Consider the following 144,179-nt stretch of genomic DNA (forward strand, 5'->3'; position numbering starts at 1 on the left):
GCCGACTTGCCTATCTGCCTTTTACTTAGTGTCCTATTATAACTGCTATCAGCCTCGATATGTCTCGCCTTCTTCGGCTTATTAAAAAATTAAAATTAACGGAGTTGCTCTTAAAATGACAGATCTCGTTCTGGCAAGCTCACATGCCTGTCCATTATCATAGTAGTCCCTATACGCAGGGACCCAAGCAAGGGTAATGTCAGACAGGCAACCCGGCCTTGACAGATCCTTCTTGCATTGTGTGACCAAAAGGAAGTGGTAGTATAAGAGTTTAGTAAGAGAAGTGCCACTTGACTTTCGACAAAGATTAAAATAGAATCAAAATATATTTTTTGAAACTGAAAAATATCGTACATTTCTTGAAAAATTTTCTACAATCAGTTAATAAATCATATTTCATTAAGTTTAATGTTAATTTAAACTAAAGAGAACTCTAGTCCTACAGCTAAAGACAACCTTAGTGTAAGTTTAATTTTTACATTTTAAAAGAAAAAAAAACTAATTTTAAACATTTCTACTCAAATATTTATAACAACAATTACTTATCTCATAAATAATTATATTATATGACTATAAAGTAATTTTAAAATAATTAAATCAATCTTCTTGTTTATAGTTCTACTAAGCTAACAAAATCTTCTTAAATCATAAAATTATCATATCCGGTAATAAAATTATATAGAATTTAAAATTTTCCTAATAAATTAATATCAATCATACGTCATGAGGGATAATATTTTAGAAAATTTTTTAAACATGTTAAAAATGGTAGATTAAGGTAAATGTTCTTTTAATGTTATACATATTTTATTATGAAATTTTCTTACATATTACAAGTAAACATTATAATACATATTATTACTTACATATTTATAACATATATTTTATTTATATTTAACATTTACATAAAAACTATTTTAATCTATCAAGAAAACCTAATGTTTTTAGAGATGGATTATTTATGAAGTTAAGTTCTTTAAAATGAATAAAGTTTTCAATATTAACTGTTACTAAAGCATTAAATTAATAGAAACGTTTACTAGGTTCGTAAGTAAAATAGCATCATACTTCTTTATTTATAATTTTGAAATATCTTAACCTTAACTATTAATTTTAATATGTATTTTAGTAATAATGACTTTTAATAACCTGTATTTTAATTAAAAGCTTTTGAATTTTCCACAAAATCTATCAAAAGTTTATTTCTTTTTCCACATTTTCTCTCTTTAATTAACATTTTTCATACGCAATATTATTGTTCACTTACAAACATTTTACAAACAGAGAAAAAAGCTAACGTTTTGTTACAATTACAATTTTCTCCTTAAACTTTCACCTTTAAAACTTGACTGGTTTTGTGCAACTAAAAACCTTAAGGAAATACTAGTTAAATAATTTCTTAAAGAAAATGAATAATTATACGTCAAGCGTACAGACTTATTAGCTAAAGGATATTTTTAATTACAACAAAAACAAAGCAAATTTGCCAAAGGAATTTTATATAATATTTCAACAAAAGTAACAGGAATTGCATTTTATTAAAAAAATTTTAAATTTGTTAAAAATGTTAAAACTTTAGTCCATGATTAATAAACTAAAAGTGTTATTGATTTTTCTAACAATTTGTAAATTAAATTGTTTTAAATATTCCTTTCTTTCATTTTGGACTCTTAAAAATATAATAAAAGTTTAATAACATATCAACATTTCAGAAAATCGTGTTAAGTACTTTTAAGTACAAAATACTTTTATCCAACTAAGTACAATGTGTATTAAGGAAAAAACAAAGTTTTAAGGAAAACTTTGCATTGTTTACTTACAGCAGAGGGAAAAAATATAGCATAATACTAATAACACTATAATAAACAAAAAATATAATAAAATTCTAAATTTACAAATTCTAATTTAAATTTAGACTAGATTATAGACTAGAGCATACACTGAACTATAAACTAGACTATAGACTACACTATAGACTAGACTATAGACTATAGACTAGACTATAAAATAGACTATAGACTAGACTATAGACTAGACTATAGACTAGACTATAGACTAGATTATAGACTAGACTATAGACTAGACTATAGACTAGACTATAGACTAGACTATAGACTAGACTATTGACTAGACTATAGACTAGACTATAGACTAGACTATAGACTAGACTATAGACTAGACTTTAGACTACACTTTAGACTAGACTATAGACTAGACTATAGACTAGACTATAGACTAGAATTTAGACTAGACTATAGACTAGACTATAGACTAGACTATAGACTAGAATATAGACTAGACTATAGACTAGACTATAGACTAGACTATAGACTAGACTATAGACTAGACTATAGACTAGACTATAGACTAGACTATAGACTAGACTATAGACTGACTATAGACTAGACTATAGACTAGACTATAGACTAGACTATAGACTAGACTATAGACTAGACTATAGACTAGACTATAGACTAGACTATAGACTAGACTATAGACTAGACTATAGACTAGACTATAGACTAGACTATAGACTAGACTATAGACTAGACTATAGACTAGACTATAGACTAGACTATAGACTAGACTATAGACTAGACTATAGACTAGACTATAGACTAGCCTATAGACTAGACTATAGACTAGACTATAGACTAGACTATAGACTAGACTATAGACTAGCCTATAGACTAGACTATTGACTAGACTATAGACTAGACTATAGACTAGACTATAGACTAGACTATAGACTAGACTTTAGACTAGATTTTAGACTAGACTATAGACTAGACTATAGACTAGACTATAGACTAGACTATAGACTAGACTATAGACTAGACTATAGACTAGACTATAGACTAGACTAGACTATAGACTAGACTATAGACTAGACTATAGACTAGACTATAGACTAGACTATAGACTAGACTATAGACTAGACTATAGACTAGACTATAGACTAGACTATAGACTAGACTATAGACTAGACTATAGACTAGACTATAGACTAGACTATAAACTAGACTATAGACTAGACTATAGACTAGACTATAGACTAGACTATAGACTAGACTATAGACTAGACTATAGACTAGACTATAGACTAGACTATAGACTAGACTATAGACTAGACTATAGACTAGACTATAGACTAGACTATAGACTAGACTATAGACTAGACTATAGACTAGACTATAGACTAGACTATAGACTAGACTATAGACTAGACTATAGACTAGACTATAGACTAGACTATAGACTAGACTATAGACTAGACTATAGACTAGACTATAGACTAGACTATAGACTAGATTTAGACTAGACTATAGACTAGACTATAGACTAGACTATAGACTAGACTATAGACTAGACTATAGACTAGACTATAGACTAGACTATAGACTAGACTATAGACTAGACTATAGACTAGACTATAGACTAGACTATAGACTAGACTATAGACTAGACTGTAGACTAGACTATAGACTAGACTATAGACTAGACTATAGACTAGACTATAGACTAGACTATAGACTAGACTATAGACTAGACTATAGACTAGACTATAGACTAGACTATAGACTAGACTATAGACTAGACTATAGACTAGACTATAGACTAGACTATAGACTAGACTAGACTATAGACTAGACTATAGACTAGACTATAGACTAGACTAGACTATAGACTAGACTATAGACTAGACTATAGACTAGACTATAGACTAGACTATAGACTAGACTATAGACTAGACTATAGACTAGACTATAGACTACCTATAGACTAGACTATAGACTAGACTATAGAAGACTAGACTATAGACTAGACTATAGACTAGACTATAGACTAGACTATAGACTAGACTATAGACTAGACTATAGACTAGACTATAGACTAGACTATAGACTAGACTATAGACTAGACTATAGACTAGACTATAGACTAGACTATAGACTAGACTATAGACTAGACTATAGACTAGACTATAGACTAGACTATAGACTAGACTATAGACTAGACTATAGACTAGACTATAGATAGACTAGACTATAGACTAGACTATAGACTAGACTATAGACTAGACTATAGACTAGACTATAGACTAGACTATAGACTAGACTATAGACTAGACTTTAGACTACACTTTAGACTAGACTATAGACTAGACTATAGACTAGACCATAGACTAGACTATAGACTAGACTATAGACTAGACTATAGACTAGACTATAGACTAGAATATAGGCTAGACTATAGACTAGACTACAGACTAGACTATAGACTAGACTATAGACTAGAGTATAGACTAGACTATAATTAATCGGCTTTGTAAGCACAAATGGGAAATTCCTAACTTTTGATATAATTAGGTCTTGTATTAAATTTTTAACTTTTTAAGTTTAACAAAAAAAATTAATAATTCTCATGTTTCTCTCTCTTTTTTCCCTAAACCAAAACAACAACCAAGAAAACTTCCTCATCATTCAAACCTTTTTAATTATTCAATACCAGCAAACAAAAAACTCTTTCATACTTTCACATACATACATATACACACCCTTTTTGTCTTAAATAATTAATGGTAAAATTCTTGAGTAACTGCCTCTGTATGATCCTTATTAAATGCTTAGTCATTTCGACAACAATTTATAATCATTTTCTGTACTTTAGCTATTATGCCATTACTTTGTCTTAAGTTCCCTGCATTAAAACATGTATTAGAAGTAAATTGAGGGCAACAGAAAAACTGCTAATAACCATGAGTTTTCTAATCATTCCACTTGGTGGGAAGAGAATAGAAAATTGCACGTAATTTGCTTTAATTTTAAGATTTTATAAAATTTAATGGAAAAGTAAATGGAATCTTATTTAAGGAAATTTGTGAAAAAGGATAAAAGTCGAACTAAGGAGACACAAACAAACTATTGCCAAGACTAATTAAGGAAAGTTTTTATTATACCAAATATATTGAAATTGGTGAACTAACTAATACATACGCTTTTAACAGTATATGTTACTTTTGAACAACTTTTCATGTTTTTTTTTCTGTAGAGTGACTGTACGGTAGCTGTGTTGTCGATCTAATTACAACATGCCATATCATGCAAAAAGTCATATTGGTTGGTTGTAGGTTGGTTGAACATGTTTGTTGTGGTTGTTGTTGCTGTTGTTCACATTTAAACATTAGAATTAAAGTACGATTAAGCATGAGCTAAGTGGTTTTAAATTGCCATTATGTTGACTGTCTTGCTGCTTTTTATCGTAGACGTATCGCTTAATCTTGTTCTTTCAATAATTTAAAACGCCTTTTAAAGCGATTGTCAGTTGATACTTAAATTTGGGTTTTCCTAAAGAGGCGAGTATTTTGTTTAAATGTTATTTAATTACATTTTAAATTTCACGCGTTTGAAGTACAGTTATTCGTATGTACATATGTATGGATATACTATACGTATGTATGTATATATGTATATATGTTGGGAAAAATAAAACAACAACAACTTTTCTAGCTAAAACCTAGACTTTAGACTGGATTATACACTAGACTATACACTAGACTATAGACTAGACTATATACTAGAGTATAGACTAGATTATAGACTAGAATATAGACTAGACTATAGACTAGACTATAAACTAGACTATAGACTAGACTATAGACTAGACTAGACTATAGACTAGACTATAGACTAGACTATAGACTAGACTATAGACTAGACTATAGACTAGACTATAGAATAGACTATAGACTAGACTATTGACTAGACTATAGACTAGACTATAGACTAGACTATAGATTAGACTATAAAATATAGTGTAGACTAGACTAATGACTAGATTATCGATAGGACGATCAAATAGACTGTAATCAAAACTATAATCCTGTCCAAAGTTTTAAACGAGATTTTAGTTTAGGCTTTACACTAGATGATAGACTAGACAAGCCTATAGTCTTTTTTGGTTAGTTGATGATACGAAAAGGCTGAACATTATTATGTTGTTTTGTTAATAAAGGGTTACCAAAATTATTTTTGCGATTCAGACAATTCCTATTAATTGGGTGAAAAAAATGCGTTTCTAATTTGAGGTTTTGACTCCTTTTCTCTTCACAATTTAAATTTAGTTTCTATTTAAGTCAAATATAAATATTATTCATATTTATTTTTTTTAATATTTGTCTATTAAGAAGATGTGGTTAAAGGTCATTTGTTTGAAAATGTAATCAGCTTATTGACACAACAGCACTTTCAATTAGATCAAATAAATACGTGTAGTTTTCATTATTGAGGTAGTTTTCTAAAAAAAAAATATTACAAACATACATTTGTATGTAATTTTATATCAAAAATAAGTATGAACTACATGATAGTTCATACTTAATTTTATACTACTTACATTATTCGAAATGGGTTGGGCAAACATTTTTTTCTGGTCATAAATTATAAAATAGGGTTAAAAGGTTTCCAATAATATTGCTATTTAACAAGAATGTATGAATAATAAAGAACTTTGCAATAAGAGTCTTGTTTTACTTTTTAAAAGGTTTTAAGGTTAAGATAATATTAATGAAATGTATATTGATATGTATGCTTTGACTTTGAAAAATATTTATGTTTTATATGGAAAATAAATTCAGTAGTGTGTAAGAAATTTATTAACATTTTAGTTGATTAAAAATTACATATTGTAACTTTATTAAAGAAAATATGAAAATTAAATAAAAATAATAAAGAATATAATAGATTTCACATGAATTATTAATTAAAATTAATCATACGACATGATGTCTAAATAACAAGTGTTTGTTAAAAGGAAATTAATGAGAAAACTTAGAATTTTTTAAGAATTATTTTTTTGGATGAATTTAATATTGTCCCTCCATCTGTCTGTCCTTCTATTCGTATTGTAATATCATTAATCCTCTCACCTTAAATAACCTTGACACTAACACTCTATAGATATATTCTAATTAAAACTCAAATTAGCTATATTAACTTCTTTAGGTTATTAAGTTTTTTTAATTATAATAAATTATGGAAACATCAGGTGTTTTCTATGCTAAAATTAAAAAAAAAACGAAAGAAATACTGCTAGACATTTCATTTTGTATTTTGTTTTCTTCCTACAATAAAATGAACGATAAATTGTCTACAACTGAAATATGTTCAAAGTAACCATGTAGGCCAGTATATAAAATACTACAAGGTTTTTAATTTTCTCTATAAGAGATAGAAAAAAATTACAATTTTTTCCTATACATATATATATATATTTTCTTTTAATACCGACATCATTTACAATGACAAATTTATGTGGCCAATTTAATGCTACACGACTTTTCAACATCAATATTTGACTAGGCACCATAGAACCATACAATACCATCAACTAACCAACACCACTAAGACTCATAGTTACACTACATACCATGAATTATCTATGGCAAAGTAGCAAAAAAATAATGAAAAAAAAAAAACAAAATGAATATGAAGAAAGCAGTGGAAAAAATTAAATACATAGAAGTGCTACTTTTATTGGTCTTTGGTTTTATTAACATTTTATTCTTGCTATTTTCCTCCTCCGCCATTTTAAGCAAGTGTGGGTAAGAAGGATTTTATCAGTATTTATTTCTAAGGACAATGTAAAGTAGAATTCTAAGTATTACAAATACTCGTTGTATAACACGTAACATTTAAACACAAATAAGTATTTGTGTAAATATGTGACACTTTTAATGAAAATATGTATGTAAGTTTATGTGGAAGATTTTTAGAGTGATATGTAAAGAGCGATAAATAATAGTTAGAATGAGGGTTTAGCAACACATTGAGTAGATATTGTGTTTAGGTTTTTATTAAAATCTAAAATATTAAAGATTGCGACAAACATTTGTTTAAGATTTGAATGAACATGGTGTAGTCTATAGTGTAGTCTACAGTCTAGTTTATTGTAGAGGCTATAGTCCAGTCTATTGTCTACACTATAGTCTAGTCTATAGTCTAGTCTATAGTCTAGTCTATAGGCTAGTCTATAGTCTAGTCTATAGTCTAGTCTATAGGCTAGTCTATAGTCTAGTCTATAGTCTAGTTTATAGTCTAGTCTATAGTCTAGTTTATAGTCTAGTCTATAGTCTAGTCTATAGTCTAATCTATAGTCTAGTCTATAGTCTAGTCTATAGTCTAGTCTATAGTCTAGTCTATAGTCTAGTCTATAGTCTAGACTATAGTCTAGTCTATAGTCTAGTCTATAGTCTAGTCTATAGTCTAGTCAATATTCCAGTCTATATTCTAGTCGATATTTTAATATATAATCTGTACCATTATATATTCTAAAGTATTACTTATTCTATATGGTATAGTTAATCTCACATACTGTATGTACAAACGTAGATGTATAAATGTATGTATGTATGTATGTATGTATGTATGTATGTATGTATGTATGTATGTATGTATGTATGTATGTATGTATGTATGTATGTATGTATGTATGTATGTATGTATGTATGTATCATAAATACATATGCATATTTCGAACATATCTTTAAACTATGTAAGTAAATAAATTATTCAAATCTTAATTAAAACTGAAAACAATTCATTATTTAGACACTGTTATTAATTTTCAAACAATGATCTTAATTATTTAAAATATTTTTAAAGAAAACAATTTATGTAAATCAATATTTTCGAAAGAAATTAAAATTTAATTTCTCCATAAAGAAATTTCTCCTATAATGTTGCAAAACGCAAAAAAATACAACACGAATTTTGTTGCTATTGTTATTGTTTGTTTTTAGTTGCCGGTAAAAAGGCCATCACACATGAAGACACACACACATAAACGTGTATATATACAAATATATTATACTAATTCTTTTATTGTTTGCATGTTTTAACAAAACAGCTGTAAGTTTTACAACATCAAATACATACAAAATAATTATAACAATAGTTGTGGCAGCAGCACCACCAACAATAACAAAACAAATAAAAAAATGTTGCATGTTTATAACATATGATTGGCAAGCAAAACAGACAGTCAGTCACTCAGCCAGTCAGTTATTCAGTCAACTTAATATAGTCACCATTTAATTTTATACGTGTACACGAACAAAAAACTTGCAACATTGTGGTTGCTTGCAGCATGTGTGTTTTTGTGTTAACAAGGGGTTGCAAGAAGAGTGCGGTAGTTGGTTTATAATATGAATGAAATGCTTTCATAAACCTTCAGTCGACATGGATTTCAATACAAGATTGTATTGATTTTTCTGACAAAAGTGTCAAACATATGATTGATAAAGTCAAAGAGAAACTGCATGTACGTAAACTTAACATGTAAATGTGTGTAATATTTTACGGTTAAATAGTTTTCTTTTGATAATTAAATCGATAAGAATGATATAGGCTGATGTGAATAACGGTATATATGTACATATGGACTACAAACGTTGTTAAGAAGAACTATTTTAAAATACGATGTCACATATGACCCGAAGTAGACGAATAAATGTACATACAGGCATACGTACATATGTATGTATGTTTATATATAAGTATATGTATGTACCTTTCTATCAACCGTTCTGACATGACCAACAAAACTATTAAGAAGCTAATGTCGTTAACGGTTGTCTGTATAATTGAAAAGATTTTGTATCAATCAGATCAAAAAGGAACCCAGCAAAAACTCGGTACTGTCTTGTGGTTACATAACCACTGGCTTTACTTTTAAAGTCTAGACTAACTTTAGACTAGGCAATAGCCTAGAATATAGACAAAACTATAGACCAGACTATAGACTAGACTATAGGCTAGACTATAGACTAGACTATAGACTAGACTATAGACTAGACTATAGGCCAGACTATAGACTAGACTATAGACTAGTCTATAGACTAGACTATAGACTAGACTATAGACTAGACTATAGACTAGACTATAGACTAGACTATAGACTAGACTATAGACTAGACTATAGACCAGACTATAGACTAGACTATAGACTAGAATATAGACTAGACTATAGACTAGACTATAGACTAGACTTTAGACTAGACTTTGGACTAGACTATAGACTAGACTATATACTAGACTATAGACTAGACTATAGACTAGAATATAGACTTGGCTATAGACTAGACTATAGACTAGACTATAGACTAGACTATAGTAACTGTTATAAACTGTACACTTTACACCCTACACAATGTCTTGTTGTGTAAAACTACAAATACAATAAAAGAGAAAATCACACACACTTTTTGTAGTGAAAATGCAAAATTTTTCCATGTATTATATTACATGTTAAGCAAAAATTTTAATGCAGCAGCAACAAAAAACAACAAAAAACATTAAATGTGCATACAGCACCGGCAGTTACTAAACTAAACACCTGCCCACAGTGTAAATCATTGTAAGTATTTAGTTTTTTTTTTGTTATTTATACATATTTGAGTCGTTTTGCACGGCCGATATTGGGTACTAGTTTGTGCACTGGTATTTAGTATTGCTGGTGCATGAACTGTAACCATAAAATTGAAAAAAAATAATAATAATAAAGTTACAAAAACAGAAACAATAAAAAATATGAAACTAAATTATGCACAAGTAGAAAAAAGAAACACATTAAAATAAGAAAATAATATTGCATAAACTAAAGTAGTAGTACTACAATAATAAAAACAAAAAATGGCAAAGAAAGAAAACCTTCGCAGAAAACAGCTAGTTCTTAGAGGCAGAGAGTCTTAAATGAGTATGTTATTGATTAAATTAAGTAAATAATTACTTTTAAGGAAAATACTATGAAAATTATACCAAACTAAACAATTTTGGAAAAAATGTTCTATAAAAATTAAGTTAAGGTTATATGGGTTTAAAGTTTAAGAAACTCTGTTTCAATAAGTGGTTTCTCATACTTTAAAAAAAGCTACTCACACACACACTCATCCATATACAAATCCAAATGGTCCATATTATTACGGTTTTCTGATGGTCATTTTGTTTTTAATGTTTTTGTCATATTTTGTTTTTTGTTATTGTATGCGTATTGCTTGTATGACATAACGGTGTTTTATAATAATGTTTTTTTAGCTGTTTTTGATCACATTTTCTTTTTTAGTTTAAGAGTTTATTTTGTTGTTGTTTTTTTTCCATTACACATTTTTGACGTCAAGATTACAATTACTTTTATATAATTTTCTTTTTTTACATTTTCATTGAAATACAAAAAAAAACGAAAACAAAACTCAGGTAAAAAATGTAATAGAGAGAAAAAAACACATTAGTGCACTTGCTCTTTTGTTTTTGAAAGCAAATACCGAGTGCGAAATTATAAACAAGCATTTGAGTTAAGGTGTCCAGGGTTTATTTTTGTAGCTAAATCACCATTATTTCGTGTTAAAATAAAAAGCTTTTTTTAATTTGTGGATTTTTTTAAGTTTTTCTCCCTTTTTGCATTTAATCTATTTGTTTTTACACGAGAGAAAAACATTTTAAATATGAATTAAAGTTTTTTTTAATAAAACGGTACGATTTTATGAATAATGTTATTATACCCTACACCACTTGAGTGGAGAGGTTACTGCTGATGTTTGTAACGCACATTAATATTGGTATACCAATCGGCTCAGAATCATTTTCTGAATCGATTTAGCTTTGTCCGTCCGTCCATGTAAACCTTGTAATCAAACTCCAGGTCGCAATTTTAAAGATAATTCAATGAATGGTATGGTATTTTAGACGAAGCCTGTTGCAAATGGTTAACATCGGTAGATTATTTGTCCTAGCCCCCATAAAATTGAACCCACAGAATAGCGCTTTTAAGTTAATAATTATGTAAAAATATACTCGTATCTCGACAAAAAGCTACACAACCAAGTTCTATAATAGCATTGATTACCCTCATGAACTTTATAATTATATAACTGACCCTAGCCCCTATACGAATTTCAAACTATAGCACAACACGCACAAAACGAAACCGCCGAACTTTTTATGGATATGACTTCACCACATTCTCTATTTTTTACCATTTAATGTAGCTGTGTACTTAAAATAACGCTCTAAATCGAGAAAAATGTAAAAAAAATATTGGGACACCGGTGTCCCGCATACATATGTGAAAGAGTTAACTTAAATGCCATGGCTTTATATATATACATGTAATATTCAAAGTCATTTCGTAGCTAAAAATACATTAAAATCAGACAAATTAGTTTCAACAGTTTTTGTGTTATAAATGCAGAGTTTTACGATTTTCGAACTTAAATCGGCAAAATTCTTAAGTTTGAAAAAATGGGATTCAACACATCTAAATCAAGACATATGCACGATAGAGTTGTTATTTTGTAGATTACGAGAAATCGTTTTTCGTTTAATTAAGAAACTATCAGATTACAATTTCACGACAGACGGACATGCTAATTCGACTCAGAAAAAAATTCAAAGCCGATTGGTCCGATACTTGGGGTGCATGAACATGATAATCATTTCATGACGATATGAAATGATTATCTGTGTCAATTGGTCCGATACTTCGGATGCATGAATATGATCATCATTTTATAGCGTTATTTACAATTAACTCAAGGTATTTGAATCTAATTTGATCGGAAGCCTGTCAATGACAATGAAAAAATTCCGGATGCTTCACATGCTCTTCCAATTTTGTACAGTAATAGTAAGCCAGACTAATCATACTAAAATTTTAATAACATCCGTTGTCAAGTATGTATGTAAGGTAAGCTCACAATCCCACGTTTGTTATCTTTTAGACAACGGATGTGTATAAAATGTTTATTGCGACAACGAATGGTTACAATATTGACAACTTCGCATCGCCAACATTACATTGTGTTGTCGTACGTATGTATATATTTGGCAACGGATGTTATTCAAAAATTTGTGTCGATTTTCTGATATTTCTGAAAAGGTTTTCACCCTTTTCTTGTTATGTTTACCCTATAGGATCCCACAGTTCCACTATTAGCTATGGCGTCTCCATTTTATTAACTTATCAAATGTTACGTCTAGGTACAGTCTATCACCCACACACATGACATTACGACATTCTCTGCATAGATAGTTATAAGTTCATTATAAGTTTCGGTTCTCAGGTGAAATTAATCTTTCTTTCCCAGAGTAATGGAAGCATAAGTTATATCTTCTCTTCGTCTTTTTTCAGTGCCATATATCGTCAGTGTACAACAAATTTTATCGAAGGATTTACATACATACATAGAGGACAAATTTCGTGGATCCTTTTAGGAACCATGTTGCTTGTACTTGATCCTTTGTCTGGTATTATGTTTTTATCCTTGTTATCGATCGGGATAATTGTGACCAAAATTATATCGATCATCCATTCTCTTACTATAAAACTAGTCTTGGGATTTTCTTCTACTTCAATTCCATATATCTTATGTTAATAAAATTGTCAATCAAAGAAGTTGTATGCTAAAAGGGGCAACTTTTAACTTTTTAATGTTATTCCAAGTTATTACTAAGTAATGTATGAAATAACTACATAACCTACAATGCTCTTTAAAAAAAATTTAAAAATATTTTACTGGAATTAACTTCTATAGTTCAGATCTAGCTCGATATAGCTTATTAAATGCTAAAGAAAATATGCAATAGTTAAGAAGTTGTCTTATGAACATAAGATCCGAAGCGATGCGAACCTGTTTAAGGATATCCGAACATGATATACATATATTAAGTCTTATGTTATGTACTGCAGCAGACATGCTATTTTTCATATCCTTGTAATCTCAATGTTATCTAGTATACATAAAAAAAATATATATTTTTTTTGGTTGGAAAATTTTTTAGATTATTTTTTGGAGGAAATTTTTCATATTTCTCAGAAACTTCTTTTACATATGTATTTGTCTGACCTTTTTGCAAAGAAAATTATATATATGAAAAACATTTTTACAACAAGAAATCTAAACAAAAAAAACAACAAAAAAATTATCAGATATTTTTTTTTTCTTTTAGAAAATAACTTCTATTTGCTTTAAACTCCTTTTCTACTAAAAACAGAAAACCCTCCCTGGGTGGAAACAGTTAAAGAAAATATTTTTTTCCATTGATGAGTCATGTTTGAAAATGATTGTTTTATTATGTTTTTCTTTAAGTTATTAGCATATGTTTTATTAACTACAGACAGAGAATGGTGTGTCCCAGAAAGAATATTTATTACCGGCATTTTTTTGTAATAAAATTAAAATGCATGATATTTTCTAAGCCACCACTATATACATAGCTATGTATAAGTAATGTTCTACTAACACATGGAAATCAGTCATTAATATGTATGCCAGCTATATGTCCTTTTACACAAATATGGACACAAGAGTAATGTTGTAGGTTGGTTAGTTGGTTGTTAAGTAATAAGGTTTTGCCAGCATGCTGATGTAATAGTAATCATATTACAACTTAACCAACTATACATACAAATATTTAGCTAGAGAATATATATGTATTTTTATGTCCTTCTCTTTACGTAGTGTATATCCTTTTATTCCTTTTTTTTCTTTCTTTCTTTCTTTTTGTTAGGGTTTATTTGTTGTTATTGTTCTTGCAGTGTGATTTTATTGTATTATATACTCAAACCACATTAAAAGCGAACAACAATCAAAAGCCGGCTCCAGTCATACGGTAAGAAAATTTTTTGTTTTTTTTTTTTTGGTCGTAAGACCTTTTAAAATCACATGCGGAATAATTTTTGAGTTCTGTTTAGCTATAGTATAAATGAACTCTTTGCTCAGTTTTAGGGGTTTTTAAAACTCTCAATTTGTTTTACTCTCTCTCTCTCTTTCTCCCTCTCTCTCTAAATATTCCTTTTGTCTGCATTTCCAGTTAATACATAATAAGGAAACACATTCATTTTATTGTAGACCCTTGCCTAGTTTTAGGCTGTAATATGAATTAGTTTTTTTCATACTCTTTTCCATTGTCTCTTTTTTTCTTTATACAGGGTGTTGTTTTCTCTCTTGCCCTTTACTTATCTCTCTCCCTCTCTTTATATTGCCTGCTCTTTGTTAAATTTTCTTTCTTTAACTTGCCACCACTTGTCGCAGGTTTTCGATTTAGTCTTTCATTTCCTTTTTATTCAATAGACATTTTTGTTATTGTTGTTGTTGCTGCTGTCATTTGCTTTAAAAACTCATTATTTTTGTTGTTGTATTTATCTTCATGTTTTTTTTTTATACTTTTCTATAGTATTTTGCAATTGAATACCACTCTATCATATGTTATTGATTTTTTGTATTTCTTTTACTCAAATCCACTTGTTCGTTGTTGTTTTTTTTTTTTTTTTTTTTTTTTGCAGCAAAATATATTTTTGCAAACTCTTCTTTATTTCGCATAGAATTATCATTTTATTTAATGACTTGTTTTCTTTTAAAAGACTAAAAACCCTTAAAAGAAATTGCGTAAAGTTAAAGCCATGTATTTGTAGTACTTTTTTCGCAAAACAAAATATATAAGGAAATAATATCTAAATGTTGAAAACCCCACAAAGAGATGCGTCATTAAAGAAAATTTCTTTATTGAACTGTGCAAAAAAAAAAATAGCAGAAGAAAAGAACGGTAATATAACCTTTTTCTTTTTTCTTGACTATAAAATAAAATTAAATTTAAAATAGAAAAATCAATAGTAATTTTATAAATTAGCATCCATTGTATATATGAATGAGGGTATACAATTGTTAGAACACCTAAAAGTAGGCAATGTTTTTTGTTTGCAAGTAAACAGCTAATGGTAGGCTTTATATTTTGTGTTTTTTTTATTTTGAAATTTCTTTTGAATGTTCAATTTTCATTATCTATTATGTTAATGTATTTACTTTAAAAATGATTAATTTGTTATTTTCTTCTATAAAAATTTGCAACAAAATATTATTTTTCTCTTTTTTATTTTGATTTTTAAAACTACTAGGTATATGTTTTCTTTTAGAAATTGTCTTTTTAGTATTAAACAAGATTCCAATATCTTTATGTGAAAGTTTCATAAAGGACTTTTTACGTTTTTATTAGATTCTAAGATGATGTATATGTTTTCTTGATTCACAATCCTTCAAGTATTTTAAGTAAAATTTGAAATGACGTTGGTCACAGTATACGTACCATGTACGAGGGCTTCTTCAGACACTAAGTCCGAAATATTGAAATATATTCCGATATGTCAAACATTGTCTATTGTGGATGTATATAAGTTCGGTTTAGTGTAGTGTCCTTTGATTTGAAAGTACATAAATCTTGGTGTATGTTCTTTTAGTGCATTTTTAGCATTCTTCAGATAATTTTTTAGGCAGAGGATGACAATAGAAATAAGGTATGGTAAAGTTATGGTTTCACACTTAACGAGTTGTTTATGGATTTCTACTTCACTCTAAGACTAGGGCTTTTACAAATGTTGTAATACGTTAACATAAAAGAGGGATATCTGAGACCAAGGGTTAGGTCAGGTTGATAGGGGGATGTCTTCTGCATCAAACACACCTATGCCACTATCGAGCCTCTTGTGGGCTCTTTTTCATTAAAAAAATCACTGAAGAAATTATTTTTCAATGTGCAGAAACTCAGTTTTCTGGACGTAATTCCTTATTTTAGGAATAACATCACTTCCAAGATACTTGGATCTAACTTCGACGAATGCCTTGCAGTTCCAGAATTCCACTGTCCTCTCCACATGATCTACATTCGTCTGAATTATTCTTTATTCCCTATAAATTCCTTATTTCAGGAATAACATCACTTCCAAGATACTTGGATCTAACTTCGACGAATGCCTGGCAGTGCCAAAATTCCTTATTTCAGGAATAACATCACTTCCAATATACTTGGATCTAACTTCGATGAATGCCTGGCAGTTCCAGAATTCCACTGTCCTCTCCACATGATCTATATTCGTCTGAATTAGCACATTTAACTTTACATAGATGTGATCGTGTTCCACCTATTATATGTACCGTCATACATACTTCTCATCAGGATCACCCCACAGGATCTACCCAATGTTTTATTATTCCAAATCGTCTTATAGTATTCTCTCACCCATATTTTTAATTCAGCAGCGTCGAATGATTTTGCGTTTATCAGGTTAACTGTCTTCCCTATAAAATTATTACATACGTCTTTTCGTTGCCGACAACTACCTCGTGGCCTGTTACTGATATGACGTAAACCTTTCCTCTAGGAGAGTATTTAGTTCAAGCTTTCTTACAATCCAATTAACTCTATCACCTGATATTGCCTGCTGGCTGTCGGTAAATATATTAAGGGATGTGAGAGCCATTTCAATTCTAATCAATTTTACAAATTCCGTTATTGCTTGGAATTCTGCCTGGAAGCTTGTTTTATTATTAGGTACACGATGGTATATTTATGTTTCAGGGTCTTCAATATAGAATCCCTGGTCCACTTTGTTCCCCCAATTTAGGGACAATCGTGTAACAACGGATTTTTACTGGTATTTACTCTAATTTTCCATTTGATCAAGGCATTCTGTCTGGGATCAGCGTTTTAAAGTTTCCGACATATTGTGTGTCTGGTATGCGATTAGGCACGTTTGATAATTATGTATAACCTTCCAATGAGTACAGTAAGTATACATTGATGACGTGCCCTACTGCTTTTTGTTAGTTTGTCTAAAGTAAAGAGCCGTTCGGCTGTAAGCGCTGCCTCATATCTTAAATATGTTTCAATGGGTGGAAAATATAATTTAAGAGTTAGTGCAGTAGGGAATGATCGGACAATAATTAGGTTGTGCTATTTCATTCGGGCGGTATTTAGGCGAAAGTAATTCCCCTGTACTTACTTTACAATACCAAAATGCGTTTATTGCAGTTTTCTTGGCATCTCTTCGGCACTACTGCACCGGATACTCATGGCTCGCCATTATCGTTAGCTTATCACGCATGCTGTAGCTCTATTGTTTCTTTCATATACTCTTTATATCATCAAGATTGGATATAGTTTATATATCTCTTTGATTAGAGTCTTAACTATTTAACAAATTTAACAACACTGGTAGCATGATTTCTGTTTATTTTTACCTTCTATCTTAAATAAACTAACTCTTAAAAATTTGCCAAAAATGGTGATAGGTTCAGAGTTCACTTAACCATTTCACGCACAAAACTAAACCGAGGAGTTTTTATGGATATAACTTCACCGAACACTCTGTTTTGACTTTTATCGAGCATTTTTGATGAAAAATACCAAATATGTTTTCAAAGGATATCGCAGGATATTATCCTTTTTAGCATGTATCAACATGAAATTCTAAAGAATAACATATTTTTCTTTCGAAATAGCCATATACTGTAGCTGTGAAGTAAAAAGAACGCTCTAGATATAGATAAATGTAAAAAATCTTGGAACAGTTAACAATCAGCTGTTCATAATGTCCCTTATGAACATAATGTTATATCTGAACAATCGGAACCAAAAACAGAGTAAAACTAGTAATAGTTTTAAAGGTCATTCGACGTTCAGCAGACAGTTTTTGCATAATGTCTCTTTCGAAGAAGTTATAGTTTTGAAGATCACTGGACAATCAGCTGACTGCGTTTCGTTTTATCTCTTGCGAACTCAATGTTATTTTTAAACCATCATAACCGAGAAGAGGGTGAAACTACACATAGTTTTTCGTAATATCTCTTATGAATCTGAATGTTCAGAAACCAAAAGTTGGGTCAAACTAGTGATAGTTTATGAAATCAAAAGGCGGTTTCTCATAAAGTCTCTTACGAAGTCAATGATATATCTGAAATAATATAATATTTTCAACTATTTTTAACTTCTTCTTTGACCCAAACGAAAAAAAAATATGGGGAAATTTCATCAAATAATATTGAAAAAAATATCTGCAGTTTACTCTTAAGATTTACTTAGATACTCAGACGGACGGACGGACAGACAGACAAACGGACAGGCAGACAAACGGACGGACGTACAGACAGACGAATGAAATTATAAAACATATATTTTTTTGACATATATCAAAACCCGACAATTCTAAACCAAACATCATTAAAGTTGTTTTTCAAAAGATTCATTAGAATCTATAGACTCATTATATTTGTTGATGGATATATAAGAATTTGCATATAGCAGACGAATAGTCCTTTTCTTTATGCTATTAAGAATTTGTAAAAAATTTCAAATATTTTACTTTTAAAACTATTTTTCCACTAAAATTTATATTACAAAACCACAAAATTAAGCTAAAGTTTGCAAAAATCCAACATAAATATTTTCGTATATAATTGCCTTTTCAAACCATACATTTATGTATGTATGAGTTTGTACAAACAAAAATACTTTTAAAAGTATAGTTTTTGATGTTAAGAAAAAAGAAGAAAGGAAACAAAAACTTCCTCCTTTGATATGCATACACACAAACAGACTTATATGAATATACCTATGGGTAAAACAAGCCTTTGCCAATTTTTTATGCATACTTTTAGGCGTTTGTACTTTAGATATTTTTATATTCCCTATTGTTACATTGCTTTGATAAAAATTCAGCCTAATTTCAGGCGTTTGATTCATGCTGTACTGTAAACACACTCATCACACTTACACAAACGCAAACAAAAATCAAGTCAAGTAGTTTTGAATTTAAAAAAAAAACTTATACAAAACATAAAAAACTCTGCCTACTTTTAGGCGATTGAACTGTTGAGGGAAGGGAAAAACAACCCTTTTTGCTTTTACAACCGTTTTTTTTCTAGGTGGCTTTAAGTTAATTTGTCTAAATGTTTGTTGGCAAAAATTTATTGGTATAGAACTTTATATAACGACCTTATTATCCTTAGCCATACAATACAACAACAGAAATAACAACAAAACAAAAACCAACAGCATGTTTTAACATGTCTAACAACACAACTGCAATTGTAGGTTTACTTTTTTCTTTCTCTATACAACGAGTTTTTGTTGTTTTTGAAAAAAGGCTTTTTTAGGCTTTTGGAAATATGAAAAAAAAATACTGCAGTATGAAATCACTTATAACAACACAACAACAGCAACAACAATTGTAGCAACACTAGTATGAGGAGCTGTAGTAGTACTATTATGACCCATTGCCCTGCTTAATAATACAAAAAAATAAAAATAAACATAACAACAAAAAACCGACGGTAGCGAGAACACGACAAATAAAGAACAAGAAATATTTATGGCTAAAGAATTGTAAGAACTTGTGTGGTTCCAAAATATATTATGGTTATAAATAATGTACTCACCTTGTCTACCGGCATTGATGGGCACGCTCTACACAAATTCCAAAATGAGCCGATCATAAGGAAACGTTTCAATTTCTGCTCAACGAAAACTGAATTAAATTGAAGAAAACAACAATAACAAACAAATTGAATGGAAGGTTTTGTTAATTAGTGTTTTTTTTTTGTTTTTTGTTTAATTAATTTTTGTTTTCTGTTACTTTCGTTTGTTTATACTTTTGCACACAGAGAGTTAAACAATAATAATAACAACAACAATTAACAACAATTATAAGCAACGTTTTATTTTCGCTCTTTCTTTCTTTCTTTCGCTCAAATCTTGTACGCTCTGGCTACTTTCACACTTTCTCTCTTAAGCTTTCGTTATTCTGTCGTTAAATTCTTAATAATAAAATTGATTAAATTAATTAAATAAAATGAAGATTGGTTGTTTTAACACATGTTTGCGGGAATTAAAATAATTATTGTTTTAAAAGGGTTAAGCTTTAAAATATTTCCTTTTAAATAAATTAAACAAAAATAAAGTATATTTTGTTATATATAGTATAGTTTTAGGGATTTATCATATACATATACAAAAACTACAACTATTGAATAAATATCAAGGCATACTTTAAGGAGATTAACATTTCAGTGCAAACATTTCTTTATCTTCTGTTTATGAGCAAAAATTTATGTATTTTTTTTTTTTTTGGCCAAATAAAAAAAAAGCATAAAAATAGAAATGTATGTACTGCGTATATATGTTAAATATACAAAACCGAAGTGTTATTCAAAAGTTTTTGTCGGTTGTTACCTTGTTAAGTCGTAACGCAACCAAACGCAAATGACGTTTTTTTTTATAGATGTGTGTGAGTCTGAGAAAAGATGCCAGATTGGCAAGGTTTTTTTATAAACATAATCTCAGACAATAATTTTTTCAAATTTAAATTATTCATGATCCTTCAATATACTTAAGGTCATCATGGACGACGTCACATTCTCATCAAAAATAATACTTCTGATTAAATTTTTAATCGAGTCAATTAATTATTTATTTCATTATACCCTACACCACTTTATTGGGTAGCGTATATTGGTTTTGTGCTGATTTTTGACGCGAACAATAATATTGGCCCTATACCCACCTTAAAGTATACCTAATCAGTTTAAAATCATTTTCTGAGTCGATTTATCTATGTCTGTCTGTCCGTCCATGTTCCCACCAAGGTCATGTTACCTTGGTAGGTACTACCAATACCTCTAGTCTGTCAAGACTTTAACGTGGTAATGTCAAATATATCCTCGGCCTCGCCTTTGAATGATTTGGCATGGGGTCTAACCAGAGCACCAGATAATCTGGTACTACGGGTGGCCAGTTGCCCCCAGGACTTGTTCTGGCTAGTCAGTTGATTGAGGATCCTTCGGGATCCAAGTAGTGGCCGTGGTTTAATACCCAAAATCGCGGGAAGGGACAGTTGGTTTAGTTTAATTCACAGTGACCACAGGGTAGACTGTGGAATAAAATTTTGGGAATGGGCTGATAATGCAATGATTGATCAATAAAATGATGTGTTGACTGTTGGATATGATGGAAGAGATGAAAGTGTCAGAAGATATGGAAGTGTCGGAAGAGACGGAAGTGTCAGAAGAGATGGAAGTGGATTGAAAGAAATTGGTAATGTAAGAAAGTTAATAAATTGGAGTTTTGCTGTATGGGTGATGGTTTGGTGATAATGTTAAATCTTTGTTTTATCAGGGGTTTTCCCTCATGGTTGGGTGTGTTTGGAGTCTAATCATGCTTAACATAAACCTGTAGGTCCTAATGGCCACTGAAATAAGTCTTGACATCTATGATTCACACCTACCAATTTGTCCCTAGGTGCTGTTGCCGAAGCATAAGAGCCTCGTTATTTGGTTGCACGACTAATGGTTGTGCGGATCGTTAAAGGATGGGGATGCATTTACCTATTGGTTTATCTCGGTTTGAACCCGAGTTTATAGATTCAATGAGTGCGATGTTGGGGTCTCCATTGACCCCTCTCTTTCGACTCGTCTGGTATTTTTCAGCCTGTCGGTTAGCTTACTATCTGTCTTGCCGCAACGTGATCACTTGGCAAGAGATAGGTCGAGCTCTTTAACAAAGTGCTGGTACATGGACCGACACATCCATGTACAAAAGTTTCCACCTGAGTTCTTCGTAGAATGGCAGACCGTTCTCAAGTCTACCCAGTGGGTGAAAAAGACCACCGTGAAGTAAGGCCGTCAAGGCAGGTGTTCACGCTAAGCATACATAGTTGTCTTGGCGCTGTTATAACTACTTAAAAGTTACGGAGCACCCGGTCAACATAAAACTGGTCTAGGGATTGGATAAGGGTATCAGTGTGCACGTTATTGACCGTTCTCAAGTCTACCCAGTGGGTGAAAAAGACCACCTTGAAGTAAGGCCGTCAAGGCAGGTGTTCACGCTAAGCATGAACAATTGTCTTGGCGATGTTATAACGACTTAAAAAGGGTTAAAAGTTGCGTTTTCTCAAATTTCATTACACGATATCTAAAATTTCAGATATGATGGTGAAAATCTGAAATCAGTTTCGAATTAAGCCTTGCTCAATCCTTTAGAAACATTTAAATTGGTCTCAGGGTTTTGACTTTTTTCGACATTTGCATTTTAAGACAGTTTTATTAAGCAAAAGTTGACATAATAAAAACTTTGATAAAAACAAGGACATGGCCGATCATATGATATTATTTTTTATTATTTTTTCAAATATCAAGGGTTTAATATATTTTTAACTTTATTCCGGAATATTTTTACTTATTGTTGATTAAAAAAGAGATTTTCTATAAAAGGGCTTATAGGGGAGCAGAGGTATATATAGGCCTATATTTTTCTATAATGGTAGAGTAATTTACGTCTACTTTAAAGTTATCTATGTCGAATTTAATCGAGTTATTAGATTTTTTAATTGAATTTTGAACTTTAAGTCATTTTCTGAAGGTGAGTTTGTATGGGAGCTAGGCTCAATTGGGACCCGATCAATTCGAAAATCAGTGGTGTCATTTAAGGTTCTACAAAACTAAGTTTATCCGATTTAAGTTGACATTACAGAACATTTAACGTAAAGGCCCTATTTGGAGGGTACGGATGTATGGGGGCTACGCAAAATAATGGACCGATTACAACCATTTTAAATAGTGTTCGTCCTTGGACCAAAGGAAGATTATGTGCTAAATTTCATCAAATAATCTTGAATATTGTACGCACAAGGTTTACATGGACGCACAGAGAGACGGACATAGCTAAATCGACTCAGAAAAGTCGATTTAAGTTGGATGTAAGACTAATACTTTTGGATATTACAAACATCAGCACAAACGCATAATACCCTCCCCGCTATAGTGGTGTAGGGTATAAAAATTTTATATTTTGCATACGTTCTTCAAACGTATATATTTTCCATGATTGAATGTGACGTATCTAATTGTGCAAAAAAAAACTGCAGAACCGAATTTTAATCTTGTCAAAAAAATTCAAAAACAGAAAACGTCTTAAAGTCCTTGAAAGTTTGAAAAACCTTCACGATTTTCAAACTCTACTATTTAAAATCAAAAAATTTTCAAGGATATCACTTAAATATTCTAATATTAATTTTCTACTAATTCTAGTATTTAATCAAGTGACTAATTTAGTTTCTTCAAGATAATTCATATAAAACTAATATTCATTTTTATAAAAAAAAATTTCAGAAATTTATAAACAAATTTTGTATGAAAATTTTCTTTATTTTATAAAACTTTTATAAAGTAAAATGTTTACGAATAACTCTTTCAACACTTTTAACATTTATTTAGAAATTTCCTTGAATATGTATTTAATAAAAATCCCTTTTATCTGGCAACACACAACCTACGTAAAATTTAACCATCAAAAGTGGTGATCTCACACATGTTAAAAATATACTAAAGAAGAAAAAATATATTTTTTTCTCCTTGTACATAATATAATAAACACATACACACTTACACTGACTTGTTAAATAAATAGAAAAAAAAAAGAAAATTATATATATTTTTGTTTTTCAAAAATTATTAATAAATTAACAAATAAGCAAATTTTGTACAAATTTAAATAAATTTTAAACGTTTTCAGCCCTAAAGTATGCTTGACCGAAAAAAATAACGAAAAAAACAATTAATTCTTTTTCAATAGTTTCTTTTCCTTCGTTTATTAAAAAAGACGAAGCAATTGGAACAAAAAAAATAATATATATATTGTTCAATTAACATTTAACACACAAACACACACACTCATACACCAATACACTTAAGGTTTATGCTCATCATAATCATCATCCTCTATATATATATACATATATAATATACATCTATATATACCGTTATTTTCTTATAATTTTTTCTTCTCTTTTATAACAGCTTTTTTTATATTTTCAATTATTTAAACAAATTTACTTCGATTAATAAAGGAAAAAATTTTGAAATTTTCTTGTGCTTCGTTAGTAGGGTTCCAATAAAATTTATTAATTTTACTATGAACTTTTTCGATTTTTTCTTATATTTTTCTCTTTTCTTTTTTTTCTCAATTAAATTTTTTTGCAAAAGTGATTTGTGAAAATTTTTCTTGTGAAAAAATTTTCCAATACTTTTTTTTCTCTGTCAGACGCGCTCGTTAGAAGTGAATTTAGCTTTTATTTATTTTTTGGATTTCTTAACAACTTATCACGACGATTAGACGAACACGACTGAACAATTTTGTGCTCTGTGTAAAGTTAACGTTTTGTTTGTTGGCCATTTAGTTGCAGTTTCTGTGAGTCTGTATAAGTTTTCTAGCTCACAGTCATATTGAATGAAGGAGTGGTTGGAAAGTTTAAGTACAAGTGCAAGGCGAATTTACAGAAGGTGGTGGCATAGGCAAAATCACATAAGGTGTTTTCCAAGTCGTATTCGTATTTAGGTGGTGTTTTTCAATCAGCTGTTGTATTATGTCAATGGAATGTACATACTCCCAATAATGTAGACTATTATATATTTGTAAAGCATACTTTAAGGAGCTGCAAAAATATTACAGAAAATTGTTTTTGTTAACATTTCAAAACAGAAAATAAGAGAATTGCAAGCGTAAATTACTCAAAAAAAATGAATTCTATCTATTCTAGTGACAGTGCTGTGCATTGTTTAATTATACATCCTTTACTAAGTTAAAGTAGCCCTAGTGCAAATAAAATCTGCCCATAAGTAAAAGCAGTGTTTTTGTGACTTGTGCAGCCAAGTCTGTTCTGGTGCAGCAAAAACTCTCTGAGTATACAAAACAGTTTCAATGAGGTGACAGTGAGTGACAAATTGTGAAAATATTACCGTGTGTTTTCAATAAATGTCAAATTTGTTCATAAGTCATTTGACATCCAGGAAACTTGGAGACATCTGTATGCTACTATCCGAACACTTTTTTATTGTTAATTGTTATAAGTAGGGTTCTATAAATCGACTTTCGAACAATCGACTTTTTGTTCAAAAAAAGTCGACATCGACTTTTCGACTTCCGACTATCGTTTGCGAAAAAAGTCGAAAAGTTTACTTTGGAAAGAGAAGTCGAAAATGTCGAAAAGTCGATAAAGTCGTAAAAAGTCGAAAACTCGAATATAGTAGAAGTCAAAAATAGTCGAAAATTTTAAATAAGTGGATAAAAAGTCGAAAACTCGAAAAGGTTGAAAAAAGTCGAAAGAAGTCGAAAAAGTCGGAAAAAGCCGAAAAGTTGGAAAAAGTCGACTACTTATAAAGTCGAAAAATCGACTTTCCGTTTCAACTTTAGAACCCTAGGGTTCTATGAATCGACTTTCGAATAATCGAACAATCGTTTTTTGTAAAAAAAGTATAAAAGAAGTCGACCATTTTGTTCCAAAAAAGTCGATAACTCGGAAAGTCGAAAAGTCTAAAAAAGTCGAAAATAGTCCAAAAGTCGGAAAAGGTCAAAAATAGTTAAAAAGTTGAAAATAGTTAAAAATTCGAAAAAAGACGGAAAAAGTAAAATAAGTCGAAAAAGTGGAAAAGTCGACTATTTACAATATACTAAAAGTCGACTTTAAACTAACTGAAAAAAGTCGAAAAATCAACTTTTCATAAAATACAAAAGGTTGAAAAGTCGACTTTAACTAAATGCAAAAGGTCGACTTTTAGCTAAATGCAAAATGTCGAAATGTCGACTTTTTCGTTTCAACTATAGAAACTTATGGAACGCTAGTTATAAGGTTGATAAACATATATGAAAGCTAAGTGATATGAAATGTTTCGTATTATAAAGAATTACAAAAGAGGGCAGCACATAACGTTTCGTCAATATGTAGTATGGCGGCGCTTAATTTGAAAAAGGTGGAAACTCTTAATATGAAGACTAACCGTTATTTTTAAAATATGCTTTTTGTTGCACCATGGACGGAACATATTTAATGGACCATACATGAAAACCCCAAACCCTCAAAGAACAGTGCTATTCAGATATCACCAACTAACTAAGTAACTAAGTAACTAACTAACTAACTAACTAACTGACTAATTAACGAACTAACTAGCTAACAAACTCATTAACCAACTAAATAACTAACTAAACAACTAAATAAATAACTAACTAAATAACCAACTAAATAACTAACTAACTAAATAACTAACTAAATAACTTACTAACTAACTAACTAACTAACTAACTAACTAACTAACTAACTAACTAACTAACTAACTAACTAACTAACTAACTAACTAACTAACTAACAAACTAACTAACTAACTAACTAACTAACTAACTAACTAAATAACTAAATAAATAACTAAATAAATAACTAACTAAATAACCAACTAAATAACCAACTAAATAACTAACTAACTAACTAACTTACTAACTAACTAACTAACCATCCGACTTACTAACTAACTAACTAACTAATTACCTAACTAACTAACTAACTAAATGCATACCGTTTCAAAACGTTTCTTTTAAGTGGTTCACCCTAATAACAACAAGTGGTATCACTGCCAACAATCACCACACATATGGTAGCTCCAAACTTTTTAAACACAACTTACCACTTTACAAACTAAAATTGCCATTACACACCACACATACCACTACCGTACGGCAACACTATTTACATGACGGGAGAAACAAAAATTATTTTATTTCAAGTGTTGGTTTCGTTTCGTACGGTTTGGTGTCGCACGCTTTTGTATCGATTTAACCCCTGTTTGTTGTGTATCGTGTGTGCGTTTGTGTGAATCTCTGTTGTTCTTTTACAACCAAACAAAAAAGTGCAATTTTATAATTAAATAAAAAAAGCAAATATTTTTTTAAATTAAATAGTACAATTGAATACGAGCAAAATGAAGGAGAAATAACAAATTATTTCAAATAAATAACAAATTTAATTTAAACAAAAGTCTGAAAAAAATAAACACCAAAGAAAACGACCTTGAATTAAATGTTAAAATCATTTACCAGAAGAAGAAAAATAATAAAAAAAGGTCTTTCTTTTGGAAAGAATAACAAACAAATAAATAGTTGCACAAATTAAAAGTGTGAGAAAATAGTGCAATATTCAAAAGAAAGTTATTTATTTTATTAAAATAAAAAAATTCTAAGAGTTTGTGAATTGTTTTTGTTATTTCTATAATTTTCTTGTTCGCCAGGAAAAAAATTCTATTTGAACAAAGGAGCAAAGTGTTGTTTGTGTAGTTTGTGTGTGCTTGTGTCTGACAGTTGGTGTGCGAAAACGCAAAAGGAAAGAACATAAGAAGTGAAAAAGTAAAAGGAACCAGAAAAAAATGAACAAGAAGCAAACATTGCGGGGGTGATTTCATATTTATTTGGCCACAGGCAATGTAAAGTAAATGAAGCAAAACAAAATAAAAACAACAACAAAAACAAATGTTTGTATTACAACAAAATTTCAAAAAAGGGATTCTTTAAAGGGCGTCTCTATTTTTATACATAAATAAAGACTACAACACATGATGTTAATGGAAGTGTATTAAATCTTTCAATAGAGGAATTCTTCTGGTTATTTTCCATAATATTATAACTACAACAATAATAACACAAAACAGCAACTATTGACCACCGCAACCGGTTTTTTCATTCATTCATAAGAAGAAATTATTGGAAGTGAAGGTAAGTGGAAAGTATAACGAAAAAAATAGCATGTAATTACAACAAAAATAAAACTACAATGCAAATATGAGTAAACTAGCATACCCTGGGTGCTTCGCTACCCTAAGTTAAATACATTCACAATTTTGTTTAATTTTATAGAAAATTAAAATTGATTAAACATTTTTTAATGTTTCAGTTTTATACGTTCAATATCACGTGATTAAATTCGCATTCAGTAAGAAGCTTGTATTTTTAGTTTCATTCATTTATTTGAAAAAAGTACTATAAAATATCTCTAATAGATTATCATTCAATCAAAAATTGTATGTTTCTGTACTCAATATTATATACAATTCAAAATACCTATATAACTTTAATAAATGAAAAAGTACCAAAAGTCCCTTTCAGTAGATTCATATTCACTAAGGTCCCTACATTTTAAACTTTATTTTTAATATATACATATGTTCACTATCGTAATAATATCAAAAAGTACCATCGGAAAAACGAAAAAGTACAAAAATCTCTCTCATTTAATAAGGGCCGTATGTTCAGGTTAACCATTATAAAGAATATAAAAGGTACCATTTGAAGAATAGAAAAGTTTCAAATAGTTCCCACTTACAGAATATTATTCAGTAAAGACCATGCATGTTAAAATTAATGTACCATTTATGAGTTAAAAAGTACTAAAAAGTTCTCTCATAAAGAATCTTATTCCATGAGGACGTGTATGTTTAATAATCATGTGTTTTGAATTAATATTAAATAATAATATTAAGTACCAGAAGTGGAATAAAATTTAGTAGTAATAAAGAATGCAATTTTTTACTTTTTTCCGTATTTAAATCTATATATAACAGATAAAACTCAAACGATTGAAATCTGCATTCATTTGTTCGAGAAAAATTGTGTTTTCAAAAAGGTACCAAACAATTTACTCGAATTTGGTCCTATATAGGCATTAGTACTCGAGTTCCAAAATAATATACCAATAGCTTATTTTGTGTGAGTAAATAAACTACTTTTTTAAATTTTATAAAAATTGGCTCAATGAGCCAATTCCCCCTTCTTGGTACTTATTTCCCCAGTGAAATAGCAAAAATTTTATTACAATAAATATTACAAAGTCCGTAATTTAATAGGAATAATTCAATAAACCGTAAAAGTTTTCTTAATGTGCTAAAAAAAGTACCATAAATACAGTTTCCTCCATTTTACACCCAAAAAGGACTAAATTTAAAAAAAAACGAAACAGATGTCTCCTAATTTTTCGAGATACATATATTCAAAATATTTACAAAAATTGTATTTTGTTTATTAGTTAAAAAGTTATAAAGGGCCAAAAAGGTACCAAAATCACATACGTTACACATTTTCACCCCTTAAAAGTACGAATTTAAAAAAAAGTACCAGACACCCATCTGCTTATTTTAAGAGTAGATACATGTGCATTTAAAATTTTTATTGTATCACTAATATTAGGTAAGATAATTAAGAAAACCTGTTTTACCCGTTTTTTTTCCTTTTTTACCCCTAAATGTACAAATTTCCAAAAATCCCTCCTTAGTGGATCTATATATCCAAAAACACATCTACTGTCAAAATTTCATGATTCTAGGTTCAGCCGTTGGGTCTGTGCGATGATGAATCAGTCAGTCAGTCAGTAACGCTACTCTTTTATATATATAGATTATATTAGGTTTCTCAGATGTTAAATTGCTTAATGTCAAATATTTAAACCCGAGGCCAAAGTAAACTGTTCTAAAATATTGAACACCGATTTTGTTTCTCACACCAGGTTTTTGAAATCTCGTGTTATAAAATATAATTATCTAATATCGGGGACACTTTAATAAATTTCTTTGTCATATATGAACATTCTATCTGTTTACCTTAAATCTAAAATCTTTCCTATCTCAGTGCTAACATATCTTAACCAAATGCTTGGAACGACCATAAAATTACCGATTGTCCATTAAACAATTAAAACATCTTAATGTTCGAAACACTTTTCTCTCTCTCTAATACCTTTACAAACGGCTGAAGAACACTTTTTTTAAAGGAATCAAAAACGCCATATACCGAAGAGATTACAACAATTCTATCAGGGAAAAGGGTACCTCTTTCTGAATTCCTAATCAAATATTTCAATATATTTTAACCGACAGAATAGCAATTGTTTATAAGAGGTTCTGATAACTTCCTTATTATAGTCCTTGAGTGATACTGGAAGATTTTTCGAACTTCAATGTCAGAACTCTGGAGCTGATGGATGTAATTGAATCCGAAAGGACATATCTATATCGTCAATGTTGGTTTAAAATTAATTTCAAATTTACATAAATATTAATCCCTTAGGACATCCAGGTCACTTTTTCGCATCTTAATGTTTGAACTCAAAAGCTTTAAAAAAACAGAAAATCTGAGTTAATAATAGATCTATGCCAAAGCCATGTGGAGAAATCATGTACTAGAGAACTCAAAGTATTTTTATTTTGAATTATATGCTTTTTGTAAAACATAGTGTTTGATTAAACATATTTTTTCCCAAGTAAAGTATCGAACTCCTGTAATTATGTGTGGAAGCTTGTAAAATAAGATCCTGAGCAAGTATGTGATAATTACGCTCCCTTCATCGTATGTTGGGAACCTCGAAAAAAAACTCATTAAGTTTAGACCCAGATATCTCACTTAAAGCAAAGCATTGACAAGAAAGATGGAAGACCATTTCTTCTAACTAAAGCAGGGCATTCACAGAGAAGATGGAAGACTATTTCTTCTTTTTCACTGTCTTTGCAACTGCGACATTGGTTATTGTAGGGAAGCCCAAGTCGACATTCCTGACTGGCTAGCAGCCAATGTCCTGTTAATACAGCTTTCAACCTCAATATATCCCGCCTACTTCGTGTTATTATCTGTCTTGTGTACTTCTCATTGAATGGCGGTCATAATAACTTGGCACCTTTATATTTTGCTAGATTATAACATTAGTTTTGCGAACTTTTGAAGAAAGTATCTGAGTATCAAAGTATCTGCATTTCCATATGTTTTTGACAAGCAAACAATCACAGATATGGCCATTATATGCAGATCTATAGAAAAGATATGAAATATACACCCCTATCGGCGTTCATCATTTCACTTTTTTCGTTCACTTAAATTTTTGTCGTGAAAAAAATTTATCTGTTGTGAAATTTGTTGATGGAATTTTTTTTGGATTATTTGAATTGTTGGCTGAGATCATAAGCAAAATGCCAGGGTGTCCCACGTTGGTTTAAAGGAAATCCTCCATGTCGACCTATATTTTTATATATGAAGCTGGAAACCTTTAAACACTTAAGTTAACTTTGAGTTTTAAATGGTACTCCACCAGTAAATTTTAAGAGTTTTAATGGTCTCCACCAGGGTATAAACAGTTGAGGTTTAATGGTCTCCACTAGGGTTTAAACAGTTGAGTTTTAATAGTCTCTACCAGATTATAAACGTTTGAGTATTTTATGGTCTGCACCAATAAAACATAACCTCATTTGAGGTGATACGAAAGCACGAGGTTAATGTAGACAACATATAACTTTGAACAGTTATATGAAGTAATACACTACACCAATGCGAGCGAGACGTAAAACTGTCGAAAGCCAGGCAACAAATACAAGCCTGAACTCGTTTAAGAAATAATCGCGATGACGCGAGAGTTGTTCCCCAACTCAGACCTGAATTACAACTGTTGATGGAATTTTTAAATATTAACAGCTGTTCCATACAAAATCAACTAATGTGAATGAATTGTTTACAACAAGTTCACGATAGCAATTTTCCTTTCGAGGGAATTGAAAATTTGAAGAGAACAAAATTTTCACTTCTATTGGCGATAAGGGTGATAGTATTTAGAGCTTCTGAAGGACTAGTTCTTAGAGCACATCTTATTCCAATATATCCTGATCTGGGAACGTTCTATAGCTTATCTATAACAAATTTATTCTAAGTTGAAGCCCACCGTACAATAGATCCGTATGTGAGAATAAGGCGTACTATAGCTGTATCGAGTTCTTTGACTGTGTTGTGTTGATATGGGTCTCCATATCATCCCAAATATCTTAGTTGACAAGCGTTGCCTACTTTAGTATTTAAGAAGTATTTAAAAAAAACCTACTGTCTCTGTAAACGAAACTTGAATTAGAGCTTTATATTAATAAATGAGAACATCGTTCACGTCATCCATTATACTAAATATTTGTGTGACGCAAGTGACAACTTTCCAAGTCAATTAAAGAAGGAATTAAATGAAAACTCTACAAGTGCCACTACCAAAGCTAGTGGGAAAGATATAGTGTTATGCAAACTAAATTTTCTGTCCTATTGTTAGACACCTGCTTCCATCAATTATGTGGACCTTTCTTAAAAATAAGAACAAAAAACTACTTAATCAAATTGTTTTTTTTTTCTCTGCATGATATGAGTTGCTTATAGACATTAAAAAAAACAACAAATTTTGATTTCACTCCAAGACAAACTGATAAGTGGAATATTTCGTTTTTTTTTTGCGAAATAATGAATGAACTACTAATACATTATTAATTCAAAACAAAACTTAATATTTATGTTGTCAACTACATATGTATGTACGTATGTATGTTTGTAACACAAATAACGCACAACAAGAAAATTTCTCTTTTGCTGAAAACACACAAAATTTGGCTCTGAATCATTAATGTACAAAGACAATATTATTTTGCTCGCATAATTTTATTTGGCTTCTTCACTTTTTTTCTTCATCTTTTTTTTATGTTAATGTGTGTGGTTTTTGCTAAATTTTATTTTTAATGTTTACCATACTACGTACCGGAAATGCAGCATAAAATTTAAATTAACAAAAACATAAATACATAAAATGAAATATATTAAAAAACAAAAATAAACATAAACACATAGTAAGAAAGAAAAACATGAGAAAAAATAGTATCACTACTGTATAAATGCCAACAAATGTCTATATTTCATCGTTTAGCGCTACAATTTATTTAGCAGAGTGGAATGACCGTTTAATTTTCAGTTTTTTATACCCTACACCTTCGTGAGAAGGGTATATATAAGTTTGTCATTCCGTTTGTAATTTCTATAATATTTCTGACCCTATAAAGTATATATATTCTGGATGCTAATAGATAGCGGAGTCGCCATGTCCGTCAGTCTGTCTGTTGAAATCAGTTTTTAGAGGTCCCCAGATATCAGCGAGATCCGAATCTTCAATAATTCAGTTAGACATGCTTTCGAGAAGATCGCTTTTTAAAATCAGCAAAATCGGGCTATAAATAACGGAGATATGAGCAAAAATCCGAGACAACCTCTGAAAATTTCATCAAAAAAAGCCACAATTTTTCATGCTTTGTTAAAAAAGCAACAACAACACTGTGCATTGGATAAAGATGTACATGTGCGTGTGGAGATGTATTTGGTTTTATTCAGCTGTGTATTTTTTTGTATGTTTGGATGCTGTTCTGTTCTCACGAAGGTAAGTGGGTATAACAAGAACAAGGAGATAAAACAGTAATATGTTGGTAATACAGCTCATATTTGTTTGAGAGTGGGAATGCAGTTTGACGGTGGTATTACAGTACAACGGTTAATATTTTTTCTGCTACAGTTTATATTTGTTTGTGTGTATGTTATGTGTGATATGTGTGCAGAGATACAAAATAAATAAAAACTGTTTTTTTAAAACATACTTGGTGAAGGGTATATAAGATTCGACACAGCCGAATATAGAAATATTACTTGTTTTTTCTCTTAGTTTGCTTTTTTTGGTTTATTGGCACACTTAATGAAATTAATTAACAAAACATCATTTATATCTCTTACGCAAAAAGTAAAAAAAATCTTACATACAAATAAATAAATTATAAATAGCCTTTTTTGAATTTATTTATTTAAAGCTTTTAGTTAAAGAGATTTTCAAAATAACCGAGTTGATTGTTTGTAGAGAGGTGTTAATATGTGATAAATATAAGATACCCTACTCTATAGGATTTCAATCAACAAGTAAAAATGACAAAAGTTCATTGAACTTGAAAATTTGTACTGAAAATGTTAAATTTGCAGTTATAATGTTAATTTTAACATAGTGTTGCATTCTTTTACAAAAAATGCACTGTTTTAATGTGCTTGTAAAATTTTCACTAAAGTGCAGTATACTTTCAACAAGCCAAACGGATTTTTTTTTTAACTTAAAATGCAAATTTTTTCTTAAAATGCCAAAATTTAATAAAAATGCAAAAAATGCAATCTTTTTACACAAAATGCAAATTTTGTTCTGAAAATGCAAATTTCAAAATAAAAGTGTAAAACTTCAGTGAAAAAATGCACTAAAAATGTAAGTTTTTATTAAATTTTAACAAATTTCTCTAAAAATGTTAAACTTCATTAAAAATTAAATTTTTACTAAAAAAATGCAAATTTTCAGAGAAATTTTAAATTTTATTAAAAAAATAAAAATTGAAATTTTAACCAAAAAATGCAAAATTTTACAGAAAATGCAATTTTTTTACTAAAACTAAAAATTTTCCCAAAAATGCAAAATTAAAAAATAAATTAAAAAAAGTAATCTTGTAAACCTCTGGTAGATATAGTTGGACTGAATATTGTAAACCCTGTATCGAAAGATAACCTAACGAATGCAAAACATTTCCACAATACAGAGACTGAATTGTAAACAGAAGGCTGTTATCAGCTGATAAGTGTAAATTCTAGTCGACATTGAACTCTTAAACTGATGAGAAGGGAGCTTTTAAGGAGGTTATTCTAAACAGTTCTAACAGGAATTCTAAACTCTAAATTAAAATGAAGGTCGAAGAAAAAATGAGTGGAATCGTCCCGTAAACTCTCTTGAAATAAAAAGAAATGGCTAGAAGAACCCCTAAATTCTATAGAATGATAGTTTAGATTTAGGCCAAAGAGCTTTCTAAGAATGGACACTCATGCATACGAACACATGTATACAAAATTTCACTAACGGATTCAAAAGAATATAGAACATGGAGACTACAGACTTTCGTTTAAATTAGATCTAAATGTAGGGAGTTATGTTAGTCCAAATATTGCAATCCTCAAAAACACTAATTGAAGAATAGGGACGATAACTTCTTTTGTTGAACGCAATAGAGACCAATAATTCCCCAGTTGTATTCCTTTGGGTTTAATGTATTAAACATCGTTCTTTTAAACTTAAAGTTAAAAAAGTCGAGATACGAGTATATTAAACATAATTATGAACTTAAAGGCCCTATTTGGCGGGTTAAGTTGTATGGCGGCTAGGTGAAATAATAGACCCATGTTAATCATATTCATTAAGCTTCGTCTCCGGTACCTTAAAAGATCATGTGCCAAATTTCATTGAGTTATTTCAAAAATTGCAAGCGGTAGTTTGATTACTAGGTTTACAAGCTGTATTCGTGGGTTTAGTTGTATGAGGTGGGTTTAGTTGCAAGGTGAAATATTGGACCGATCTTAACCATTTCAATCGTTTCCGGTACCATAGAAGATCATGTGCCAAGTTTCATTGAATTATCTCAAAAATTGCGACCTGTAGTTTGATTACTAGGTTTACAATCCCTATTCGAGGGTTCAGTTGTATGGGGGCTATGTGAAATATTGGACCGATCTTATCCATTTTCAATCGCTTCCGGTACCATAGAAGATCACATACCAAATTTCATTGAATTATCTTCAAAATTTGCGACGTGTAGTTTAATTACAAGGTTTACTCGGACGTATGAAAGGACAGACGGACGGACATAGCTTAATCGACATAGAATCGGATTCTAAGCCGATTGGTATATTTTAAGGTGGTTAAAGGGCTAAAGTTTGTGCGATACAAACTTTAGCACAAACCCAATATACCCTCCCCACTTAATACTTAAACACATTTTCTCTCATAAACAAATTAGTCTTCCATCCTAACAGTAGCGTACAATGAGAACAATATTATTGGCAACATTAGCAACAACAATAAAAAAAACATTTGTTGCCAATTTGTCTAGCACTATATTTTATTTGTCAGCTTGTTTTTTTTTGTTTTTTATCTATTATTATTTATTATAGAATTATAATTTAAATTAGCAAAATAAACAATTGTTAATTGTTTAAATTTGTGGTTATTTGTTTTAGATTGTATGAATTGCTTGCAACTTGTACGGGTATCATATCAACAATACACAGAAAAAATTATCGGTAGTTTATTTTCAATTAACATGTTTTAATTTTCTTTACTTTTTATTTAAACAAATTTTTATTTGTCTTAATTATCTCGTTTTTTGAAACTGTTGGAAACATAAGTATAAAATTTTGATTAATTTTTTAATTAATTCAATTAATTTTTTAATTGATTGAAAAAATGTTTCTGGCCTATTTTTCTATTTTAGTTTTATTTTTTTAATATTTTATTTAATTTTTTTTGCGAGGAATACTTATAATTCCTAAATAGTTAATAAAATGTTAGGCATATAATATTTAAGTTTCTTGACAATTTGTGAAACACTTTATATGTTAAATTATGTCAATAAAGTGATAATTTTTGTAAATGCTGAACGCATTGTTAAAGGGCTAGTATTCCTTTAACGTTGTGTGTAATCGATTAATAATTTGATTGTTTTAATCACCTTCTTAATTGATTTTTAAAATTTTCTCTATCAAACAGTTTAATTTATTTGATTAATAAATTAATAAAAAATCAATTTTTTATTTATTAAATATTTAATTTATACAATTAATGAATTAATCAATGTTAAATCTTGTCTCAATTATTGACATTAATTGTTTTGATTAATTCGTTATTTGGAAAAAATATATATATTTTTATTTTTTTACAAATTTGATAATTGATATCATCATTTTGGTTATAGGTGCAAAACTTGCTTGATACAATTATTTTGATAATTAAAACTCATTTTCAGTTTTTTCTGTGTACGTATGTAAAAAAGTGTCTACATAGCTATAGCTGTTGTTGCTTAAATGTCATTGTTGTTAATAATATTTTTGCAATCTTTTATTGTTTGCCAATTATGCGTTGAATAGGTTTAATTTGCGGTTGTCTAGCAAATAGTTGTCTAATGCATAAAAAGACCAATATAAAAACCACAAAATTATATCAGCATATTTTTCTCTCATGAGGTGAAATATTGATATAAAATTAAAGTGAAATTGAAGTTCAAAAAAAGGTAATTTGTATTATTTTGATTGATAGTAAATATTTTTTAGAATTGCTAAAAATTAAGTGAGAATTACTGTCAAACAATGTTGTAATAAAAATTCTTCCTTTTTTTCTTCGTAAATTTGAATTATATTTTATTTTTGCAAAAAAAAAAAAAAAAAAAAAAACGCCCCTTAGTTTAAAAATCAAAATAATTTGTGAAAATTATCAAAAAATTTTTTTGGCAATCTGCTGTCTGCTAAAAATTTAAATAATAATTTATCACATTAAATACATTTTTTAAACGTTTATTATCGTGTAACTAATTAAAATACTAAAATTTACTTTAGCATTTTTAATAATTATTTTAACACGGTAATGCTATTTAAGGCAAGTACTTACACAAAAAACGCTTACAAGTAAGTAGTGAAATCAGTGAATAAAAATCGTGGGAAAAACGTATATATTTTCTATATGTTTACAGAGAAGTGGACTAATGAATTAGAAATAAATTATATAACACATTATTAATAAGACGTTACTGAGCTACTTCTGTGTAATCAATACCATAAGTACTCCATTATTGAAAAGTTTCGAAATTGCAAGTAACTACCAAGTATTTACTGGGTATGCTTTGGTATACTTGGTATTTTAAATACGATCTTATTGAACTTTAATATTTTAATTTCACTTTCATTAACTTTAAGATCGCATCGCTCTTTCTGAAATTTAGTCAATAAACTTTACAATGTGATTACATCTTTAAACAAAATATATAAACAATGATTTCATCGAAATATGTTTGATTTGAAAGCTGTAAGTTTTAAGCTTTTCAAATTTTATAATTTCGTATAATAATTTATAGTAAGAATTTGAATCGTTATCAATTTGTATAATAGTTGAGTTAATGATTTTTTATTTACTAACAGTATAAAAAATACAACTGAAAATTTCCCGGTAAGGAAATCTAAAACCTTTTACTAATATCATCTATTCCCAAGAATTTATAGAAGATATTTAAGAAATACCATTATACATAAATAAAGAATTCTATTTTGCATTAGGATTAATACAAGGGCTGTAGTGAAATTTACGCCAAAGTCAGTGTAGAACTTTAAATGTCAAATAAAGAAAAATTAAAAATTTTGTAAATTTTTATTTTTTTCCCTAAACAGTACTTTTATTTCTCTATTTTGGAAGTAGTCTATCGACAATTAGGACTAATCTAGGAACTAATATATTTGCTAGGACTATAGGCTAGTTTATTGACTATGAACTAATGTGTTGACTAGACTGTTTTAGGGTATAACCAATGAAATAATGTATGATGTATTTTCGTGACAAGCCTATGGACTTAACTATTCAATATCTTGTCTAATCCATACTATGGACTAATGACTAATCTACTTAATAGTCTATGGAATAATCCACTTACAAGACTTTGGACTAGTCTAATGACTAGTGAAATTACTAGTATTTTTAGTATTAATTTATCACATGTCTAGGCCGTAGATTATCCTATGGACTGGTATATGGAAAAGCTAATGAAATAATATATGGTTTGGCATATTGACTAGTCTATGGATTTAACTATTCACTAGTCTAAGAATTAATAACTTGTACCGCCCTACATTACTGTAGGGAATCCTTATACTAGTCTATTTACAACTCTTTGAACTAGTGTTATAACTGAATAGTCTAAGAACTGGTATATTGATAAATCTATTGGGTAGTATATGGCCTAGTCCATTATACATTTAATTATTAGTCAGACTATATAGTAATTTGGATTAAAACGAAGCCTCTTGGACGCTACTTGACTGTTTGCGAGCAGTGAACTATCACACTGACTAATGAAGTCTATGAACTAATCCAAAGAATAGCCTATGGGCTGTTCTATTGATTAGTGACTAGTCTACTTACTAGTCTAGGAAATAGCCAATAGAGTAATCTATAGTAATCTATAGTTTACTGACTAGACTTTGGACCTTACTATTCACTATTATATATGTCCTAGGTGTATTTCTTCGGATTTGATATAGTATACATCCTCCTATCAACCTAACCTAACCTTCTTAGTCTATATGGACCGATTAGAAAATTTCTATTGCTATATACTATAACTAAGGACTAGTGTATTGAATATAGTACTTACTAGACCTGGGACTAAAGTAATGAGTAATATACAGATTAGTCTAGTGTAGACGCGGATCTAGCTCGAGTATATAGATGGAGGGGGGGGGGTGTTGTAGTGCTAAACTTATTTTCTTTTTCCTTTTTTTCTCATTTTTATATTTTGAATCTAAAATTTTTGGTTTTGGAAGGAGGGGGGTCAACCCCTCCCCCCGTGGATCCGCGCCTGGTTTAGTGAATTGTATATCGACTATAAAGTATTGATGAATTTTTTGACTATTAAATAATCTATTGTCTAGTATAGACTCATTAAGCTTGATCTAAGAAGAAGCCTTTGAAATAGTCTATGGATTAATCTCTCATTTGTGGATTAGTCTAGGCACTAGCACAAGGATTAGTTTATTAACTAGTCTATGTGATAATCGGTTGACAATTTTATGAACTGAATAGTTATTGAGTACTAATTGATTAATCTTTTGTCTAACCTTTTCAGTAGTTTATGGACATATGTACGGAGAAGCTCCTGATATAGTTCATGGACTACACTCATAATCTTGCATTTGATCTAGCCGTTTTCTAGCCTATTGATAGATCTTTTCCCCAAATTGGCCGGTTGACTAGTATAAGTTAAAAAATTAATCATTTAAATCATTTGTAGATAGTTTTGCAAAAGTTTTAACGAAAATTTCGTATATACTTAAAACTTTTCAAAAAGTCCTCGTAACATTCATACACATATCTCTTCTGCTATTTCCTTGTTGTTAGATATTAAGTTATTATTTATTTAAAACTCTTTAAATATTCCTTATAGCAATCACTCACATAACTCTACTGCTCCTGTTGTCCTTCTTACTCTGCACTTAAAACTCTTTCCAATAAGTCTCACATAGCAATTACTCACTTACATAACTCTATACTTTGACATTTTACTATAGTTTAATTGTTTCTTTAAAATTATTAAGATTTGCAAATTGTGCACTTGAAAGCTTTTCTTTATACTATTCACCAATAGAATAGTTGTAATAAATTTTATATAAAATTTATTATCACAAATTTTTATACATACACAATAAATATATCGGCTTTATTCGCCTGTACATACATACATACTTCTTTGTAAGGATACACTAAATATTGCTGGCATAAAATTAACAGGCGATTTATTATATTAAAACATCATCATTAACGGGGTATTAAGTGCAATAGCAGAAACCATTTAAAACAACATCAAGCATGTTTAAGACATCTTTTATATATTCTAACCATTGAAAATTTCTTTTTACTCGTTTTTTCTTTTGCTACCAAAAGACGCCACTTAAAACCTATGATGAAAGAAGAGAAAAAAAAAATAACTTAAAACATCTTAATACTACTTCACTTAAAAATTTCACTTCCTCAGTTACTTAAAACCCTAAAAAGCAAAAAAAAAAAATAATAAGAACATCTTAAACACCGTAAAACGACTCTGGCCACTATATAAAACCGACAGACGGCCATAGACAACAGCAGCAAATGATGCACGCAAAAGAACAAATATATATAAAGAAAAAAATAATACAGAATAGAAAATATTCGTAAAACTATGTCTCATGTGTGTATAGTTGCTTTCAAGTTTGACTAAATATAGTACTAACAACATTCTCTATATACATACAGTATTGTTCGAAACCTAAGCAACTTTTCCCCAGTAAATACTCATGGCCGTTTATGTTCTCTTTAAATAGATTAATGAAAAATTTCCCTTTTATTTATTATCTACATACTAATAACAACAACAAAAAATTATTTTTATGGTTTTGGAAGAAATTATGAAACAAAAACGAAATTTACTTAAAAATTCGCTGTTCGAAAACTAAGCAACTTTAACATTTTTGCATAAAAGAACAACAAAAATTTTAATCCCGTTATGATTATTATTAAAAACAAGTAAGAGTTCTATATTCGGCTGTGCCGAATCTTATATACCCTTCACCATAGAGTGTTAAAAAAACAGTCGGTATCAAAAACTCCTCTTTTACATCACTTTGGGCTCAACATACTTAATTTCATTTTTCTAGATTCAATATTATAGAAAATTACCTTTATAAAGCAAAAAAGAACCCAAAGTTCATTTTCCGGTTCTCACCTAATTCCGACTCTACATACTCAATTTCATGTTTCTAAGTTCAATATTATAGAAAATTCAAAATGTACCTTTTGTATAACGAAAAAGTACCAAAAATCCCCTTTGACCTGTTTTTGTCTAATCCGGGCTGTACATACATAATATAATGTTTCTTAGTTCATTATTATAGAAAACTCAAAAAGTACCTTTTGAAAGACAAAATAGTACCAAAAAATTTCCCTTTTATGGGTTCTCACCTAATTCAGACTCTACATACATAATTTCATGTTCCTAGGTTCAATATTAGAGAAAATTCAAAAAGTACCTTTTGAAAAACGAAAAAGTACCAAAATGTTCACTTTTATGGGTTCTCTACTAATTCAGACTCTAAATACCTAATTTCATATTTCTAGGTTCAATAGTATCGAAAATTCAAAAAGTACCTTTTGAGAAACGAAATAGTACTAAAAAGTTCCCTTATATGGCTTCTAACTTAAGCCAGGGTCCACATACATAATTTCATGTTTCTAGCCAATAACAACACACTAGCGCTGCTTTCGCTCTGATTATGTATTTTGTTTTTGTTTTTTGCAATTTCTGTTTGAGCATGAATAAAAAATCTCAATTTTTGATGAAATTTTCACAGGTTGTCTCGGATTTTTGCTCATATCTCCGATATTGATTTTAAAAAGCGATCTTCTAGAAAGCATGTCTAACAGAATTATTGAAGATTCGGATCTCGCCAATATCTGTCTGTTCTGGGACAGATAGAAAGACGGACAAAGCTTAATCAAAAATATATACTTTATGGGGTCGGAAAATTATATTATAGAAAAGTATAAAGCTACTGGAAAAGTAGAGCAAGCCACTATCGTTGAGCGACCTCGAAAAACTTCTGAGCAAACAGACCATAAAATTTTCCGTCTAGTAAAAAAAATCCATTCATCAAAAGACATAGTGAACGAGCTTGCACTTTAGGTTAGCTCTTCCACAGTAAGAAAAAGTTTATTGGAACAAAACTTAAGAAGCTTCATGCCATCTAAGAAGCCTATGCTGACTAAGAAGCATACTAAATTCAGATTGAGTTTGCCACGTGAGAAGACCAAAAGGAATGCGGCTACATCCTCGGTACTCAAAAGCCACAATAAAGCAAAGGCTTTCTTCAAGAGACATTTTAGCAACTCACATGCTTAACTATGCTGAGTGGGAAATACCACTTCGATGGGTGTTTCATCGAAGTTGGTGAAGGATTGGTTATCAGCAAATGGGGTTCAAGTCTTGCATTGGCCACCTCAATCGCCTATAAAGAACCTCTTTGGCATTTTAAAATAGGGGGTAGGAACTCGACGCTTTAAAAATAAACAGGAATTGATGAACTGTCTAAAATCAGAGTGGAAGCTATATCAACATCTATTCTATCCAATCTTATTGAATCTATGCCCAAAAGATTCGCTGAGGTCCTAAGAAACAAATGTTATCATACGAAATATTAAAAGTTGCTTAGATTTTGAATTTATTTAAAGAAAAGATATGAGTCTATTATTACATAGTGGGAAAAAGTTGCTTAGGTTTCGAACAATACTGCACATACAAGCATATTTATTTATTCGTCTATAGTATATATTTTTTTCGTAAACGTATTGCGGTCAATTACATTCATAAATCACTTCTATGTTAACAAATCTGGCGAGTAGATATTTGTCTGTCTGTCGGTTTCTTGGGTTGACTTACAATATTGTCTTGATGATGGGGTCTCCCAGATCTGTGGTCGTTTGTTTGTTTGACTGTTTGGTTGAGTGACTGGCTGGTTGGTTAACTGCCTTGTTATTGTGGCCTTTTTGTTACTTAGATGACTTAACGTAATGATAGAAATGATGTTTTTTTAATAGAGCCTCAGAGTAGCTTACTGAAACCATTTCGAACAAATGAAATTGTACTATGTGTGTATATTGAAGGTGGAGGTGTCGTGTTAAATTGAAATCATTAACAATACATCAATCTTTGTTAAGAGCTCCGGACAAAAGCAAAAGGGCGTAATATTAAGAACATTAATGAAGGCAAACATATTCCTAAATGATTTTAGTTATAGAAATGAACTTAAAAGGTTTTTGTTTCAATAATGTCGAATATTTAAACATCTAGCAGAAAAAGTGTCATTTAAGTTTATTTTGGTTAGATCACAGGAACCAAAATAATGTCAGAAAGTTTAAAATTAATAACAACTCAGCAAAAACTTGGTAATGGGTTGTACTTCCATAACCAATTACTGTTCAATGACTATGTACTTACCGTTTGCATTACTTTAAAGTACTCAAGTAATGACTTTCTTTAAGAATTTTGTTTTATAAAAAAGAACACAACATTAACTTTTGAAAACTACTATTAGACGCACAATAAAATAGCTAAGCAGTAGTGCAGCGAGTAGAACATTTAACTAACAAACCAAAGTCCTTTGTTCGTATTCTCACTGGCTCCTTTTTATTAATAAAAACAATACAACTTACTCAACAACTTCTTTGTAAGCAAAATATGCTACTTTAACTCATTATTTGTATTTGCGTAGAAGAACTTTCCTCCAATGACATCACCGTGTTAAAATAAAGTTTTTCCTGGGAACTTTGAAAATTACCAAATCTAAATATTGTTTTAACCTATTACTTTATTTATTTAACGCTAATCGGCAACAAAAGGATAAACATAATTCCCCCAAAAAAAGAAGACACTTTAAAATCAATGTAACGATTGTGTGCCTCTGGTTGGTTCGATTCACATCAGGGACATTGGTAAAGAAGGGAAAACCCGATAGAAAAGTATCGAAATTACTACAATCTGTTGTCAAAAGTGAGCTTAGAGAATTTTGGTAGCACCCAGTTATCATTTGGACAACTACTGTTATTATTGCAATAACGCATTGTTTTCATTGTTCGATTAAGCTTTGTGTCGTTTAGGCAATATACCGCTATAATTTCGACAATGCAATGTTCTGTTTGACAACATAGCTTGTTTTAAACAAGCTGTGTAAAAAATTTAACTAACTCCTAGTTATCATTTTGACAACCGCTGTTGTCAATGCAACAAAGCATTGTTGTCATTTCGACTAAGCTTTGTGTCGTTTCAGCAATGTGTGGTTATAATTTCGACAAAGAACCATTTTGACAATGCAATGTTCTATTTGACAACATAATTTTGTTATTTCGTATGAACCGTTCGAGCGAGGAAGCGTGATACTTTGGAACACTTTCTTTTACAGTGTTTTGGAAGTGACGTTATTCCATCTATAACATATCTCGTGAACAACAACTGAAGTATGTCTCAACATAAGTTTTTAATATAGATACATTTTTTTTGTAAAAGAGCGCTCAACAGGCTTGACTATCTGAAAGTGATCTTCATCTCAACTTAACCTTATCTTGTCCACTACTTCTTTCGTTATCTATTTAGATGTCTAGAAGTTACAAAGTTACGAAGGCACTACTTAATTTTTGAGCAATAAGTTTTTATAGATTCTTGAGCTATCTGAATAAAAATAATAAAGAAACAATTAACGAAATTTAAATTATTAAGTATTATGATCTCTACTGATTTTTCATGTAAAATAGAGCACAATAGGTCTGATAGTAATTCAGCTGCACTCTATCGGATTGTGTATTATATATATTTCTCTCAACCTAAACTCTTAACCTTACTTACTACTTCATTCGTTGTATTGACTTTAAGAATGTTTAGTCACGATCACTACTGATCGTAGCACAATTTTTTACCAATAATTTTATTCGCTATTCTCGTATTTCTTCTTTTAGTTTTATTTGTATAAATTTTTGAGCCACTCGAATAAAAAAACTAAAGAAATAAAGAAATTGATGTTATTTAGTATGTTTAGACGCGATATCGACTGATCTGATCATTTAATGTTGATCGGTCAATACGATTATTTGTTCCTTTCGTATATCTTTTTTTCGAGAGAAAGAAAAAAACTAAAGATTGAGAATTTATCTAATCGGGTGATCCAATAGTGTCAGTAGTATTCTTCAAAATATTAATTTTATTGCAGGATATCTCGTAATAGTTTTTGTGATATAGATATAATATCTTAGTACGAAAAATGATTTATTTTGAAAAATATTAGATATCATGAAGTTTTTTTTAAGTGCAACGAACTCAGATTACCATAAAATAAATGAAACTTGAAATTTCTCAGGGAAATTTGAAATAAACGGTTAATTAGCAATAAATTCACAAATACAAACTAACCTTAAAATCCAACACTTAGGTAACTACAGTTTATAAATGAAAAAATTATAAATATTTAATCTCCTTTTATTTTTCTTCTTGGTCAATTTAAAATCTGTCAGCATTTTGAGTAACACTTTTAGCCCCTTTATAATCTTGAAAAAAATAAAAAATTTTAAATTATAATTTGAAATATGACATCTTGAGACAGATTTTTGTTCTTATTTCTGTACTTTGTCTTGTTACAAACTTTATTGTCTGTAATTTGATAACTGCCTTTTGTTTGAATGAATGAATGAATGAATGAATGAATGACTGACTGAGTGGCTAACTGAATGACTGACTAAATGCTATTTTTTATGGTGTGTGTTTTAAATGTTGTTTTCTTTTTTTTCCCTAGAGACTTACTAACTAGTATTATGATTTCTTTGTTTTTTAACGAATTACGTATTTTGCTTGAGGTTTTTAAACCAATTTAATTTTCTTATACATTTTTTTTTTGGAAACTTGTTTATATTTTGCCTTAAAAAGGTCTTCTGCGGTTAGTGGTGTAGATTTTGCAATTTTTGTACCCTACATCACTCACTTACGTAGGGAAGGTATATTGTGCCGATGTTTGTAACGCACAATAACGCAACTTAAAGTATAACAGTCGGCTTAGAATCATTTCTCAGTCGATTTAGCTATGTCCGTCCGTCCATGAAAACCTTCTAATCAAACTACACAATTTTGATAATTCAATAAAACTTGGTACAGGATCTTTTTTTGTCCTAGGAACGAAGCCTATTGAAAATGGTTAAGATCGGTCCATTATATCACCTAGCCCCCATACAATCGGCTTAGAATCATTTCTCAGTCGATTTAGCTATGTCCGTCCATCCGTCCATGAAAACCTTGTGTTCAAACTAGGCATTTTTTGGTACATGATCTTCTTTTGACCCATGGACCACCCCCGGGGGCATGGTACCTTGGCGAGACCTCCGCCTGGGTGTTATTGCAATCCCGGGGTATAAAGAGGTGACCAATACCTCCAGTCTGGCCGGGACTGAAAAATTGGTTACAGTCTACTGCTTGGCTTAGTCCTTGCAAGGATTGACAGAGGTCAGACCAGGGCACCGCACAATCTGGTACTACGGGTGTCCTGGCTGGTCAGTTGGTTGAGGTTCCTTCGGGATCCAAGTAGTGGCTGTGGTTTAAACTCAAATTCGATGGGAGAGTAAGTGGCTGTTAAAAGACTGATGCATGATAAAGTCAATATTTCGGTATAAGTTCCGAAAACAACAGATACCCCACAGAGGAGTGACGGTTGGACTAAGCGTTGGAAATGAGTTGGTATTAATTCTATATGGTACGGGATGAATGTGAGGTTCGGCGGGCCTTACCCCACCCGTCTACCTATAATGAATGTGTCATATGTTTTTCTCTTAGGAATGTGTCGTATGAATGAGATGTGTGCTGGGTTGAATGATGACGAATGATACCATTGAATTTTCCTTCCTTGTCCAGATATGTTCAGAGTATACTCTGTTCATATCAGAATGTGAGTAAGAACAATTATTGATGGATTATATTTCGGTCCACTGGTTACGTCTCTAGGTGCCGTTGCCGAATCAACAAAGGCCACCCAACGGTCAGAGATTAGATAGCTCGAGAACTCCAGCAAAGTACTTGTGCATGGACCGGCCAAAGCCAATGGTTAGATCGCCGTTATTTCACCTAGCCCCCATACAACTGAACCACCAAATAGGGTTTGTAATGAAACTACAGGTCGCAGTTTTGGAGGTAATTAAATTAAATTTGGCACATGATCTTCTATGGTACCTGAGACAAAGCCATTTGAACTTAACCCGCCCAGTAGGGCTTTTATAACTAAGATCCAACTAAGTTCTATACAAGCCTTAGTGACCCTTATGAATTTTATAATTATAGGGCCCCCATTGGCCTTAGCACCTATAAAAAGTCCCCTTTAAAATTTGACTTAAATGTCCAGAATTTTATTCAACAATAAATGGATTAAGTATATCTGAGACAATTCAACTCAAACGCCTTAATATGAAAACTAAATCACATTTTATTGTTATAACATGTGTAAAGTATTATATATTCGGCCTCGCCCAACTATAATTTCTTACTTGTTTTATATGTATTTTTGAATCCGAAAAAAAGAATTTTGCAATTTTTCTTGTAAACATGGTTTATTTGTCTTTAAACAATGATTTATGATTTTAAAATTATGGCAATCTCAATTTCCATAATTTTTTCTTTAAAGTTATTTTGTTTTTATTTTAGCAGCATTAATGCCGGCTTAAGAAAAAATTATAAATTACCCATGTGTTACACACTCATAAGATAAACAGACGGACATAGAGATTACTTACTACTCCAGTATCCAGTCTAAATATCCACCACATCATGTGTGCCTTAAGTACACATGTTTGTATGTGCGTCAAGGGGACTATGTGCAAAAAGGAGATATTATATTGTATATAGTACAACACTGAACACACGCTTTTGATTTTGTTCAACAGACCACAACCGATTTTTCATGTAATCATCATTATCATCTTAATCGTCTTCATCATAATTATCGTCAACTTTTAAAACAAAGCCAAGAGCAAGTTAGTAATTTAACTTCCGCTACATGACTTTTTCTTGTGTCTACTGCTAAAATATTACAGCAACCCAAAAATAAAAGACATGTAATTTGTTGCAAAATGACTATAATAGTGCTTATAGTTTTTTTTTCTCTCTTTACTTGTTCAACTGAAATTTATGATGACTATAATAGCAGTACGTTGAGTATTTAATATTTTTGCCAACGCATGCTAAAACTAAAAGAATCAATTAAACATACAATGTAAGATTATAGATAATTGTGTTAACCTATATTCCTGTTAATACTTTTAAAGGGTTTTCTTATAAGCGGTGGTTCAAGAAGTGTTTTAAATAAAAACCAATGTAAAGAGCGCGAGAGTTGTTGAGAACATTGACACTCTTCTATATATCATACAGAAGTTTTTATGAAGATTCTTCTCTGAATTCATAAAATTTGAAATCTGACCACAAACAAAGTGCTAAGCCATCAATAACATTTAATGATTCGAGAGATGCAGCTCACCTCAAAACTAAACTCCAAAATTTTGGGCAAATTCTCGAATATAGCAACTTATGCTAACGCCGTGTTTTGATCCGAAACTCTTCTATATATCATACTGAAGATTTTATTAAAATTCTTCTCTGAATTTACAAAATTTAGAAAATTTTGAATCTGATCTGAAAACCATCAATAACATTTAAAGATTGGAGTGATGCAACTCACCTCAAAACTAAACTACAAATTTTGGTCAAATTCTTGAATAAAGCAACTTATGCTAACGTTGTTTTTGATCAGATATCTAATATGACTCCGTTCTGATCGTACACTTTCTTCACAAAGCTGACATGCGTGGAGTAGTTGCAAGGTTTGCCGTCGCAGCTACACCCAAGCCTAAATTTGCTCAACCGCTTTACTGAAGAACCTATTGTTGGAGAATTTATTTGTCAAGAAGATAATAACTTGACACTTTCTAATGCAGACCTTCCCCAAGTCTGCAAGTTCAGAATAAATCTGATGATTGACATGAACATGATGAGCATAACACCAAGGTCCTTAACGAAATATATTACGAATTCATTGCAACGTAAGTGAAGAACACGCGGTCAGAGTTTTAATTGATCTACTTCTTCCATTTTATGATCCACCACCTCCCCTTGAGATATCCAAGAAACATTGAGGTGTTAGTTTTGAGCACTCTACTCAAATACTTGAGCTATCTAAACTCTGACCATCGCGAGGACCACACAATTATGTATGTAATTCATAAGACTAACAGCTTGTCAAGTCCAGTACTAAAGCCGTATCGCCGTTATCGTGCATTCGTCTTTAAATCAACATTAACATTCCGTGATTTCGGTTTAACCACAATTATGAGATGGGACCTCTTTGGTGTGCCAAGACACAGCTCGAAACACCTGTTGGACACCGGTTCTCGTTGCAGATGATAGGTTATGTTCTCTGGTCTTACCGCAAGGTAAACAAACAACTTCAATTCATAGGCGGGTAGCCAAATGACCAGTTTATAGTCCTGGCAGACTTACTCTAATCTGGTACAACGAGTGTCCAGTTGCCCACAGGACTATGTCTTGGCTGGTCACTTGGTTGAGGTTCATTCGGGATTCACGTAGTGGCTATGATTTAAACCCAAACTCGCGTGAAGGGGTGCTTGGTTAAAAGATGGGTCTAAGCAGAGAAAAACACGCTATGTCTTGGCTGGTTAGTTGGTTGAAGTTTCTTCGGGATCCACGTAGTATCTGTGGTTTAAACCCAAACTCGCTGTTATCGTTCCAAGATGCTAAGAGCGGTAGAATTTTCAGAACATGACTGTGGATTAATAAAATTTTCGATTTATGCCCGTAATTTCAACAAATAGGTATCTATCAGTGGTGTAAAAATATTTGGTAATTTTAATCCATAGGTACTGATTTGAAATACATGTCAACTTACCCCTTTGGTAAAGTTATCTACTAGTTATTTTACACTTTAGATATATATTTGTTGAAATTACGAAAATTAATTACGAACATTAAACGGAACAATAGGTCCGTTTTTCGGACTACCAATTACGGCTCTCTGGTGCTATTGCCGAATCAACAGAGCCATCTCAGTAGTGTGGACATTATTGTCCGGGTTAGATTAAGCTTCCTCATGACATTTGTCCTTCCCCAATGGGAGTAATATGGCATGAGATTAGATAGCTCGAGTACATGAGCAAAATGCACTTATAATGGACCGAACCGGATCCATATACATAAATTGCAACCTGCATATAAGATACACAAAGGCACAGTGGTGAGCTGTTGTTTAGTTTTACTCACCCAGTGGATGAAACACATAGAACATAGGTCCTGGCAGACTATTTTCCCCAATATTACAATAACACTAAGCCGATTAAGGTTCAATTAATGTCAGGGTTAGATTGAGCTTACTCATGACACCTGTCCTTCCCCAACGGGGAAACTATGGCAAGAAATTAGATAGCTCAAGTACGTATAATGGACCGGATCCATATACGTAAATTGCAACCTGTGTGTAAGATACACAAAGGGGCAGTGGTTTGTTGTTAAGTTTTACTCACCCAGTGTATGAAACACGTAAAAAACTTCGACTTATGTCCTGGCAGACTATTTTTCCAAACACCAAGCCGATTAAGTTTCAATTAGGATAAGATGCCCCGGATAAGTTTAATTTTGCGATTGTATTCTGATTAAATATAATTTTAAGGATGATAGAAATCTAAAGGAAAAAATTGTATGGCACTAAATATACTCAATTATGTTTTCATTCCTTGGACTCACATTTACTGAAGAACCCTTTTGTAGCAAATTACGTAGGTATGCTTTTATCATCTACATGTAAATGAAAGTAAAGTTAAAGCAATAATTATAGTCAATTATTAGTAAAAAATTCTTATAATTACAATGTTTCATTGCTAAAAACCCTATAATTATAAAGATTAACTAGAAAAATTCAGGAAAACGTTCATAATTTATATGATGGCATTTCAAGAGGGGAGAGAAAGAGAGAGAGAGAGAGAGAGAGAGAGACAGTGTGAAAAATAAATTCATTTTTATGTTATTTTAATTCGTAACCACACCACCTTTTTCAGACCGACTTACACATAATTGTTTATGGTTCAATCAACCTTAAATAAATCTTTATTGATCGGTAAACTTTAAACGAATTTTTGAAAATAATTCCAGATTAATGTTTTTTAAGATACCAAAAAAAAAAAACAATGAAAAGTTTATATCAAAATCAAGTTCTTATGTACATTACAATAAAAACATCATGCCTCAAAGCTTCTTATAAAAATATTTATAAAGCAAAAAATGTATTCAATTTTTTCGCCTGTGTCATACATATCATGTATGCGTACGTCTGCCAAAATTATTCTATATTTAGAACAAGATTCTACTTACAGGGATTATTCGTATGGTATAACAAGGACATATCAAAATAAATGACAATAAAAACAGTGATTGACATGTGATTACAATCATATTTTTCGTTTACAGACAAGGGGACAAGGATAAAATTGATCGATTGAATTGAAGCAGATATTGAAGGATATGTAATTATTAATGAACATACTGTTCCAAAACCCTTAGAGTACACGAACGAGTAATAATAATAAACAAGTTGAGAAAGCGATAAAGGCACTAAGCATTATATCAAGGCACCAAGACCTTATGAACAAGGACGATTTGTTTTATGAAAGGCGCAGCGCCCCATTCAGATAATGGCTTAAAACGCTTAGGGGGTTTGCTTGATCATTTCCCCCTGATACTAGGTCGTTAACTCTCTCACGTATGCGGGACTCCGGTGTCTCAAGATTTTTATACCCTACACCATTATAGTGGGAAGGGTATTATACGTTTGTGCTGATGTTTGTAACATACAAAAATATTGGTCCAATACCCACCTTAAAGTCGATCGATTCAAAATAATTTTTTGAGTCGATTAAGACATGTTCGTCCGTCTGTCCGGCTGTCCATGTAAACCTTGTGCGCAAGGTACAGGCCGCAATTTTCAAGGTAATTTGATGAAATTTGGACCAAGCATGTTTTTTGGCACAGGAACGAAGACTATTGAAAATAGTTGAAATCGGTCCATTATTTCACCTAGTCCCCATACAAACGTACCTCCCGATTTTAATTTTTTATACCATAATTACGTCAAATGTTATATTATCTCTCTAAAAATTGGCACAAATAAGTTTTACATAAGTATAAATGACATTGCAGATTTTCGTAAGGATCGGCCCTTATTTGACCCTAGCCCCCATACAAACCCCCCTTCAAAAAATGTCTTAAACGTCTAAAATTGACTTGTAACCATTTGTATCGCAATGAAACTCAACAAAACTAACTGTTATTTAAAAATATATCATTTTCCCAAATTTACCGAGGATCGGCCCATATTTGACTTATATAAAGCCTCATTTAGAAATTTTAGTTTTTTATCAATAAATTGCTTAAATATTTTGAAATAATATTCAACATGAAAGTTTCTTTATAAAAAGTAAAAATTTTAAAAATATACTCATGGTGTAGGGTATTATATGGTCGGCCATGCCCGACTATACTTTCCTACATGTTTTTTTTTTAATTTTTCTCAATTTAGAGCGTTATTTTTAGTTTACAGCTTCAGTAAAGGATCATTTCCAAAGAAAGTTACAAAGTATAATATCCTGCGATATCCTTTGAAAACACTTTTTTCCATTTTTAATCAAAAGTGATCTATAGACGTCAAAATAAAGTGTGTGGTGAAGTCATATTTATAAAAAGTCCAGCGGTTTAAATTTGTGCGTAAAAGGGTTAAGCTGGAATATTGTCATTAAAGCAGTTCGAGGCTCAGTATTTAAAAAAAATGAAAAAATCTTTGAACACAAGGTCGATATTGTTTTTACGATCCACTACATTTGCAAGAAATTATTATAAAAAAAAACCAAATAAAACTTATTTAAAAGCTGCGTCATAATTTGTTTCCACTATATCTTTCCATACTGTTCATCATATGTATATCTCTTAACCCATCATCACATGCTATCATCATTTAATCATTAATATTATATCTTTCCTCTATATCGGGAATAACGACGTTGTTGTAAATATTATTATCATCAACGTCATCATCATCATCATCATCATCGGCAACATCTCACATAAAATAAGTTCAATGTAACATTGCATTATCCAACCGCAACAGCATTGAAATGACCATCAAATCTCTGCACATCATGTTATACTGCCCTGTAGATGAGCAAGTATACGTTGTCTCTATACTCCATTCTAGCAGCAACGTCAACTTATGTTTTATTTTATTTAGATTATATTCTCCTTAAAGGGAGAGAGGGCTGACTACCTTTACATTTTGAAAACCCTTCCAAAATACAACGGCAATTGGAATAGTGACGATAACAAGCGCAACAAAACAATTTACAGAATGAACACGAATTGAGAAAAACAAAAGACAAAAATGAAATGTTTTGTAAAAATTTAAACGGTGTTTTGCTTTTGTTGTTGTGCTTTTTTTTTTGTTTTGCCTGTTAAAGACATTCTTCCAACAAACAACTGTAAGAAGAGTTAAGAAAAACAAAAAGCGCAGCAATTGAATCATTTTCTATATCAATCCCTCAGTTTAGATTTTCTTGTACGAGTGTAATTCTCTGCTGGTTGTTGTAAGGAGTGAGATCGAAAAATTCTTAACATACATATATGTTTATAAAAAAGAAACCACTAAACTTACAGCTTTATTTTTTTTTTATTTGATTCAAATTATTATAACAATTTACAAAAAAAAATATTTTTATAGTTTTAATCACTAGTGATGAAATTTTGAACCATTTTCGGAAACCCTTCCATTAACGTTTTTATAGTGCTTTCTGTCACTTTGCTCGAACATGTAGTCCATCTCCGTTTAAAATCTATCACACTTTTGGACACCTTTTTTGTACTCTTCAATTCTCTTTTAACAAGAGCCCAATATCTCTCCACTGGCCTTAGCTCCGGGCAGTTTGGAGGATTTGCCTCTCTTGGTACAAATACCACATTATTGTTTCTTGTACCACTCAAGGGCTTGTTTACCATAGTGACAGGATCCAAGTCAGCCAAAAATAAGTGGACACATTATAAGTCTTATGAATGAAGCACCTTTTTTGTAAACATTACTTGATGTAAATTTCGGTATTTATAGAGCCCGTTGTAACAAATGATTGCTTCTTTTGCCGCAACTGCATATTGCTTGCCATACCAAAACTTTCTGGAAATTTTGTCTGCTTTTGGGTCCTAAACTTTTCTTCAACATCCCTCGAGCATCAGCAACATAAAACTTTTGACCTGGAAGTTGCGAAAAATCTGCCAGAACATACGTTTCGTCATCCATTATGCAGCAAGAATATTTTTTTATAAAACTTGACTTCAATTTCCGTGCTCTGTTTTTGGCCTCTAAATTTTTAGCAGCGTTCCTGTCAGGAACTTTTTGAGCCCTGTATGTTTTAAACCTGCATTAGCTTTAACTTTTCGTACCAAATAGTCCGAGCACTGAGCTAACCGAGCTGCTTTCCTACCGATGTGTTGGAGCTCTTTTGAAATGCGTCTATTTTTTGGCTTTAAAACACCATGTGGACCATTCCTTCTACCTGAACCAGGTTTTCTATCAACTGACAAGTTCTCCCGGTACTGTTTAATAACATTGGAAACAGTTTGAAGGCAGACCTTTGTATGCTTGGCCAACTTTTTGTAAGACCAAGTTGGGTTTAGTTGAAAATATTTAATAATTTCAGTACGCACTTTTTTCTGGTCACTCATTTTAATCAGATTAACAAAAAAATTAATGTAATTGACATTACACATAATAACTGACATGTTTTTTAAAGGTAACTTGATCAAAAAAAAAATCAAATAATACTTTGGTTGAAAAATGTAATGAAAAACGTGTGTTAAGAATTTTTCGATCTCACTCCTTACTTGCGGACTGTGTATCTCTTTTAGTCTGTGGAACAATAACATCGTTTTTAAGTCGTTTTTGTGCTTGTTAAGTTGTGCAAATTCATTGCTGCAACTTTTTTTTTTTCATTTTTTATTTTTATCTAAAGATTTGTTTTGTTGTACCCTTCACTCGAAGATTTGGAATACATTGAGTTTGACAGTGTTTTGGCAACAAACTTGAGGAAACGATTGTCAACGTTGGTGCAGTTTTTCAACGATTAAGGACATTTCCTAAGGGTGCTGTTGAGCTTAAAAAACCTGCAAGATTTTTAAATAAAAGCGATTTTTTATATCTCAGAACTTTGTTTAAAGGAATTTATTTAGTTAAAAAGAATTATACTATAAACTGGACTATAGACTATAACCTGGACTATAGACTATAAACTAGACTACAGCCTAGACTAGACTATAGTCAAGACTATAGACTATACTATAGACTAGACTATAGACTAGACTATAGACTAGACTATAGACTAGACTATAGACTAGACTATAGACTAGACTATAGACTAGACTATAGACTAGACTATAGACTAGACTATAGACTAGACTATAGACTAGACTATAGACTAGACTATAGACTAGACTATAGACTAGACTATAGACTAGACTATAGACTAGACTATAGACTAGACTATAGACTAGACTATAGACTAGACTATAGACTAGACTATAGACTAGACTATAGACTAGACTATAGACTAGACTATAGACTAGACTATAGACTAGACTATAGACTAGACTATAGACTAGACTATAGACTAGACTATAGACTAGACTATAGACTAGACTATAGACTAGACTATAGACTAGACTATAGACTAACTATAGACTAGACTATAGACTAGACTATAGACTAGACTATAGACTAGACTATAGACTAGACTATAGACTAGACTATAGACTAGACTATAGACTAGACTATAGACTAGACTATAGACTAGACTATAGACTAGACTATAGACTAGACTATAGACTAGACTATAGACTAGACTATAGACTAGACTATAGACTAGACTATAGACTAGACTATAGACTAGACTATAGACTAGACTATAGACTAGACTATAGACTAGACTATAGACTAGACTATAGACTAGACTATAGACTAGACTATAGACTAGACTATAGACTAGACTATAGACTAGACTATAGACTAGACTATAGACTAGACTATAGACTAGACTATAGACTAGACTATAGACTAGACTATAGACTAGACTAAAGACTAGACTAAGACTAGACTATAGACTAGACTATAGACTAGACTATAGACTAGACTATAGACTAGACTATAGACTAGACTATAGACTAGACTATAGACTAGACTATAGACTAGACTATAGACTAGACTATAGACTAGACTATAGACTAGACTATAGACTAGACTATAGACTAGACTATAGACTAGACTATAGACTAACTATAGACTAGACTATAGACTAGACTATAGACTAGACTATAGACTAGACTATAGACTAACTATAGACTACTATAGACTAGACTATAGACTAGACTATAGACTAGACTATAGACTAGACTATAGACTAGACTATAGACTAGACTAGACTAGACTATAGACTAGACTATAGACTAGACTATAGACTAGACTATAGACTAGACTATAGACTAGACTATAGACTAGACTATAGACTAGACTATAGACTAGACTATAGACTAGACTATAGACTAGACTATAGACTAGACTATAGACTAGACTATAGACTAGACTATAGACTAGACTATAGACTAGACTATAGACTAGACTATAGACTAGACTATAGACTAGACTATAGACTAGACTATAGACTAGACTATAGACTAGACTATAGACTAGACTATAGACTAGACTATAGACTAGACTATAGACTAGACTATAGACTAGACTATAGACTAGACTATAGACTAGACTATAGACTAGACTATAGACTAGACTATAGACTAGACTATAGACTAGACTATAGACTAGACTATAGACTAGACTATAGACTAACTAGACTATGACTTGACTATGACTTGACTATGACTAGACTATGACTAGACTATGACTAGACTATGACTAGACTATGACTAGACTATGACTAGACTATGACTAGACTATGACTAGACTATGACTAGACTATGACTAGACTATGACTAGACTATGACTAGACTATGACTAGACTATGACTAGACTATGACTAGACTATGACTAGACTATGACTAGACTATGACTAGACTATGACTAGACTATGACTAGACTATGACTAGACTATGACTAGACTATGACTAGACTATGACTAGACTATGACTAGACTATGACTAGACTATGACTAGACTATGACTAGACTATGACTAGACTATGACTAGACTATGACTAGACTATGACTAGACTATGACTAGACTATGACTAGACTATGACTAGACTATGACTAGACTATGACTAGACTATGACTAGACTATGACTAGACTATGACTAGACTATGACTAGACTATGACTAGACTATGACTAGACTATGACTAGACTATGACTAGGCTATGACTAGACTATGACTAGACTATGACTAGACTTAGAATAGACTAGACTAGGCTATAGATTAGGCTATCGATTTTATAATATTGTCCATAATATATGTAAGATTTTAGTCCATATTGTAGGCTACACTATATATAAAATTTTATACTTGTCTACACTCTACAGTCCTTAATACTCCTTTCAAATAGGTTGTCATCCTAGGGAATACAAATAACACCTAGCATTACTTTTTGTATGTGTATACATGTATATTTACGTATATTTCACAACTGCAATATTACTTCACTTATTTATTTGAGTGTAATTACTAATTTATATCTTTTTCACCCTTTAGGGAGACAAGGCCAAAGAACAATGATGCTCATATTTTTTCATTCCTCATAGGTACATTAAACCCGCAGGGAAACTTATATTCTACTTTTTTTACCCTAATGAAAAATAGACATCACTTTTACTTATTTGTTTTTTGCTATAGCTATTGTATCGTTTCCACAGTATGTACATTTTTTTATAGAAAAAATACTTCCCATTATATATATGTGTATGTATTTCTTTCTATTCTACATCCATCTATTTATGTTCTTTTTCTTGATAGCTGTTATTTTTCTAAAGTTTTTCTTCGCATGTTTAATGCTGTTTTTTTTCTTTTTGCTGCTCGCTCGAATACGTAAATTGTTAAAGAAACACTTTAAATTGCATGGAGTATTTTTACCAAAATTCTTTTTATTTAAACTTCATTTATTTTACTTCTGGCTAATGCTGCTGTATGTTCTTTTATTTTTGTTCGATTTTCGTTTTGCAAACAATAAATGATAAAATAGCAAAACCACTATGTTAAAATTCTACTAGATATTGACAAATTTGTTTTTATGGTAAGTGGTCTTTTGTTCCAATTGTAGAGAAGTGAAAGATTACAAGACCCTATTTAAAAAAAAGGAAACATGACGTAAGACTTACTTTATTTTAAAATTCAATTTTATTTTGCGGTTTTCACTTCATTTCTTCGAAGAATGTTTGTAGTGTTTTTATTATTTTTATCGAATAGTTTTAAAGTATTTTTAAACTAGTTTAAGTAGGTAAATAAATAAAGAACATGAAAGGATATGTTGGGAGACGATGATTGAAATCTTTGGTGTGTGAATTGTAAATTACAATATTTAATTATTTTTAATTTTTTTCTTTTATTTTCAGACCTTAAAACCAACTCTTCAAAGAACTTAATCTTCGGTGAGTTTAAGTATTATTTTAAATTAATATATCACTTTATTTTCATCAAATATTTGATAGATGTGAACGTACTTTTGTAATTCAACTAAACCCCATTTTATTCTTAACGGATTTAAGTTTCAATTTTTATTTCAATTTTAAAAATGTTTCAGCATTAAAAAGGATTCGAGCCTGAATAACTTATACATACCATTAATCTAAGTCCCCTAAGTCAAAAGTGACAACATTTAGACAATGGATGTGTATAAAATTAACATCCAGTTATCATTTTGACAACTCATCGTTGTCATTGCAACTACGCATTGTTTTAATTTCGATTACGCTTTATGTCATTTCGGCAAAACATCGTTGTGATTTTGACATCATATAGTTTTCATTTCAAGAACGTTTTGTATGACAGCATAGCATTGTCACTTTGATATTATATCGTTATCACTCCGAATATTATAAAAAAATTTAAACGAATTTCGTAGTTAGCCGCCGACAGTCGTGAATCGAATCTGCGTTTATGATTTAACAACGTCATTTACCATTAAAACGATGGGGGGGGAGGTATTTTGTTTTTGTCATTCCGTTTGTGACACATTGAAATATTCATCTAAGAGACATAAAAGTAAATATATTCTAGGTCCTTATTAAATTCTAAGACGATCTAGCCATTTCAGATGATGCAGTTTGTTTGGTATTGAAAATGGGTAATATCGTTCCTCGATTTCGATCTAGCCATGTCCGTCCATCAGTCTGTTGAAAGAACGATAGAGTCCAAATGAAAGTAGCTTGTAAGCTGAAATTTTGCACAAATACTTTTAGTTGTACAAATACTTACTTTAGTTTGTTTGCTATTCAAAATGGGTTATATCAGTCCACGATTTCGCCTAGCCCCCATATAAGGCTCCCCTCAGAAAATTACTTTATCGCTCATAAAAGATGCATCTATAGCGGTGGAATTCGGCACAAACAATGGTTAAGGAGCGCACAATAGGTCCGACAGAGGCTTAGGTGTATTTTTTCAGATTTGATATACGTATGTATATACGTCCTCCTTTCAAACTACGATTTTCATGTTATATGTTTGTATGGAAACTTACGATTGATATTATATGTAGGGTATAAGGGGGATCATTCGCCATTGGGGTACATCTGTCAATACCAAATCACCTAAAAACCGAGTAATTGATTTTATTACATTATCAAATTTTGTTTTATTTTATCTATCTATCATCCCTGAAAGTTTGCAAGTTTAACTTTACATAAGATGGGAGGTAGACGTGATTGTTTTTTCAAAGGGCTGTGAAAATATTACACTGTGAACATTTTGTGGTAACTTTTTTAGTTTTTCTGATAGAATATCAAAAATAGTGAAATTTTTTTGTTAAGATATGTAAAATAAGTAATAAATCTCTGATTTATTATAATTTTTTTGATGAAATAAGTAAAGAATAAAACAGCAAAATATGTTTTAATTTTTATATTTTTCTGTTTTATTTTACTAATGACAAATCAGCAACATCATCTTGACCCATTTACCCCATGGGTGGGACGGGAAAATTAATAAAAATATGTACATTAAGTTGACATGGAAAAAATTTAAATGTGTAAAACTAAAGCTAACATATCTAAGTATCTAAATCAAGAAAAAAATTGTAGTTTTAATTTGAGAACGACCCAAAAAAAGTGGCTATGGTCCCCCTTTTTACGTACAATAGTTATGAATAATAAATTATAACACACTTGTGTGTATAAAAATGTACACAATCATTGTGAAGTCCAGAATTTGTTGTACGTCTCCTTGTGATAGTTTAGTGTCAGTTTCTTACATAGAAAAAAATGACAAAATATTTGGCAAAATTTTATTAAAAAAGTAAATTCCGTTGTCCAAATTTGATAAAGTTCTGCGATCTTAGACACAAATGATGACAATATTATGTTCGAAGATATAGTAGGGAGGGTATTATGCGCTTGTGCTGATGTTTGTAAGACCCACAACTTTCTGAGTCGATTTAGCTATGTCCGTCTATCCGTCTGTCTATCTGTGTATCCATGTAAATCTTGTGCGCACGTTACAGGTCGCAATTTTCAAGATAATTTGATGAAATTTGGCACATACCTTTTTTTGGTCCAATTGCGAACGCAATTCAATCATCTTTTGAAAATGGTTAAAATAGGTAAATTATTTCACCTAGCCCCCATACAGCCGTGCCCCCGAAAAGGTCCTTTGGTCTTATAATTACATTAAATGTTTTATTATGTCAATAAAAATCGGCAAAACTTAGTTTTATAGAACTTTTAATGACACTACCGATTTTTGTAATAATCAGGCCTTATTTGACCCTATATCATACTACCCTTATTTCCCTATGAGTCCTCTTATAAAAAATCTCTTTTTTTGTCAACAACAAGTAAAAATATTCCGGAGTAAAGTTAAAAAAATAAATTAAATACTTTATTTTTTTAAGATAATCCACATTTTAAAAAAACTGATTAATGTAGGGTGTCATATGGTCGGTCATACTTGACTATACATTCATACTTGTTTGTGTAAGAGGTATTTTTCCATTTCGAACGTAAAAAGAATTCGGAGTATGTAAAGTATGTAAATTTTAAGAATTTTTTATGTTTCATTGATCGTTTGTTCCAATTGTGCGTATAGCAATAAGCTCTCGGTTTTTTTCACCCAAAATGTATGTATCTGTATGCCGATTATATCATTTATTATTTGCTGGACTTTAGCAATATTTTAAAACATATTTGTACGACTTAACACCCTTTTCTTCGTTTAATATTATTGTTTATGACCAGTATTTTCTTATCATATTTAAAGTAAATTATGGCAAATAACCAACGAACGAAGGTCCGACCCAACCAACTAACAGTGTGTAGCTAATATTTAAACCTACAGCTGCAACATCACTTACATTCTCATGCATAAATACATACAAAATACATGTAATACTTTAAAACGTTTTATCCTTGAGTTGAAAAAATATATATATTTTTTTTTTTGAATTATGTTTTACTTTCATTAGATTTATATCTTAAATTATTTGTTGTATGTTGTTCAAAAATGTGCTAAACTATAAATAAAAAGAAGAAGCCTCCATTAAGACAGTATATATATGTATGTGTGTATTTGTACATAATCATGGTGTTCTATATATTATATTTTGAAGGTGTGTTTAATTTTGATTTGGGGCCAACCAAATATTGTTTGAGAGTAAAATAATTTCTTACACGTTGTAGTAGTAAAATAGCCTGCTAAATAAGCTCTGCTGCTACCTTTTGATTATCTTTTTCATATTGTATTGATGTAAAAATTTGCTATAATTTATGATTGCGTTACTGAGCTTCTTTTGTTGTCGAGTATAGTAAAAAATTTTTAATGGACAAAATTATAATATGAAAATTAATGATTTTTTGTTTACTTCCTTGACTTTATAAGAGTTCGTATACAAACATATATACATATTTGATTATATTATTTGTTAAGCATTTTTAATTTATTAGCAATTTATTTTAAGTTTTAAGCGAAATTTCACAGCCCGTCATGTTGTCTTGCAGACATTGTCGGTTATATGAGTTTCGCAGAGTAAAAGTTAAGACCTTCTGACATTTACAAGCTCCAATATTTTTGGCTGTAAATGATCGTTAAGCTTAAAACATATACGTACTTGTATAAAATCAAAATTTTTCGGAAAATTTTAGTTAGCAGGGATATTTTTTTAATATTAATCTTAAGTTAGGTTACCACAGGTTGCTTTACTTTGGTCCATGTTGAACCCTTTGTAAAAATACCAGTAAGAAGATCAAAAAGAGAGATATAGAGAAGAGTAGAACCAGATACAGTAACAAAAAGAGAGAGGATGTGAGGAAGATTGCTGAGAAAGAAAAAAACCTAGGCAGCTGTTATGGATACATAATGACAGATTTTCTGACAGATTTATGAACTCCAGAAGATGTTCTTAAAATATGTGACAATTGAGGATAAAGTAATAATAGTCTTTATCCTCATTTTGACAACTCCTACAGAAATCGTTGAACTGGAAACCAATGCGTCTAACATGATTACCAAATTAACAGTGGCTAGTTATAATCAATATCAGCCTACTTTGTTGCGGTCTTTGGAGACCAAGAAGATATTTGGACCCGTGTGGATCTATTTGTGGCTACAGCGCTCTAGATGTTGAGCACGTGTTTTCACGTTCACCTATAACACTGACATTTACAAGCTCCAATATTTTTGGCTGTAAATGATCGTAAAGCATAAAACATATACGTACTTGTATAAAATCAAAAATTTTCGTAAAATTTTAGATAGCAAGGATATTTTTTTAATATTAATCTTAAGTTAGGTTACCACAGGTTGCTTTACTTGGCTCCATGTTGAACCCTTTGTAAAAATACCAGTAAGAAGATCAAAAAGAGAGATAGATAAGAGTAGAAACAGATACAGTAACAAAAAGAGAGAGGATGTGAGGAAGATTGCTGAGAAAGAAAAAAACTAGGCAGCTGCTATAGATACATAGTGACAGATTTTCTGACAGATTTATGAACTCCAGAAGATGTTCTTAAAATATGTGACAATTGAGGATAAAGTAATAGTCTTTATCCTCATTTTGACAACTCCTACAGAAATCGTTGAACTGGAGACCAATACGTCTAACATTGTTACCAAATTAACAGTGGCTAGTGATAATCGATATCAGCCTACTTTGTTGCGGTCTTAAGAGACCAAGACCAATATTTGGACTTGTATGGATCCATTTGTGGCCACAGCGCTCTAGATGTGGAGTACGTGTTTTCACATTCACCAATAACACTAGACAACACTACCTGATGAGTTCAAAAATTGTTATGAAAATATCCCATTAGTTCTAGTTCTAGAAATTCTCCATCTCATCTTGGGTTAGAGATATCATGTCCTGAAGTTCGAAAAAACGGAATTTGTCCTGAAGTTGGAAAAAACAAAGTTTGACGAGCACCACAAAATAATAGTTGAGTTTGAAACATTAACTTCTTATTTGTTAGACAATTAGCTACAAATCCTATTCAACAAAATTAAATAATGTTATTGCTAAAAAGTATACATTACCAAGTAACGCATGAAGTAACTACATTGCACGTGATCAATGTTCACAAATATTTAGCTGCGAAGTCTTTAAACCTACAACTTTATAAAGATTAGCTTAATACCGAGATATTTACAAAACCAATAATTAACACTTGTATCAAGGATAGATGAAAATATAGGTTAAAAAAGCTTTAGTTTTAAGCTTTTGGTTCTAAACTCAAGAAAAAAAAACTTGTTTAAATTTTATTCATCAAGCTGTTAAAATAAACTTTTTCTCTAAATATTAATTAAATGTAAGTCTTACAAGAGTTTAACCTTTGATCATGGAAAATTTTCATAAATAATTTTAATAGGTTATTCAAGACCAGAATATCAATTAAGCCGCAAATATTGTCCTAACGGAATACGTGATATCAATCAATACTGATTGCAGAATGACAGACAAGGTCACGGGCTCGGGAATCTTCTACTGTCTCTTAAACTAGCTGATACCTTCACGGTCCTTCAGGCAGAGTTATATGCCACACAGTCGCGGGCGAAATCCGATGTTATATAGTTAACTCCAATGTTATATAGTTAAAATGTCTTCTCAACTGTATTCAATCATTGGCACAAATGATACAACATCTCGTTGAGTTGATAAGAGTTCCAGGACATAAGGACATCCGAGGGAATGAAATATCTGGTTAATAAGCAACCAAGGATCGTTCCTAGACTTAATCCTAGCGCACAGAGATATTTACACTTCTCTGGCGACCAAATCAAAATTGATAGATGACTGGGCTTTAAGGGAGACGGAAGTCAGGTGGTCAGATATCAAAACTTGCAGAATATTGAGACTGCTCTAAGCTACTCTGACAACGGATAGAACTATGACTCTCTTGTCTCTAAGTTAGAACTCGATTAGCCTTCTAACTGGGCACTGTATGATAGGACATCTGTCGGAACGTATGGGTTATCCAACTTATAGATATTGTAGAAGCTGTTACGGCGAAAAGCAAGTGAAAGCGGTATAACGGTTCTATGTCACTGCCAAGCCCTACAAGATCATAGATTACTCTATCTTTGTAGAGCTATTTTCCATAATCTGGGCTTTAGATATTCGTCACTAGAAAACATGATCAGTTTTATTAAGAATTCTTGTTTTCTCGAAGACCGCAAGAACTAAATAATCAAGGAAATGAGGGAGGGAAACCATTTTCTAAACATAAGGGAAGGATAATTTTAAGGTTATCACAATAGGGCAAAATGCCCCCGAGTGTCCTCGCTAACTAGCGAGCAACCCACGTAACTATTTTTTAATTTTAACTTAGTACAATGATAATTAAAACTAAAACATTTTCGCTTTAAAGCTTTTTTTTCATTTTGAGCTTTCACACCAATACAAAACTTTCACAAAAGCTTTCACAGCATTTCATTATTAAAATTCAATTTCACAATTGCAGTTCTTTCATTGTCCTCTTTTTGATCTACAATATTTATTTTAGAAACTATAAAAAAAATGAAACTAAAAACAAAACAATTGTTCAAACCTCCTTCCTAACACAGCAACGAATGCAGATGGTTTTTCGTCCGTTTGCCAAAATGTCATTAGTAAAGGGCGTTTTTTGAAGCTAAAAAACATGAACTAAAAAAAAAAAAAAAATAAAGAAAATAACGACGACTGATTGACTGTGTTATGCACAACTCAAATAAAAAGTTTTAGTTTTAGGTTTTTTTCCACAACATTTTTTTTTCTGAGTCTTACAATGAAAAATAACTAATTTGCAATTCCAAATGCGTGATGAGGCAAACATTTTCATTCTGTTAAAAATAGAGTTTTGTTTAGCTTTATATCTATCTAACTGAATTCTAATGTAAGAGATTTAATTCAAAAAGGATTTTTGTTTTTTTTTTTTTTATTTTTTTATAATAGTATAAGGTTATTGAACTGTAATTGTTATATAGCAAGAAAATTTAACTAGAAACAACTTTTACAAAATATATGAAATTTTCAGTGTATTCAACACCCTGTATTATACAATTTTACTCCTTTTTGGCGTATACTTTTCCAGCTGTTAGTTAATATTTATTTTCATTAATAATGTTTTCTTTTTTATCCTTTTTTCATATTACTATTTTGTTTTTTCTTTATTGTTATTTCTTATTTTTTTTTTGGTTATCGCTCAGCTGCTACTAGTCTTTGTTGTTGACGTTTTTACAAAAACATAAAAAAACTTGAAATGATGATGACAATTCTAATGGGTTGCAAAAAGTAGTATGAATGTATCTATATACTAAATAAAGATATATTTATTTTGTCCTTTTATGCCACCCTTTCACATTAATTTTGGTTGATATGATATAATAAAAACAAGTAGGAAAGTATAGTCGGGCTTGGCCGACCTACACCATGAGTATATTTTTAAAATTTTTACTTTTTATAAAATTTTTATTTTTTGTAAAGAAACTTTTATGTTAATATTACCAAAATTCCAAAATATTGAAGTAATTTATTTATAAAAAAAACTAAAATTTCTAAATGAGGCTTTATATATATATGGGCCGATCCTCGGTAAATTTGGGAAAAGGATATATTTATAAATAACAGTTAGTTTTGTTGAGTTTCATTGCGATACAAATGGTTACAAGTCAATTTTAGACGTTTAATACATTTTTTGAAGGGGGTTTGTATGGGGGCTAGGGTCAAATAAGGGCCGATCCTTACGAAAATCTGCAGTGTCATTTATACTTATATAAAACTTATTTGTGCCAATTTTTAGAGAGATAGGAGAATAATTGACGTAATTATGACATACGGTTGTATGGTTTTCAATAGGCTTCGTCCCTGTGCCAAAAAATATGCTTGGTCCAAATTTCATCAAATTATCTTGAAAATTACGGCATGTACCTTGCGCACAAGGTTTACATGGACAGCCAGCCATCTAGCTGGACGGACGGACATGTCTTAATCGACTCAAAAAATGATTCTGAATCGATCGGTATACTTTAAAGTGGGTATTGGACAAATATTTTTGTATGTTACAAACATCAGCACAAACGTATAATACCCTCCCCACTATAGTGGTGTAGGGTATAAAAATGTGTTGACGAAATGTTGAGTAGAGTATGAAGTGGAAAATTTTTACTCACTTCATACATAAATTTGTTAGAATTAGGAAAAAGTTAAACTTTCAATTAAAACTAGCTTTGGCAACTTTTGAAAGGACTTGGGAATTTTTGAAGTTAAAATCTTTGAGAGTTGTATTTATAAGTATAATGTTAGTAACGCCCAAAGATATTTGTCCTACATCTATATCTTAAAGTATATCAATCTGCTCAAAATCACTATCTGAATCTGTTCGTCCTCCCTTTGGCTGTCTGTCTGCCCATGTTTATGTAGAACTTGTGTGCATGCTACAGGTCGCAATATAATTTCATGAAATTTAGCACATACACTTTTAGCCCGAGGACGAAGCCTATCAGTCCCTATAAACCATACAACCGTAAAACTCGAATATAGGGTCTTATATGGTTTGACCGACTAAAAATTCTCACTCATTATCAGTAATTATTAGCTTATAAAAATAATTTTTCTTAAGAAATTTTTTAAAAATTTAAAAAGAAATCAGTTTAAAAGATTTTTGTAAAACTGTTTTTTTTTTTATTTTTTAAAAGCTATTTATTATAAATCTTCATACCCGCTTTTTATATGGAAGTTTAAAATTACCTTTTTAGTTTGAAGCTTTTTTTAGTACATGTGTTTTCATTAAAAAGCTTTTCAGTTACAAAAACGTTTCACATAAACTTAAAAAAACGTTAACTTTTTATAAAAAAATGTTTATTAATATTTTGTAAAAAAACCTTTTTTATTAAATTTTTAATAAAAAAAACTTTATATAAACTTTTTATTAACTTTTCATAAAAAATCTTTTTATTAGCTTTTTATACAAAAAAATTCTAGATGTATATATTAAGTGCTTATATTGAGAAAATATTGTTAAAAAACAACTTTTCTAAAGAATGTAAAGAAATCAGTTTAGAAGTCTTTTGTAAAACATTTTTTGAGATTTTTTAAAAGTTTTTTTTTTTATTGCAACACAACTTTTTTGTTTAAAGCTTTACATGCTTTTTTATTAAGGTTTTTGGTATAAGTTTTTTAGTTACAAAACGTTTTACATAAGCTTTTCATATAATAGCTTTCAATTTACTTTTTATAAAACAGCTTTTTATTAAGTTTTTATAAAGAAGTTTTTTAATATTTTTTTACAAAAATTAAGCTTTTAATTAACTTTTTATAAAAAAGGTTTATGTACACTTTTTATAAAATTTCCATAAAAAAGCTCTTTATAAAAAGCTTTTTATTAACTTTTTATAAAAAAGCTTTACATATTCATAATTAGCTTATATTTAACAAATATTATTAAGAAATCTTTTAGGCAGCAGACAAAAAGCTTTTCTATAGAGAAACTCAAGTTCTTACACCCCATCAGTTGACCTCTTAACATGTTTTTCATTTTAATTTTTCTTAGAAATATTTGCTGTATTTACAATTATGTTTTTATCCATTTTAATATTAGGTAAAATACCTATTTTTTTTATCAAATTGTTTTATTATTAATGATATTTTTTTTGTGATGCATAACAGTACGTGTGTTTTGTTTCCAAGCGTGCTGTCAATTTCACTGTTGGATGCTTTATAAAATTTCCACAAAAAAAAATGAAATAAGTTCATTCATATTTAATGCTCTAATAGAGCATTTAAATATAGTTTTCTTTTTTTCTTTATATTTTTTGTACTTTTACTATAATTTTATTTTGTTTTTTTGTTTTTGGAAAAACTTAAATCACACACATTTTTTTAAACTATAATTTATTATTACAAATAAATAAAATTCACTGGGTCACATTACCACTTGATGAATACTAAATAATAGGCTTTGATGTTAAAACAATAGCATACTTAACATATAAAACAAATACAACGTTACAATGTTTTATGTGAAGTGCTCCATTGACATTTTGTGTCTAATCTTGTTTAATCATAGTCATCATAAACTCTTCCTATTAATTATGATTTAAAAGCCTGTCATAACCATTTTTGTGTGTTGACCTCATATAAAAAGAGCTTTTGAAATATGACTACAAATTAAGAATATGTTGTTAAAAAGCTTTTAAATTACTAAAAACTCGTATGCATTGAAAATTTTACATTTTGTCAAGTTATATGAGTGATGTCAGCTATATATTAAATTGGAAAACTATGGTAAATATATTTAAATATTAAGGAAGTTTTCTATATGTAAAAGCTTATTTAAAAAACTGTGTATACGCTTTTTATAAAAATGTTTTTTTTTTGAGCTTTAATAGATTTCTATAAGAGTTTAAGCGAAGCGTTTTAAAGATTTTAAGGCATAAGCTTTTTGTAGTTAAGCTTTAAGTTGAAAAAAGTTATACATTTTTAAAGTCTTTTCATAAATAAGTTTTTTATAAAAAATCTTTATATAACCTATTTTATTGTTAAAATGCTTTATTAAGGCTTTATATAGTTTAGTTTATTGGAAAGCTTTTCAAAAGCCTTTAGTTGAAAGATTTATTTATAAAATTGCTAAACAAAGCGTTTAGCTATAGAAGGCTTTTCCCTAAAAATAAGAAACACTTCGATTAGAAGCATATTGACATAAGAAATATTTTCTGTAGAAAGCTTTATAAAAAGCTGAAGAAAAACTTATTAGTACTTTTTTAAAAGCCTTTTTTAATAGTTAAGCTTTTTATTAAAAAACTTAATATAACTAATTTTATTGAAAATTTTGTAAAAATGCGCTATTAAATGCTTATAATAGGTCTTTATTAGAAAGCTTTACGAAAGTTTTTATCGAAACCTTTATTCCGTAAAAAATTGTTTAAAACACTTCGGTTGAATGCATATAGAGTCTATATTATAGACATATGTCATAAAAGCTTTATATGAAATATTTTTTTAAAAATGCTTTATTAAAGCTTTTTATCGATTTTTTATTGGAAAGCTTTACAAATGCTTTAAGTCGAAACCTTAATTTATAAAAATGTTTAACTATAAAATGCTTTTCCGTAAAAAAAATCTTTAAAACACTTCGCTTAAAAGCTGAAGAAAACTTTTATATTAAAAGTTTTATTAAAAGCAGAAGAAAACTGAGTTTTTTTGAAAATTTTGTAAAAATGCTTTGTTAAAGCTTTATGTAGTTATACCCTACACCACTATAGTGGGGAGGGTATTATACGTTTGTGCTGATGTTTGTAACATACAAAAATATTGGTCCAATACCCACCTTAAAGTATACCGATCGATTCAGAATCATTTTTTGAGTCGATTAAGACATGTCCGTCCGTCCATCCGTCCGTCTGTCCGGCTGGCTGGCTGTCCATGTAAACCTTGTGCGCAAGGTACAGGCCGCAATTTTCAAGATAATTTGATGAAATTTGGACCAAGCATGTTTTTTGGCACAAGGACGAAGCCTATTGAAAATGGTTAAAATCGGTCCATTATTTCACCTAGCCCCCATACCACCGTACCTCCCGATTTGAACTTTTTATGCTATAATTACGTCAAATATTCTGCTATCTCTTTAAAAATTCGCACAAATAAGTTTTATATAAGTATAAATGATACTGCAGATTTTCGTAAGGATCGGCCTATATTTGACCCTAGCCCCCATACAAACCCCATTGTAACCATTTGTATCGCAATGAAACTCAACAAAACTAACTGTTATTTAGAAATATATCCTTTTCCCAAATTTACCGAGGATCGGCCCATATTTGACCTATATAAAGCCTCATTTAGAAATTTTAGTTTTTTATCAATAAATGGCTTAAATATTTTGGAATTATGGTAATATTCAACATAAAAGTTTCTTTACAAAAAATAAAAATTTTATAATTGTAAAAATATACTCATGGTGTAGGGTATCATTTGGTCGGTCATGCCCGACTATACTTTCCTACTTGTTTTTTTTTTTATTGGAAAGCTTTACAAAGATTTAAGTCGAAAAAAGCTGAAGAAAACTTTTATATTAAAAGCTTTATAAAAAGCAGAAGAAAACTGAGTTTTTTTATTGAAAATTTTGTAAAAATGTTTTGTTAAAGCTTTTTGTAGTTTTTTTTTTTGTTATTGGAAAGCTTTACAAAACTTTAAGCCTTTATTTATAAAAATGTTTAACTATAAAACACTTTTAAGTAAAAAAATATTTTAAACACTTCGGTTAAAAGCTAAAGAAAACTTTTATATTAAATTATTTTATTAATATTTTAAAGGTTAAATATTCAGCAGCTTTAAGTTTAATCCAAAAAAAACCTTTACAAATCTGTTGTATTTGTGTAAAGGTATAAAGTTTGCATGTTTTTTTTGCTTTTTATTTGGTTATTGTGCGGTCTGCACGCTATTTATTTTAATATTTCAATTTAGTTCTCTCTCCATGCAACTTAAATAATTTTATATTGTTTTTATGAAATTTTTATTTTCAAATAAACACACAAACAAGCATTTAAAACAACTAATAATTAAATAAATTTATATGTGTATATGAACGTTTTAAATTGTCGCATGAATAGCAATTTTAAACAATAATTATTATTATTTTTTTTTGCAACTTTTTTGTTTTCAAAATTATTTAAAGAAGCTTTATAAATATTAAATAACATAAATAATATTATTTTCATTACGCTTTATATTATTTATTTAAACGTTATACGTTATTTCATTGATAACTAAAAATTAATTACACACTGCAACAATGTATTTAATGAATGTGCATTGTCTAGTGTGTGAATATTTATGCTTGACAGAAAGAGCTTAACAAAAAAAAAAAAATTAATATCTCTTTGTTGTTAAACATTTATTTGATTTATGGAATATTTAATTATTAAAAATATTTTTAAATAACGAGTTAAATGTATGTGGGCTCTGGTTAAAGTTAGGGTATTCCGCTGGTCTACTTAATTGATAATATGCATCTTCATGTGTCATGGATTTAACTATCACGAGATACTTTGGTGTTTGGAAATAATGGTTATCACTACACTGATCAAAAAGTCTGGACACTTTTTAATTTATTTTTTTTGTTTTAATCAAAACCATATTTCAGAAATATATAGAGACAGAGCGTTCTTCATCAATGTCAAACAAATTGCAGTCGGATGGGGTAAGGTCTTGACTCTAAATTAAGAACGCCGGTATAAATTGCATTTTGTACAGCTTCCCCAGTAATGAACTGACCTGATTTACACAGTTTATAGCAGATAGGTCCATTAACTTAAAGCCATGAATGTTTGGTTTGTCTGCCTTCATATATAATATCTTATGCTTTGTGTTAATGGATCCATTTTTCGTTATAAATAATTGTCCGATTCACAATCGATGTCGTATCATTGTAGCGTTATAAGTCATACAATTTTTTGAAACAAAAACAAATCAAAAAATTACAACATACTACGATACAACTGTACAATACCGATTGTAAATTTCACAAATGATTTGGTCAAAAAATATTTTCTTCTACAGAGTTCAAGCTGCAGTTTGGAAAAGCAATGCCTACGAAACTCATATTGACATAAATACAAATATTCTGAATATAGTTACGTGTGAATATTTCGGTTTTTTATTTTCAAAATTATCAACCCCCAGATGCATGATACCTTGATGAAAGACCCCAACTTGGTGTGATTGAAGCGCTGGGAAAAATAAGTGCTACCAGTCTAGTCTGTTAGGACTATAAACTGGTAAAGATTTGACATGGAGTCGAACTAGAATACTATATAATTTAGCTTCCTGTAGTACCAGCAGCCCCCAGGGCAGGGTTTTGGACTTTGTCTTTCAGGGTTATTGGAGAGGTTTCTTCGGCATGCACGTGATAGCTGTGGTTTAAATCTAAAATCGCAGGAAGAGAATGTCAGTTAAAAGACTGATGCACGATGAAGTCTACGATTCGGTATAAATTCGGTACTTTTGCCGAGGCATATAACATTGATGAAAGACCCGGGGAAAAGAGGTGTGTATCTTGATGAAATACCCTATCTTGGTGTTATTGCAACCCCGGGGAAAAGAGGTGCCATCGAAACCTCTATTCTGGTGGGTCTATAAACTAGTGATCTGACTTCACTCCATGACTAGTCTTTGAAATGATTTGACATGGGTATAACCAGAGATCTACATATTCTGGTACTACGGGTGGCCACTTGATCGCAGGACTATGTCCCAGCTGGTCAGTCGGTTTAGGTTCGTTCGGGATCCACGTAGTGGCTGTAGTTTAAACGCAAATTCGCGAGAAGAGTGTGTTGCGGTTAAAAGACTGATGCACGGTAAAGTCTATATTATGGGATAAGTTCGGTAGGCCACCTCATTTAAAGCACTTCGACATTCATCCCATAGAAGAGTGACGGGGTGACTAAACGTTTAAAATCACTTAAGTTTATATTATACAGGATAATGTTGTTCTCAATGCTGGATTGAAGAGTGATTGATAAAAGATAAGTTTTAATCATCTCGGAAGTTAGCAACGGTACAGTAATGGCCAGAGATTAAAAAGCTCGAGTAATTGAGCAAAGTGCTTTATGTATGTACATGGACCGGTAGAACCATGTACAAAAATTGCCAACAACGTGTAAGATACACAATAGGGCGCTAGTGAATCATTAGAGAGGTTCACCCTGTGACTGAAAAAGATCACCGTAAAAGAAGGCCGACAAATCAGGTGTTTACGTAAAGCACTTCGACATCTTGTCAAAATTACTTGTAGAGTCAGGAAAGGAAGATTCTAAATGATGTAAAAATTAAATAAATAGATATATATATATGATTTAAGGTTTTTTTTAACATAAAACACTTTACTTAAGGTATACAAGATTCGGTATAGCCTAATATAAAACTGTTTCATGTTTAATATTTATACCCTACACCACTATAGTGGGGAGGGTATTATACGTTTGTGCTGATGTTTGTAACATACAAAAATATTGGTCCAATACCCACCTTAAAGTATACCGATCGATTTAGAATCATTTTTTGAGTCGATTAAGACATGTCCGTCCGTCCGTCCGTCCGTCTGTCCGGCTGGCTGGCTGGCTGTCCATGTAAACCTTGTGCGCAAGGTACAAGCCGCAATTTTCAAGATAATTTGATGAAATTTGGACCAAGCATGTTTTTTGGCACAAGGACGAAGCCTATTGAAAATGGTTGAAATCGATCCATTATTTCACCTAGCCCCCATACAACCGTACCTCCCGATTTGAACTTTTTATGTTATAATTACGTCAAATATTCTGCTATCTCTCTAAAAATTGGCACAAATAAGTTTTATATAAGTATAAATGATACTGCAGATTTTCGTAAGGATCGGCCTATATTTGACCCTAGCCCCCATACAAACCCCCCTTCAAAAAATGACTTAAACGTCTAAAATTGACTTGTAACCATTTGTATCGCAATGAAACTCAACAAAACTAACTGTTATTTAGAAATATATCCTTTTCCCAAATTTACCGAGGATCGGCCCATATTTGACCTATATAAAGCCTCATTTAGAAATTTTAGTTTTTTATCAATAAATGGCTTAAATATTTTGGAATAATGGTAATATTCAACATAAAAGTTTCTTTACAAAAAATAAAAATTTTATAAAAGTAAAAATTGTAAAAATATACTCATGGTGTAGGGTATCATATGGTCGGCCATGTCCGACCATACTTTCCTACTTGTTTATTATATTATTTTTGCAAATTTTTCAATTTAATTGTGTGGTCTTGTGTATTGATTATTAGTTGTTTAGCTGTCACATAAAGAAAAAAATTAATTGCTAATTTAATAATTAATATAAAATATGATTATTCACGTGTATTTATATTGTATATGAATATGTAGGCAAGCGTGTGTGTGTATATATAGTAAATATCATGGGAATTATGAGCTTTTGTATTAATTATATCGTAATAATAGATTTATAATTTATGAGCTTTTTTGTGTGTTACATTAATTTAATGAAATGTATTATTAAGTTACACAAAAAAGTACTTACTTTAAAGCATTAATTTAATTAAAACTATGGAGTTTTAAAAGTATAAAATGAAAACATATTTAAGTACGTATTTGTTTCATAATAGAGTAAAATTAGTTTTAATTTTTAATTATTTACTAATTATGAAAAATATTTTTAATTTAATTTTGTTTCCTAAAAATTTAAAAAAATAATATTTTATTTGATATTTTTGAATTATTTCATATTTATTTTTTTTATGTCCTTTATGTTTGAAAAAATATTCGCTTTGGTTATAAGGAAACAAAAACTAAATTAAAAAACTTTATTACTTTTGACTAAAGTCAATCTCAATCTTGCAAGAACTTGCACATGCACAATATTTATAAACAAACACTCACACACACTCACACACACAACACAATACCAAAGACTAAATTTTATATGCTAAAAGAAAATATTTTAGAAAAACTTTAACGTAAAAAGATTAAAAGGGTTAGTCAAAAAATACTATTTTATACCTTAAGATATAAAAAATTTTACCAACATTTTCCAATTTCAATTTTCCTTAACTTAACCCTTTTACATTTTCATTTATGTTTTTTTTGTGATTTGTACTTTAAACAACAATTGCTTAAAACACTTTATGTCCTTTATAACAGCAAAGTAGTAGTTTGGTCTAAAAACAGGCGAAAAACAAATACACACAAAACCAACAAGTATGAAATCTCAATTCATATTTTTTTCTTTATTGTTTTTTTTTGCATCTAGGGTATGTAGTAGGTATTTTAATGCAGAAGAAAGAGTTCAATAAATTTTCGATTTGAATTGAAAAGTAAAAACAAGCAAAATTTAATAGTTTTTTCTACAAACTATAAATCAACTAGAAAAACTATGTGACTTCCTCCTTGGGGAGTCAACCGTATGACAAACAAATATATTGAGTAGTTTTTTTTTCCTTTTTGCCTTTTTTACAATTCGAACAGGTACTAAACAGTCTAAGCTATCTAAGTCGAATTCGATATGCCCTAGAGTCTGATTTCTGTAATATAATTTTTTTTCTTATTCTAAGGAGTGAGATCGAAAAATTCTTAACACACGTTTTTTATTACATTTTTCAACCAAAGTATTATTTGATTTCTTTTGATCAAGTTACCTTTGAAAAACATGTCAGTTATTATGTGTAATGTCAATTATATTAATTTTTTGTTAATCTGATTAAAATGAGTGACCAGGAAAAAGTGCGTACTGAAATTGTTAAATATTTTCAACTAAACCCAACTTGGTCTTACAAAAAGTTGGCCAAGCATACAAAGGTCTGCCGTCAAACTGTTTCCAATGTTATTAAACAGTACCGTGAGAACTTGTCAGTTGATAGAAAACCTGGTTCAGGTAGAAGGAATGGTCCACATGATGTTTCTAAAGCCAAAAAAATAGAACGCATTTTCAAAAGAGCTCCCAACATATCCGGTAGGAAAGCAGCTCGGTTAGCTTAGTGCTCGGACTATTTGGTACGAAAAGTTAAAGCTAATGCAGGTTTAAAAACATACAAGGCTCAAAAAGTTCCTCACAGGAACGCTGCTAAAGATTTAGAGGCCAAAGACAGAGCACGGAAATTGAAGTCAAGTTTTATAAAAAAATATTCTTGCTGCATAATGGATGACGAAACGTATGTTCTGGCAGATTTTCCGCAACTTCCAGGTCAAAAGTTTTATGTTGCTGATGCTCGAGGGAATGTTGAAGAAAAGTTTAGGACGCAAAAGCAGACAAAATTTCCCAGAAAGTTCTTGGTATGGCAAGCAATGTGCAGTTGCGGCCAAAGAAGCCAATCATTTGTTACAACGGGCTCTATAAATACCGAAATTTACATCAAGGAATGTTTACAAAAAAGGCTGCTTCCAATTCATAAGACTTCATAATCCTGTCACTATGGTAAACAAGCCCTTGAGTGGTACAAGAGCAATAATGTGGTATTTGTACAAAGAGAGGCAAAACCTCCAAACTGCCCGGAGCTAAGGCCAGTGGAGAGATATTGAGCTCTTGTTAAAAGAGAATTGAAGAGTACAAAAAAGGTGTCCCAAAGTGTGGTAGATTTTAAACGGAGATGGACTACATGTTCGAGCAAAGTGACAGAAAGCACTATAAAAACGTTAATGGAAGGGTTTCCGAAAAGGGTTCAAAATTTCATCACTAGTGATTAAAACTATAAAAATATATTTTTTTTTTTTTTTGTAAATTGTAATAATAATTTGAATGAAATAAAAATAAATAAAACTGTAAGTTTAGTGGTTTCTTTTTTATAAACATATATGTATGTTAAGAATTTTTCGATCTCACTCCTTAAACATAGCCTTAACCCAAAAATTTTATAAACGGAATAACAAAAAAGAAAAAACACAGGAAATTATATTCGGGTAATGCCAACGACGTATGCGCCTGGGGAATGTCGAGTGTTTTAGGTGAACACCTGCCTTGACGGCGTTATTTCACAGAGGTCTTTTTACTGGGTAGACTTGAGAACGGTTTACCACTCGCCCTTGAATCATTTAGTGAAGAACTAAGGTAGCAATTTCTGTACATGCATTATCCGCTTCATATACAAGCACTTCGCTAAAGTGCTCGAGCTATCTAAACTCTTGCCATAGTAGCTCTGCTGCGGAATGACAGGCAGCATTAGGCTCAAGCCTAATGCACACCCGGACAAGAAAAAAGCAATCAATCTTTCGGATATACCGGAAGGTGACCATCTTTAAGATTATATTATTTAAAATACAATCCCCATCATCTAACGACCCATTCCCGTGCATTCCTTAACCTATTTAAACCCGCGCAACCACACTTCTAAGACGGCCTGTTGTTTCGGCAACAGCACCTAGAGACATATTTGGTACTCCGAAATACCCAACGATATGGATTAGGATCTCTTCTTTAAGAAGTAATCTATGTGACAAAGTCAACTGAACCCAATAATTACACCAACAATTAGTCGCGTATCATGAATCAATATATCCTGTTGAGATGACAACAGCACGAAACTTCCCCGAAGCGTAAAAAGGCGTACTAAAGATTTTCCCGTTATGTCACCAATTTTCGCATCAGTTCCTTTCCCATGACCATAAAGATCACCCTACGGTATGACAGGCAACCATTGAACGCTAACCTGACAATTCCCCAGCATATACCGGCGTCCCACTACAAGGGCGGTAAGAATTACCGATCGGGTTCAGGAATCCAGCATATGCTGCTTTGTACACAGACCTGTTCGAAGAGAGAATTATTTGGTGCTATGGTTAGACCCCATGCCAAATCATTCCAAGCCTAGGATACATTTGACATCACCAGTTTATAGCGGCGCCAGATTAGAGGCATTTGTAGCACCTCTTTACCCCAGGATTGCAATAACACCAAGGTGGAGATTTCACCTAGGTAACATTCCCTCGGGGGAACATGGCTACGGGAGGTTGAGTGCCCCTTGATTCATTCTGTATACATATATCATAATTTGACATAAATGGAATCGAATAACATCAAAGAGGTATATTCGGGTATAGCCGACGAAGTATATGGCTGAGGGAGGTATCTTTTTACATAAAAAAAACAAATCATTCTGATCATAAAATATTTTCTTCGTCTTTAAACCATCATTCTCTTATCATAATTTGGTTCCAGTATCAATCAATATATGATTACTCAACGTCTTTATAAAGATTTTCGAAATTTTGGATTAATCTTTAAAACAACAACATTATCTTTCTGTGATTTGGATCCAACTTTAATCTCTATGTCTTGTATACTCCTTTTCATGGATAATGTTTGTCAGGTAAAATGTCTCGCGTTCCCTTCCCTTTAAGCTATTTCATTCGCTTTTTCGTTGCCGACTATTCCGAATTGGCTGATCGCAAATGACGTAAGCCTTACCTCTGGAAGTGTATTCGGTTAGAGCTTCCTTTTAATGCTATACGGTTTCAGATTTAACTTCTGATATCGCCCTAATTGCTTTCTGTCTGTCGGTATATATAATAAGTGCTGTGGGCGCCATATTTATTTTAATCCATGTGGGTTAGGTGCGAATATAAAAAGATTCTCATAAACTTTGGATTAACGTTTAAGTTTAAAGTTTATTTTTACTGATTTTCGCAGCGTTATAATTCGAATAATGATGAGTTCTATATATAGGAACTAAGGTCTAATTAAGCCCTTAGTTTATTTAGCTCAAAACTCCTAAATATTGTCAGCTAAAAAAGAACCTCCAAAGAAGCGAAAAAGAAGTAGAATTTACTTCATGGAGGTGCTGAAAAAGACCTGAAGAAGTAATAATACAGGCTTGTCATAGGAGTGATGTTCTTTTTATTTCATTCAAAATTTACTACAACTGAAGTCACTATCAGGAAGTAATTTTTATGTGATTTTTTTGAAAGTTATTAGGAAGTGAAAATGTAGTATTAAAGAATAAAACTAATTTCACTTTAATAATATTAACATAAATAAATAAATAAATTACACGCATTTCTTAATTAACTCCATAATAAAATGAGTTTAAATGAGTTTAAATTTTAGTACAAAAGACCTTCAAGTTTAAACGGATACCTTCCGTTTTTTGGAAGTCAATAAAAATCACTTCCACAGAAGGTTAACAAATCCACTTAGTGGTGATAAATGTTATTCTTTTGGAAGTACTTCGTTTTATTTCTGCTGGGCAAAAGCATACGATTTTTTAGCATATTCAACTTCTGTTAAAGTCATTCCCAAGCAATGCAAGGAATAATAAATTACATCCTTCCATAAACATGATTGTATACAATTTTTTTCTTTTTTTATTTTTAAGCAAATCTTTTGAGATTTCTAACAGATATAACCTGAGGGACTCATATATTTCAATTACTGCAAGCAATTATTATAATACCACTAGTAGATTTGATAAAACTTTATTTAAATGCAGTAAAATCACATTTTGCAAATGTAGATAAACTATTTAAAACTTTTATAGTTTTTTTTTTACTTTTTGCCCAATTTTTTTTCCATCTTAAGTAATACTAAACTCATAATTTACTGCATGCAAAACCATTCAATATGAACACGTTTTTTCTACACGTTAAATTTATTATATATATTTTTTTTTTTTTTTGCTCAAAATCTATTGTCATTTTTTTCGGGTTGTTTTGAAATGGATAATAATAGGAAAACGTGTAAATGGCTCATGTTTTAGTTTATTTTTCGTGACATTTTTTTTTAGTTTTAGTTTTTCTTTGCAAACAAATTTAATTTGTAAAAAAAATTGAATTTGAGATTTTATTATAAAGTTAAATTAGTTTAGCTTTATGAAAGAAATAAAATGATATTTGAGATTTTGATATTGTTTTTATTTAGAATTAAAATAATAATTTCGTTTTACATGAGGAAATATTTGTGTTGCTGCAATTATTTAACTGAAAATTTAATTGACTGTATTAAACAGTTAATAATTAAAACCAATGAAACATTTTTACCATTTTTTTTTTTTGAAAATTCACATTAATATACAATTTTACCTTTTAATAGTTTAAAATGAAATTTAAGTCCAACTTTTAGTTTAAAATATAGAGCAACTGTTGAATCATCAACTTTTGCTATAATTTTTATTTAACAAAAATCTTTAATTATCCCAATTAAATGTTTATTCAATTTAATCACTAACAAATGTTTATGTACATCTATATATTTAATTATATTTAAACAATAACATCTCTTCGTACATTCATAGTTTATTTAAATAAATTTTAACTACTAGTTGATCTTTGTAACATAAACTATTGTCAAATGAATATTAGCGTCAAAGACAATTATATGTTTGTCTATATTATATTTGCTTCAATTTACTATTCACACCCAAAACAACAAAAGTTTCCTCTGACTTGATCTCTAATAAAAGCACGTGCTGCTGCCGTCTGTTGTTTTATGAGTATACAGATGAAAAATATTACTGGGAACCCCACCATATCAATTGAATATTCCTCTATTTATCTGTGTTTGATGATTGCAGTTCTGTTCAACAATTTGCATATTTATTTAATAAAACAATCAAGAAATTTTAGACAGACATTGCCGTTAGTTTAAATAATCTACATTATAGATTTTCAAAAAGTTCTCAATGGGAATTGGATTTTATTAAATCCTTATTCTCAAGATTTATCCTATTATAATGTTTTTTGGCAATAATTTTATGAATTTAATAGTTTTAATAAGGAGTTATTTAAGTATATATACGATACAAAAATCAGACATATGAGAATTTTTAGTGTTTAAGAGATTATGGAGAGAACTCTTAAGTTAATATTGGTCAAAATTTTTATTTATAATTGTTTAGCTGTTAAACTGTTATAGGTCATTCTGATTTATGAACCATCAATAAATATAAAGAATATTAATATCGAAGTGCTTTACGTGAACAGCTTTCGTAATAGCCCATTTTACGGTGATCTTTTCCAACCACTGGGTGAGCTTCTTTGACGACTTGCCACCTCCTCTGTTGACTCGGCAACAACACCTAAAGGCGTTATTCGGTAGACCGAAATAGGAACATAGATACAAGTCGATGCAAAATGATCGGCGGCTGCTATTCCAGTCTTTATCAGGCTTAAGCTTTTGAGCCGAAAAAAGTTCGCGGCGGCCCGGTTTGCAAAATAATGTCTTGTATCTCTGAATATTAATTCATTAAAAAACCAAGAACTTTGTTCTTACATCTAATATAAACTGTGGTATATGTTATATAAACTCTGGGTACATATATGGGCGAGTGAGAGTCATATACCCCTACATCCTTGCATACATATGGGAGTTTGTTAAAACATGCACATAGAATTTTTTATCGCAGGCACACAGAAGTATGTAATTTCTGGTCCTAATATTTAAAAACGATCTAGCAACGGCCTCCCGTTTGTTAAAAACTTTGAAGGAGTTTTCGACAAATATTTGATACGATTTGGTATTGTAACTTTTAACATTTCAAATTCCAAGAAGTCTAGTCCATAACACAGCCAACAGTATGTGAAGAAAAAGTTTAAACCCATTAAAAAATATACATTTTTTAAGAATTGAAAGAATGCTAAATACGAATCTGGAATATGTGTCATATGTTCATAACTCTTCCAAATATCTTATCATAAAACAACTAAATCTCCAAAAAGTCAGATATAATTCGACAGATAAGACTTTCAGATGGCCTAACAAAATTTTTCAAAATTTATATCTTCGAGCTCTTTTAAACTATTCAAATATGGCCAAACATGAGAATTTTTTAATTTTTAACCTTAAAAATGTGATATTGAACTTCTGAGGCCAGATTTGGTTTTTGCAATGTATTCTATAATACTACAATTTCACTTCTAAATATTTTCTAAAAAATAACATATAAATTACTTCCTGAGAATGACTTCAAATGTAGTGAATTTGGAATCAAATAAAAAGAACATACCCCCAATGACAAGCCTATGTTAAAATTATCACTTCTTTAGGTCTTTTTTTTCAGTACTTCCATGGAGTAAATTCTACTTCTTTTTCGTTTCTTTGGAAGTTCTTTTCTTTTTTTTGCTGGGAATGGGCACGTTAATGTATTTTGTATATAGAAAATGAAAAAAACTGAATTTTTACAAATTTAGCGCTGGTCTGCTGGCGATTCATCACCACCGAATGTAAGTGTCTTTTGTAAAATACGTAGTATATGGTACACGTAGGTACATACATGCATCCATATTTATGACTTGTGTTGCTAAATGTAATAACATACATTGGAGGTTGTGTAAAAAATAAAAAAAAAACTCAAAAATAAACAAAAACATAAACTTACAATTACTTTTTTTTGTTCTTCCATGTACTAGACTACTAAATGGGGAATATGAATCTAGTTAGTAATGAAAAAGAGAAAAAACCTCACAAACAAACTAAAGAAATTATTTAAATACAAAAGGTGTGGGTGTGTGTTTTTTTTTTGTATGTCAGTATTGTTAGATTTACAAAAATATGTAAAATAGTTAAATTTATGTATATATCACAAAAACACAAGATTCTGTTGTTTTTTTTTTCTATTATTGTTTAGAAAACTAACGAAGTAAAACTATGAGCAAGAAGCTTACAACTGTGTGAAGCAGTCATGGGTATTTTTTAATATATTGCAACAGGCTCTAAAGTAAAGAAAATTTTGCTTGACACTTAGTAATAATAAACCTCTTATAACTTCAAATATAACTTTATGCCCATCACTGGAATATTATTATAGATATTTACATATATCTTCCTCATTTAAACATACAGGTGTTTCATTCACAACATCACACTGTGATGAAGTTTTACCAGAGAACTCGTGAAAGTGTTAAATGAAAAAAACACAGCAGCAACAAATAATGAGATATTGTGAAAGGTATACGACGATATCTTTTTTTATTTTTATTCTGTAATTTTTTTAGTGACAAAATTAATTATGCTGCAATTTAAAATACAAACGTTTTTGTTCTACATTTTAGATGTATGTATTATAAAAACCGTAAAAAAACAAAAACAACCCAGTAAAAACTTTCGTTACCATGTAAGGGGTAAAAATGCTAAAATTTACTTACACAATAGCATTTTAAGTCATTATTTTAACACGGTGATGTCATTGGAGGCATGTACTTACCACAAAAAATTACAAGTAAGTTGTCATTGTAAATCGCACGAAAAAAACGTATACAGCTTCTATATCTTTGCTGGCGAGATGACTAATGAATTAGAAAGTATTTATATAATACATTATTAGTAAGACCTTATTAGACTACTTCTATGTAATCCAGACAATAACTAGTAGTCATTGAAAGGTATGTTGTTAGGTAAGTAATTACAATGGAAAGCCATTACCCAGTTTTTACTGGGAAGTTAAAGTATTGTTTGTATTCGTCTATGTCGATTCTTATAAATCCAACACCAAAATATATTTAAAGTTTTAAAAATTTCGATTCAAAACTTTTTTTATAATATCCGGTGTCGTGATGTCCATAACGTCTATGACAAAAAGTGTTATACAGTCCATGAATGTTATGACAATTTCAAAAGTGTCATGTAATGTGCCAAGCAAAAACCTGGTAAGGGGTTGTACTTACATAACCCCTTACTTTTCAGAGACTAATTACTTTCCGCGTACATTTCTAGTAGTGATTTTCTTTTAGTCTTAAATAAAAGTACTTTATTTATGTACGCACATTTTATTTAATTGCATGTTGAGAATTGTGTTATATAAAAAATAAAACAACATTAACTTTGTATCTGAAAACCAATATAAAATAAAATAGCTAACAAACCGAGGTCCCTCGTTCGTATTCTCACTGGTTCCTTTTTATTATTAAATACAAAACAACTTACTCAACAACTTCTTTGTAAGCAAAATATACTTCTTTAACTCCCTATTTGCAAGCGAGCGTAGAAGTACTTAACTCCAATGACATCAAAGTGTTAAAATAATGAGTTAAAATTCTAAAGAAGAAGTAGTGAGAAGTGGTTTTATAAGCAATTTAACTCATTACTTTTCAATGTAAGTTTTTCCTGGGTGATTCAAAGCTTTTTTCATAATATCTAATGTCACAATGACCATAACGTCCATGACATACAAAAAAGTGTTTAGTATCCATGGACATTATGACAATTTAAAAAGTGTCATAATAAGGAGTGAGATCGAAAAATTCTTAACATACATATATGTTTATAAAAAAGAAACCACTAAACTTACAGCTTTATTTTTTTATTTGATTCAAATTATTATTACAATTTACAAAAAAAAAAAAATATTTTTATAGTTTTAATCACTAGTGATGAAATTTTGAACCCTTTTCGGAAACCCTTCCATTAACGTTTTTATAGTGCTTTCTGTCACTTTTCTCGAACATGTAGTCCATCTCCGTTTAAAATCTTCCACACTTTTGGACACCTTTTTTGTACTCTTCAATTCTCTTTTAACAAGAGCCCAATATCTCTCCACTGGCCTTAGCTCCGGGCAGTTTGGAGGATTTGCCTCTCTTGGTACAAATACCACATTATTGTTCTTGTACCACTCAAGGGCTTGTTTACCATAGTGACTGGATGCCAAGTCAGACCAAAAATAAGTGGACACATTATGGAGTCTTATGAATGGAAGCAGCCTTTTTTGTAAACATTCCTTGATGTAAATTTCGGTATTTATAGAGCCCGTTGTAACAAATGATTGGCTTCTTTTCGCAACTGCATATTGCTTGCCATACCAAGAACTTTCTGGAAATTTGTCTGCTTTTGGTCCTAAACTTTTCTTCAACATTCCCTCGAGCATCAGCAACATAAAACTTTTGACCTGGAAATTGCGAAAAATCTGCCAGAACATACGTTTCGTCATCCATTATGCAGCAAGAATATTTTTTTATAAAACTTGACTTCAATTTCCGTGCTCTGTTTTGGCCTCTAAATTTTTAGCAGCGTTTCCTGTCAGGAACTTTTTGAGCCTTGTATGTTTTTAAACCCTGCATTAGCTTTAACTTTTCGTACCAAATAGTCCGAGCACTGAGCTAACCGAGCTGCTTTCCTACCGGATGTGTTGGGAGCTCTTTTGAAAATGCGTTCTATTTTTTGGCTTTAGAAACATCATGTGGACCATTCCTTCTACCTGAACCAGGTTTTCTATCAACTGACAAGTTCTCCCGGTAATGTTTAATAACATTGGAAACAGTTTGACGGCAGACCTTTGTATGCTTGGCCAACTTTTTGTAAGACCAAGTTGGGTTTAGTTGAAAATATTTAATAATTTTAGTACGCACTTTTTTCTGGTCACTCATTTTAATCAGATTAACAAAAAAATTAATATAATTGACATTACACATAATAACTGACATGTTTTTTAAAGGTAACTTGATCAAAAAAGAAATCAAATAATACTTTGGTTGAAAAATGTAATGAAAAACGTGTGTTAAGAATTTTTCGATCTCACTCCTTATCAATGGACATTGTGAAAAATTTAAAACTGAAAAGTCTTATCCCGAAAAAAATGCTCCAAGATTTGTTATAAATTGCATTTTAAAATCCTTATAAAACGTGTCGTAGATAGACAGCCTTTGGCCGTGCCTATAGTCCTTTTACTCTGAGGAATTTTGCGTAATGGCTTCGCTACATTAACATTTTTTATGATAAAAAAAATCTTTGAAATCTATAGACTTTATGTAACATTGCTAATGCACTTTGTAACACTTTTGAAACTGTAATTCCGTCCATGGATACTATGACTCTATTACACTATTTGTTTTTGAAATCCTTATAAAAAGACTTGTAGAATAGACTGACTTTGACCGTGCACAGAATTTTTATACTCTGAGGAAAATTTGCTTACCGGCTTCGCTACATTAACTCTTTTCATGATAAAAGCAATCCTTGAAATCCATAGACTTTATGTCACATTGCTAATCACGTCCATAGACACTATGACTAAATTTAGTGCGCCATAACATCCATTGATATTATGACAAAGCATCTTAGAAAATGTTCTCAAAAAACCAGATCTAATTCCATTAATTTTTGACCAAACAGATGTTATGATATACATGTTGGCCGATTTGGATCATTTTCAATACAGAGAGATAATTTGATTCGTCTAGTTCAGGTGTGGATCAAAACCCAATGTATTAAACATACAAGTTCGAAAACTTTTGTTTTAAAATCGATTTAACGTCAGTAACCCACCAGGGCTCAGAAGTTCCTAATTATATTTTTAAGATATAAAGTCATCAAAACTGAGAAATCATTGATTTGTGACAATATTTGAATCATTTCCCAACGGTTCGACAGCTCCGTACTTTCTATTTATTCTACCATATAGGGGTTATCCCTAGGTACTGACTATTCACTAGCTATTGAATAGTTTTTTAGGAGAAAGTCATTCATTACGCCATAGAATACGAAGAGATAGCAAAGAGGCTTACAAAGGGAACACTAAAGTGACGATTGCATTCACACCGTTTACAAAGAGTGCGAATTAGAACCAACCAGGTGGTTAGATGAAAATCGAAATCACTGTTTTATTCAGAGGCATTGACTCTTTGTCGAACTGTGGAGGATCTTTGTTGATAAAGGTTTAATTTCTGTTATATCTGCCTTTTTGGACGATATTATTGCTTTTATAAATAAAGAGATCTACCTGCTTTAAATATGACCAAAAATTTTGCGAAAAATTTCATAAAATTTTCTGTGCCGATTTGTGTATCTAGTTTTGTAGTTAGAGAATTATTTTTGGGTGTTACAAACAACAGCACAAACGCATAACAACTACCACACTATAGTGGTGTGAGTTATAAACAGATGTTTAATATATTATAGTCTTGTTAGTTTTGTTTTGGAAAATAACTAAAAGTTCATAAATATAGTTTCACTTTATTTTATTTTTTATTCCATTAAGAGAATATTCCAAATTTCATTGTTTTTCCGTTTTTTATTTTTTATATTGAACATGAAAAGAAGTAGAAAATATGTTTTTTTTAAATCAGCTTCATAGAATCGATTGAAAATTATTTTTTCTTTAATCAATTTAAAATTACGACAATTTGTTATTCCATTTGTAACACATCGAAATACTCATCATTAACCCACAAAAGTATATATATTATGTGTCCTTATTAAATTCAAAGACGTTTTCGTATAGCTCTCATAAAAGTGGTCCATGAAAAACAGCTTTAACAGTAAGTAACCCTACCCCTCATATATGGTCTTCTCCAAAAAATGACTTCAACACCCATTACTGGCTTAAAAAGCGCTGAAATTTTTATAAGTAAGTTTCTTACGAGCAAAAATCTATTTACTGATTTTTATGAGGATCGGTCCATAATTATCCCTATCCCCTATATAATGTCCCCCATTAGAATATGACTTTAACGTTCATTTTCAAATTCAACACAAGTAAGTTTCTTATCAGCACAAATCTCTCTACCGAATTTTATGGTAATCAGTCCAATTGACCATATAGGGCACCCTTCAGATACACAGAAGTAAGTTCCTTACAAGCCAAAATCTTATAATAATATCAACTTAATGTTTATTTACTGCATGAGGTTTGATGAGTAGTTATATCGGCCTAGTTGAATATAAAATACTCTTACTTGTTTAGATCCATTTTAAAGAGATTGCCCAACATTTTTTGAACTTCGAAAATTAAGAGTTTTTCGCTGGTAGGGAACTGATGCACATTGAGAGTGATTCCTACAAGAGATTCTTTAAAAGTAGGGACACTCTTATGTACATATGTATGTCAAGTGATTGGTGATAAATGCTAATGCTAAAACATGCATACGATATATACAACACAATTTAATATGATATATGGATGATTTGGATGTTGTGAAGATGAATTTGAATAATGGTTGTGATTGTTGTTGGCTGTACTTGTTGTGGTTCTATATAAAATTTATGATATAGAACATACATAAGGACATAAGGATGTAGTAACAGTTGTGTAGTTTTATAAAAAAAAAAAAATATATCTAAATCATAAAATATATCTTACTTGTTATCATGTGTGAATGCTATTTAAAAGTTTTTCAACCATTCTATTGCCTTATTTGCATTTTCTAAAAGCAATTATATTATTTTAACCATAAATTTCTATACATCAACAATAATTAAGATTAAAATCTCTTAATATCTTTATTTATATTTTAATATCCTTAACTACATTTTCTTCATATAAATTATATAAATAAATTAAATATTTAAAAAGTTTTTGTTTAAGGATGTTTTTTTTTCGTTTATAAGTACAATAATCAGACTCGTTACAAAATCATTTCTAATTTCAAAAGAGATGTCTCTCTGTAATATGCCGTAACAAATTTCACATATAGCTTTACTCTAAAAGTGAATTTCAGACTGTGACCTTCTATCTTTCTATTCTCTATTATGATTTTTTAAGTATTAGCAATATTACGGGGAATTAGTTGAATGGCTGCTAAAAGAAATCGTGGACCAATTCAATACCAAACAAATTCATAATGTTAAGGATCACAAGTCTATACCAATTTCTAGTGAAATTATTTAAAAAATGGTTGATATTTTCTTGACCTTTATATATGTGTCAGTTTAAACATTATTAAGTAATAAACTTAATTTGCAAAACTATAATTAACTTTTTTTTTTTTGCAAATGTACAAATTAGCATAAACTTTTTTTAATGGAGCGTTAAAGGTTATATATAAAAATATATCTTGATTTTTCATGGTTCCGCTTTATAGCAGGAAAAGTTGGAGCTTGACAAATTGTTAGCTTAGTTCTTACAAATTTGCTATACTATAGCCATGACGAATAGAGCGTGAAAAGTCATTTAACATCTGGCAATCAAGATAACAAAATAATTTTTAAGTTTATGTATTGTTTGAAGTTTATAGATGGTTTAACGACTAAACCGATAATCTTGAAATTGTCACAGTGTCTTCCTGAATGTCTGACATTTTAATTGGGAGAAGTGCTACTCCCACATATGCTTCTTTCAATACAATTGCATGCTAATAACAGAATAGACTATCCATCTTTAGAGGGCGTGGCAGTTCTGGCATTAAAATCTGTATATATAGAAGCCTATAACAGCAACTAAATTTTGTATGGAAAATTAGATTTTTCTTGGGTATGACCCAATGACATATGCAGTGCATTGTGCTGAAACTAGGGGAATATGTTGTGGGAGGGAGGGTAGAGGGATTAGTGTTCCTGACATTTGATTTTGTTACACATACGAACTGTGCGGCTGAAGAATGAATTTTCCTCGTAATGTATTGTGTAATCCACTGGCCTATTAATCACAAATGGGTGTGTTCTTGATGACAGTCGTGTGCTGCGTAAAAATATACGGGTATCGGGAACGAGTTCCCTAATTTCAGAGGAACACATTCCATTGTAGTATCGATAGAACAGTAAAATACGCCCCACGTCGCAACGGTGCTCAAGTGAATCAATAGAGTTGTATAAACTACTGTCATTGATAAGTACCTTCGCCCTCTCTTGTATACCGTCGAGTAGCTCCAAAATAGACTTCGAAGCTCAAGCCCATACATGGGAGTTGTATCGGAAATAAATAGTATAAATAGTAAGAAGATCAGATGGAGTGAGGTATGTCTTACACTGTTTCAAAAAATCAAGACACTTAAATGCTTCTTTCGACAGTTGGAAAATGTGCTTAGTCCATCGGATATCGCACGCTATTTCTACAACACAAAATGTTTATAATTCCTTAATATTTACACCACTCATAAATATAGATGGACCAACATTATCTCTTGTGTTAAAAAACAACATTGAGTCTTGTGTGCGTTAAAATCGACTCTGTCAACACGACCCCATTCATAGATATTTATCAAGTCGTGTTTAAACGATTCATTCATATTGTGCCTCATTGAACCGATCTCTAGAGGGCTTGGTCTATAATTAATGAAAAGAAATGGCTAGATCAGCAATAGTGGGCAGTAGTGTTACCCTCCATATGAATTAAGGACAAAAATTCGTGTATCTAGGAAACTACGCCAATATAACTTTATTATTTATAAACGTTTGCCGACTGGGAAATTTTGAATAGGTTTTCCCATCAAAAATGTATAATATGTTTAGTGCAGCGAAGCAAACTGGGTTTTTTCATTGAAAACTTTGAAATGTGTCCACAAAACTTTTAATATTTAATATTAATTAATGCATTGAACACAAGAAAAATAGAACCAATTGAAACCTATAACATCAATTTCTGTTCCTACCATTGATTAAAAATTTTGATCGCAATATAATATGTTAAGTAAATTTCTGCAATCTTTGTGTTTTAGCTGATTATTAGAAAAAAATACATATTTTAAAATTTTTGTTAGAGTATATTTGATCCACAAAATGATTTTTAATGGATTTGAGAGGTATACGATTATTGATTTTTTTCGAAATAGCTGTCAAAAATATACAGAAAATTTTCAAATTTTTTAGATTGTTTTGGAATCCATATTGCTCTTATATTGCATATAAAGTCGTTTTGTGTATTTGGGCATTTTTGAGACCCATTTCGTAAAGATTGGAGACAATTTTTTTTAGCCTAAACGATCCAGAATTTCAAACTGTTAGGAAATCGCCAAGTTATTAAATATTGTTGTTAATTTCGTAAAGGTCCTTATTGTGTTAGTGAGAATATACGCGATTAGTGTTCGTACCTTAGAGTATTGTTTGGTAGTCGCCGATTTAAATAAAATCGCAATATTGTATCTTCATTCTAAAGTCATTCAATGATGGGTTATAGGTACACATAATATTTTCACTTTACTTTTATCAATTTAATCAAATATATTAACAATATGTACAAGTTTTTTTCATGCAATTTTTTTTTAATTTAATTGTAATTTTTTTTTATGTACAATAGATTTTTAACTCTAAAATAAAACATGACATTAAACATACTTAAAAACATTCGTATCTATATATATGTACAATACAACTTACATCTATAGGAGTAAACTTGTATTTTATATTTTGATCATTTTTTTTGTTGCATTCATTTTAAAAACATTTAATCGTTCGGAAGTAATGGAAGTTGTTATTATTTAATGCAATTATTGGTTTCTGCTATTTATCTTTCCGGTCATTAGGTACAGTGTATGTAATTGTGGAAAAAACGATGTATGAAAGCGAATTGCATTTTCTATTAGTTATGCTATGTTGACCATTTATATAATACTTTTTTTTATATTTTATGCGTTTTGTAGATACATATATAGATACTAGGTGTATCTATATTTTGCAGTTACAGGTGTTGAACTATAAAGAGTTAGTGTAGAGAAGAGTGACAAAAAGTTGAAGAGTTTTATAATTATAATTTGAACATCGGTGATTGTGGCATGGCCTTATGGTAAGAAACTAAAGCCTAAGAAGTATGACTTCTTTTCTATGAGAAGTTTAAAGCCTACAGATTTACTTCTCGATTAAGTGTTGATCCTTGTAACTAACATTTTCCAATTTAGAATTTTGTATGTGTTATTTTTTGCTAAGTTTTTTATATACAACTGCACAGAGGGGAAAGAATATAAACATCTGGTATAATATTGACACTAAAGTGTTTTTATTTTTCAATAACATCCGTTGTCAAAGTATATACATATGAATGACAACACAACGCAACGTTGTCAACTTTGCAACAATTTGTTGAAGGAATGTAAATTTTATGTACATCCGTTGACTAAATGTTAACAAACGTGGTGAGAATTATTGTCAATTGTGAGAGCTTTGACAACGATTGATTTATTGTACGTACACATCTATCGACTAATCTATATACCAATCTATTGACTAAGGACCAATCTTTAGGTGAAGGATTAGGGATTAAATTAAAATTAATCTTTCAAAGTTGTTTCTTAGTACTCAGTTAGTAAATTTTGTTTGCTAGTTAAAGCGCCCAATGAAGGTAGTTTAAACTTTAGCAAGAAATGCAAAAGTGTAAACAGCTGATGCAAACAAATTAATACAATTTTTTTGTTGTTTTGTATGGCAACACTATCAAATTTAATCTTATACTCAAAAACATCAAAGGGTTAATTTAATAAAATTAAACTTATTTTAAGATAAACTAATCTATTAATTGGCATTTAATTGCCTACTCAAAAAAAGGTTCTATAAATCGACTTTCAAATAAACGAACAATCTACTTTTTGTCGAAAAATGACGAAAAGTCGAAGTCGACTATTTTAATCCAAAAAAGTCCATATCTCGACTATCGTCTATGAAAAAAGTAGAGAAGTTGACTTTCTAAATAAAAGTCGAAAACTCAAAAATAGTAGAAAAAAGTCAAAAATAGTCGGAAATTTTAAAAAAGTGGAAAAAAGTCAAAAAATCTAATATAGCCAAAAAATTCGAAAAAAAGTAAAAAATAGTCGAAAAAAAGTCCAATGAAGTCGGAAAAAGTCGAAAAATCGGAAAAAGTCGAAAAAAGTCTGAAAAGATCGGCTATTTATAAAATACAAAAAGTCGACTTTTAACTAAATGAAAAAAGTCGAAAAATCGATTTTGCATAAAATGCAAAATGTCGAGAAGTTGACTTTTCGTTTCAACTATAGAACCCTAATATGGACTAGCTAGGAGTCTATGACTAGTCTATTAAGTAGTCCATCGACTAGTCTATTGAGTAGACCATCGACTAGTCTATTGAGTAGTCCATTACCAATGGGTATGTCTTTTCTCTAATTTAAGGTCTAAATAACATGTACTAGTCTCTTGTCTACAAATCTATTAAGTAGTCTATAGACAAGACTATGAACTAAATTAATGGAAACTAGGCTTTTAACTAATTAAATAAGACGTAGAAAAATTTTTCTCTACCAAAAATTACTAAAAAAAACTACATTACGGAAAAATTTCCATCCCTGCTTTCATGAGCAACAACTTTTTTTTGTAATTTAGATTTATTTAAAGTGATTATAAATAAATAATTATTATTTTAATATTTTGTATTTACCCACATATTGTATAACCTAGTTTTATCTACTATCATTGCCGTCGTAATTACATACATATCTGTCAATTATTAGTTTTTATACCCTTCACCTTCTTGAGGAGGGTATATATAAGTTTGTCATTCCGTTTGTAATTTCTATAATATAATTTTCCGACCCTATAGAGTATATATATTCTGGATCCTTATAGATAGTAGAGTCGATTAAGCCATGTCCGTCTGTCTGTTGAAATCAGTTTTTTGAGGTCCCCAGATATCGGCGAAATCCGAATCTTTAATAATTCAGTTAGACATGCTTTTGAGAAGATTGCTATTTAAAATCAGCAAAATCAATCTATAAATAACGGAGATATGAGCAAAACCTCTGAAAATTTCATCAAAAAAGCCACATTTTTTCCATGCTTTGTTAAAAAAAGCAACAACAACACTGTGAATTGGATAAAGATGTACATGTGCGTGTGGAGATGTATTTGGTTTTATTCAGCTGTGTATTTTTTTGTATGTTTGTTGCTGTATTACAGTACAACGGTTAATTTTTCTTTCTGCTACAGTTTATATTTGTTTGTGTGTATGTTATGTGTGACATGTGTGCAGAGATATAAAATAAATAAAAACTGTTTTTTAAAACATACTTGATGAAGGGCATATAAGATTCGGCACAGCCGAATATAGAAATATTACATGTTTTAATTAAATTTAAGCTTTTAAAAACAATAAACTACATATGAACTGACTATGCCAGTATACCTTATACCTTTTGTATACCTTATTTAAATTGTAATTTACATTAACTAAATAAAAACTATTGTTTAATGTTCTAAATAGTGTGTTTTTCACAATAGCTTCAAAAATAATTGTTCATTTATCTATAGTCGTTGTAATCTTCATTTATTAACGCGCCCACAAAAGTCACAAAGTCGTGCGAATTTTAAATCATAAATAAAAAGTGAATATAAAAGGACAAGACACAAAATATTAAAGTAATCATATTAAGTTAGTAATCATATTAGGTAAAAAAGTTAAATTAACAATATTTAACCTACTAAAGCATAAATACTGCCGACTGTGTCTTTCTTTAGAAATTCGCAAAAAAAAACAAATATCAGTTAGTCAGTAGTTAGTAATTTAGTACTTAGAACTCGTACTTAGTACATAATATCATTTGGCATAGAAAGTGTAAAAGTGTCATAATTTTCTAAAGGTGTTTGCGCCATAAGCCAAAAAGGAATAACGAAATAAAGAAAGGTCGTTCATTGATGGTTGTTGTCATTGTGTGTTTAACCAGCAAAACAAAAAGTCGTAGTCATCGTTATTGTACTTGGCCTAAAATAAAATGCTAATTTTCTTTTTCGCTTCTATTTTTACTACTATTCTACTTACATAGTGTATATTCATTCTGTCTTTTAGTCTGTCAGTCAGTCAGGCAGTCATTTATTTATTCAATTTGTTTGTATTTTCGCATCGGTGCTTTATGATTTATTAGGTTTCAGGCGATTGTTAAACCAGAAACAGAATTATAGTAGAATGCAAACATTTTTGACCATTTTATGGCAACGAGATGTAAACTGTACTCTGAATAGACTATCAACTAGGCAATGAACTGTATATTAAACTTAACAATGCTATGACTAGACTATGACTAGACAATGACTATGACTAGACTATGACTAGACTATGACTAGACTATGACTAGACTATGACTAGACTATGACTAGACTATGACTAGACTATGACTAGACTATGACTAGACTATGACTAGACTATGACTAGACTATGACTAGACTATGACTAGACTATGACTAGACTATGACTAGACTATGACTAGACTATGACTAGACTATGACTAGACTATGACTAGACTATGACTAGACTATGACTAGACTATGACTAGACTATGACTAGACTCTGACTAGACTATGACTACACTATGACTACACTATGACTAGACTATGACTAGACTATGACTATACTATGACTAGACTATGACTAGACTATGACTAGACTATGACTAGACTATGACTAGACTATGACTAGACTATGACTAGACTATGACTAGACTATGACTAGACTATGACTAGACTATGACTAGACTATGACTAGACTATGACTAGACTATGACTAGACTATAGACTAGACTATAGACTAGACTATAGACTAGACTATAGACTAGACTGTAGACTAGACTATAGACTAGACTATAGACTAGACTATAGACTAGACTATAGACTAGACTATAGAATAGACTATAGACTAGACTATAGACTAGACTATAGACTAGACTATAGACTAGACTATAGACTAGACTATAGACTAGACTATAGACTAGACTATAGACTAGACTATAGACTAGACTATAGACTAGACTATAGACTAGACTATAGACTAGACTATAGACTAGACTATAGACTAGACTATAGACTAGACTATAGACTAGACTATAGACTAGACTATAGACTAGACTATAGACTAGACTATAGACTAGACTATAGACTAGACTATAGACTAGACTATAGACTAGACTATAGACTAGACTATAGACTAGACTATAGACTAGACTATAGACTAGACTATAGACTAGACTATAGACTAGACTATAGACTAGACTATAGACTAGACTATAGACTAGACTATAGACTAGACTATAGACTAGACTATAGACTAGACTATAGACTAGACTATAGACTAGACTATAGACTAGACTATGACTAGACCATGACTAGACTATGACTAGACTGTGACTAGACTATGACTAGACTATGACTAGACTATGACTAGACTATGACCTAGATTATAAGCTTGTCTTTTACGTAAACAAAAACTTATTCCTTTAAAACTCTGATAATAAGTAAAAGTTACCAACGAAAACATGCACATTTTACCAATAATGAGTGTTGTTTACACTTCTACTGAGTATTACAACAGGCAGTCAACAAAGTCGAATAAATACAATTGTACAAATATCTCGTACTTCTGACCGATTTTTGGTATTGCAAGTATTTATTTTCTTGTTTTTGATGTTGTAGTTTTTTTCATTTTCATTCATGTTCATTGACCATTTTACGTTTAAGCCAACAACAATTTATGCATATTTAATGTGCAATACTTTCATACTACACAATATTATTAACGGTATAATGTTGTTAACTGAGGAAATTTTTAGTTTTTTTTTTCTTCTGTATTATTTATGGTCAAGTTTATCTTTCTGTTTCTCTGTCATGAGTTATACATAAGTATCTTATATACATAATATATGAATATATACTTTGTCCATTTTATCTGCTATGTTTACACTTGAATGTTCTCTTTAAAGGTTTGAACTTGATATTGGTATTACAAGTTCCGAACAAACTACAGCTCGTATGTGAGAATAAATTAGTTAAACTAACGCCATTAAGGGACTTTAGTAACAAAAGTGTAATTTATTGTGGAATTGGCATGTTGTTTTAAATGAACATTTTTAAGGTTAAATTAAAAGTTTAGTAATTACTTTTTATCATGATAATCGTTGAATTTAATTGGAAAGTTTTTAAATTTAACAGATGGAATATTTTTCTTAATATATTCTATTAAATACCTAAATATTTATAAGATGTGTATTTGTTATGAGATATTTTCAAACAATATCATGGAATTGCAGATTTTGTTTTATCCCAGCTAGCATTTTTAAAATTTGTTTATCTCTTTCGAGTCATCTTAACGATTTAAATGATCGCATATTCTCTCATTTTCTGATTATAAATGATACATTTGTCGGGAGAAAATGGCACCTTAACCGTGACTCTTCTAAAGAAGTCTTTCATGAGCACCACTTCTTATTAGTTCATAGTAATTTTTGTATCTATTTTGAGTCGAAATACTGATCGTTTTAGAGTCATTTAAAAATCATATTTTAGTCATTTTTGAGTCTTTTCCGAGTAATTTTTAGGTTTGTTACAAACAAATAAAATTATAGGGAAAACTGTTTTTTATCTACCGATTGAGCGAAATATTATTATAAAATAAATATAAAAACAATCACACTTCGAATATCGGAATGATTGCTGTACATTTTGTTATTGTTTTTTTTTTCATAAAATCAGTTTAAAATCAAATATTGGGATCATTTTCGAACCATTTTAGCACGTAACTTATTGATCACTTGTAAGTCGTCAAAAGGAGTCAAAAAAGACTCACTTTACTGATTAATCATCTAATTAATATTCATCCAAATGCTAGCTGGGATACTTCTCATATACACACAGAATCTAAATACTCATTCAGTGAAATAATTATACTCTTCACCATTTAAGTGGTGTGGGTATATTAAGATTGTGCTGACGTTTGTAACCCACAATAACATTTGTCCTATAACCACCATAAAATATAACAATCTGCTTAGAATAATTTTCTGAGTAGATTTAGCCTTGTTCGTCCATGTAAACCTTGTAACCAAACTACAGGTCGCAAGACCTGGCACATGATCTTCTATTGTCCCAGGGATGAAGCGTATTGAAAATTATTAAGATTGATCCATTATTTCACATAGCCCCCATAGAAGGGCTTATAAACCTCCTAATCAAACTAAAGGTTGCAATTTTTGAGATAATTCAATGAAATTTGGCACATAATCTTCTATGAAGACGATGTCTGTTAAAAATTATTTACATCGGTCCATTTTTTAACCTAGCCCCTATACAACTGAACCCGCTGAATAGCGGGTTCATAATTAAATTATACTCGTATCTCGACAAAAAGCTGCAAAACCAAGTTCTATACTAGACCTCATTAATTTTATATAATTATAGTCCTTAATTGACCCAAGCCCCTATAAAAAGCCTCCTTAAAAATTTGACTTAAATGTCCACAATTTTATTCAATAATAAATCGCTTAAGTATATCTGAGGCAAGGTACAATTCAACATAATGCTTTATTATGAAAACATTGGTCGGCCTCATCCCACTATAATTTCTTACTTGTTTTTTCATAAAATCAGTTTTTAATCATATATTGGGATCATGTTCTAATAATTTTTTGGAGTCAAAAAGACTCAGTTTACTGATTAATCATTCACACATACACACACACACACAGGTGCTCTACCAAATATTTGTATCCGATTTTTATTAAGAAGCCCTTACTAATCTTAAAACATGGGACAGATGGGGTTCGTTACCCTAAAGTTAAAATCATAAATACAGCGTTCAAAATAATAGGAGTGAAAATTCGAAAAATTTTAAATATAATTTTTTTATTGAAAGATTTAGATTTTTAAATCAATATTTTTATAATTTATTTATTTAATTTGTTCTCTAATTTTTATAATCGTTATTTTAAATATTGAAGAAATTTATATAAAAAAATATATATTTTATTAAATTTATATACAAAATCTATTGTTAAAAATAATAGGAGTATTCGATTTAAGTTCAACTATTTTTAAAATTAAAACAAAAACGAAAGCACTTTTATCTAAAAAATATTATTAATTAATGTGTGGCATTACAACATCAGTCATTTTTGTAAAGGTTTTATTTAGAATTTCGGTATATGAGCCTCCGGTACTTAATGTCTTTCCGACATCGGCTTGATCACACATGTTGTGGCCGATTATCAACAAATATGCACTAATTTATTCAGAAAGTCTTAAAAAGAAAAAAAAGGTCTTTTAACGTTTTGCTTCAGTAAGTCGACAACCATGTAATGGCCTACTTTCTATGGAACGAGCTTCCACCAATTTAGAATCAATAATGTTTTTATACGACAACACCAACATTTTATCAAATTTGTTTATTGGGAATATGAGAGCATATCTTGGGCTAATATGTGTACCTACAACATTTGGGGTACGATACCATTTTACACTTTATTAGACCACAACCTTTTTGTCAAGACCCAACATGAATCACTTCTATTATACAATTTCCTTGAAAGTAGGTTAGAGCTTAATATTTTTCGATTAATGGACTTTCAATATATTTTCTGAATTCATTTAGATTTAAAAATATAATTTGTTGTCGTATTCATGCATTAAAAATTAATCCATTTATGAAACCACCTCTAAATGTGTTACTTGGCAAACATTTTGGATTTCACTATATGCTTTATGGTCTGAAATTAAATTTTTTTAAAAAAAAGATTTTTTTATATTGATCTGAACTAACAGAATATTGATGTCGATGTTTAATAACTACATTTTGGCTTAGTTTCACTAATTTGGGGCGCCCTAATGGGATTAATTTCAATAAAACCATAAGCGCTTATAATTTTATAATTTTTGAATGAAATGTTTATTTTTTAGGAGAGATTTTAAAATATTTGACTTCCTAAAGTATTCAAAAGGTCTTTTAGTGAAATTACCATGAGAATTTTCATATTTTGTTCGCGATATTTTTATATTTTTCAAGATATTGGAACAGATTCCATTTTCGTCAATTCTTACATTTTCTGTCAGGATTTTAAATGAAATAATTGCTCTTTTTTTTTTGAACACAGCTGTGCGTCTTCAATATATCCAAATACAGGGCAAGTCAAGAACAACTAGATGTTTTAGTTTTTAAACTAATTTTAAACCTAATGTGATCATAATATTCTGAGAGCAGATTTGAAAAAAATTTAATTTTGCCCAAAGTGCCTTGTTTTGTATTAAGAAAATAAAGAAATTCAACTGAATTTATAATAATACAAAAATAACTTTTGCAAAATCATATCAAATTAACTTTAATTGTTTGTTATTTTCTTCCATTTCTTACAGATTTCCCAAACATATAACAAAAAAAAAAAAAACAACAACAGCAGCAACAACAAGAAAAAAAGTTCTAAAAGATGACACCGACGGTAGCTGATATTTGACATAAAAAATTTAACAAGTATTAAAAACAAACCGCAAAATACAATTAACAAGTAAAGAGAAAACAAAATAAAAGATAAACAGACTTTATAAGAAACAAACAAAAACAAAATCAACTGCAAAGAATCTCTGGACATGGCTGACAAGCAGTTAAATTAGTTTTTTTTTTCTTCAAGATTGACATAAAGCCCTTGTTGTATTTGTACGACAACAAATACAAACAGAATTTACAGGGCTTAGAGCAAAAAAACAAAAACAAAAATTTCATATAAACAGTCAATATAAATAAAATAAACGATATCGAATACTATAGGTTTTTTTGTATTCAACAAATTCTTCTCAAATAAGACCCAACGGTACAAAAGCAAAAAACAACAAAAAAGAATTTAATCCTTTTTTTGAAACTCGAATAACATAAATTAAGGCAGAGAGAGAGAGTGAACAAATCTTATCACATACAGCAAGCAGCAAGTGAATGAACAGCGGTCAAGCTATTAACCAATCTACCAAAACCAAACCAAAACGAGCGACCATTGAAGCCACCAACAAATAAACAGCATGACATTTAAAATTTTTCGACGTGGTTCTGCACGTTGTATTGGTTTACTATCGGCTTTTATAACTATACTATTATGTCTCTACTATATCTCTATGGGTCAACCCTCCATACAACCCAAAGATCCCCTACAGGCCAGTTTATTAACAGGACAGCAAGCAACTTTAATAACATCAGCGAATGGTGGCACTGGTTCAATGCAGCAACAGCAGCAACAACAACAACATTATAATAAAAATTATGCATCGCATAAAATGAAATACAACGACAATGAATATAATACAGCTTCAGCCACATACAGACAACAGCAGCAACAACATAAATTGATAGCGAAATCTGCTTTATATAACAATAACCCAGCTTTACAAGCTGGCAGCAGTATAACAACTGGTGGAGGGTTAGCAGGTGATAGTGGCAGTGGTAGCACAAGTGGCAATGATGGTACTGCTTATGCCGCTAGCATGTATGTCAATAATCCTCAATGGGGCGATAAATGTTACATTCTAGATGAGAGTGATACAAATATTACAGCCCAAGAGGAATATGCAAAATTTGATTTTCAGGTAAATACTAGTAAATACTGCAGCAGCAGAATGTAAAAAAAATGAATTGCCTACATTCAACGATAACATTTTTTTAATGTTTTGCATATTTATGAATTATGTTTCATTTGTTTTTAACTCTTTTTCTTTTTTTCTGTTCACCAAATTACAGCCAGAATGGATACGTACCAAGGAGTATTGGGATAGAGGTTTCGAAGAGCGTTTTGAAGCACAGAAAAAAGATAAGCAACGACCACCATTAAAGGTAATTATGCATAAAGATTTACGTATTTTTTTTAGCGACTATGTAAATTAAATGTTTAAAAAGGGTGATTAAGTTGAGTAAATCTGGTTATTTTTATAAACTGTTTATTAACCTCTTCGATCCTGGAAGCAATCTTAAACGAACAATTCCAATTCGATAATCGTTCGATATAATATTTTCAAAATAAAGTAAAACAAACTAACTAACTAACTATCTAGCTAACTAACTAACTAAATTACTAACTAACTAATTAACTTACTAACTAAATAACTAACTAACAAACTAAAAAACTAACTAACTACCTACCTAACTAACTAACTAACTAACTAAATAACTAACTAACTAACTAACTAACTAACTAACTCATTAACCAACTAAATAACTAACAAACTATTTCTTATTTCACGGTGGTATTTTTCATCCACTGGGTAGACTTCACAATGGTCCACCATCGTCCATGAATCCTTCCATGAAGAACTCAGGTGATAATTTTTGTACATGGATGTGCCGGTCCATGTACAAGCACTTTTCTGAAATACCCCAGCTATCCAATTTCTTGCAATAGTAGTTACGTTAGGCTCAAGCCTAATGCACACCCCGACAAGGAAAAAGCAATCACTGGTCAAAAGTCAATAGAAGGGGAAAAGAACACCAACATCAGGTGAAATCGATCTTCCTTCTATATCAGAAGATGATACCCCTTCTGATGCCACCAAAGATTGCATTATTTTAAATGCAATCCCCTTCATCTAATTATTTCAGTACATTCCTTAACCTCTTTAAGCCTGCGCAATCACATGGATGTGCCGGTTCATGTACAAGCACTATCCCCTTCATCTAATGATTTCAGTACATTCCTTAACCTCTTTAAGCCTGCGCAATCACATCGATGTGCCAGTCCATGTACAAGCATTATCCCCTTCATCTAATGATTCAGTACATTCCTTAACCTCTTTAAGCCTGCGCAATCACACTGAGATGGCTCTGTTGTTTCGGTAACAGCACCTAGAGACATAGTTAGTAGTCCGAAATACCCAATAAAATGGATCAGAATCTTTCTTTTATAAACCGATTTATGTGACAAAGGAATTTGGAATTTCCAAAGTCAATTGCCCCGGCAATTAGTCGCGTAGCATGTATCAATATATCTTGTTGAGATGGGTACAGCACCGAGGAACTTTCCCGAAACTTAAAAAAGAATACTAAATTAGTACTTATCTCCAATATATGGTGACTTTCCCGATCTTTCACCAATTTTCGCATCAGTTCCATTCCCATGATTATAAAAAAACACTCTACGGTATAATAGGCAACCATTGAATACTAACCTGACAATTCCCCAGCATATACCGGCACATCCCACTACGCGACCGGTAAGAAATAAACAGACCTGTTCGAACAGAGAATTTGCCAACCCATCAGGATATATCAGTCCTTAAACCAACATTCTCTCCCCGCGATTTTAGGTATTAAACCACAGATTATCAGGTGCTCTGGTTAGACTCCCGCCAAATCATTTCAAGGCGTAGCCGAGGATACATTTGACATCATTAGTTTAGAGTCCCGGCTGACTAGAGATACTGGTAGCATCTTTATACCCCGGCATTGCCATAACACCATGTGAAGATTTTACCATGTGAAGATTGAACTTTCTGAAGACATGTTCGGCTTTATTGCAGTTTACTTCTTAATTAATCTATTCCCCCAGTACTTTTTCAGTTTACTGTTAGCATAGATTGGTCTATAGTTGTTAGAGTTTACATGTGAATAAAGTGATTCGTCTTTGTAACAGTCTCTAAATATTTTATCATTACTAATACATTTTTTACAATTTTTTTAAATATCTTTTTTCAGGTCATTGTTGTGCCACATTCCCACAACGATCCCGGTTGGCTAAAAACCTTTGTCAATTATTTTCAAAGTGATTCAAGGCAAATTTTAAATTTAATGGTCACTAAAATGCAAGAGTATACCGATATGACATTCATCTGGTCGGAAATAAGTTTCCTACAATTGTGGTGGGATCAAGCCCATCCCACAAAACAGAGAGCCCTGAAAAGACTTATTAATTCTGGAAGATTAGAGATCACTACCGGAGGCTGGGTTATGACAGATGAGGCTAATGTACATCTTTACGCCATGTTAGATCAACTAATTGAGGGTCATCAGTGGTTAAAGAATAATTTAAATGTAACTCCCACCGTAGGCTGGTCCATAGATCCGTTTGGTCATGGCAGCACTGTGCCGTACCTCTTATCGGGTAGTAATTTTGAAGGAGCTATAATACAACGTATACATTACGCATGGAAACAATGGTTTGCTAGACAACAGAAGGGTGATTTTATATGGACACCATATTGGAAATTACAAGATGAAGAAAATAACAAACGGGGTAGATTATTAACTCATAATATGCCCTTCGATATATATTCTATTAAGGGTTCCTGTGGACCACATCCTTTTATATGTTTAAATTTTGATTTTCGTAAAATTCCCGGAGAATATACTGAATATTCTATTAAGGCTCAATTTATAACCGATGAAAATATAGAAGAAAAAGCTCAATTGTTATTGGAACAATACTCCCGTACAGCCTCCTTGTTTCCCCACAATGTTGCCCTTATACCAGTGGGTGATGACTTTCGTTATAACAAAGAAAGGGAAGTGGATCAACAATATACGAATTATAAAAAGTTAATCGATCATATAATGGCCAATAAGCGTTTGTACAATGTGGATATAGCGTTTGGTACACCCAAGGACTATTTTGCTGAAATTAAAAAGAGAACCAAAGAATTTCCCACTTTCAAAGGAGACTTTTTTGTTTATTCTGATATATTTTCTGAAGGCAGACCAGCCTATTGGTCTGGTTATTTCACTACTAGACCTTCGTACAAAATTCTCAGCGCAGATTTAGAACAAAATTTAAGAATAGCAGAAATACTCTTTACGTTAGCCTACAACACCGCCCGTCAGCAACATAATGAAAATGCCATTAAAATCTTTGAAAAGAACTATGAGAAAATGATACATGCCAGACGTAATTTGGGTCTATTCCAGCATCATGATGCCATAACAGGAACCTCTAAGGCAGCTGTTATGCGTGATTATGGCATGCGTTTATTTGAAAGTTTACAGGATGCGGTGAGAATGCAAGAATCCACTATTGAATTACTCATACAAAACGGTACCCAACGACATAATTTCCTTTTGAGCGAATTGGAAAGAGATAATTTCAGTAAATTACCACGTAAAACACCCATTCCATTAACAGCATCTAATGGTCAAAATAATGATTTCTCAATTGAATTCACCTCTTCTTCGGCTGATGGTAAATCAGCTTCATTTGTTGTCTTTAATCCTTTAACCCATAAACGTATAGAAGCCATAACTATACGCACAACTACGCCGTATATAAAAATTGTTAATGATTTGGGAGTGGAACTGAGAAATGTACAAATAAATCCGGTTTGGAATATTACCGATCCTTATGAAATGGGCATGGGTATGATGGGTTCTAGCACTGCAGCACGTATACGTATTTCTAAACGTCAATATGAGGTTATGTTTATTGCAGAAATGGAAGCGTTATCTTTAAATTCATACCAAGTAGTTGTGGATGAGGTGAACTATAAACGTTTTATGTCTTCAATATATTGCGATGAATGTTCTGATAATGTCGAGGGTATAACAGAAGCGCCAATGACAAAGGAGGAATTTGTGGTTAAATCGAAACCACCAGGTAAGTGATTATCGATAAAATAGTTTTTGTTAAAGTTTAGTTCTAGTTGAATTTTAGTTGATTTCAAATTCGGTTCGAGTTAAGTTCTTTTTCAGTTCTAGTTAACTTCTGGTATAGTTCTAGTTCAGTTCTAGTACAGTTCTAGTTTAATTTTAGTTCAGTTCTAGTTTAATTTTAGTTCAGTTCTAGTTCAGTTCTAGTTCAGTTCTAGATCAGTTCTAGTTCAGTTCTAGTTCAGTTCTAGTTCAGTTCTAAGAAGTGAGATCGAAAAATTCTTAACACACGTTTTTCATTACATTTTTCAACCAAAGTATTATTTGATTTTTTTTTTTTGATCAAGTTACCTTTGAAAAACATGTCAGTTATTATGTGTAATGTCAATTATATTAATTTTTTGTTAATCTGATTAAAATGAGTGACCAGAAAAAAGTGCGTACTGAAATTATTAAATATTTTCAACTAAACCCAACTTGGTCTTACAAAAAGTTGGCCAAGCATACAAAGGTCTGCCGTCAAACTGTTTCCAATGTTATTAAACAGTACCGGGAGAACTTGTCAGTTGATAGAAACCCTGGTTCAGGTAGAAGGAATGGTCCACATGATGTTTCTAAAGCCAAAAAAATAGAACGCATTTTCAAAATAGCTCCCAACACATCCGGTAGGAAAGCAGCTCGGTTAGCTCTGTGCTCGGACTATTTGGTACGTAAAGTAAAAGCTAATGCAGGTTTAAAAACATACAAGGCTCAAAAAGTTCCTGACAGGAACGCTGCTAAAAATTTAGAGGCCAAAAACAGAGCACGGAAATTGAAGTCAAGTTTTATAAAAAAAAATATTCTTGCTGCATAATGGATGACGAAACGTACGTATGTTCTGGCAGATTTTTCGCAACTTCCTGGTCAAAAGTTTTATGTTGCTGATGCTCGAGGGAATGTTGAAGAAAAGTTTAGGACCCAAAAGCAGACAAAATTTCCCAGAAAGTTCTTGGTATGGCAAGCAATATGCAGTTGCGGTAAAAGAAGCCAATCATTTGTTACAACGGGCTCTATAAATACCGAAATTTACATCAAGGAATGTTTACAAAAAAGGCTGCTTCCATTCATAAGACTTCATAATGTGTCCACTTATTTTTGGCCTGACTTGGCATCCTGTCACTATGGTAAACAAGCCCTTGAGTGGTACAAGAACAATAATGTGGTATTTGTACCAAGAGAGGTAAATCCTCCAAACTGCCCGGAGCTAAGGCCAGTGGAGAGATATTGGGCTCTTGTTAAAAGAGAATTGAAGAGTACAAAAAAGGTGTCCAAAAGTGTGGTAGATTTTAAACGGAGATGGACTACATGTTCGAGCAAAGTGTCAGAAAGCACTATAAAAACGTTAATGGAAGGGTTTCCGAAAAGGGTTCAAAATTTCATCACTAGTGATTAAAACTATAAAAATATTTTTTTTTTTTTTGTAAATTGTAATAATAATTTGAGTCAAATAAAAAAAAATAAAGCTGTAAGTTTAGTGGTTTCTTTTTTATAAACATATATGTATGTTAAGAATTTTTCGATCTCACTCCTTAGTTCAATTCTAATTCTGTTCTAATTCAGTTCTAGTTCAGTTCTAGTTCAGTTCTAGTTCAGTTCTAGTTCAGTTCTAGTTCAGTTCTAGTTCAGTTTTAGTTCAGTTCTAGTTCAGTTCTAGTTCAGTTCTAGTTCAGTTCTAGTTCAGGTCTAGTTCAGTTCTAGTTCAGTTCTAGTTCTAGTTCAGTTCTAGTTCAGTTCTAGTTCAGTTCTAGTTCAGTTCTAGTTCAGTTCTAGTTCAGTTCTAGTTCAGTTCTAGTTCAGTTCTAGTTCAGTTCTAGTTCAGTTCTAGTTCAGTTCTAGTTCAGTTCTAGTTCAGTTTTAGTTCAATTCTAGTTCAGTTCTAGTTCAGTTCTAATTCAGTTCTAGTTCAGTTCTAATTCAGTTCTAGTTCTGTACTAGTTCAGTTCTAGTTCTGTTCTAGTTCTGTTCTGGTTCTAGTTCAGGAGATTCTGTCTGCTCACGAATATATTTCTTTCATTTCTCCAGATATATTCTATACAAAAAGTATAATATATTTGTTTTCTTCTTTCAGGCGATGTCCAACTCGAAAATAATTTCATGCGTATACTGTTTGACGAAAAGAATGGCTTCATGAAGACTATAACACGAAAAGGACCCGATCAGCAACTTCTCAATCCCATGCAGTGTGCCATTAAATTTGCCGCCTATCGTAGTGCTCAATTCCATTCAGGAGCCTATCTCTTTAAAACTGATCCCGAACAAAGTGAAGCGGAAAAAGATGTACTCGAACAGTATGAAGATAAACGTATTATTATAACATCTGGTCCCATAGCAAGCGATGTAACCGTTATCTACGGTCCCTTCTTGGCGCATACCGTACGAATTTTCAATACCAAAACACATCTAGATGCAGCAATTTATATAGAAAATGATATAGATTTTGAACCACCACCTAAGAATCGAGAAACAGAATTATTTATGCGTTTTGTAACTGATGTAGATAATATAGCTCCCGTTAATAGAGATACTTTGAAAGAGGGTGATACTATACCAGAATTGCCGGAATTTTATACAGATCAAAATGGTTTTCAATATCACAGGTAAGAAGAGATAGATAATAAATAAATTGTAATGTTTAACTAACTTATTTTTTCTATGACAACAGACGCACTAAAGTTCCCTCGATAGGCATTGAGGGCAACTATTTTCCCATTACCACGGCTGCCTTTATGCAGGATGACAAAGTAAGATTTACCTTAATGACAACGCATGCTCAAGGTGCCGCCAGTTATGAACCCGGTCAATTAGAGGTAATGTTAGATAGACGTACATTATACGATGATTATCGCGGCATGGGTGAGGGTATAGTAGACAGCCGTCTAACACGTCACAAATTCTGGGTACTAATCGAAGATATGCCTACAGCCACTGCAAAACAAAATAAATACCAAGTACCCAGTCTCTTAACAAATTATCTAGCTAATGGTTTACGTTATCCACCCACCACTTATTTTGTGGAGAACTTCGATAATCCGCCGCAATTAAAATCCAAAGCATTACTTTTGGATAATGGTCCATGGCCGTGTGATGTACATTTTCTGAATTTCCGTACTCTCTCCGAAGAACAATTACAATTGTTCCCCTCATCATCGGCACTAATGATATTACAACGCCAGGGTTATGACTGTGCGGTACACAATAAAATGGTAGATTTATCGAATCTATGTCCACTTGATAAAAAGGGTCTGGGTAATGTTAGTTTTAATAAATTGCATTTGCATAGTTTAGAAACGACCAGTTTGACTGGCATGTTAACTTCACAACAACGTCAGCTTTTGAAATCGTTTAATGAAATCACCCTTAAGCCCATGGAAATTTTAACGTTTAATGTTACTTTTAAAACTTAGATTTTAAAACCTAAAAGCAAAAAAATAAGAAAACAAAATATTTATTTATCATATAAAATATTTTTTTTAACAGCAATTTGTTTAGTTTCTATAATTTATTATTTATGTATAATTTCTTAGAATCTCATATTATTTAACTAGTTTTTTTTTTATAATTTTAATTTGTTGTATAATTTAATTTGTTCTATAATTTTGACTGATTTATAATTTTATGTTCTTTTATTAACTGCTTTAATTAATTCAGACTGAGTTTTAATGACAATTGTTCCCTGGGTGTTTTTTTCCATAAACATATAACAAATATGTACAAATTTTAATTTATTTTGTATTTATAACTACTACTACAACAACTTTTTCTTTCCAAATACAATACCAATTAAACAGAAATATATTTCTTTTAAATCATTCCAACTTTTTTTAAACTACAGTCTTCTTTTTTAATTTAACAATAACTTTTGTTTAATTATTTTAACGTTTTTTTGTTTTTCTTAATTTTACAACAGTATTTTATTATTATTTTATGATTTAGTTTTTTTGTTTTTATATGAAAGTAGTATATTTTTAATGATATGTTTAAATTTACAAAACATAATAATTTTAAAAATCGAAAAAATTGGCGAAATGTAGTGAGGATACATTTAATTTATTAAATTAAAGTTATTAAATTCCAGTTAAACTATATGTAGTTCCGTTTAAGTTGTACTTCTGGTCTAGCTCTGTTCTAGGTATGTTCTAATTCTAGTTCTTTTCTATTCCTTTTCTAGTTCTGTTCTTGTTCTGTTCTATGTCTATTCCATTTCAAGCTCTGGTCTAATTCAGTTCTAGTACAGTTCTTGTTACGTTCTGTTCTTGTTCTGTTCTTGTTCAATTCTAGTTCAATCCTAGTTCAGTTCTAGTTCAGTTCTAGTTCAGTTCTAGTTCAGTTCTAGTTCAGTTCTAGTTCAGTTCTTTTTCAGTTCTTTTTCAGTTCTAGTTCAGTTCTAGTTCAGTTCTAGTTCAGTTCTAGTTTAGTTCTAGTTCAGTTCTAGTTCAGTTCTAGTTCAGTTCTAGTTCAGTTCTAGTTCAGTTCTAGTTCAGTTCTAGTTCAGTTCTAGTTCAGTTCTAGTTCAGTTCTAGTTCAGTTCTAGTTCAGTTCTAGTTCAGTTCTAGTTCAGTTCTAGTTCAGTTCTAGTTCAGTTCTAGTTCAGTTCTAGTTCAGTTCTAGTTCAGTTCTAGTTCAGTTCTAGTTCAGTTCTAGTTCAGTTCTAGTTCAGTTCTAGTTCAGTTCTAGTTCAGTTCTAGTTCAGTTCTAGTTCAGTTCTAGTTCAGTTCTAGTTCAGTTCTAGTTCAGTTCTAGTTCAGTTCTAGTTCAGTTCTAGTTCAGTTCTAGTTCAGTTCTAGTTCAGTTCTAGTTCAGTTCTAGTTCAGTTCTAGTTCAGTTCTAGTTCAGTTCTAGTTCAGTTCTAGTTCAGTTTTAGTTCAGTTCTAGTTCAGTTCTAGTTCAGTTTTAGTTCAGTTCTAGTTCAGTTCTAGTTCAGTTCTAGTTCAGTTCTAGTTCAGTTCTAGTTCTAGTTCAGTTCTAGCTCAGTTCTAGTTCAGTTCTAGTTCAGTTCTAGTTCAGTTCTAGTTCAGATCTAGTTCAGTTCTAGTTCAATTCTAGTTCTAGTTCAGTTCTAGTTTAGTTCTAGTTCAGTTCTAGTTCAGTTCTAGTTCAGTTCTAGTTCAGTTCAGTTCTAATTCAGTTCTAGTTCAGTTCTAGTTCAACTCTAGTTCAGTTCTAGTTCAGTTCTAGTTCAGTTTTACTTCAGTCTAGTTTTATTCTAGTTCCTTGTGAAGTTCAATATTTATTTTAGTTCTATTTTCTTTCAGTTCTAGTTATGTTCTGTGCTAGATCATTATTTTTATAATTATTTAAAACTACATTTTTCCAAAGTCCAAAAAAAATAAATTATTTTTAGTGCAATAAATGCCAACCACTACCACGTCCTCTTAGTTATGAAACAACAAAGATGCATGAAAAAAATCAAATTATTTTTAAACAAAAAATCTATTATTAAGTACATATTTAACATTTATAAGTAAAGTACCTTTGTCACGAAAAAAAAAACAAAACAAGAAAAACATTTTAAGTAAACACTTTTAATTTAAATTATTTATTAATTATTTACTTTTAACAATAGCTTCAGTTATTTAACATTATATAAAAGGGTTTATTTCTCAGGCATTATATAAAATATATTTAAAAAACAATAACAAAAAATAAAACAACATCTTTTTTATAAAAAATAAGAAATCGTATAAAAAACATCACAACAAGGCACTTTTTTAGATTAGAATGAAAAATCACACACGAAATTTTTAGAAAAAAAAGAAAAAAAAAAAGAAAAATTAAGTTAAAGAAAATTGATGTAAATGTGTAATACGGCAGAATTTTTGTTTTAAATATAATTACAAGTTTTTATACAAATAATAATTGCACTTTAAGTTTTTTATTTGTCTGAATTTACAGTTTTTATATTGCAGTTAAAATTAAATTTGAAATTGTATTTAAATGTGGTGGAAAGAAGTATAATATTGTTAGGCGTAGTCTAAAGTTAAATAATACGAGAATGTGGCGACTTTTTTAATATTACTATGACTATTCAGTTTAAATCTAGTTTAGATATTTTCAAGTTCTAGTTAAGATCTAGTTCATTTCTAGATCGGTTCTAGTTCAGTTCTAGTTCAGTTCCAGTTCAATTCTAGTTCAGTTCAGTTCTAGTTCAGTTCTAGTTCAGTTCTAGTTCAGTTCTAGTTCAGTTCTAGTTCAGTTCTAGTTCAGTTCTAGTTCAGTTCTAGTTCAGTTCTAGTTCAGTTCTAGTTCAGTTCTAGTTCAGCTCTAGTTCAGTTCTAGTTCAGTTCTAGTTCAGTTCTAGTTCAGTTCTAGTTCTATTCTAGTTCAGTTCTAGTTCAATTCTAGTTCAGTTCTAGTTCTATTCTAGTTCAGTTCTAGTTCAATTCTAGTTCAGTTCTACTTAAGTTCTAGTTCAGTTCTTGTTCAGTTCTGTTCTAGTTCTGATCTAGTTCTGTTCTAGTTCTGTTCTAGTTCTGTTCTAGTTCTGTTCTAGTTCTGTTCTAGTTCTGTTCTAGTTCTGTTCTAGTTCTGTTCTAGTTCTGTTCTAGTTCTGTTCTAGTTCTGTTCTAGTTCTGTTCTAGTTCTGTTCTAGTTCTGTTCTAGTTCTGTTCTAGTTCTGTTCTAGTTCTGTTCTTGTTCTAGTTCTGTTCTAGTTCTGTTCTAGTTCTGTTCTAGTTCTGTTCTAGTTCTGTTCTAGTTCTGTTCTAGTTCTGTTCTAGTTCTGTTCCAGTTCTGTTCTAGTTCTGTTCTAGTTCAGTTCTAGTTCTGTTCTAGTTCTGTTCTAGTTCTGTTCTAGTTTTGTTCTAGTTCTGTTCTAGTTCTGTTCTAGTTCTGTTCTAGATCTGCTCTAGTTCTGTTCTAGTTCTGTTCTAGTTCAGTTCTGTTCTAGTTCAGTTCTAATTCAGTTCTAGTTCAGTTCTAGTTCAGTTCTAGTTCAGTTCTAGTTTAGTTCTAGTTTAGTTCTAGTTCAGTTCTAGTTCAGTTCTAGTTCTGTTCTAGTTCTATTCTAGTTCTGTTCTAGCTCAGTTCTAGCTCAGTTCTAGTTCTGTTCTAGTTCTGTTCTAGTTCTGTTTCAGTTCTGTTCAAGTTCTGTTCTAGTTCGGTTCTAGTTATGTTCTAGTTCTTTTTTAGTTCTGTTCTAGTTGCATTGTAGTTCAGTTCTAGTTCTATTCCAGTTCAGTCTTAGTTCAGTTCTAGTTCTATTTAAGTTCTGTTCTAGTTCTGATCTAGTTCTAGTTCTGTTCTAGTTCTGATCTAGTTCTAGTTCTGTTCTAGTTTTGTTCTAGTTCTGATCTAGTTCTAGTTCTGTTCTGTTCCAGTTCTGTTCTAGATCAGTTGTAGTCTAGTTCTAGGTCTGTTCTAAAGGAATTAACATTTTTCAAACATTAAGAAGTTTTCTGCAAAAGTATTTGAGTCACTATTGCCAATGTGTTTGCTATTCGAATGTATTCCTCCATACTTCATTAAAAACAATTTCAACGTATTAGTTTTTCAAATATTTTAGTAAAAATATAATAAAAATTAAATTTTTCTACTTATTGCTTTGTCGTACATATTTTTAAATTGTAGACATCACAAGTGATTATCAAATAACGAATATAAAATTTTAAAATCAAAATATTTTAGTAAAACAAAACTATTTTTTTTTTTATAAGTAAAGAAAATTTTTTAGCACTATTTTTATTAATTTTATTTTTTTACGACTGATTAATTTACATATTTATAACATATTTATTTGCATTAAATAAAAATAAACAAGAAAAACATGATATAATAAAACAATTACTTGCCTTTTTAGTGAAAATTTATTTAAGATAAATAAACATTCATATTTAAAATAATTTTATTTAGCTATAGAGTTTAATTATAATTTCAAGATATTTAAAACAAAAAATAGAATTTAGTTTAATTTTTAAAAGAATGGAATAAAAGCCAAATAAAAATGAAGTAAAAATAAAAACGAAATGTTATAAAAAAAAAACAAGAAAATTTTAATAGAAACCTATTCTATATGTAATTTGCACGAATTTTGAAAGTAAACAATTTATAAAAATTAAAAACAAACACAAACAAATTTAATGTAAATAGTTTATTAAAAAAATGTTTAATTTTTATATGTTAAACAGTTTTTTATAGTCTCATCCTTGCTAAGTACATAATTAAATACCATAGTTACTATTAGAAGAAAAGAAGAATAAAACGAAATCTTAAATTCACAATTTAAATATTAAATATTTAAAAAAAAATTGCAAACTTATTTATATATTCAAATGGCATAAAACAACAGAGAAGAAAATTTAAAAAAGACATTGTAATTGTAGTTCATAAATATTATTATTAAATAAATTTAAATTTAATTAAAAACTATATATTAATTCATATTTAATACATAAGTTTTAGATAAACTTCAACAAAATAAAGAAAAAAAAAACAACCAACACTTGGATAAATGGATACTTACAAGAAAACTAAATAGTAAAGAAAAAAAATTAATAAATAAAAAAAAAATAATAAATTAATAAATAAAGAAAAAAACAATTTGTTGTGTTTTTAATTAATCCATCATAACTTCATACATATTAGGTCCTTTTTTCAACAAAATACCCTGTAAATTAACTATATCTATTAAATTTGTTACACCACAATGTATACCCACTCGACGGGCCATATCTTTCAATTCATCAAAGTCAAATATGCGTCGTGCTAAAGCACTGGAACGCATTTGTAACATTTGTATAAATCTACGTAAATTTGCTTGACTACCACTGCCACCACCACCACCGATCCTACCTGAGGTTAGAGCACTGGCTGGATTAGTATCAACATAATCTCCTACAGCCATATCAGCATTACTTTGTCTTACCATGGATATGATATCACGTACATGGGCTATGGTAACTTCACTAGAGAAATCAATGCGAGCTCGAGCTTGACATAAACGCATTAGACCAGCTAAATGACTGGAAATCAATAAAAAAAGAGTTTAAATTAAAAAAAAAAAAAACAATATACGTTTCTTTTTAAATTTAATAAATTGTTTAGTTGACATAAAAGTTCTTTAAAATTCCCATGAACAATTGTATTAGTTCTACAACTTGTTTTAGAACACATGATTTTAACCTGAACTCGTTCTAGTTTGGCGTTGAGACCAATGAGTTTTGTTCGAAATTGTCACCTTCGGAACTGGTTATAAGAAAGCGTTATGGCGTCGACTCTCGTTCTTTGGAACTAATTCCAGAGAAGCTTTAGAGAACGTTCTTTTTAAGCATTTTTGTTTGAGATTATTAAGATTAGGAGCAATTATTAGAAACTGTTGAAGCATTTTTACTATTGTACCAATGTTATTTACAAAACTTAATTGTAAATATTTCATTTTCAATTTTATACAAACATTTTTCTCCTAAATTGCCGGAATTACTTAAAAATTTTAATGTTTTACAAATTTTAAATATTTTCTTTATAGCGATCACTGTTTCGCAATGATTCACTACAAAAGTTTAAAATTTTTGCGCTCCAAGGTAGGCTTTGCATTTTTTTAATGTAGATGTAGTCTGCTAAGTGGTGAATATAAATATAAGCACCTCAAGGTATGCTATGACTTCACATGGAAAAAATTTAAACTTACAATTGATCATACAAAGTAATGCCAACTGTGTTGTAGCAAAAGCATAAAAAGTTTTTATATATATTTGAATAGAATTTTTGATTAAAAATGAAATTTTAAAAAAATTATATTTAAAAACATGACAAAAATCTTGAGAATGAGATTGTTGACCTATTGACAGATCTACGAGTCGAAAAATTCTCAAGATCTTAACCAAATTTGAAAAAAGTTGAAAACCAGAGACCAAAGTGAACATTTCTTAAGGAAAGCCGAAATAGAGTTTCTCTATCACATAAGTGTTTTGAGATATTGTTTCAGATTCGGATGTTACGATGCTTTACTATGATCAATCCATTGATCATACAATGTAATGCCAACTGTGTTTTTGTAAAAGCTTAAAAAGTTAGTAAACTTAAATTGAATTTTTGGTTTAAAAACGAAATTTTAGAAAAATTATTCATAAACATGATAAAAATCTTGAATATGGAATTGTTTTTCTATTGACAGATCTACGAGTCAAAAAATTCTACCAGATTTTAACCAAATTTGAAAAAAGTTAAAAACCAGAGACCAAAGTGAACATTTCTTAAGGAAGCCGAAATAGAGTTTCTCTATCACATAGGGGTTTTGAGATATTGCGTCAGATTCACATGTAGGGATATTCAATCCATTGTGTGTCGTAAGACAATAAATAGGAACAAAAATTTGACGAAAGAGAATGTTAGTTAAAAGACTGATGCACGATGAAATCTATTATACTGGATAAGTTCTGTATTGTTGCCGAGACAACAGATACTCCACAGGGAAGTGATTGTTGGACTTCGATTGTGATATACAGGATAAAGTGAGAGGTTTACGGATCTTACCGCCCGTTAGTGAGTAGAGTCAGTGTGTTGGATGAAAGAGAAGTGTGATTGTAGTTGAATGGCAATAAATTCATTTTTCTTATCCAGATATTATCAGTGAATACTCTGTTCATACCAAATTTTCGCTTGTGTGTGTTCTGTGAGTAGGAATAAAGTATTATTTGATGGATTCGTAATTAGGTTTACTGAATACATCTCCAGATGTTATTGGCGACTCAAGAGAGGTTATCTCATTTGCGTTTTTGTATCTCGAAAGTTAAGCAACGGGGCAACATTGTTCAGAAATTAGATAGCTTGAGCACTTGATCAAAATGCTTGTACATGGATATCGACATCTTGTACATGCCTTTAATGGGCTCATTGTGTTATAATAATGTCATAAAATAATAAAGTATAGAAGAGTTTTTATTAGCTTTTTAACTCCAGTGTTTAAGGTTAGTTTTTCGTGAAAATGTTTAATAAAAAAAAGCAAAAATAGGTTAAATTTTCATCCATTAAACTTCCGAAAATCCATCAAGTTTTTAATAAATATACATATTTTTCAGCCGGCTTATACGTTAAAGATCGTTGTTTTCCTCCTTTCTGATAAGGAGAATTTTGATCTTCAAGTCGGCCCGATCATTACAAAAACTGACAGTGACATTTGAACTTCTATAAAACTAAGTTTGGCTGATTTTTGTCGACATACATTTAACATAAATATGAGCCCAAAGCATCGAATATATGAGGGCTAGGCAAAATAATGGACCGATTTCAATAGCGTTCGTACTTGGGTCATAATAAGAGTATTTACCAAGTTTCATTAAATTATCTTAGAAATTTACATGGACACACAGACGGTCGGACATAGCTGAATCGACTCTGAAAGTGATTCTGAGCCGATTGGTATACTTAAGGTTGGTGTAGCACCAATATTTTTGGGTGTTTCAAACATCAGCACAAACGCATAATAAACTCCCCACTATAGTATATATGGTGTACGTTATAACAAACATTAGTTTCAAACGAACAAAATTTAAAAGTAAACAAGTTTCTTATACTTTTTTAACACAATTTTCCATCTCTGATGTTCGAAGAAAATGTTGCCTAACAACCTGTGTTATTAAAATTATTCGAACTTGTCTTGAGAAAACCAATGTTAAGTATGATGCTTAAAAAAAGTTCACAAAAAAGTTGTATGTAATTAATTATGGGCGAATTTCAGTTGAAAAACGTAAATCAATAAAAACTTTAAAGTATTATTAACCAAATATAGGGATACAAGAAATGAAGAGTAGGTGTTATATATAAAGTGATATAATTGCTAAGAATTGTAATATATGTTAATATTTTAAGAACAGTTCTTATGGTTAAGATAAGTAAAAAATTTGAAGGTCAAAAATGTTCAAATGATTTTGAATTTTGAAAATAAACTAAAAAATAATTTTGTTTAAGAACTTAGTTTTAGGTTTGATATAGAAAATAGTAAACTAAAAACAAATGACTGAAGGGTTTTTTGTAATGATCATAATGATATTGTGTTAACGATAATGATGCTAATAATGCTCAAGATGCTGTGATTGTGTTTTTTGATTTTACTCTCTGTCTCTTGACCAGTTTTTTCCAATATACAATATAGGCCTTATAGTGTTTACAGTTTTGTTTTTTACAATACTGCCAATATAGTATTATGAGTTTTATGTGTTTGTAAGTAAATTTTAGGGAACATAATGATTTTTTTAGGGTTTTATTATTAATACAGGTGTCATTTGAAATCATTCAACGTGTAGCTGCGAGCGCGTACGGTTTGCATTCAAAAATTATTCAAATGTTAAAAGTGGTTTAACGGTTTTGAAACGTTTAAAATTATTTCTACAATTTTGTTGCATTTTGGTTTAAAAAAATTTTTTGGATTTTTTTATAAACAAAATTTTATAATTTAAGCAAAAAGTGTAAAAAATAATTGTGGAGCTTTTGAAAAAATTAAAAGAATTAAAATAATTTAAAAATATAAATAAATTGAAAGAGCTTTATAAAAATGATGCTTAAATATATATTATGGTTTATATCCATAATGCCTATGTTTGGAATAATTGTACAAGGATTCGAAATGAATAGTAAGTATTAAAGTATTGATTGTGTTTAATTTCAAATGAAAGAGAAGAAATATTTGTGAAAAATGAATGAATAAATTGATTTCACATTCCTACAAAATTTGAAAAAAAAATCAAAACCTTAAGACCAAGTTAAACGTTTCTTAAGGCTTGAGCAGAACTTGAAACTTTATCACATCCGGGATTTGAGATTTCGTGTCATGGAATTTGAGAAAACGTATTTTTTTCCTTTTTTGAGACATTACAACAGTTTTAAGATCTGAAAATCCATTCTCCCCCGAGAATGGAATGGCCTAACATCCGGCATTTCTTCTTCGAGACATTTTCATCTAAATCTTGAAAACTCATGGGTTTTTTTATGATATATTCATGGTTTCCGTAACCTCTATTACTGTAGTGTGAATGGTATTAAGCTTTGCTGCAATCTGGGATTTGAGATATCGAGTTTACCCTTTTTGAGAGATTATAACAGTTCCGAGACATTTTCATCTAAATCTTGAAAACTCATAGGTATTTGGTATATTAATGGTTTACGTAACCTCCATTACTCTAGTGCGGATTTCCAACTGACTCACAATCACGTTCTGATTCGATTTAACGATGACCTTCAGTTCGTCCAGGGTATTAGGCTTTTTATGTTATGTTTATAACGAAGAATAATATAGGATCCACAGCTACCAGACAATGTTCCAATCGACTCAAAATCGCTTTCTAATTCGACTTAACAATGTCTGTTCATCCGTCAACTCAGCAACTACAACAGATTTTAAAACAATTCTAAAGCTATTCACTCCTATCGACAATCATCATTTCACGTGAAATATGTTCCATTTTCACTTTTTACGTTCATTAATTTTTTTGTCGTGAAAAAATTTCCTCAGTTGTGAAAATTGTTGATGAAATTTTGTAAACATTGAACAGCTGTTCCATACAAAATCTACTATTGTGAATGAGTTGTTCACAACTAGTTCACGATAGCAATTTGAAAAAGAAAGAAGATACATCGGATGTTAAGCCTTAATTTTACAGCTGACAGAATGGACTTTCAGATGATATAGAACATTTCATGAATAAAGTTCACTTCGAGCATTTGCAACGTCTCAAATTCCAGATTTGATAGAGAAATTCTATGGCCAGATTCGGATTCAGCGGTAATCAGCCATTTTGAAAAGTATACTTTGAACTCTGCCTTAAAAACTTTATGGCCTGTGTTTTCGATAACAAACTGCTTGGAACAATAATACATATTTTCGTAGTTTTAACGTCGGAATGTTTTAGGCAGACTCAGAATTACATAAGGACCCGTTAAATATATATATTTTACGGGTCCTTTTAACGTGAGAACCTTTTAGGCAGACATAATTAAATCGGAAAAAATAAACTTTGCACCTCATTACAGAGGGAATGACAAACTTATATATAACCCTATCAACACTTATGGTGGTAGAGGCCCTCCACCAACTCCACTTGAGGGTAAAACAAATTTGCAATGTTTTAAAATTACTTTAGAACAAATCTTTTTATAGTTCCTTTAAAAATTGTTATCAACTCTTTCCTTAGAGAACATTTGTTCTAGATCAAAACAAAATTTACACGAGTTGTGAAAACGTTAATTGACCTTTTACAAATCCTTTCAGAAAATCATTAAAAATAATGACGATATGGTGAATTCCACATTAACTTATTAAAAATTAATTATTTAACAAATTTTGTGTCAAATCATTTAATTCGTTTTATTTTAAAATCTTGACTTTAAATTATACAAAACAAATTTATTGTGGGACACAATTAAGTTTGTTCCAAAAAATTCTTTATTTTTGCCTATATTTATTTTCTCCCAATTAATTTAAATATTTACTAGGTGAAAAGGAGGCAAATCTACAAACTATTTTATTTATACATTTCTTTTACAAAATGTTTTGCATAAATTATTATTTTAATATTGTTTGTGGGCATAACAAAAGTCAATCAACTTTAGGTTGAGGTTTTTAAAACAAACATAATAAAATCATGTAAAAAAAGTTTAGTTGGGCATAGGCGGCTATATGTTACATTATATATACATATATTAGGAGTGTATGTAGACTTCGCGTAGCACTATCTTAACAAGTAGGCTAGACGGGGGACCATAGGCAATTTTTTTGAGACGGCCTCAAATTAAATCCACAATACATATTTTTAATTTTTTCGGATACTTAGATATGTTGCCTTTAGTTTTATTCCTTTCGACTGCCACATCCATGTAAAATTAGCCCAAAAAATACACACAGAGAAATATTTTCACAGCCCTTTAATAACAATTGATCACGTTTGTCTCCTATCATATGTAAAGTTAATATTTCAGGAATGACAGATAATTGATTAACGAAAACAAAATTTGATAATGTAATAAAATCGATTACTCGGTTTTCAAGTTATCCGGTATTGTCAGATGTGCCCCTATGGCGATTGACCCCCCTTTTACCGTACCATATATGTATGTGCTATTAATTTTAAATGATTTTGTGAAGTCCTATACGTATCTAGCACAATTTTTTTAATTTTCTTTTTTTCTCATTTTTTATTTTGTGTTAAAAATTGTTGGTTTAAAGAGGGGGTCTATTTCTCTTTTCCTCTTGGATACTCGTCTGGTCTTATATATGGTCCTATTATTGCCAAGAGTTAAATGAACATCAATACTATTTTCGGAATAACACAATCAATAGAGGTATACAGAGGGAAAAAGCAGGTAGAAGGCTTCCGAAATTAATACAATCAATTGTTTGGCAACATTTAGAAAACGAATGTGTATATAATTTAGATTTCAACAACGAATTGTTGCAATTTTAACAACGTTGCGTTGTTTGACAACGAATGTTATTATAAACACTTTGGTTTCAATTTCGTACCAGGCGTTTATAATTTAAAAACATATCTTTTTTCTCTGTATAGTGTCTATATTGCGGTTAGGTCATTCATAGACCGATCCACATCAATATTTTAGTTTCTACAACATTTATTAATGGCGAATTTCATACTTAAGTATAATGGCCATTCCAAGTCATTTTCTGAAGGAGATCAAAGGCCTATGGTCAATTACGAATCTACATAAAATTTGTTAGAAAAATTCGTTATTTAAAACCTATTTATGCTGAATTCCATTGCTGTACTTTCATAGTCAAGTAATGATCTTTAAAGACATTTTGCTGAAGTACTTTATATATGGGAGGTAGGATAAATTTTAGACTGATCGTTATAAAAATTAGAGATTTTAGTTCGTATAAAACAGGGTAGGTTCAATTATTAGGCGATGTGGTCCATTTTCAATATCAAACAAACAACATTGATAGAGAATATTTGAGCAAAGTTTCCGTTCCCCAACTGACATAAATGGCTAGATCGTTTATAATTTATTAAGGACCCGGAATATATTTAGATGTGTTGCAAATGAATCGACAACAGCAATACATATATCGGAATATAATTTAACATATTTCAACCTCTATCTAGCCGGATTGACAGGCTTAATCGACTCAGAAAGCGATTCTTTATCATGCATTTAAATGCATTTCCATTATCCAACCAGACGGATAGGGTTTACTTGATTTAGAAAGTTATTCTTCGACATATTTAAACTCTTTAAACTGTATTTCTGGGAATGACATTTGTAAGGGTGCTTGATGAAAGAGTAGACTTTTTGAAACTTATTGCTAGACATACAGGCGAATAAACCGGCCCAATAAGGTCAGATTGTCTTAGAATATTGTTGGTGTTGGGAATATTGTTACAAACGAAATGACGAAATCAATATACGTAGCTACCATCATTTTTGACGGTTGGTATAAAAACGTTACGCTTTTTGCTAATAGTTGAAGTAGAATACACGAGTTTTTAAGTGGATTTCAGCTTTAAAAAAAAACAGAAAAAATTTAAGAAATTATTGAGAAGAATAAGTTTGAAATAATTATGATTTTTTTTAATAAATCAGTAAAATTTAGATAGATTTTATAACCAATTTATTTGGATTTATTAAGGACAGTGTGAGCTCATTAATACAAAACAGAATATATGTATATTTTCTATAATGAAATATTATAAGAAAATTTATAGAAAGAAATTTAAAATGAGATTTTCTTTTTTTAATTCAAAAATATATTGAATCAAGTGACTGCAAACATTTGCATTTGCGCAAATCGAATTTATACTGTATTCTCATTTTGTTACATTAACAGACATTATAATTTCTTTAATTATCTGAATTTGTTCATTCATTCATCACATTGTTTACCCCGTTTTTATGATGACTGATTCCTTAAAAAATAAAATTTAAAGAAATTTATTCGAAATTTTACGTTTTAGGTTTTGTACTTGAAACAATGTAAAACACATATATTTAGGTATATTGTGTTTTTAAGCTTTAAAGTGCGAACAAAAAAAAAGAAGGAAAATAATTAGTAAAAAAAATGCATTAGTACCTATACACCTCTTGAGACAAAAATTTAATATTAATATCCACTACCCACGAGAATGATATAATTTAACAGGAATTACATACATATAAATGGTTTTACCAGGTGATTTTTTTAATAATTTAATTCCTAAAATTTAATTAAATTATATAAAATGTTTTATATAAATATTTATTTATTGCAAGACAAAACAATATCAATTAAAATTTAAACATAAAAAAAATTCAAGGAATCTCTATCTTTAGGTACGGTTGTCAGATTTTCCAATGTTGACAGAAAAATGTTAACAAAATGTCTAACAACCGAGTGAACTACAATTTTTGTCTTGCAATTTTGGAAAACGTATTGTCAGTATATTGTATAACAATATTATTGTCAGACATTTAACAACCGTGTAAACACATTACGTTGTCATTGCCAGATAATTGTATGACAACTTTTATTGTCAGATGTGCGAATTTTATACACCAGGCAACATGGTACATTTAAAGAACATAAGCACCTAAAATAAGATCAAATTTCCATGACAACCGTGCAAACTGGTTTTCTTACAATCGTCTGAACTATTAATCTACTTGTTGCTAACAATTTTTCATTGTCAGTGCATTGTCAGATCTACAAACGTTGGAAAATCTGAGGATTATTTCAGCAAAAACTTACATTAAAAAAGTAAAAGGGTTAACAAGTAGGACTTCTATGTTTGCCTTTGCCGAAACTTATATACCCTTCACTCTACCTTAACTTAAGCTACAGTTGTCAGGTCTTACAACTTTGGCAGAAAAATGTTCAGAAAATGCCTAACAATAGTGAGAACTTACAGCTTTTGTTTTAAAACGTCAGAAAAAGCATTTGTGATTAGTTGCCATCAAAAAAAGTTATTGGACATTTTCTGAAAATTTTTTTGACAACCTTGTAAGATCTAACAACCGGTATATTTCAGAAGTTGTCTCGGGTTCTGCATATATTTCCTTTATTTATGGACGGATTTTGCTGATTTTAAATTGGAAACTTCATATTTAGCAAATAAACAGACAGTTTATAATAATATTCATCAAAAGCACAATTTACTATCAATTTGTTTATATTACTTATATCTTCACTAAACATCGGTTTTTTAACACGAAAAACTTTATACAATTTCAAACATTCCTCCTTTTTAAATGGAGTTACAGACTAAACCCTCAGATATTTTGATATTACAAATTACGGAAAAACTAACGCTATTCACCAAAAACCAACAAGAAGCTATTGCTTTTCTATCAAAATAATTTCATACGAAAATTTGACAATAAAATGTACAACTTGTCATGCCATAACTAAATGCTAATTAATTAATAATTTGTAAATAATTTAAAATGTTCCAATTGTATTTATAAAACTTACATTTCATTCTAAATTAGCAAAAATTCGTTTCTATTTTTACGTAGGCAGTAATTTAAATGACTATTACAAAACATCAACTATTTCCTATATTGATGTTAATAAATTATTTTGACAAACAGTGAAATGCTTGAGCAGTTAAGTAATTGATTCTGTAAACGAAGATTTTTATGGCCCATAAAAAAAAATCCGGTATGATTATGAACATTGAATGAAATTTTAAGAAATAATACGCATATTTGTAAAAATAAATGCTCAATAACAAATTAGTCAAATGTTGAGAATATTTTAAAGAAAATCAAAATTTTCTATGTTAAAAAAAATTATATTTCATTATTACTTTTTTTATCAAAAAATAGCATACATATTTGTTTAAAACAATTTAAGTACTTGTGTTAATTATGACAATTTTTTATTTTTGAAATATTTTTTAATAACTTATTAACACACCTCCGAAATTAAAACAAGATATTATTATCAAATAATTTGAATTATTTTGACAGTTAATGAGCTTTTGATTAATTCATTAAAATGCATACTATTTTGCTTATATGTCAATATTTTAATTAATAAAGACATAAATGATGATTTAAAAAAAAAAAATGTAATTTCAAAAGCGTGTGTCGAAATTAAAAAAAGAAAAAGTCGTTCAAAAGTAGGCATAAAGAAAATTTGTCTCATAGCTACTCTATCACCACTATAGTGAAGACGGTATTATGTATTTGTGCTGATGTTTGTAACACCATTAAATATTGGTCATACACTCACCTTAAAGTTCACCCCGGGACATGTTTTCATGATGACTGGCCACTCGTAGTACCAGATTATGCGGTGCACTGGTTTGACCTCATTCAATCTATGCAATGACTAAGCCAGGCAGTAGAGTGTAACCAATGTAACCCGAGTGAACAATGAATGTCGAGAGTTTTAACGTGAACACCTGCCTTGACGGCCTTATTTCACGGTGGTCTTTTTCATCCACTGGGTAGACTTGAGAACGGTCTACCATCGCCCTTTATCCTTCAATGAAGAACTCAGGTGGCAATTTTTGTACATTGGATTTGACCATTCCATGCACAAGCACTTTGCTATCTAACTTAACCTTGAGCTATCTAACGTAACCGGTGGACCGAAGTACGAAACCATCAAATAAGCCGAAGACATTGTTCTTACTCACAGGGACAAACTGTGGTAATTCTGATATGAACAGAATATACTCTGAACATATCTGGACAAGGAAGGAAAATTCAATGGTATAATTTGTATATGATACCTTTCATCCATTATCATGCAACCCAGCACGCATCTCATTCATACGACACATTCATAAGAGAAAAACATACGACACATTTATTATAGGTAGACGGGTGGGTGAGGCCCGCCGTACCCCACATTCTTACCGTACCATATACAATTAATATCAACTCATTTCCAACGCTTAGTCCCACAGTCACTCCTCTATGGGGTATCTGTTTTTTCGGCGAACTTATCACAAGATATTGTGTACCAGATTATGCGGCGCTCTGGTCTAACCTCTTTTTAATCTATGCAAGGACTAAGCCAAACAGTAGACTGTAACCAATTTTTTAGTCCCAGCCAGACTAGTGGTATTGGCCACCTCTTTATACCCCGGGATTGCAATAACACCAAGGTGGAGGCTTTACCAAGGTAACATGCCCCCGGGGGCCTCCGGGTGAACAGTTGCCCACAGGACTTTGTCTTCAGTTCAGTTGGTTGAGGTTCCTTCGGGATCCACGTGTGGCTGTGGTTTAAACCCTGATGGAGTGTAACGATGTGTTAGACTATGGTCTAGAAAGAAGGGACGAACGGACGTTGTGCAAAGTCCTCACTGCCTTTTCCTTTATTTATTAGCGATTTTCCTACATGGTTGAGTGCGTTGGAGTTTACTCTAAAACATTCTCAGCTTATCACAGTGGGACTTTGTGACCACTGAAATGAAGTCTTGCAAATTAATAAGATCCGTGTTTCGGTCTACCAATTACGTCACTCTAGGTGCTGTTGTCGAAACAACAGAGCCATTAGTATTGTGGTTGGGCGATTGCAATAACACCAAGGAGCGAGGCTTTACCAAGGTAACATGCCCCCGGGGGCTCCCGGGTGAACAGTTGCCCACAGGACTTTTTCTTCAGTTCAGTTCTGTTGGTTGAGGTTCCTTCGGAATCCACGTAGTGGCTGTGGTTTAAACCCGGATGGAGTGTAACGATGTGTTAGACTATGGTCTAGAAAGAAGGGACGAACGGACGAGCAAAGTCGTCACTGCCCTTTCTTTCTCTAACGAGACTACTATGGCAAGAGATTAGATACGCAAAGGAGCAGTGATAAATTGGTTTGCTATCCCCCCGTGGTTGTAAAGGTGCCACCGTGAGATGGGGCCACTCGCCAGGTACACACGTAAATCGCTTCAACTTTGAAGTATACCCATAGAGTGGATTTAGCTATGCCCTCTTGTCCGTCAGTCTGTTTGTCCATGTAAAGCTTGTGTGCACGCTACAGGTCACAATTTTCAAGACAATTAAGGATATTCAAGTCATTTTCTGAAGAAGACTTTGGGTTAAGTTTCGCCCTAATATTTTAAAATTCGGCAGCTTCATAAAGACTTGTATAAAACTTAGTTGTGCCACCTTTTATGAGTACTTTTCGGCGGATTAAGTTGTATGGGTCTAGGAGAAACTATGGACCTATTACTTGCAAAATTTTATTAAATTAACTTAAAACACATAGACGATAGATACACACAGACGGACAGACATCGTTAAATTGACTTAGAAAGTGATTCTGAGTCAATCGAATAAGTCTCAGTTTGACATTTCATAATTATTTTTTGTTTCTAATAAAAGTTAATGATTCAAGTCTTATCAGCAAGATTAATAAAACATTTGACAACTACGTTGTCATCATGAATTTTTATAAGATCTTTTAAATATAATTTAAACAAACTAAAGTAATTACTTTAATACTTATTACATAAAACTAAAAAAAAGTTATTGAACTGTAAAGATTTGTTTTAGATAAAACCAAAACATACATTATCATTTAACTTCATGCTTAATTTTACTTTAAATTAAATAAGTATTAATATACTAAACAATAAAATAAACTAGTTTTAATAACACAAAAAATTTCCATTATTAAGCCAAAATTAATTCTAGAAAACTTCCTAAGAAAGGATGTTCTAGAATGCCATAAAACGAAACTGACTGACAAACAAGTTCCCTTTCACTTTTAAAAACGAAAATCAACAAATGGAAAAAACAAAACGCATTACTAAGAACAGAATATTACTAAAACAGAAACAGCAAAACCGCAGACATAACTAAACATTAACTTACAAGGATTTCTAGTTAATTAAGGGTATAAAATATATTTCATTTCAACTTAAGATCTTAAAATACAATTCTTAATGCATTTTTTTAATATTATTCTTTTTTATATCATAGTGACCCAATATTATAAAATGCCTTCCCTATACGATTTGGATGACTATGATCGTTGCCTGCAAGAGTTCAATGACTTCTCTATGTATTGTTTTGTACGCGCTGATGTTATACCACAAAGAGATAATAACAATGAAGCTTGGCAGGCTATTGAAGAAATTTCTATGTATTATAAACATCATTTCCAACATCGTCATTTATACTATGGCATTTGTGTGCAGTGGTGTCAATTGGAAATCGATAAGTTGGCGAAAGATGAGGCAAATGATTTGTTTAAAGGAGTATTAATGAATAATACAAAGGTTAGTAATGTGGAAATTTAAGAATTATCGCATGAAAACGTTTTTATGGCTGTATATGTATATTTGAGTTTTTTTTAAATAAACAAGAGACTTAAGAGAGCTACTTGAAACTTGAAGCATTCTATAACTTGAGTGTTTACTAGAGAAAGTAAAGCTAATATAAAACAAATACTAAAATAAACGCGAAAAAAGTTTTTAAGAATACAGAACTATTGAAGATTTGAATCTCAAAGATATCTCAACATATACACAGATAGACAGACGGACTCGAAATATATTCTTTATAGATTCGGACAATTGTATTGTAAATGTTACAAACGGAATGACATATTTAAATATATTCCTCTAACGAAACTGAACGATAGAACTCACAACATTGGACAACCTAAAAGTGTTCAAACGGTTCTAAATGGTACTTAGTATACACAGCCAGACAGTCATGGAAATGACTCCGAAATATATACGCATTGGGAATATATGCTTTATAGATTCGGAATATTATATTGTAGAATACTATACAGACGGATATGGCTAAATTGACTAAGAAATTCTTTATAGATTAAGTCGTTCATCAAGGGCATGTTTCCTTGACAAACGACCAATACCGGGGTATAGAGGTGCTACCAGTATAAACTAGTAATGTCACTCCTCGAACTTACCATGGAATTATTTAACAGACAACAACAATATCTGGTACCACGGGTGGCCAGTTGCCCGCTGGACTTGCGCTGGCTAGACAGTTGGTTGAGGTTCCTTCGGGATCCACGTAGTGGCTGTGATTTAAACCCCGGAAGAATCGGGAAAATTTTGGTGCTATTGCCCAATGACAACAGATACCCCACACAGGAGTGACTGTTGGTCTAGGCATTGGAAATGAGTTGGTATTCAATGTTACTATAGGCGTCTTGCCACAGAGGAATGACTGTGAGACTAGGTGTTGTAAATGAGTTGGTGTTTAATGTATACATTAGGTGTCTTGCCAGCCCGTATACCTAAAATGAGTGTGTCAGATGAATGAGAAGTGTGTTAGGTTGAGAGATGATGGATGTATGAAAGGTATCTTATGCTAGTGATACCATTGAATTTTCCTTCCTTTTTCAGGTATGTTCAAAGAAAACTCTGTTCATACCAGATTTACCACAGTATGTTCTTTTTGAGTTAGAACAAAGTACTCGTCTTATATGATGGATTCGTAGTTCAGTCTACCGATTACGTATCTAGACCATCCCATCTGAGTGATTGTCAATTGAAGTGATGTTTTTTGCAACGAAGAAAGTTAAGTAGCGGGGCAGCAATGATCAGAGATTAGATAGCTCAAATACTTGAGCAAAGAGGACCAGAAATTCCATATACGTAAATTGCCACCTGCGGCTAAGAAACACAATGTTACGGTAGTGAGTCCACCGTGAAATAAGGTCAACACTAAACCACTAGATTCTTTTTTGGATATGACCTTTTAACACACTTTATTTTGACGTAGTGTTTTCGAAGGATATCGCATGATATTATCCTTTTTAGTATGTAGTGACATAAAATTCTAAAATAAATAACCTTTTACTGTAGCTGTGAACTCAAAATTATGCTCTTTATCGAGAAAAATGCAAAAAAAATCTTGGGACACCGGTGTCCCGTATACGTAAATGAATTAATCAGTTCTTTAGGCAACCTACAAGTGTTCAAATGATTCTCTGCTTAGTCCTCATAGTCAAAAACATAATTGTTTTTTTGAATTTTATAGAAATTACGGAATACTTTATCTTAATATGATTTCACTTTAATGAATTATGTATTTTATTTTATTAATTAATTATTCATTAAAACAATTCTTTTTAAATATTTAAACATGACTCTTTCAAAAATAATTACGTTTTATTTGCACAAAACAAAAGACTTAAGACAAATACTTAAAATTTTAAATATAGAAAAATTCTTTAAAAATTTTATGAAATATAAACATAAGTAGAAGTAAAAAAATGTTTAAATACCAAATTTTAATTAAAAAAAAATTAAATTAAAAATTCTTCATGTTGTTTGTTGAATTTCGAGATAAACAAATAATTCATTAGTAAATACATATTGTGAAAATTTAATATTATTTTCTAACTAACATTACCTTGTAAACATTAAAATGCATTAAACTCTTAGTAGCAGTGATGGTTTCAATGGCCTATTGCAAAATATCATTTTTTTTAATAATTAATTCATATTTTTTTTGATATTTCTTATTCCCATTGATAATGATTTGAACTTGATTTTATTTTTCTGTTGTTGAATTTGGATGTTTTTATTTAAACAGTCATATAATGAAATCTGGTATTTGCTATGGATATGAACCTATGTAAATGGAATGTAAACTTACAACGAAAACTGATAACAACAAAACGCATGATTTGTTTTCAAAAGAAGTTGAACTAAAACACCGGCCTTTAGTTTATAATGCCTTGGAACTGTTAGAAACAATTTAGCTGCCATAAACCAATTAACAAAATACACACATACATACTTATGTATGTATGTGTTGAATAAATATAATGAAGATCATAATGTTGTTAAAGTCGATTTTAAAGACAGTCTCTCAATGAAATGCTCCCAGCTCTATTACTCTATAATTTTTTTTGTTTATTTCTTTTTTTTTAATTTTTTAATGTCATTATGCATTTTTATGTTTATTTAAGATTTGTATTTCTATACGTTGTTATTGTTGTATGTTAATTGTGCGTATCTTTGATTTGAAGACTTCTTGTTGCGTTCGTTGCGTTTCCAATAATTTCAAGGTCATTACACTTGAGTTTTCAATCATCTGTTAAAATAGCCGCATTTGTACAAAAACAAAACAACAAAATCTATAAAATGATTAATTTTATGATTTTATTTATGTATTGTTTTTCTTTTTGTATTTATTATTTTATGTTTATGTATTAAATTTTTTTATTAATAATTTGTTTAATTTTTAATGCATTCTATTTACAGGTTAATGTTTATTTAAATTTATTTAAATCAGAAGATGGTAATCGTCAGCGTTATAATCATTTGCTGAATCAATGCGTTAATATGCGTTTAAAGAAATATAATTTATCAGCTGAGAGTGTTGTAGAATACTGTGAGAGTAGTAATAGAATAGTGGAGCAAGGTGAGTAATATATATTTTGAAAAGGAAATTTGTTATATTTTATTCAAAAGACCAGCTTCCATTATTTGTTTAACAAGAAAAAGTCACTTAATTTGTTGAAATATAACAAAAACTTTAAAATTTAGCATAAGGTTGCTTAAGAAAAGATATGTTTACTAATGTTTGAATAATTAGCTCTTGAGTAAGAATAAAGAAGTCTATATAGATAAAAGTAATTTATTCATTTAAGAAGAGCACTCATTATTATAATAACGAAACTGTATACGAAGGGATGTCAATGGGTGGAATGATTCAAACATTTGCCTTAAACAATTCAGGTAAGCACGCAGATACTTTATTATCTGCATTAAAGAATTATAATCAAGATGGTCTACCACATGCGTGGATTTAACGCCGACAATCTGATGTATTTTCGATTTGAAACATCCCGTTAAAGAAGTTGAACTATCTAAATTGACATTCTGCTCTCTGATATTTTAAATAGAAGTTTTAAAAGACCTAACAACGCTCAAAAGTTTTGGCGAACATTTTCCTGTAATGCTTAAACTATATCACAGAAGGAACCGCAATGACAACCTATTTTTTCATCAGGACAAACGAATCAGAACCATTCTATCAATGCTTGAAAGTAAAGCTCTCGAGTAAGAGTGAAAAACTCATTATAAGATTAAAGTCTTTAAGTTGTTGAATCTACTAAGAAGGGCTGTCATTATCATATTAACAAAACTATATATGAAGGTATGTCAATAGGGGGATAGATCCAAACCACGGCCTAAAGCAATTCAGATCAGCATGAAGATATTGGATGGATTTTACGATGACAACCTGATGTATATTCGATTTTGGAATATCCCTTCAAAGAGCTTGAATTATTTAAAATAACATTGTTTTACAGTTCTAAGGAATATGTAACCGTTTACCCCCACATTTATCCTGTATCGTATATCATTAATACTAACTTGTTTTCAACACTTTTGTAGAGTTTCTGTTGGCATACTAAAGGTATTGGTAGCACCTTTTTTCCCCGGGATTGAAATCACACTATTATATGGTCATTCATTAAGGTTGCCACACCCACTATATATTCCGCCCATTTGTAGCTGAATTACTGAATATCTAGATTGTACCGTCGTACCAGATTATGTGGTTCACCGGTTCGATTACAAATAATTCCAAGTAAAAATAGTCTCAGCAGACTAGAGGTACTGGTATAACCTCTTTTCCCCAGGATTGCAATCACACCAAGATGGAGTCATTCTTTAAGGTTACATGTACTTGGGAGATCGCATCGGACAATAAAATTGTTATTCCTTAAGGAAATTGCCTCGCTGACTACATATTCCGTCCATTTGTAGTTGAATTACTGAAAATGTTCGACCCAAAATCATTCCAAGTAAAGGACGAGAAGACATTTAATCATCAATATAAAGTCCCGGCAGACTAAAGCCAAGATTTCCCCGGGATTGGTTACATATCCCTGACGGATAGCGTTTGATAATAAAATTGTTATTTCTTAAGGGAATTGACACACCCATTATATATTCCAACCATTTCTAGTTGAATTACTCATAATGTAGGTTCAGATTATATCGTTCTCTGGTTCGACTCCAAATCATTCCATATAAAGGACACGAATACATTTGATCATCACTAGCAGCACCTAATTTCCCTGGAATTGCAATCACACCAAGATGGGGTCTTTCATCAAAGTAACATGGCCCCTCGGAGATTGTGTTTGACAATAAAGTAATTATTATTTAAGAGAATTGTCAAACCCACTATATATTTCGCCCATTTGTAGTTGGTTTGAACCCAAATCATTGCAAGTAAAGGACGAGAATATATTTGGTCAACACAAGATTATAGTCCCGTCAGACTAAAGGCCTCTTTTCTCCGGCATAGCAATCACACCAAGACGGGGAATTCGTCAGGGTTACATGGTCAAGGATGAATGTGTCTGACAATATATATTCACTATATATTCCACCTATTTGTATTTGAATAACTAAAAATGTAAGAGGTGCCACGCCCACTTTTATATTTCTGTAAGACGTTAGTAGGGTTAAGTGTGACCAATCTTTTTGAAATTTATTTATCATATTTACTTAATGTTATATACATTGAATTGGGCACTAAGATCATTTGAATGTTCTATAAAAGTGCAAATTTCCGTCCTTCTCTCTTTTCGTTAAACATATTCCTTTAAAATTTGTTAACGATATCTGAGTCATTTGAATGTTCTATAAAAGTGCAAATTTCCGTCCTTCTCTCTTTTCGTTAAACATATTCCTTTAAAATTTGTTAACGATATCTGAGTTATTCTGAAAAAACTTTTTTCTTTTCAGATTTTTGGAATTTAACATTTTATGCTGCAATTGGAGTTCTAATTCTATTCGCTACCGCTAGCAGTTTGTTTGATTTATATTTGAAACACAAACGTAAAGATAAATTGTTAACAGATCGTGATCATTACAAAGCATCACCAGGAAATTTAGGTAAGTTTTTTCTTTAAATTAAAAAAAAAAACTATTATAACATTCAAAATTTTCATTACAGCTTGCAAAATCTGTGTTAGTTTTTCGATAGCACGCAATTGGTATCGCTTAAATCAAGAACCTAATGGCAAAATTGGTAGAGAATTAAGATTCTTAGATTGTTTTAAGTTTTTCTCTATGTTTTTGGTAATATTTGCTCATACCAATTGGGTTTTATACGAAGGAGCCATTAGTAATCCCCAAGATCCGGAGAGATTATTGCATACATTGGCGGGTACTTTATTGGTAGCTGGTTCATTGATTACGGTAACATTTTTTGTTATAAGTGGTCTATTGTTGACCATCAATTGGTTGGTGGTGGCTAAACAAAATGAGGAGCTGTCTACGTTGCAGTATATTTCATTATTTATTAAATTTAATGTATTTCGTTATTTAAGGTATGTTTTGTTAATTTAATTAATTTTTTAATAGATTTTAAATCATTAAAATTTAATTTTAGATTGACTATACCCTATGCTTTTGTTATACTATGGAGTGGTATTTATTTCGATAATGCTGGTGGTCCTTTATGGCGTCATATCCTAGAACGTGAACAATTGTCGTGTCGCAAAAATTGGTGGGCCAATTTATTATATTTAAATAATTATATTAACACAAATGAACGGGTATGTCGTGATGTAGTATTTGTTAAGTAATTGATAATAATATAATTACATTATAATTCTTCTTTAACTAAAGTGTATGCTGCAAGGTTGGTATTTGGCCTCGGATACTCAATCATTTGTTTTGAGTTTGGTGTTCTTAATGATGGCTCATAAGTAGGTTTTTTTTAATGCAATTAAATAAAACCTGTATATATAAAAAAAACTTTTAATTTTCAGATGGCGCAAAGCTCGCAATTGGATTTTGGGTATAATATTTGCTATTTTCATGATTTTACCTGGTATTATGACTTATGTAAAAGAATTTAATGCCATCTTTATACCCACTCCTCAGTAAGTTGCTTATTTGAGTAGTAGTTACTATGAGTATTAATTCTTATATATATTATTTAATTTTAGAATTCAACGTGATTCTTTTGTGGAAAGTCGCCAGTTTAATGAATTCTATGTTCCTTTCCACATGAATTTCGCTTGCTATTTCTGTGGTGTTTTGGCTGCTTTGATATATGATCATGTGTCTACGAAACAAATAAAATTACGTCAAAATAAATGGTTCCATGCATTTTTCTACAGTCTTATTGTCACTGGCATATTATGGATGTTTACGGGCCATACTTTCTTGCAACAATATCATGATGAAGATATGCGTTTGTGGAATAGTTTATATGCTGCTATTCAACGTAATGTTTGGGGTATGGGTTTGGGTGTATTTATTGTTGGAATGTCATCGAAATGTGGATGTAAGTAAAAGGGGGTTAAAATAGTATTTAAGTTAAACGTAGAATAAGAGGAATCAATTTGAAAAAAAAATCTGAAGACTACACATTGCAGAAGAGCTAAAGATCTGAAGATCACTTAATCTAATTTGTTTTGGAATTCAATTAATAACAACATTAAACAACTTATAATCTCATAACTTCATTTAAAATATTTATAAAATTTTATGATTTTTTAAAAGAATAATCTTTTATATCACTAAAGATTGGGCTGAAAATTTTATGAGAGATCACACTGAAAAATTATCATTTCATAAAACAAAGATATAACTAATTACTTAAAGATCCCAATAAACCAATGGGAAATGATCACAAGTGATCATTTCCACAACTATTGAATCTTCGTTCCGTAACGACCGGAGTCATACTTGGCCAAAGATTGCCAACCTAGTGACAACTGTATCAACCGAAAGTTTTTTCCCGATTTAAGAAGTAACGGCCATAGTCGAACTGTTAAAATAACTACGACTTATGATCAACGATTATCACTAGAGAACACTATTTATTTCGTGTGTTCACTTGTTAGATCAGTAGTTATCACTAAAGATCACTGTTTATCAAAAGATATTTTTGGTGGTCACTAGAAATTAATAGCGATCATTAGATTAATAGAGATCATTGCTGATCAATGAAGTTAACACTATCACTATCACTTGTGATCAGTCAAAATGAAGCTCCGATTAAAATTTGAAAGAAGAACCAAGAATTCACAATTTTATACATATTGAATAAAAACAGAAAAGGCTGATTACGTACTATAGATCACTTGTGGTCACTGAACTACTAACTTCGACAATCAATAGGAATATGTGCTGAGGACTAGAAATCACTAAAACGAATCACTAGAGATCAATGCAGATCGGTCAATATGTTACTTAAATACAATTTTGGAAAGAATAGTCAAGTGGACGCCGTTACTTAACGTATCGGCACATCTGTCCAAGTGTAGTCATTAAAGATCTCTGGTGATCAATGAGCAAATGTTGGAGATCAGTAGAAAATGTTTATTATAATTTGAGACCACCTGTGATCATTTAAATTATTTCATTGCAATTTAGCAACTTTCACAAGAAGAATCGAACTGCTTCAATATTAAAATACGTCCTACAAGTGATTACTTAAGACTACTGCAAATAACTTCTTTTTACTTGCATTCCGAAGTTTATTTGCAAGAGTTCTCGTAATATCGACAAAACATAGATTACAAGTAGAAGAACTATAAAATTTACTGGAGTCGTAGAATAGATGGATATATCAATAACTCAAACAATTCTCTTAATTTAAACGGACTTGTTGTGGAACTAATTAAATTTTTGCTGGAATTTTCCTAAAAATTTCTTGATACATTTTTTCTATTTGTTTTTATTTTTCAGGGATTTTCCGTAAATTCTGCTGTCTACCCATTTTCCGTATTTTGGGACGTCTAACCTATGGCGCTTTTATGGTACATCTACTAATATCTCGTGTGGTTATAGCAACACTAAGAGAACCAATTTATTTTGGTACAGGAATGATGGTAAGTTTTCATTGCAATAATTATAAATAAAAATGTTATTAATATAATCAATATTTTTCAAAATTTTTACAGTTTGCCTTTATAGTTTTTACCATGTCTGCCTCCTATGTAGTGTCATTTGTTTTGGCCATATTACTTGAACTGCCAGTATCATCATTTTTAAAATTATTGCGATGATTTCTTACCTAAACTATCTTTACGTTTAAGCTAACTTAAAGTATTTTGTAAAATATATAATTTTTTTACTTAATTTATTTAGATTTAAGCACAAAATACTCAAAAAATGTTTAAATAAAAAATTGTAATTTAAATTTTAAAACTTACCCTGATGAGATAGGCATGGTGGAGTTAGCAGATTGTTGTCTTAGTTCTAGATAAAACTTTTTTAAAGCCTCAGCTGATTCGGGTATAAATAAAGGTTTGACTTGTTGACGGGAGTAGGCTGAAATTGAAAGAAAACAAAAAAGGAAACTTTTAATTTTATTTTAATTATAAAAAGTTGTGATAAATACCTATAAACTTTTTCAATAATATAGTCGGCAATAAGTCCATATCTAATTCTTCTATAGGATTTAATTTTAATCTTAAAGCTATATTATAATCCTCATCAATATCCATTTTATCATCATCTACAGTCATATTCATGGAATTATTAGTTTTAGGTTTTTGTTCGAATTTATTTGCTATGATGGTGTTCCTTTTACTGCCAGCATGTAAAGCTCTTACATGCTCGGTTAGAGATTTATCCATTTCTTTATTCGGTTTGTCCAACATTAAAAATACCAAATGAAATTCACTTAGTAGTGAAGGATTTATGCGTATATTTTCTGTTAACAATTTTGAATGATCATAATGACCACTAACCGTATTGGCTGTACCTATAACCGAGGTGGGTGTATGCATAGTTGTACATAGAGATGAAATTGCCAAACAAGAAAGTTTTGATTGTAAAACATTCATTAGACATTCCTGTTGGCTAGCGAGACGATCTACGTCATCTATCGAACAGTGACCATTTGTTGAACTGAATAATGCTCCTGATTCTAGCGTTAATTTAGTACGTCCTTTTAGGGAATGAGTAAGTTTTGATGTAGTGGTTGTATTGCCGCGTTTGGCCTGTACTAAGCAGCCTTTAAATGCAAACAAAATAAATTTATATTTTTTAATTTATATTTTACTTAAATACTCACCCTTTTGTGAAATTTTACTACACTGATAAGCAATGTTACTTTTACCAACTCCCGGATCTCCTACTAACAAAATATTAATTTCTTCTTCATCATGAACCTGTGAACCAGCACCTCCTATTAGAGATAATAAAGCTCCTGCTTTAATAAGTTCATGCCCATGAACTTCGGGAGCCAAAGAATGTACCAACAATTTAAAACTATCCTCCTCACCATTGATCATAGTTATTGCCTCTAAATCTTTTTCGGTAAATTTATATTTACTATATTTGGCATCTACTATTGAAACGGCCTGAAGATATATTTCCATGCTACCTTTGGATGTGGAAGGTTGGTCATATTTTTGTTCATCTTGTAGGGGTCTTATTTTCAAAGCTCCTGTAACAATAATTTCCTGACCTAGATATATTGTATCCACTAAATCGTATTTGAGTTCTACATCAATGTAATTATTGCTATCTTGTTCTAAATCATAGATAACATCCAAACGTGCTTCGGTTAAACGAATTGTTTGTTTTGGAGTTATATGGGTAAAAGGGGAGGAACGTAACTCGATGAAACCTTGTTTCGCCAGGCAGCTTTGACGTTTGCAGCTATTGGGACGGGATGGATGGTAGCCTAAAATAGATAGATAGATAGATAGATAGATAGATAGATAGATAGATAGATAGATAGATAGATAGATAGGTAGATAGATAGATAGATAGATAGATAGATAGATAGATAGATAGATAGATAGATAGATATAGCTACGAGTTTGCCTCTTACCTGTCTGTTTCAATGCTTGCTCCTGCCGGCAACGTGTACATTTATAAGCCACCCAAGAGGCAGCAGCATCCACTGGACCAATTTCCCTTACCCTACCACGTACGCAATACAATTGATCAATTTCCAATGAACTTATACAAGCTATACCTCCCTCAGCTATGAAACCGGTTGGTCGTACATAAATCTTACGTGGTCTTAAAACTTTTGGAACATATCTCAGTTCAGTGCAGGCAGGTTGACTTAAAGACTCATCTATGGCAGCAGAAGTGGCTAAGGAATGCATGGCAAGTCCTACAATGGCTAATGTTTTTAAAGGACTGCTTGACAATTCCTGCATTAAAGTTGGCCAATTTTCCTTTAAATGCTCATCCTGACTTACTATATTCGCCTTTAATTCAAAATGTCCTTTTTTCTGTATATTCAAATAATCGTAATGGGCAACATGATCCTTAAAATGGGTTTCCATATGTTTAACGCGTTGTAACAAATCACTAGTATCGTTAAAGGGTTCTTTATAGAAATATAAACGCCAACCGGGCACAGTTGGCGGCACTTCAATTTCTAACGATTGAGTTCTTTGTTGTCTATCTTCGGGTGCTGCATAGACCGGAGCTTGTAGAAAACTTGAGTTTATGGCAGACAGTGTTGGCACATTATTTAAACGATTTGGTAAATTTGTGTTGGCGGCAGTTGGATTAACTGGACCTACAGCTCCTCTACCTCTAGTGTTGGTATTATTAGCACCTCGACCATGTGCTGGTATTGTTCGTCCATTTCGTTTAAAATAGAAATATGGTCGATAAGCGCCACCACCTCTACCACGACCACGTACAAACCGCGAAGGAGCAGGAGCTCGTGGAGGATTCATTGTTAAATTTAGAAACTTTATTTAAGAAAAGCTTTTAAACACTTTATCGAATGTGCAAATGGTTTTATTTCGAATTGACCGCTCGATCAGCTGTTTAATGTTTACAAACAATTTGTTGCAGTCACAATAATATCAGTAAATATTATAGTAACACCTAAAAGTATACTATGAAAGTGTATATCAATATAAATTTCTGTTATAAAAAATCTGTTTAAAATGTAATATTTGTTTTAGTTGGTATTATTTAAAAATAAACATTTAGATAAAAACCCATTTCTTCATCTTGCTATATTAAATGTAATAATTTCGATTTGATTTCTCCATTGAAATATATAGAAGCATGAAGTAACAGTTGAAAATTTCATCGCAAATTTCCATATCCCTTAAATATATATACATATATGACTCTTAATAAAATAAATGAGAGATTCATGACCATTTCACTTGTCCTTGCCTCAATTAGAAAAATTAACCCAAAAAAAAACACATTTTATATACAAATGTCTGAATTGGTTAACAAAAAATAGCTTTTCTCTTTTGACACACATTAAGCCAACAGCTACTTTTTAACATTCACCTTTTAGAAATGTCCTTCAAAGGATAGACAAACCTAAACATATTTCTAAAAAAAACAACATATGCGTTTATATGTATATATCAGTATATGTATAAATGTCTGTCCATGTACATATTTAAGTACGTGTATGATGGCTTAAAGCAATTTTTTTCAATTATGACACTTCATATACTCACATGAAAATGTGTAATAAAAAATAACATTAGAAAACACATAAAGAAGACTACAAAACTAGGCAGGGCCAAATAAAATAAAAACAACAACAACAGCAGTTTGTGGAAGGATATGTGCGAATAAACATTAAAGATTCTTTTGTGCAAAAAGGATATTCACAGGTTAGGAGTGAATGTCTTGATATTTTAGCCATTGAGTAAGAATTAGGTATGAATATCCTTAATACAATTAATTTATACTAAAACTTGTGTACAAACTATGATTTTAAAATAAAAAAGCTGAAAAGTTATAGAGAATGCAAAACTATAACTAAAGAAAAGTGCTATTACGATTTAAGTTACACAAAGAGAAAAAATGTAATAAATTTTACCGATATCAAAAGTAATCCCAGATTTTCACTCTCTTCATATATAAGGGTCACTCAAGTAGTTAACTAGATTATAGGGGCGTAGTTTTAGAGGTACATAATTTCAAGATTTGGTAAGGAAAACAAAGATGTGCATTAGGTTGTCGTGTGAAGCATATTGTCAATTGTTAGATTTGACTATATTCTTATCTTTCTGACAACTTATAAATTTTTTTAGGTTCAAGAACAAATCAAGCCAATTTCATACCCACTACATATATGAAGTGTAATTCAAGTAGTTAACTAGATTCTAGGGACACAGTTTTAGACGTACATAAGTCCAATTTTTGGAAAGGAAAACAAAGATGTGTATCCAGTGTAGCATATTGCCTATTGTACAATTTGACACTATTCTTATCTTTCTATCAATTTATAAATCTTTTATGTTCAAGAACGAATTAAAACAATTTCGGTATCCCAAAGAATGAGAGCACTTTCGATAGATCGACATGAATAGTAGTCAGAATGAGAAAGATCTGAAGAATAAGAAATTGCATACGAACTCTTACGCTTGGAATTATCTTAATGGATGCATATTTATAGATTATTGTGATTCTATGTAAATGTTATATACACACAGAAAAAAGATTGATTGGAAATCGGCTACTATGATAATAATTTAGTTAAATTAATTAAAATTCTATTGCTGTTATTAAAAATCTGTAAAATTAACAAATTTTCTATATTCAGTACTAAAAAACCATAATTATAATCGAATGGTGGTTTTAACAGTTTCCATATCAATAATTTGAACTGAATTGTATCGGTTATTAAATTTTTTTTGTAAATTCAGTAAATGAAGCTGATTTTAATTTAGAATTAAATCGTCAGAACATCAAATATTAGTCATTGCAACCGAAAAATAGTAGAGAGTAAAAAATATTGCGCACTGCAACCAATTATCAATGGAAACATTATTTAAAATTGAATGATGATTAGAGCAACCAAATTCGATGTTCACAACCAATAAGTTGGTGATTTTAGTTGACGTTTATAAAAATATATAAAATAAAATGAATTTATATTTAAAAAAAGCCAAATTGACTTTGCGGATAAATAAAATCGGAAAGATCGGATAGAAAAGGTAATGTTTAATATGTTTTTTATCTTCTAATATATTTTGTGTTATTTTAGTTTTCATAATTTTACAGCTGCGGAAATGTAGTACTCCTTTGGACATGTTGGACAGGATGAAGAGCAAAATTTCCGACACATAAACATCAAATTTTCATCATCAACCATCAACTTATATATCTATATAAGTTTTGTAAGTTTATTCATATTTTATTGTAAATATTTTAAATAAAATTAAATATATTTTAAAATACACAAAATCCACAAATTTGTTTTCAATAAATAATATTTCAGTTGCAAATACCAATAATTTCAAACCACATTACCGAATAAATAACAAAAATAGTTATGTACACCATATATTCAGTTATAGTAACCAATAATTACAATCGAATTTTGGTATAGTTGTGAGAACCGACTGAATTCGATTGGAAACAAATTTGGTTATCACAACGAATCTGTTTTCTCTGTATACTTTTATAACTTTCAGTGTTTATGCAAAGTCGTCTTTAATGTTCTCTAGGTTTCAATTAGTTTACCACTCTTCAGGATCTCTTCAGTTATCCAATTGCTCGCAAACGCTTTGAGTTTGATTTTGCAATAGTAGCCAGAATAAGAAAAGTTAATCAAGATTTTGGTAGTTCGTAATATAAAACTTTTGTTCCACCACCTACGAACTCAAACGCTTCGGATTATCTTTTATAGCTTTCTAGTAGCATTTTGGTCATACAAAGTCGTCTTTAACGTTTAAATTCGTTTACCACTCTTCTGGATTTTTTCTGAAGTCCTCTTGCTAGCAAAAGTTCTGAGTTTGCTGTTTAAGTAACTCCAATTAAATTTGCAATCTTTTGTTAAGTTTAAAAACCATCATACACGGTTGTCAGATCTTACAACGTTGTCAGAAAAATTTTCAAAAAATGTCTAACAATAGTCTGAACAATTTTTCTTTTGCAACGTTGTCTGAAAAGGCATTATTGACAATATTGGAAGACAAAATTTGTAAGTTTACACTGTTATTAGACATTTTCTGCACATTTTACTGCCAACGTTGTAAGATGTAATAACCGTGTATATATAGCCTATGAATTCTTGTTGTGCAAAATTTTCGGCAGACCTGGGCGAATTAAGACTACTGTTGTGAACATAATAAATCATTTTTTTTACAAACTTATTTGACATTATTTTCTTACAGTGTGCTTAGACTTTTTTATACCCATCATCTTAAAAGATGGGAGGTAAGTATATTGATTTTGTCAATCCGTTTGTAACATTTAGAAATATTGGTCGTAGAGGAGAGTATATGTTCATATCTGGGTTCTTATTATATTCTAAGACAATCTTGCCATGTCTGTCCGTTTGTACGTTGAAAGCTCCATAGAGTTCGAATGAAAAAGAGCTAGAGAGTTAAAATTATTTGTTGGTCCACGAATTTGCATAATGCCCATACAAATGATCCCGAAAAAAATCTTTAACAGTCATAACTGTATCAAACATTAGACTATAATGATTAAACTCGCCGAAACTTTTTCAACGCAATTTTATGATAATCGGTCTATAAGACCTGGTTTACACTACGAAACTTTTTTTTGCGAAACTTTTGATTTTTGTGTGTGTGAGAGAAAGAGAAAGAAATATCAACCAAAGACAAAAGTTTCTCTACTAAAGTATCCCAGTTTGAACCAGGTCTATTTGATCGTACCCCCATTACATATTCCATATAAGGTCCGATCAGAAACATGCTTTTACGTTCATCTTTGGCTTAAAAATACAAGTACAGAGGTGTAATTCGATACAAATAAGTTTCATACAAAAAAAAATCTAAATTTTATGAAAATCGGTTTATCATATAAGGTCCCCTACTGAAAATTACTTTTATGCTTATGACTGAATAAGGGCGGGTTTTTCAGATATTTTGTGATTTTCAGGAAACAGTAACGTTACTTATTATCTAAGTTTAACTGAGTGTTATTGGCCAATTAAACTTAAGTTATAAGTGAGAAAACACAATTAAAAAACAATAAAACAATGATTTCGGAAGAAAAAAACTTAATATTTTAAGTAAATTTCATTTTTTTATTTAATTATTATTGTTTTAAATGTTTATTTAATATTTTTCCAAAATTTTTCATTTTGCAAAAGTATTATTTGCAAAAAAAAAAACAGCTGTTCATTGTTTATGTTTTTTGAATGAAATGTTGGCAGTACTAACAAAGTTAACTTAAACTTAAATCTATAACTGAAAAACACAATCATCGGTTAAAGTCTGCCTAAATATGTTTCGAGTTTAATCTAACAGCAAGTTAAGCCTAGTTTAACTGAGTAGTAAGAAACCCGCCCTAAGAAAGAAATAGGTGTTATACGAACCAAATTCTATTCACCCAATTTTACGACAATAGATCCATAATTTAATCTATATCCAATCAAAAATAAAAGGAAGTACTTCTAGAAAAATAACATTTATCAGCTCTTATGTGGAAGTGAGATTTATAGACTTCCAAAGAAGCGAAAATAATCACTTCCAATTTCACTTCCTAATAACT

General features: G+C 30.7%; 3 protein-coding genes across 3 annotated transcripts in view; 2 read left to right on the forward strand and 1 right to left on the reverse strand.

Moving 5' to 3' along the window:
* Nucleotides 1-27,417: 27,417 nt before the first annotated feature.
* Nucleotides 27,418-109,670, forward strand: LOC111685300 (alpha-mannosidase 2). The gene is made up of 7 exons (XM_046948678.1): nucleotides 27,418-28,415; nucleotides 59,343-59,378; nucleotides 100,629-101,843; nucleotides 101,995-102,087; nucleotides 103,942-105,829; nucleotides 107,930-108,458; nucleotides 108,524-109,670. Exons 3-7 carry the CDS (start codon nucleotides 101,283-101,285, stop codon nucleotides 109,263-109,265), a joined length of 3,813 nt encoding a protein of 1,270 aa, XP_046804634.1. The 5' UTR covers nucleotides 27,418-28,415; nucleotides 59,343-59,378; nucleotides 100,629-101,282; the 3' UTR covers nucleotides 109,266-109,670.
* A 4,509-nt stretch (nucleotides 109,671-114,179) lies between these two features.
* LOC111685293 (DNA replication licensing factor REC) overlaps nucleotides 114,180-144,179 on the reverse strand; it is a 94,655-nt gene continuing 64,655 nt past the window's right edge. Inside the window, exons 3-7 of the mRNA XM_046949282.1 lie at nucleotides 138,541-139,573; nucleotides 137,776-138,390; nucleotides 137,098-137,715; nucleotides 136,910-137,027; nucleotides 114,180-114,818 (exon numbers count right to left, since the gene is read on the reverse strand). Coding sequence (XP_046805238.1) covers nucleotides 114,413-114,818; nucleotides 136,910-137,027; nucleotides 137,098-137,715; nucleotides 137,776-138,390; nucleotides 138,541-139,408 — 2,625 coding nt within the window. The 5' untranslated portion in view covers nucleotides 139,409-139,573 and the 3' untranslated portion in view covers nucleotides 114,180-114,412. The remainder of the gene's footprint in view (nucleotides 114,819-136,909; nucleotides 137,028-137,097; nucleotides 137,716-137,775; nucleotides 138,391-138,540; nucleotides 139,574-144,179) is intronic.
* LOC111685294 (nose resistant to fluoxetine protein 6) lies at nucleotides 118,091-136,896 on the forward strand. The gene is made up of 11 exons (XM_023447549.2): nucleotides 118,091-118,424; nucleotides 127,708-128,006; nucleotides 130,977-131,136; nucleotides 133,482-133,631; nucleotides 133,693-134,068; nucleotides 134,131-134,296; nucleotides 134,370-134,449; nucleotides 134,513-134,626; nucleotides 134,693-135,033; nucleotides 136,443-136,585; nucleotides 136,658-136,896. Exons 1-11 carry the CDS (start codon nucleotides 118,346-118,348, stop codon nucleotides 136,760-136,762), a joined length of 2,013 nt encoding a protein of 670 aa, XP_023303317.2. The 5' UTR covers nucleotides 118,091-118,345; the 3' UTR covers nucleotides 136,763-136,896.

Source organism: Lucilia cuprina, chromosome 4 (genome assembly GCF_022045245.1).
Source record: "Lucilia cuprina isolate Lc7/37 chromosome 4, ASM2204524v1, whole genome shotgun sequence".
NCBI lineage: Eukaryota > Metazoa > Arthropoda > Insecta > Diptera > Calliphoridae > Lucilia > Lucilia cuprina.

What these genes read in the sequence shown, in the direction of transcription:
- LOC111685300 (XM_046948678.1), top strand. Translation starts at nt 101,283, where the DNA reads ATGACATTTAAAATTTTTCGACGTGGTTCTGCACGTTGTATTGGTTTA. An exon ending in ATGCAAAATTTGATTTTCAG is followed by an intron (nt 101,844 to 101,994) that starts GTAAATACTAGT and finishes ACCAAATTACAG; the next exon opens with CCAGAATGGATACGTACCAA. An exon ending in GGTTAAATCGAAACCACCAG is followed by an intron (nt 105,830 to 107,929) that starts GTAAGTGATTAT and finishes TTCTTCTTTCAG; the next exon opens with GCGATGTCCAACTCGAAAAT.
- LOC111685294 (XM_023447549.2), top strand. Translation starts at nt 118,346, where the DNA reads ATGATGCTTAAATATATATTATGGTTTATATCCATAATGCCTATGTTT. An exon ending in AATGTCATCGAAATGTGGAT is followed by an intron (nt 135,034 to 136,442) that starts GTAAGTAAAAGG and finishes TTTATTTTTCAG; the next exon opens with GGATTTTCCGTAAATTCTGC. An exon ending in ATTTTGGTACAGGAATGATG is followed by an intron (nt 136,586 to 136,657) that starts GTAAGTTTTCAT and finishes AAATTTTTACAG; the next exon opens with TTTGCCTTTATAGTTTTTAC.